At 37.6% G+C, this 142,306-nt stretch overlaps 11 protein-coding genes, 2 non-coding genes and 2 pseudogenes across 16 annotated transcripts; 12 read left to right on the top strand and 3 right to left on the bottom strand.

Annotated features, from left to right (window-relative positions):
- The window catches only part of LOC112084168, a 9,044-nt pseudogene extending 5,126 nt beyond the window's left edge, over nucleotides 1-3,918 (top strand).
- Nucleotides 3,919-5,999: 2,081 nt separating this feature from the next.
- LOC112084167 (protein PFC0760c-like) lies at nucleotides 6,000-7,471 on the top strand. The gene is made up of 5 exons (XM_024153386.1): nucleotides 6,000-6,075; nucleotides 6,160-6,249; nucleotides 6,359-6,433; nucleotides 6,708-6,809; nucleotides 6,906-7,471. The coding sequence occupies exons 1-5, from the start codon at nucleotides 6,000-6,002 to the stop codon at nucleotides 7,469-7,471; spliced, it is 909 nt and encodes a 302-aa protein (XP_024009154.1).
- Nucleotides 7,472-11,574: 4,103 nt separating this feature from the next.
- Nucleotides 11,575-15,607, top strand: LOC18991630 (somatic embryogenesis receptor kinase 2). Its single transcript, XM_006396015.2, has 11 exons — nucleotides 11,575-11,997; nucleotides 12,534-12,666; nucleotides 12,755-12,826; nucleotides 12,987-13,130; nucleotides 13,280-13,351; nucleotides 13,450-13,521; nucleotides 13,797-13,909; nucleotides 14,071-14,202; nucleotides 14,281-14,622; nucleotides 14,705-15,099; nucleotides 15,187-15,607. Exons 1-11 carry the CDS (start codon nucleotides 11,904-11,906, stop codon nucleotides 15,499-15,501), a joined length of 1,884 nt encoding a protein of 627 aa, XP_006396077.1. The 5' UTR covers nucleotides 11,575-11,903; the 3' UTR covers nucleotides 15,502-15,607.
- Nucleotides 15,608-15,660: 53 nt separating this feature from the next.
- LOC18991629 (IST1 homolog) lies at nucleotides 15,661-18,653 on the bottom strand. The gene is made up of 6 exons (XM_006396014.2): nucleotides 18,468-18,653; nucleotides 18,176-18,308; nucleotides 17,986-18,089; nucleotides 17,617-17,788; nucleotides 17,278-17,418; nucleotides 15,661-17,070 (listed from the first exon to the last, which is right to left on the bottom strand). The coding sequence occupies exons 1-6, from the start codon at nucleotides 18,515-18,517 to the stop codon at nucleotides 15,868-15,870; spliced, it is 1,803 nt and encodes a 600-aa protein (XP_006396076.1). The 5' UTR covers nucleotides 18,518-18,653; the 3' UTR covers nucleotides 15,661-15,867.
- A 22,383-nt stretch (nucleotides 18,654-41,036) lies between these two features.
- Nucleotides 41,037-42,421, top strand: LOC18991628 (protein EPIDERMAL PATTERNING FACTOR 2). Its single transcript, XM_006396013.2, has 3 exons — nucleotides 41,037-41,207; nucleotides 41,305-41,369; nucleotides 41,951-42,421. Exons 1-3 carry the CDS (start codon nucleotides 41,114-41,116, stop codon nucleotides 42,152-42,154), a joined length of 363 nt encoding a protein of 120 aa, XP_006396075.1. The 5' UTR covers nucleotides 41,037-41,113; the 3' UTR covers nucleotides 42,155-42,421.
- Nucleotides 42,422-47,779: 5,358 nt separating this feature from the next.
- LOC112084163 lies at nucleotides 47,780-48,701 on the top strand. Its single transcript, XM_024153369.1, has 2 exons — nucleotides 47,780-47,899; nucleotides 48,693-48,701. The coding sequence occupies exons 1-2, from the start codon at nucleotides 47,780-47,782 to the stop codon at nucleotides 48,699-48,701; spliced, it is 129 nt and encodes a 42-aa protein (XP_024009137.1).
- A 912-nt stretch (nucleotides 48,702-49,613) lies between these two features.
- LOC112084162 lies at nucleotides 49,614-50,206 on the bottom strand. Its single transcript, XM_024153366.1, has 2 exons — nucleotides 49,995-50,206; nucleotides 49,614-49,899 (listed from the first exon to the last, which is right to left on the bottom strand). Exons 1-2 carry the CDS (start codon nucleotides 50,204-50,206, stop codon nucleotides 49,614-49,616), a joined length of 498 nt encoding a protein of 165 aa, XP_024009134.1.
- A 21,733-nt stretch (nucleotides 50,207-71,939) lies between these two features.
- On the top strand, nucleotides 71,940-78,868 carry LOC18991627 (putative 1-phosphatidylinositol-3-phosphate 5-kinase FAB1D). Of its 3 annotated transcripts, none has more exons than XM_006396012.2 (13): nucleotides 71,940-72,163; nucleotides 72,622-72,825; nucleotides 72,920-72,953; nucleotides 73,060-73,677; nucleotides 73,840-73,984; nucleotides 74,064-74,405; nucleotides 74,633-75,388; nucleotides 75,510-75,844; nucleotides 76,149-76,275; nucleotides 76,402-76,557; nucleotides 76,672-77,964; nucleotides 78,053-78,322; nucleotides 78,427-78,868. In XM_006396012.2, exons 2-13 carry the CDS (start codon nucleotides 72,780-72,782, stop codon nucleotides 78,682-78,684), a joined length of 4,380 nt encoding a protein of 1,459 aa, XP_006396074.1. In that variant the 5' UTR covers nucleotides 71,940-72,163; nucleotides 72,622-72,779; the 3' UTR covers nucleotides 78,685-78,868. The 3 variants fall into 3 exon arrangements, with proteins under 3 accessions (XP_006396074.1, XP_024007786.1, XP_024007787.1); XM_024152018.1 differs by having other exon boundaries at nucleotides 72,618-72,825; XM_024152019.1 differs by lacking the exons at nucleotides 71,940-72,163; nucleotides 72,622-72,825; nucleotides 72,920-72,953 and having other exon boundaries at nucleotides 73,292-73,677; nucleotides 73,845-73,984.
- A 390-nt stretch (nucleotides 78,869-79,258) lies between these two features.
- On the top strand, nucleotides 79,259-83,770 carry LOC18991626 (glyoxysomal processing protease, glyoxysomal). 2 transcript variants are annotated; one of them, XM_024152928.1, is made up of 14 exons: nucleotides 79,259-79,696; nucleotides 79,814-79,860; nucleotides 79,954-80,131; nucleotides 80,215-80,262; nucleotides 80,346-80,405; nucleotides 80,587-80,715; nucleotides 80,879-80,989; nucleotides 81,116-81,219; nucleotides 81,336-81,421; nucleotides 81,514-81,608; nucleotides 81,692-82,373; nucleotides 82,576-82,768; nucleotides 83,004-83,095; nucleotides 83,200-83,770. In XM_024152928.1, the coding sequence occupies exons 1-14, from the start codon at nucleotides 79,631-79,633 to the stop codon at nucleotides 83,457-83,459; spliced, it is 2,151 nt and encodes a 716-aa protein (XP_024008696.1). In that variant the 5' UTR covers nucleotides 79,259-79,630; the 3' UTR covers nucleotides 83,460-83,770. The 2 variants fall into 2 exon arrangements, with proteins under 2 accessions (XP_024008696.1, XP_006396073.1); XM_006396011.2 differs by having other exon boundaries at nucleotides 81,695-82,373; nucleotides 83,200-83,767.
- An 8,544-nt stretch (nucleotides 83,771-92,314) lies between these two features.
- LOC112084160 lies at nucleotides 92,315-126,430 on the top strand (annotated as a pseudogene).
- Nucleotides 106,884-106,992, top strand: LOC112084230. The gene has a single exon (XR_002898189.1). It is a non-coding gene; the product is annotated as a small nucleolar RNA R71 (small nucleolar RNA).
- Nucleotides 115,363-115,471, top strand: LOC112084229. The gene has a single exon (XR_002898188.1). It is a non-coding gene; the product is annotated as a small nucleolar RNA R71 (small nucleolar RNA).
- On the bottom strand, nucleotides 126,295-128,591 carry LOC18991625 (probable arabinosyltransferase ARAD1). The gene is made up of 3 exons (XM_006396010.2): nucleotides 127,938-128,591; nucleotides 127,396-127,652; nucleotides 126,295-126,982 (listed from the first exon to the last, which is right to left on the bottom strand). Exons 1-3 carry the CDS (start codon nucleotides 128,563-128,565, stop codon nucleotides 126,431-126,433), a joined length of 1,437 nt encoding a protein of 478 aa, XP_006396072.1. The 5' UTR covers nucleotides 128,566-128,591; the 3' UTR covers nucleotides 126,295-126,430.
- A 1,964-nt stretch (nucleotides 128,592-130,555) lies between these two features.
- Nucleotides 130,556-133,254, top strand: LOC18991624 (G-type lectin S-receptor-like serine/threonine-protein kinase At1g34300). Its single transcript, XM_006396009.2, has one exon. It carries the CDS (start codon nucleotides 130,607-130,609, stop codon nucleotides 133,103-133,105), a length of 2,499 nt encoding a protein of 832 aa, XP_006396071.1. The 5' UTR covers nucleotides 130,556-130,606; the 3' UTR covers nucleotides 133,106-133,254.
- A 3,656-nt stretch (nucleotides 133,255-136,910) lies between these two features.
- On the top strand, nucleotides 136,911-141,282 carry LOC18991623. Its single transcript, XM_006396008.2, has 13 exons — nucleotides 136,911-137,189; nucleotides 137,373-137,915; nucleotides 138,068-138,393; nucleotides 138,502-138,594; nucleotides 138,680-138,770; nucleotides 138,857-138,950; nucleotides 139,090-139,193; nucleotides 139,300-139,369; nucleotides 139,483-139,586; nucleotides 139,768-139,884; nucleotides 139,994-140,070; nucleotides 140,296-140,340; nucleotides 140,440-141,282. The coding sequence occupies exons 2-13, from the start codon at nucleotides 137,604-137,606 to the stop codon at nucleotides 140,966-140,968; spliced, it is 1,962 nt and encodes a 653-aa protein (XP_006396070.1). The 5' UTR covers nucleotides 136,911-137,189; nucleotides 137,373-137,603; the 3' UTR covers nucleotides 140,969-141,282.
- The last annotated feature ends 1,024 nt before the right edge of the window (nucleotides 141,283-142,306 follow it).

Here is a 142,306-nt window from a genome sequence, read left to right as displayed (position 1 = left end):
GATGAACAAGTCTTGGTGGTTCAAGAATTGATGGTACTGTCATTAAATTTGTTTCTGGGCGTTTACTCTCCTAAAACAACCAAACTTCATGAAAAAATTAGAAAACCTGAGGTGATAGTCATGCTCGATAATGAATCATCTCACAATTTTATTTCTTCTGAGATTGTGAACAAGCTACGATTGAAAGTTTGTGCAAACAGTAGCTTGGACGTGTTGTTAGACAATAGAGTGGCAATCAAAGGCATGTGAATTTGCCAGGCTGTCAAGTTTCAATTGTCAGATACTAACTTCACGTCAGACTTTATCTCGCTAGAATTGGGTATGGTCAGTGTTCTATTGGGTGTCCAATGGTTAGAGACTTTGGGAAAATGTGAGATTGATTGGAAAAAACAAGAAATGTCTTTCATGCATGAAGACAGAAGGGTGACCTTATATGGTGATCCATCTCTCCATTACCCTACTCTATCATTGAGATCTCGATTCTCTGTTAGGGCTTTGGTAAAAAAGGAAGTTGAAGGACTTATACCAAACACAGTAGATTCATCTATAGAAAATCCAAAGATACCACCGGAGATTGCTTCAGTGTTGGATCAGTTCAAAACGTTTTTTCACTTCCAACCAGGCTACCTCCATTTCGTGGTAAAGACCATACTATTAATCTACTATCAGGCGTTTCAGCTATTTCAGTGAGACTTTATCGTTACCCACATGCTAGTAAGGTGGTGATGGAGCAAATGGTGAATGATATGTTAGCCTCAGGAGTGATCAGACCAAGTACGAGTCCATTCTCTAGTCTTTTACTGTTGGTAAGAAAGAAAGACTCTTCTTGGAGATTCTTCATAGATTATAGAGCATTAAACAAAACTACGGTTCCAGATCGATTTCCAATTCCAGTCATCAGTCAGTTACTGGACGAGCTCAATGGAGCTACTGTATTTTCGAAATTGGACATTTGCTCTGGATACTATCAAATAAGAATGAAGGAATCTGATATCGAAAAGATAGATTTTCGAACCATAGAAAGACACTATGAGTGTCTGGTTATGCCTTTTGGGCTAACAAATGCACCTGCCACGTTTCAAGCCCTTATGATCTCAATTTTCAATAACTTGTTGCGAGACTTCGTACTAGTATTTTTCGATGATGTTTTGGTCTTCAGCTAGAGTTTATCTGATCATGTTGAACATCTCAAGACTGTACTGAAAGTGTTTGAAGAACAACAACTGTTTTCTAATCAGAAAAAATGTTTATTTGGCCAAACTCAAGTTGAATACTTAGGTCATTTTATCTCAAAGGATGGAGTAGCTACAGATGCAACTAAAACAACAACAATGAAGCAGTAGCCGACACCAAAAACAGTGAAACAGTTGTGTGGATTTATCAGGTTAACAAGATATTATATGCGTTTTGTGAGGAATTATGGAAGTATAGTTAAACCATTGATGGAGTTGCTAAAAAAGGATCAATTTTCCTGGTCAGAATAAGCACAACAAGCATTTGATAACCTTAAAGAAGCTATGGTTTCAGCACCTATAGTAGCCTTACCGGATTTTGAGAAGGTGTTTATCATCGAGTCGGATGCCTCAGGGTTTGGTTTGGGAGAGATATTGATGCAAGATCGTCGACCCATATCATTTTTCAGTCATGGGTTAACAGCAAGAGAACAACTAAAACCAGCATACGAACGTGAATTAATGGCGATTGTGATGGCTGTTCAAAGTGGAGACACTATTTGTTAGGCTGAATATTTGTGGTACATACCGATCAGAGGAGTTTGAAGTTTTTACTGAAATAAAAGGAAGTAAACATGGAGTACCAGAAATGGCTGACCATACTTTTGGGATTTGAATTCGAGAATTTTTACAAACTGGGTTGTGAAAACAAGGCTGTAGATGGACTGTCGAGGATTAAAATGGGTACTAATACATCAATGTGTTCAGTGCTGCTAGCACTAACGATTCCAGCAATTATACAGTTGCAAGATTTGTATCGAGAAATTGAGGGTGACTTGAATATTCAAGAGATCATGAACAATATTTCAGCGGGTAAATCAGTGAATCCGAATTACAAGTTGGTTGATGGTAAGCTATGGTACAAACGCCGATTGGTTATTCCAAAAACATCAATCTTTGTTGGTGGTGTACTCCGCACCTCCGATTTAGCCCGATATAAACTAAGATCGGCCCAATTGATCCCGATTTACGATGGTTCATATCCGAAGAATACTCGACCCATTAACAGCCTCCAGACTTCTAAAGCCGAATATCTGATTTTCGCGGAATATTTCCTAATTTTATCTGCAAAAAAGAAATTCCTAGAATATAATTCCCCGAAAAAAAAAGGAAGTTGTTCTTATCTACTCCGGGAAATAAGGAAATCTGCAATATCAAGTTCAGAAAGAAAAAGAAAAGCGACCTGCTTTAACACCTATAAATACAAGAGCTCTACATTGAGACGAGGAGAATTCAACATCGACAACTCCACAGAAAACCTAGAACACATTCTTCTTATTATTCCCTTTGTAATATGAACTACAAATGGCTTGATCCCTACTTTAGGGTACGTAGGCAGCTCAAATTGAATTCAGCTATAAAATCAATAAAAATCTTGTGTGATACTCGGTATCAACAATCTTCATTCCACTTATTCTTCAGGAATTTCATGATGGATATGTAGGAGGACATTCGGGTGTGTTGAAGACAATTAAAAGGTTTCAATCAACATTTCATTGGGAAGGCTTATACCAAAGGGTCTAGAAGTATGTTGCAGAATGTGAAATTTTCCAAACACTCAAGTATTCCACTCTATCTCTTGCAGGGTTGCTGCAACCACTGCCAATTCCAGCAAGAGTATGGGATGAGTTGTCCATGGATTTCATTGAAGGCCTTCCTTCATCACAAGGAATGAATGTGATTATGGTGGTAGTAGATAGATTGAGTAAGTATGATCACTTTGTGGGGCTCAAACATCCATTTACGGCTTCTGATGTGGCGCATAAGTTCATGACCAAGATTGTCAAACTTTATGGCTTTCCACAATCGATTGTGTCAGACATAGATCATGTGTTCTTAAGTAGTTTCTGGAAGGAGCTGTTTCGTGCTGCAGAGACTAAATTCAAGTACAACACTGTATTTCATCCGCAAACGGATGGTCAAACAGAGGTGTTAAATCGTTTCCTCATAACCTACCTCAGATGCTTCGCTTCATGACGACCTCGAACATGGTTTGAAATTCTTTTCTGGGCAGAGTTATGGTATAATACCTCTTACCGTACCGCTCTGAAAGATTCTCCATTTAAGGTGGTTTACGGTCGAGCACCACTGTCTATTGTACGTTTTGAGACTGGCTCGACGTCTAACTTTGATTTGGAGATATTGTTGAAAGAACGAGATGAGATATTATGTTATATCAAGCTGCATTTGGAGAAGGCTCAACAAATCATGTAAACTAGTGCAAGTAAACATAGGCGTGATGTGGTGTTTACAATTAATGATTGAGTATTTTTGAAGCTAAAACCGTACAGACAACAAACAATAGTGCGTAAATTCTGTCAAAAGTTGGCTGCCCAAATATTTTGGTCCTTACAAGATAGTGGAAAAGATAGGAAATGCGGCTTGTCGCTTGAAATTACCTGTGGAATCTAAAACCCATCTGGTATTTTATGTTTCCCAACTCAAGGCTGTGGTGGGTAAGGATCACACAGTTCAGCCTCTTCCTTCTACAAGTTTTGACTTTGATGAGCAGGTGTTAGAACCGGAAGACGTGTTAGAAACTCGTTATATACCTACCGGAGATGTGGAATGGTTGATTCATTGGAAAAGAGCTCGATCACATGATGATATTTGGGTTAATTCACAAGAATTTTGCAAGCAATTTTCACACCACAAGTTTGAGGGCAAGCTTGCTCTTAATGATTGATAAGTTGCATCATGTGTATGTGAGAAGGAAGAAAGTCAATGATCAGAACAATCAAGTCAAACAAAGTGAAGGAGATGAACTGACAAGTGAGGAGCTGGATTAAATGAAGAGAAAGAGAAGTGTTCAAGATCAGGAGATATAAATAGAGGATGAGATATTTTGTATCTTCTTTATGCTTTATTCGAGGTTGTTGTAGAGCGTTATGAGCTCAGATGAATCATTATGAAATTCTTGTTCAAATTGTTATGAGATTCTTGTTCAAGTCGTTATAAATTACTTGTTTTTAATAATTTTTTTGAAAACAATTGTAGCTATATGAATTCAAAAATTAAAACTTGTATGATGCTACTTATAAGTATATCACGCAGATCATACGGACAAATATACTTCATGTGGAACAAATAAATTATGCATAACAAACTGTTGAGAATGATCAAAACAAAAATTGGATAGTGATATAACAAATGTGGTGTGGATATAACAATTAACATACTTTGACTAATGTTGGCTAATACTTTGTGTAGCCGAAGTGATACTTTTAGTATATTTTTCTAGTTTGATAACAAAAATTTAGGAACTTGGATTTTATATCAGGTGAATAGTAGAATATCAGGAAAAAAAAAGATGAAAGAGTTTAATTTGATAACTATATCCAGTACATTAAACTACATAAAAAAAGGTGAAAGAGTTTCCTAAAACATTTATTAAACATTTCAACTAGATTTAGTAGATTAACATGTTTTCATTTTTTTTGCCTAGTTATATTTTTAAAGTTCTTGTAATCTATGGCATAATCACTTTCCAAAGACGTCACAATTTTGATGAATACAATCTATTATAGTATTTAAGAAGTGAATCGGGCTGTGGTTTAACGCACAAATTTTTGTGTCGTTTTGATTAATGAATTCCTTATGTTCTGATTGGTCAGCTGATGTTATGTTCTGATTGGTTGATATAAATTAATTATTATTATTTTTTCTGTCGTTTTGGTGGAAGGTGTTAAATTACACTTATGCCATTAATGAAAATACTCAATTCTGATTGGTCAACTGATTATTCTGCAATTAAAAAGAAAATCTGATTAAAAGGAAATATTTCATAATTAATACACAACAAAACATGAAGTAGAGCCCATAGAAAATATATGGAATAATACCATTTTTTTGTCGACAATAAAAATATTTATTTAATTGCTGATTGGTTAACAAAAAAATAACACAAACTACAATGGTTAGTGATCTGAATTCTTATGTCATATGTAGCAAGTTCAAATCTTAGACTAATTTAATTGTGTTTTTTTTTTCTAAATTTCTCTCATTCTAAATCAATTTTTTTAACCAATTGTGGGTCAGATCTAGAGAAAAGTGATCACAAGCCCATGTTTATGCTAATTATAACGAAATAGTTGATCACATCAATAATGAACAAATAAATAAGGAAACACATAAACCCGGAATCGTTTTCTATATAAATAAATATTTTCTGCCTCCGCTTATATTCATTCACTATTTTTTTTTTACGTTTTATTCTAGGGTTTTGGCGATTGGTTACTCTACGTGGAAATACAGAAACATTATACATACCTTCCAATATATCATTTACACTGAATGAGATGGTAGCTGTGTTGGTTAGGTACTTTGTCCGTTCAGCAAAAGCTCACGGGTTCGAGTCATGGAGTTAGATTTTTTTTTAATTTTTAGATTTTTGTTACAATTCAATGTTTGGAAATAATTTTTATTTGCTAAATATTTTGCAAATGGAAATATGTCATAATTTCCTTTGTTATTATCTAGAATGGAATCTTTACATTTTTTATAGTTAATAACTATAAAATTCATGGGAAGATAATATCGTATATAGAACAAGAATTACCTTTTACTATTTTTCATAAAAAAAATAAACCCTAGGTTGTTTATACGTATAAATATGAGTGTTTTAAAACAATCGTCTCATAATTTACAGTTTAGTTTCTCTGTTAGAGTTCCGTGTTTATTTTGCTAGGGTTTTTATAATAGCATTAAGTTTTTGGATCTCTTTAGAAAAGATTCATCATGTTTGTCTATTTGCATGCAAACCTAACCATGTATTCGTCTAAGTACAGCTTTAATCATCCATCGAAAGTCATGATTACTTGGGAAGTTTCGTCTACTGCTTCGGGTATATATCTAGCTCTCCTTAAATTAATAATAATATATATGCTCTCTACGTTTTTAATGATTCTACAATTTTTTTCGTCCATAGGTTTTGATAACCAGGCTTATGCTCACGAGTTAAGATCTATGTTGAATTCATATCGCCAGGATATGGATCAAAAAGAGATATCTGATTATCGTTACGTAACTCCATACGTTTTCGTCAATATCACAAAAAAGGTTGTTGTGCCTTTTTAGGTTATTCATGCAAGTTATAATACTTATTAGTAATTATTTTGTATTTTTAGGTTATCCATGCAAGTTACTTATGGATCTTGCTATCGACGAGTGGACATTGCCGACATATAATCCTGTAATCGAAGGTTCGTAGTACTGTATATTAATCTTACAATTTTGTACCTTTCGTAGTGTTGTATCTTAATCTTACAATTTTGTATCTTTACTATATATTAATCTACGAACATATTCATTTTTTATATAGATCTTGATTCTGCGTATTATATATCTATTGTTGATCAGAAGTTTTTGATCAAATGAGGTATTTCTGCTCTTCCTGTAATATAATTTTGTTAATAATGTATATTAAATTTTTTATATGTGTTTATGTTTGTTTTGATGTTCGTTTTGTGTATTTAGGTTCTGATCATGTTGATTCGAGCGATCATGCTCACAAGACCTTTCTTTGGGATTTTGCGAGGAAGGCTTGGATTATAAATAAAGAATCTAATGGTTTCAATGGTTCGTTTTTTGCTTTGAGCACAATTTTTTCCTTTTTTTAAAATATTTATTTTTAAATTCTAACTACGTTGTTTTTTCATATGTTTATCTATGCAGAAGATAATGAGTCTGATGATATCGAGGTGCTATCTGGCCGTGGTACTGATGGTGATTATGGTTTTGAGGATTACATGGGGTTTGATTCCGAGTCGCACGATGATACCGATGATATGGACCAAACAGATGAATACGATTCTGAAGATGGTTTTATTGACGACGGTGAGTCTTGTGAAGGATCTGATGGTTCAAGTGATAACTCGGAAGGTGATAGTGATGATGGTGATGATGAAGATGAAGATGATGACGATGCTGATTCGACTGATGATGATGAGGATGATGATGAAGATGTTATGTTGGATGATGAGACTGAGAGTGACGATGATAGTGAATATCACCAAAACGTCGAACCGAATGATATACTCATCGAAAAGAATATTAGTATATCGGGACACCAGAATTCGGTGTGTACTTATACAGTTTCTCTTGGTTCAATGTGTTTTGGAGGGTGTGTGTCCCGTTGGAGACCTTCCAAAGATGGTTGTACTATCTTTGTTAAGGTTTTACAGATGGGTGCATATGGTAATTTTGAAACGTTCTTCCCTGGAGCTCATATTATCGGATGAACAAATATTTATTATATTATGAGAAAAAATATTATAAAACTGTGTTGATGTCTAATTGACTGTTTTATTCACAGAGTGTTAAAATTCAGGCCATTGTTAGAGATCGTGAGATCGATGTCGCAGCGTCTCGCATAGATGTTGGTAGTTGGATTATTATCAGTCGTTTTTCTGTTATTGAGTGAGAGGATAGTTGTAGACTGATTTCTCATAGATACAAAATATTGTTCCTACCATCAATTATCATTGACAAGACTTCACGTGTAGTGAAAACACTTATTTTGACTTCGTTGATTTTCAAAGGATATTGGATCGTGCCTATAATGATGACTATTTAGTTGGTGTGTTTATTTTTGGTTTAGATATTGAATTTCGTTATTATTATGTTGCTGATGTTAATATGGTTTAGTTTTTATTGTTTATGAAGATTTGATAGGTCGGGTCTTAAATGTAAGTCGATCTGGGACGTGGTGTGGTTTACTCTCTGGAGAGCATCATGTTCCTTCCTATGGCAGTCCATGTAAGGATGTATATGATTCCGAAAAATGAGGTGCATATTCAACTGTAACATTCTGTCTGAGGGATAAACGGTACTGTCTGCTGAGTGTTTTAAAACTGTATATTATCGTTTTATTTGTCCTGTCTAGCTGATTATGTGTGACGTGTTTTAATTTAGTGGTGTTAATTTGAGTTGTGAATTATCCGGTGAGATGGCTAAAAGCTTTTATGCATTTTGGAGACGCTGTGATCAGGATGGGATGATTTCATCATCAATTCGATTTAAGATAATAGATGACGAGTAAGTATATCTCAAACTATATGTTTGAAGTCTAACTAACTAATTCTTAACTACATTGTTTGTCAAAATATAGGAAATTTATGCTTGAGTGTGTTGCACACGGTGAATTGGCAACTGAAATAAGAGATAAGTGTAGAGAATACGAAGGTCCCTTTGCTATAAGTGTGTTAACCGATTGGTGTGTAGCAATTGACGGGGGTATGTTTTCTGATGATATATCAATATGTTATTTATAAAATCGTAGTATATAATGTAACAATATTCTAATATATATGTTTTAGAAAATGTGTCTATCAAGGATCATGATGATGATGGTGTGTCCCGTTTTATCACTGATTCACCGATTGCTGAAATATAAACCTTTATGCATCTTGGAGACGCTGTGAGATGATAGAACGACTTCATCATCAATTCGATTTAAGTTAATAGATGACGAGTAAGGATATTTCAAACTATATTTTTGAAGTCTAACTAACTAATTCTTAACTACATTGTTTGTCAAAATATAGGAAATTTATGCTTGAGTGTGTTGCACACGGTGAGTTGGCAACTGAAATAAGAGATAAGTGTAGAGAATACGAAGGTCCATTTGCTATATGTGTGTTAACCGATTGGTGTGTAGCAATTGACGGGGGTATGTTTGTTTTCTGATGATATATCAATATGTTATTTATAAAATCGTAGTATATAATGTAACAATATTCTAATATATATATTTTAGAGAATGTGTCTATCAAGGATCATGATGATGATGGTGTGTCCCGTTTTATCATTGATTCACCGGTTGCTGAAATTTTAACCTTGCGCAATAGGTAAGTATGTTTCTCTGTGTTATCTAAATTGATTTATGAAGAAAAAAAACAATATTTAGATCTGTCTAAATTGCGTAACAGTAATTTGCCAACCTTATGTATATCTGTTTCTGTTATTAAAATTTCAGGATTAGGGAGAGATTAGATGGACTGGATACAGATGTTGTCTAATGGATTGGACCGAGTATAAGGATTCAAAATTGATAATCCAGATGCATTATTAGTTTTGTTAGACACATTTTTTGGTATTTACAAGTCTGTTTTGCAATACTTAATAAATAATAATTTATTCTAATTTCAGTTTAAATTACTAATCCTTCTTCCCAACCATTTCTTATACTTTTTCAAAACATTATCCTCATGGCTACATATAACTTTGTTGATGAGTTACATGCATCGAGACGAGATTGGAAAATCCGTGTCAAAGTTTTGAAAAGATGGAATAAACTTGATCGACAAAGCTTACCAGGGATGAATTTCACTTTAGTCGACGAAAATGTAAGTATTATCTAATATGAGTATATAACTGTTTTGTCTATATTTATTGTTTGTTTGATCTCTTTTCAAAATTCATTGTATATAGGGTTGCAGAATTAATGCTTCATGTGGTAACCTCGCCTTTCCATATTTTTACTGTGTTGGAACTGAAGGACTGTGGTTTGAATTGTATAAATTCGGCTTGACATCATTTGAATGGAAGAATGAGGGAAGGACAACGAGACACGATTATCAGATCGTTCTCACTACTGAGACAGAAGTTTCAAGCCTACGACCATTGACAATGGATCCCTTTATGAAATTTGTCCTTTTTGGTGAGATATACAGAGTTCTTTACGCTCAGTTGTATCATGTTGGTAAGATTAACTTATAATATTCTTTTTAGTGTTTTCATCTATAAATTTGTACATATATAGAAAAAAATATATGAAGTTCATTTATGATAAAATTTTCTCTCATAATTGATTTGTAGATCTCATTGGTGTGATGGAAAATGTTAGCAACATTGAAACAGAAAATAACCCTGATGGAGAGATTGTTCAGAAAATAACTTTCAACATCAAAGATCTCGAGTAAGTTATATGTTCTCTCATGATCATTATGTCTTGGTAACAAAGTTTGTAACTTAAATTGTTTAAATCAAAGGGATGTGAAGTTGAAATGTATCGCATACGGAGAATTTACCGCTGATATCAAAGAAAGAACCAAAGGATTCACTGGTCCTTTTGCGGTTTCTGTTTTAACCGATTGGAGTGTAAATAAAAAAGAAGATATGGATAATCAAGCATATGTCATTATTATTTTCATTTTGTCCCATATATGTTTATACTGCATGTATATTTCCTATTAATCATTTTATGCGTGTAGATGAAATAACTATCCATTCACATGAAGCAATTGGTTTTTCCTGTCTTCTTTTTGATCTTAACACTGATGATGCCCTGATTTTTAAGAGAAAGTAAGTAATATGAAAATGATAATTGGAGAATTTTGTATATACAACAACCTTACAATATGTATATGTTTCTTACACTTCCAGGATTCGGGAGAGGTGGAGTACATTTTAGATAAGTCGGAACAAGGATAAAAAAGCACTCCTAAACCAGATATAGATAATAATACTTAATGGAGTAGTGTTCTCTTAATTTTTTTGTATAAGTATTTATATAACTTAAAACTTGTGTGTTGGATTTTATTATTTATTTTAATATTTCTTTTTATTATATTTTCATCTATAATTTAATTATTTTTTATTATTATTACTAATTATATTTAGTAGTCGTTTATTATAATATTACTTAATAGGTACATACGATTTTAAATAATCTAATATATAATTGATATTAATCGATTTAAAATAATAGTAATGGATATTTAGTATTTTTGTGATTTATGTTTATACAATATTTTAGTCTCAATTAATTGAAAATAAAAATATAATGATTATATTACAAGAATTTCTAAAATCAAATTATAATAAGATTTGTATGCTGATTGTGTCCGCGGCATGCAGACAATACCTAGTAACTAATAAAAATGACCGAATCACGTTTTCTTGACTGAAAACCAGAAAATTGCATCTCAGTGACCACCTACGATTTTTGTCCATAAATGTTGAGTTTTGCCAAGAAATGGTGATTCCTTTACATATTTGGTAAGCAAAAATTGTGACTGTAATTTGTCTTTTTCCCGTAGTTGTGATAATAATTTGAAATGAAACAGCTTTATTTTTTGTTTTGGTAAACCAAATTAAACAAGTTGACAAAGAAAGAAAGAAAAAAGGAAACTAAAAGTCTAAAACCAAAAAAATGTGATTTGTAAAGGGTGTTTTGTTTCTCTCTCCACTGGTTCCATAGAGAGAGAGAATTAGCCCATCACTGGTAGAGTAGGCTTTAGAGAGAGAGACGGCTGTTGAAAGAGAACCACAGACGCAAAGCGTATTATTATTATTATTTTTTTATTTTTTTAGAATGAAGTAAGTCTAAACCTTTTTTCGCTCTGAAAAGCAACGCAAAGATTTGTAAAAGGCAAGCTTTCGTTTAAATTCTTTTTATTTTCTTTTCTCTTCCCATCAAAATCTCACACCTTTTTTACCTCTTGTAGCTGTTACCACTTGTTTTCCTTGGCATTTTTCTTTGTTGTGTCATTAATGAGAGCAAATCAAGTGTAACTTCTTTCTCTCTCTTCTCTCTCTTCTCTCTCTCTGAAACTCGAATTTTGTATGGTTTGATTTGGGATTGGGGAAGCTAGGGTTTTATATCCTCTTTGAAGGGGTTTTCATGGAGGTTTTGGGTCTTGCTTGGATCTGAGTTTCTTTTTGTTGAAAATGGAGCGAAAAAAGTTTGAAGCTTTTGGTCTTGTCTGCTTGATCTCACTGCTTCTGTTAAATCCATTATGGCTTGCCTCCTCCAACATGGAAGGTTATTACTGTTTTCTTATCTTCACATTTTAAAAAATTTTGTTTTTTATGTAATTACTTTTGCCTGCTTATCACTTTCGTTGGTACATGAGGACAGAAATTACATCTGACACTGTCGCTGTACTTAAAAGAACTTTTTTTTTTACTTTCTCAGAACCTGATTCTTTTTGGAAGTTCAAATTTTGTATAGATATTTTATGAGTCTGTGATTAGACTCCTTCACATATCACAGTGCCTTTTTTTTATCTGATATAAACAGGAAATTTTGATTTCAGTCTCTAGCAACACATTAAGAAGTTGAACTGAATTTTTTTTTCATGCTTGTGTTAAGAGTGCTAAATGCTTCTGTAGATTCACCAGAAAATGGAGTTTGCTTGTAAAATTAGAGAGAAATGGTTGCTTTGCTACTCGGAAGTCTAATTCGTTAGCTTTCTGTGTTGTTAAAGTCAACTTTTGGAACAATAACTGTATGTTTATTTGATATGTTTTACCTCTTTGTGTGAAAGGCTTAGGCTTTTGGTGTTTTTGATATAACAGGTGATGCACTGCACAGTTTGAGAGCTAATCTGATTGACCCGAACAATGTATTGCAAAGCTGGGATCCTACACTTGTTAATCCGTGTACTTGGTTTCATGTTACGTGCAACAATGAAAACAGTGTTATAAGAGTGTGAGTGTCTCTCTCTGCGTGCACCAGACCGCACCATTGTTTTTGTGGTTTAGCTTATTTAATCTTGTTTATTTGTTTGCTTCTTCAGCGATCTCGGAAATGCAGACTTGTCTGGTCAATTGGTTCCTCAGCTTGGCCAGCTCAAGAACTTGCAGTACTTGTAAGTTTTTGCTTTCAACTGCTTTCTGCTCAGAGACTTGTAATTTATCAACATGTTAGCCGATTAAGCAGAATTTTGTTATGCTAGGAATTATCCAATAGTCATTTGTCATTGTAAATTGTTAATATTCTTCTGAAGGTGTGCTACTCTTTAATTGCAGGGAACTTTATAGTAATAACATAACTGGACCAGTTCCAAGCGATCTTGGGAATCTAACGAACTTAGTGAGCTTGGATCTTTACTTGAACAACTTCACTGGTCCGATTCCAGACTCTCTAGGAAAGCTCTTCAAGCTGCGCTTTCTGTAAGAACATCTTCCTAGTCTGCTCTTCTCATCATGCACCGGCTCAATGTCTTGCTTTGTTTGAAATGATTTAATCAAAAAACAGTTGTTTGATTGACTTATAGTATGGGAAGATGGTAATGTGGTATGACTTTTTGTTGCAAGGATAGTCGGCTCAACAATAACAGTCTCGCCGGACCAATTCCCATGTCATTGACTAATATCACCACTCTTCAAGTTTTGTGAGTATAACTAATTCAACTTCACTTTCTGCTCTTTTGAAACATCTCACTCTTAATAGGTCCCCTGAATTTTCCTTAATGTCTTGCAAATAATGCAGGGATCTATCAAACAACCAATTATCTGGATCTGTTCCTGATAATGGTTCATTCTCGCTCTTTACTCCAATCAGGTTTGATGGAATCCATACTATTGAACGTTATTTACTCTTGTAATGGGTTCCGGGAGGCTATAGATTTCTCTACTTCTTTGTGTTCTCTACATACTAGAACAAAAAGATCTTATAAGTTAGGATCAAGTACAAGAGGTTATGCAATATAAAGTCTGAGTTCATCTTACCTAAATTTAATCAGTAGACATACTACATTGCCCAAAGATCTATAACTTTTATTCGTGGATATGAAACTATTAGCGCTTTGAGCTCACAAGTTGTGTTCTTCTGCGCAGTTTTGCTAACAACTTGGATCTATGCGGCCCAGTTACTAGCCGTCCTTGTCCTGGATCTCCCCCATTTTCTCCTCCTCCACCTTTTATCCCTCCTCCCACAGTTCCAACTCAAGGTATGAAATGAAGCAGACAGTAAAGTTTAGAGCTTTAACATTCACTCATGCTTGGAAACATAAGTGGACGCATGTGTTGGTGTTTTGCATAGTTTTTAGTGGATTTTGATTGGAATCAGTCTATTTTGTTGTTGACTACTTTTCTGTAAATTTTCTTTAAGGTGGGTATAGTTCTACTGGAGCCATTGCGGGAGGAGTTGCTGCTGGTGCTGCTTTGCTATTTGCTGCCCCTGCTTTAGCTTTTGCTTGGTGGCGTAGGAGAAAACCTCAAGAATTCTTCTTTGATGTTCCTGGTTAGTCTATGACTCTGCAATATCTAAGCTTTGTTTCATTACAGAATTGTTTATTAATTTTGTGGTTCTATGATGCAGCGGAAGAGGACCCTGAGGTTCACTTGGGACAACTTAAGCGGTTTTCTTTACGGGAACTTCAAGTAGCAACGGATAGTTTCAGCAACAAGAACATCTTGGGCCGAGGTGGGTTTGGAAAAGTCTACAAAGGCCGTCTCGCTGATGGAACACTCGTCGCAGTCAAACGGCTTAAAGAAGAGCGTACACCAGGTGGAGAGCTCCAGTTTCAGACAGAAGTGGAGATGATAAGCATGGCTGTTCACAGAAATCTTCTCAGGCTACGCGGTTTCTGTATGACACCTACCGAGAGATTGCTTGTTTACCCTTACATGGCTAATGGAAGCGTTGCTTCTTGTTTAAGAGGTAACCTCAAAATTTTAACAGTTTATGTCATCAAGTCCAAATATTTTCTTGAAATGAGTGAACTTTCTTGAAATGATTGCAGAGCGTCCACCATCGCAGTTGCCACTAGCCTGGCCAATAAGACAGCAGATAGCGCTAGGATCAGCGAGGGGTTTGTCTTATCTTCATGATCATTGCGATCCGAAAATCATTCACCGTGATGTGAAAGCTGCTAATATATTGTTGGACGAGGAGTTTGAGGCTGTGGTAGGCGATTTCGGGTTGGCTAGGCTTATGGATTACAAAGATACACATGTGACAACGGCTGTTCGTGGGACTATTGGACACATTGCTCCCGAGTATCTTTCAACCGGAAAATCTTCAGAGAAAACCGATGTTTTTGGCTACGGGATCATGCTTTTGGAACTGATCACAGGTCAGAGAGCATTTGATCTTGCAAGACTGGCGAATGACGATGACGTTATGCTTCTAGATTGGGTATAACACAGATCTCTTGGCATATACTTGGGTACTTCTGTATCTACTCTCAAAGCTAATCTCTCTGTTCATTTGATCTTTTCTCAGGTGAAAGGGCTTTTGAAGGAGAAGAAACTGGAGATGCTTGTGGATCCTGATCTGCAGAGCAATTATACAGAAGCAGAAGTTGAACAGCTCATACAAGTGGCTCTTCTCTGCACACAAGGCTCACCTATGGAACGACCTAAAATGTCTGACGTTGTTCGAATGCTTGAAGGTGACGGTTTGGCTGAGAAATGGGACGAATGGCAGAAAGTGGAAGTTCTCAGGCAAGAAGTGGAACTGTCTTCTCATCTCACCTCTGATTGGATCCTTGATTCTACAGAAAATCTTCATGCTGTTGAGTTGTCTGGTCCGAGATAATGACATTGTAATTTGTCTAACAGAAACGATGAAAGAACAGAGAAAAAAATTCAAGAAAAGTCACTTCTCTGTATTCTTTTTAGTTCTTTGGTGAAGGAAAAAAAAAGTAGCCACAAATCTGTGTTCGCTGCAATTTTGTCCATCATCATTCCTTATTCATTTCTTGAGCAAACAAAGGCCTTTATTTGAACATTAATCAATCACACCAAGTTCTATACATTACACATATCTTCCACTGAATAAAGAGGAAGAAAAAGGCTGTTCAATAAACGATTTGAGCTCTTTGTTCCACAAGATAAGGAACAGCAGAAATGAAACACACTGAAAAACACCAAGCTTGCGTTATATAACATTTGCAGGTAAGACTCAAGAATCATGGGCAGGTTTTGTATTGTCTGAGATTGAACGAGAGCCAGGTGAGCGATCAGGATTCTGCGATGTGAACAGATTAGGGTATGAGTAATAGGGATCATCTTCCATGGAAGGCAGTCTCATTTGCTGGTGGTCATGTTCAGGGCTGAGTCTGTCAAATGATGAGGTCTCTGGTCTTTGCAGCTCTGTAAGATCGCCATAGCTGCTAACTGATGAGTTCTGATGATCAAACTGCGGTTTTTTCATTGAAGGGAGTCTCTCTGCTTGGTGATTGTTCCTCTCATGGCTGAAAAGTGATGAAGTTTCAGCCATTTGGAAGTCTGTAAGATCTCCATAGCTGCTGACCGAAGAATTCTGATGATCAAACTGTGGTTTCTCCATTGAAGGGCGTCTCTCTGCTTGGTGGTTGTTCCGCTCATGGCTAAAAAGTGATGAAGTCCCTGTCATTTGGAAGTCTGTAAGATCTCCGTAGCTGCTTGCCGAAGAATTCTGATGATCAAATTGCGGTTTTTCCACTGTCTCTGATGGGTTTGAATGGAAAGGGTTCTCATTCGGACTTTCTGGAGACTGATCAGGCGTCTTCTTGGTAAGCTCAGTGATTCTGAGTTGTGCAAGACTTGCAGCTGAACGAGCAGCTGCTGCTGCACGTTCCGCTGAGTCAGCAGCGGCTTGTGCAGCCGTTAGGACATCCTGCAAGTCCACATCGGTAATTTTCCTTGAAGCATCTCTCGAAGCACCACTCTCTTTTGTAGATAAGGGTCCTAGTACATCAACAGATGGTGGAGAATAACTGTTCCGTTTCTCGGAGTCAGATTCTGTCACATACTGTGAAGAAACAAAGGGTGAAGATTGTTGGCCCTCCACAACAGTGCTGGTTGCTTTAGCAGGATGTTCATCTCTCTTAGAGGCCGGTTTTTCATCTCTTGCATTCTCTGACTCAGAGGGCAAGTCGGGAAAGTTATGTTCATGACTGGCAGATTTTGCTGCCACCGGTGCATTTTCTGGGGTAGCACCTGCACCAGGAGTCGGCCGCAGCAAGACATTTGGAACCTCGGGAAAGTCCAATTTTTCATAGTCCGAGTCAGAATCTGATTGTTCCTTTGGACGTGAGAAAGATAACATGGTCAAACGTGACCTTTCATCTTTTTCCTCCTGTAATGGCAGCTTAGAGCCCCCACCAAATTGCTTTGGTCCATCCTGAAAAAAGAAGAAGACAATTTAGGAAAAACAAAGAAGCTGAGGCAAAAAGAAACTCAAGCCCGCAGAACAGGGGTCCGAGAAGGGAAAAAAAAAACCATGGGTTTGATGCAAACATAAACAAAGCACCTGGCATGTTCTGACCAGACCCGTTTATATGTAGACACAGAAGTAATAAAAAGGAAATACGAAGAGAGAAGTACTGACAAGGAGATCTTCATGCGATTTAAAGAGACCAGTTTCCGTAGAAGCAGGGTCCCAATCAAGCTCATGTTCTTCTGCAATTTCCTTGAGAAGTTTCAGTTTAGTCTCTGGGGAAGGTGCACGCACAGAAAGCAACTCCACTAACTGTAAAATTGATTTGGAAAAACATTAAATATATGAACCCATTTCTTGTTTCCCCAAGATAGACTAATAATACCAGTTAAACTAGTTCTACATGCGGACATGTAATTCTAAATTTAAGTATTCATATAGATCAGTGCTGAGTTTCTACATGCTAGTCTAATATAGCAGTTTTATACTTTTCTTGAAACTCCGACTTACCTTACGATTGACACCAGAATCCGGCTTGAGCTCAGATGCAGCTGCAACAAACTCCTTTCCATACTTGGAAACAAATAGTATCTGAACCTGCTGCAGCTCCGTCAAGTCAGAGCACCTCGGCGCAGCAAAACAAACACTTGATATCGCTTCTTTTAGATCAAGAGGACATTCCCTACAAAATTTCAAAAAAAAAAAAGGATCTACAATACTCAGCAACAATGATTGAACATAGAAGAGTCAGAAACAGACAAGAGACATTTTGAAGTTACATCTAAAATCCAAGACAGAGAAGACTTTGAATTTCAGAATTTCCCTCAAGAACATTGAAGAGCAGACCCAAGTTAAGAAACATTTCAAGAAAGTTATAACCTTTGAGCCTCGATAATTGGAAGACGAACAGCTATTAGCTCACAGAAGAGCTCAAGGATTTCTTGAGCAGCCATCATCTTCTCTTCCCTTATAATATGCTCAACCTAAGAGAAAACTAAAGAGTTAAAAGAAAATTCCTTAAGAAAAAAAATATCCAATTAAACTAAAGCAAAAAAAAAAAAACCATTACTCGAATTCGAGCAGTGGCTTCTTGACCAGTCTCGAGAAGCTTAGCGATTTCACGGCGCATTTGCTTAATCTGAGCTTCTCTTCGATTCCGGATTAGCTTAATCCGAGGTATCGTTAACTTGAGCAAGGTTTTGCTGTGTACATATCACAAAAGAAAACCCAATTACTACAATTCAAACTCATCCAATTAGAAACAAATCCACAGAGAATCTTCTTCATTTTTCCAGATTGATAATTAGCGAAATCCAGAAAATACAAAAAAAAAAAAACAACAGATGAAATCTAGAGAATACCATTTTGCAGCTTTAAAGCCCTTATTGAAGAACGAATCGAGCATCGACATGATCGATAGCTGGTTAACGATTGATCACTGAAGATCGATCGCAAAGCGTCGTCGGAACGGAGCAGACAAAAAACGAAGAAGATTACAAAGACCTTCTTGCTTCTCAACGAAGGATTTTTTTTGTTTCGTTCTTTGGTTAATGTTTCGTTTTTTTTTCAAGAAAAAAAAAACACAAAATCGGACGATAAAACGATGCGTTTCGATCAAGTGAAGCTGGTTAGCAACTATAAAACACGTCGGTGAAAATGGGCTCTGATTTAGGCCTATACTACTGGACTCAAAAATCAAATTAATTTTTTAAAGCATTTGTAGTCTAAAGGCTTCTCCAAAAATCATTTTCTTTTTGAAGTTTGCTAAACCTCAACTATATTTCTTTCTAATGTATACTTGGAATTCAACTTCAAAAAGAAAATTTTCTTTTATAATAACTATAAAACATACATCTATACTATTTTTAATAAGGTCAAAATCTGATGGTCATGTCATCTCCACAATTATCCTACGTGTCATTATTTAAAAAAAAATTATGTGGTATTTTAATTAGTTCTGATAAGTCGATTATTAATCATAAGTATAAATATCCGTGATATGGTTTTTTTCTTGATTATAGACCAGCGATTTTGTTTATGGGGCACCGATCTCAAAGTCGGCCTTAGCCACTGATTTTTATTATGAGCCACCGATATCAAAGTTGATACTAACCTAAATTCTAACATATCCATCGTGCTATATATAGTTCTTTCGGTCTTCGTATTTTCTTAAAAACAACATCTATCTTCTAAGGTGTAGCATCTTTTTTAAATATTCATCTATGTCTTTTTTTTAAAATTGATCTACACTATTGTTTATATATTTCCGTAGTGAAAATCTACTATTTTTATAGTTCATATTTTGCTGATTAAATATTTTATTTCTCGCCTTACAATAGAATCGTCAGGTAAATAAAAATTTATGTTTTTAATTTTTAGTTCTAGCTTTAAATGATTCTTTCTGCTTCTAGACGTTCTTCTTATGTATCCATTGCCTAATAGTTATTTCCTTCAAAATTTATGAATTTTCTGTAGCGACTAGCAATCGTCCCCTCCGTGATCCTCAGATTTTGCCATATCATCTGCCTCCATCTCAAATCGTTTTTACAGAAGATGATGTTTTTATGCCGGTGTTTACAATGATAAATTTACAGGTTGGTTGAAGTGTAATAAGCATTATTATGAAGCCATACCGTATATATATTCTGAATTTCTGACCCATTGGGATTGGGATTGTAAAAACGTCAATGACATCCTCGTCTTTGCGGCAACTCCAGACCGAGTATTATAGCCAACTGTAACCCTAACTCAGGTGAAGCCTACTACTTGAGCGTTTCATTGCATGTCGTTTGCGATCCATGTTTTTATATGGATATAAGAACAATTTGGGTTTAATTCACGAGGATACTGAGTATGTGATACGATCCTCCCAAGGATTTGCACTTGCTAGATCAGTGGAGGCTGATAGGACTCGGCCTAAATCAGTTGCTCGGAGAGATGTTAAGGCGTGAGAGGTTATCTCGAAAATTCCTTAGGCCCAACTCATGAAAACGGATGGAGATCGAGACAGTGATTACACCGAGTTTGAGATCTCGCGGGTATAGGATGAACAGGCGTGAGACAAGTCTCAAATATCCTGTTGCCCCTAAACTACTTTGAACGAAATTGGAAACAAGATGAAAGATAGAGGCTGCGTCGAATTCTATGGACTGAACTCGATAAACCGAAGAAACTTTCAAGGCTAACCACCAAAGAAAAAAAACTCAAGAAGAACAAGAGAAAATCTCGAAAATATTTGATAAAAAGGGGAATAGCAAATACATAAGAGTTTGGCCCTTTATATAGGGGCGAAAGAGAAGTGCAAAGGACATAGAAATTAAATGAAAACATTAAGACTAGTTGAATGACCACTCGGCTCCCTTGACTGACGTTTCGGCTCTTTCCCGCGAGTGATCCTTCGTCTCCCTTGTAACGGCTAACTAACTAACTAACTACGGATAATGAGTTGGTGTAACCCTTAACCTCGTTAAAACCCCACCCGGTAAACCCATTGGGACAAACCCAGGTCTGAGGAAAAAGAGTATTAAAGAGCTACACCGTCCGAGTAGGTCAGAAGCGTTACAGCTTGGTCACTTGGTGTAGCGTCCGAGTTCTTGACCCATAATTCGGAACATAACCTCCAAACGGTCATTGATAGCTTTTTGGCGCGTGACCGTGTCATCGGCCCACTTGGAACGATCAGGTCGTTGATCGGGTCTTGTCCCTTGTCTTGCGTCCTGTCCGTGTTCTTTGTCCAGTCCGGCTGCTTGGCTTCAAGGTTGTCATTTGGTTCCATGCTCGTATCATTCCCCCCTCTTGAAAAGGACTTGTCCTCAAGTCTGGTCCATCTGGGAGAAATGGAACCAAATCAGCAATGTTAAAGCTAGAACTGACCGTATACTTACCTCGAAGATCGATCTGATAAGCGTTGTCATTGATCCGGTTTAGAACTGTGAACGGTCCATCGACCCTGGGCAATAGCTTTGACTTCCGTTCCTCAGGGAATCGTTCTTTCCTTAAGTAGATCCACACTTGGTCGCCTGGCTCGAACACACGTTTGCTCCGTCCTTTGTTTGCTTTTCTTTGAAACTGCTCGGTTTTCCTATGAATGTTTTCCTTGGCCTTTTTGTGCAACTGTTTGACCAATTCAGCCTTTTTCTTGCCATCTATGTTAAGTCTTTCACTCATAGGCAAAGGGGTTAGATCAAGTGGTGTAAGTGGGTTAAAACCGTACACAATTTGAAAAGGGGAAAACATAGTAGTTGAATGAACCGAGTGATTATAAGCGAATTCAACGTGAGGCAAGCAATCTTCCCAAATTCTAAGGTTTTTTTTAATCACAGACCTTAAAAGAGCTGACAAAGTTCAATTGACTACTTCGGTTTGACCATCGGTTTGGGGGTGGCATGTTGTCGAAAAGCATAACTTAGTCCTTATCTTTGACCAAAGGGTTTTCCAAAAATAGCTAAGGAACTTAGTGTCCCGATCTGAAACAATGGTTCTAGGAACCCCATGTAAACGGAAGATCTCTTTAAAGAATAGATCAGCCACATTTGAAGCATCATCGTTTTTATGGCAAGGAATAAAGTGAGCCATTTTAGAAAACTTATTTACGACCACAAAAACCGAATCTCTACCTATCCTAGTCCGGGGTAATCCTAAGATAAAATCCATAGAAATATCGGTCCACGGTGTACTAGGTATGGGAAGCAGGGTATACATACCTGGGCCTTGGCTTATGGTTTTGGCCATCTTACAAATTGTGCATCGACCACAGATACGTTCCACATCGCGCCTCAGGTGCGGCCAAAAGAAATGATCTTGCACCACGCTAAGGGCTTGGCTACTCCAAAATGCCCCATCAGTCCACCACCATGTGCTTTCCTAACAAGTAAATTACGAAGAGAGGTGTTAGGTATACATAAGCGGTTTTCGTAAAAGAGAAATCCATCACTTTGATAATATTTGCCATTGGCAAATTTTGAACAAGCGCTGTATACTTCCTAGAATTCTGGATCAGTGAGGTATGCCTCCTTTATCATCTCGAAACCAAGCACCTTCGCGTCCAACGTGGTAATCAAAGCGTATCGTCGACACAAAGCATCAGCCACAATGTTTTTCTTGCCTTGCTTGTACTGGATGACATACGGGAAGGTCTCTATGAACTCCATCCACCGAGCATGCCTTTTGTTGAACTTGTGCTGTCCCTTTAGGTGCTTGAGCGACTGGTGATCTGTGTGAATTACAAACTCCTTTGGCCATAAGTAGTGCTGCCAAGTTTGCAAAGCACGGACCAAGGCATACAATTCCTTGTCATACGTCAGGTAGTTAAGGGTAGCTCCACCTAACTTTTCACTGAAGAATGCCACGAGTTTCTTCTCCTGCATCAGTACGGCTCCTATTCCCACACCGAGGCGTCACACTCAATTTTGAATGTCTTAAGGAAGTCAGGCAGGATTAGTAAAGGAGCGTGGGTGAGTTTATGCTTTAGGAGTTGAAAAGCATCCTCCTGAGCTTGCTCCCATTTGAATCCCACTTCTTTCTTGATGATTTTGGTCAAGGGCGCGACTATAGTACTGAAGCCTCGGACGTAGCGTCGGTAAAATCCGGCTAGACCATGGAAGCTTCAGACTTCACTAACGGTTTTAGGGCTTGGCCAATCTCGGATAGCTTTGATCTTTTCTTCATCGACCTGTATTTCCTGCGAACTCACCACAAAAGCTAAGAAAACAACATTATCCGTACAAAAGGAGCACTTCTTAAGGTTTCCAAAAAGCCGCTCTTGTCTAAGCACGTCTAGCACCTTTTTCAAATGCAACACATGTTCATCTAGGGTCTTGCTATAAATCAAAATGTCATCGAAGTAAACTACCACGAAAACACCTATGAAAGACCTAAGAACATGGTTCATCAGACGCATAAAAGTACTAGGTGCATTGGTGAGTCCAAATGGCATGACGAGCCACTCGTAAAGACCATGCTTAGTTTTAAAAGCCGTTTTCCATTCATCACCTTCTTTCATCCTAATTTGGTGATATCCACTTTTCAAATCGACGTTAGAAAATACGCATGCACCATAAAGCTCATCTAACATGCCATCTAACCTAGGAATAGGATGTCGATACTTAACCGTAATGTTATTGATGACTCTGCAATCGACACACATCCTCCATGTCCCGTCCTTCTTAGGCACTAGCAATACCGGCACGGCGCATGGACTTATGCTTTCACGGATGTATCCTTTGGCCAGAAGCTCATCAACTTGCCTTTGTAACTCCTTAGTTTCGACTGGATTGGTGCGGTAGGCGGACCGGTTGGGAAGGGATGCTCCAGGTACGAAATCGATTTGGTGCTCAATCCCTCGGATAGGTGGTAAACCGCCTGGGTCTTCTTCCGGGAAAACATCGGCGAATTCCTGCAAGACATCAGAAATTTTGCTCGGTAGAACCGGCTCAGGGTTAGTATGGCTAGCCAAAGGACTGCTTTGTAATCAAGGCATGTTTCACCTCGCTAGGTCTCACAAGAAATGACTCTTTACTCACGGGTTTACTCTCACTGGCCATTTCTAGGTTTTTCTCAGACTCTCCTTTTTGGTGTAACGTGTTTGGGGGTTCACTCATGATGTTTTTACCTTTGGAATTTTGTTCCATCTTGACCTGGTTGAGATAAACCTCTTGTGGCGACAAGGGTGCTAAGACGATCTTACAGCCTCGTTGCTCGAAAGTGTGCTTGTTAGATAAGCCGTCATGGATCGCCTTTCTGTCATATTGCCACGGTCGCCATAAAAGAAGGTGGCCGGCTTCCATAGGAAGGACGTCGCATACGACCTCGTCCTCATACCGCCCAATGACCAAAGGTACGGCACTTGCTTGGTGACCTTGAGTTGTCGTTGGTTGTTGAGCCATTGTAGATTGTATGGATGAGGGTGCTTACGGGTTTTCAGGCCAAGTTTGTCAACCATTCTGGTACTGGCCACGTTAGTGCAACTCCCTTCGTCGATTATCAGGCACCGTGTGTGGAATAGATTTTTCCGCTGGTCTTCTTCCTTGACTCGTTCCTGGGCTATAAGGGCCCGGCGGGCTACTAGGAGTTCTCCGTCCACAGCTCGCTCCTCAGTCTCCTCCACGTCATAAACCGGCTCGGTCTCCTCCTCATGATCAGATACAATCTCTCCAGTGTCGAGCATAAGCATTGCTCGCTGAGTTGGACATTTATTGGTGTAATGTCTCTTGCCCCGGCACTTGAAACATTCGATATCGCGCGTCCTTGATGTGGTGGCCTAGGTCTTTCCTGGGTTCTGATTTGGTTTGGCATCCGTCTTGGGTCGGTTGTCAGTACGCGATGGGTAGGTGGCCTTGTCTTCTCGGTAAGTCGGCCGCGAACTGGATCCATAGGTATATCGACTGGTGCCCTTTCGCTTGAGCTGCTGTTCAACCAAGATGGCCTTGTGCAGCATTTCTGCCATGTCGTGATACTCCTGCAATTCCATCCGGTCCTGTAATTCCCGATTCAAACCGCTTAAAAATCTGGCCATGGTCGCGTCTTCCGGCTTAAAGACATCAGCTTTGAGCATTAACCGCTCCATTTCCTAATGATAATCCTCCACGGACTTGGTTCCCTGTGTAAGTCTCCGGAGCTTGGTATGTAGCTCTCGGTGATAATGCGTTGGAACAAACTGCTGCCGCATTAGATTGGCCATCTCCTCCCAGGTTTCTACCGGCCGCTCACCATTCCTACGCCGACAGGTCACGATCTGATCCCACCAGTCTATGACATATCCATTAAACTTAGAAGCCGCTAGATTTATCTTATTCCTCGCCGATAGTTCTTGACAACCCAAAACGATGTCGACCTTCTTTTCCCACTTTAGAAAGGCGTCAGGGTCGTTCTTTCCATAGAACGCCGGAATCCAAAGTTTCATGCCTCGTAGGTCGTTATCGTTCCGACCTCTAGCTGGTTCGGCTTCATATCGCTCCTGGACTGGTCGCTGATATCGCCCACCTTCGTGGCGTTCGTTGGGATTTCTCGCAGGAAAATCATTTCCTCGGTCTCGGTTCCCTCCGGCGCGTCCACGGTGTGCCCCGCGGTTGCCTCGCGTTCTCACCCAGCTACTCCCTGATGAATGATTGTCGGCATAAAAGGGGTTTTCGATCTCTTGCTCATAGTTCCGGTCTCTGCGGATATGTATTGGTTCCTCGCGGTTTCGTTCGTTTCCTTCCGCTTGTCTTGGTTGTCCTTCAAGTCGTTCCATGCGTTGGCTCATACGCTCCATCATGTTGGTTATCTGGTTGAGCTTGGCCTCCATCTCCTTGGGGCTATACCAACGTACGTGATTACCGTCGCGGAACGTATAGAATTCACAATCGTTCAGAGAAAAGTCGGATGACATACAAGTACCTCGCAAAAAAATGAACAAACACGTTAGTACAAATATTCCTTACTAGTGTTTCCCTCTTTGATTCACTCACACTCTTGTTGTCCTCACAAATCACACACAAGAGATTTTCTTCCGGTTCTAAAGGAGTTAATCAATTCATGATGGCTGCCTCTAGGTTCCTTGGAATATCAAGCGTTTGAAAGGAGAAGAATAAGAAAAGATAGATAGAAAAGAATTCTTTTTTTTTTTTTGACTTTTGGATTTTTTTTTTAAATGGACTCTTCGATTTTTTTTTTTTTAAAATATAGATAACAGAAAAGATGAGAAAAGGCGAAAGTTGAAAAGTTTAAGATAGATAGATACTACCGATTAAAGCAAGTGGGCTCTGATACCACTTGATACGATCCTCCCAAGGACTTGCACTTGCTAGATCGGTGGAGGCTGATAGGACTCGGCCTAAATTAGTTGCTTGGAGAGATGCTAAGGCGTGAGAGGTTATCTCGAAAATTCCTTAGGCCCAACTCATGAAAACGGATGGAGATCGAGACAGTGATTACACCGAGTTTGAGATCTCGTGGGTATAGGATGAACAGGCGTGAGACAAGTCTCAAATATCCTGTTGCCCCTAAACTACTTTGAACGAAATCGGAAACAAGATGAAAGATAAAGGCTGCATCGAATTCTATGGACTGAACTCGATAAACCAAAGAAACTTTCAAGGCTAACCACCAAAGAAAAAAAACTCAAGAAGAACAAGAGAAAATCTCGAAAATATTTGATAAAAAGGGGAATAGCAAATACATAAGAGTCTGGCCCTTTATATAGGGGCGAAAGAGAAGTGCAAAGGACATAGAAATTAAATGAAAACATTAAGACTAGTTGAATGACCACTCGGCTCCCTTGACTGACGTTTCGGCTCTTTCCCGCGAGTGATCCTTCGTCTCCCTTGTAACGGCTAACTAACTAACTAACTACAGACAATGAGTTGGTGTAACACTTAACCTCGTTAAAACCTCACCCGATAAACCCATTGGGACAAACCCGGGTGTAAGGAAAAAGAGTATTAAGGAGATACACCGTCTGAGTAGGTCAGAAGCGTTACAGCTTGGTCACTTGGTGTAGCGTCCGAGTTCTTGACGCATAATTCGGAACATAACCTCCAAACGGTCATTGATAGCTTTTTGGCGCGTGACCGTGTTATCGGCCCACTTGGAACGATCAGGTCGTTGATCGGGTCTTGTCCCTTGTCTCGTGTCCCGTCCGTGTTCCTCGTCCAGTCCGGCTGCTCGGCTTCAAGGTTGTCATTTGGTTCCATGCTCGTATCAGTATGTCAAAGCTTGCTTAAGGCAAATCAATGGGTTTCCGCTCCTCTCTTCGAATGATGTACACTGCTTTGTTATGTGCAGGTTCTATGATGAATCCCTTTCGTGTTTGGAGATCCATTCAATGTTTTTTAGTATAAGTTTCGTCAATTCTTTGCATTATCTTTGATTTTTTTTTCTTAATTATCTTATTTTAACAATTTCTTAGATTTTTCATTGTGTTTGGATTTTAATTATTTCTCTAATGTACTTTCTAAATTTAATAGTCATCAATAAAAATAAATGATTAAACAAATTTTTAATTAGTTTTTGCTAATTAATAATTTTTCTATTGTTTTTATTTTTACCCATTCATAAGTGTTATTTACTGTTATAAAAGACGTACAAATAGTTTTCCTAATAAATCATATATAGTGCTTTTACTTTTATTCACCAATAATTCTTATAACTTAGGAGTAGAAGTATAAACAAGAATACTTAGTTGATATAAGAAATCGAAAATGATAATTTGAATAAAACCATGGAGAATAAGAAGTAGATAAGAACACAAAATAGTGAAGAAGAATAAAGATAAGAAAAAAAAAAGATGTTGGAGTTAAAGAAGAACACCAGAAGAAAAAAAGGAAGATGAAAAAAAAAAAGTAAAAGAAGAAAGAATGGGAAATTTTCATTCTCAGTGTACGAGTTGGGTCGGTGGTTCAGATGTGGTATGACTCTTCGCTGAATCCTGCGAGAGATCACTATCACCTGACACACGTAAAGAAAACGCATTAAATGTCATTTTGGTGGACTTGTAAAGGTATCGCCAATCAAATCAGACCAAAGCATGTTCCTATTGTCGAATAGAGGGATATCTGAATAGTATTCCCGCTCAAATGAATCACTCATACCCGACCCGGATCCCTCGATACTGGGCTCGGGCTGTCGCGGATGGAAGAACTTGCTCTCCGGATACCTGTGCGGGCTATTCTTCCTTATATCCCGACCCTTCTAGATCACCGAGTTTAGGTCTAGGACATAGAGAATGTGACCTCTCCTCCTCTTGACCACTCAGTTTTTTACTTCCTTATTTCTGACAATGTGGCCTGCATTGTCAGACACGAGGAGTTTGGGAACAGGTGGCTTATCGTGCCGGATCTCCCGAATCCAACTAGACTCGAGGCCCAGTGCTATAAGCTTAGGCTGTATTGGGCCAGAGACCCAATACAAGTCCAAATTTGGCCCGGAGGGGCTGTACCTGCAAAAACATCATGGATGCTACGTGATAGCACATGATTCATCCACGTAAGAAGGATTGAATGTATCCCCAACGATTTTTCCCCCACTTTGGGGTTAGCAAAGCTAGCCCATCATGTAGAACTTATCCTTGCCGGGAACAAACGCTTTTCCCCTTATTAGCAGTATCTGACTGGAAATTCGCCTGAAGCGCGTATGCTTTCTCGATGAAGGACGTGTTGCCTGAGTCACCCTTTTGACCTGAGGCACGTGACACCTTTTCGATGAAAGAAGTGATGCCTGAGTCATCCGCCGTGGGCAGTATGACCTGAGGCTGTGAGCCCGAAATGAAGGACGGGTTGTCTGAGTCAGACACCGTAGGTGAAATAACTTTGAACTGTGGGTCTTGAATGACCTGATGCCTAAGTCACCCGCCATAAGCTAAGTGACATGGAGCCGTGGGCTCGTAATATGAAGACATATGGCCTGGCCATCACTCAGTTTCCAAAGAGGGTGCCGTCTTGCCTCTCCAATATATCCCGCGGCCGATCCCTTAGAGATTTCCGGTTCTCTAAAGGAGAGCTGTTGATATATTCATAAATTGCATCATTTAATGTACATATTCTAGTCCAAATTATGTCTCATTTGCATACATTTTAGGTCTTTAGGCATTGTTTTAGGACTTAGGAGATTGCATTAGGTCCAAGAGAGTTTTGCATGGTTTAGAGTGTTAAACAGGTGCTTTTGGAGCTTATTTGGAGTGGAGGATGTGATTCAGATGAAGAAATGGAGTTGAAATGATCAAAAATGGTGAAAATGAGCAATTTTGGGTTTCTAGGCAAAATGATGTACTGATGGCCGAAGATTCTCGGCCAAAATCCTTCCCGCGGGTAGCTTTCTCGGCCAAAACACGTACCGCGGTCAAGTCTCTCGGCCAAAAATCCCGGGTGCAGATATATTTCTGAAATCGCGTCACCGGAAGCTCTTGCCGGCCGATTCAGCTTACCGGATCTTCGGTAAAGTTGGAGATAATTGACTCAAGAACCCAGGACAGGTTGAATCAGGGCATTTGGAGCACTGAGCTGAAAGATACGGTCACCGGAAGACAGACCTCTCTCGCATCCATTCCGGAGCAATCCGATACTCTTGAATGATCGCCTGTCCGGGGAACCTTCCGGTCCGATTCAGTTGTCGGAGGTATCAAGGTTGGAGTAGATTAGATCACGGTTTCAGAACAAGTAGAATCATGGAATTCGGACGCGTGAGCAGAAAGTTAAGCTCGTCGGAAGAAACTCCTGTCTCGCTGCCGTTTTGGACCAAGCCGATGAGCTCTGAAGAACGCGAAGGACGGTGCACTTCCAGACCGATTCGGTTTCCGGGGCCTTGATGAGAATCAGAGATATTTGAGTCCTTTTTCCGGAACGTCCAATATCATTAAATTCGGATCTATGATCAGGAAGATACGGTCTCCGGAATGGACACATGTCTAGACGCCTCTCTCTGATCGTGTAAATGCACTGCAAAGATGAGCCCTCCAGAAAGCCTTCCACTTCCCAAGCACCGAAGCTTCCTTCACCAAAGTTGTAGATATATGAGTCCTCTCGCCTCTGCAACCGGAATCACTCAATTCGGACAAGTATCTTATAAGTTACACTCTCCGGAATGCGAAGTGGTCCAGACAACCCTGAATGATGCGAGCTAAATGAAACATGACACGGTTTGAATGCCACGGTCTGGAACTTGACCGTGGCAAATTTTACACACCTTCGGCGATTGACACGATCTTCATGCCACGGTATACACTAGACCGTGGCAAACAAACACTTGGCTGGGAGGAACTTTACAAGCATTCGGGTTTTGACACGGTTTGAATGCTACGGTCTAGGACTTGACCATGGCAACTTTTACACACCTTCGGCTTTTGACACGACCACTTGCCACGGGGCTTGAACAAGAGCTACTAGACCGTGGCAATCCAAGAAGTTCATCATCCAAACCCAGAAAAGAAGAGACACGGCCACTAGACATGGTGTAAATCAAGCCATGGCAACCTTGATCATGAAGAATCTGTCCAAGAACTTTGACACTATCAGTTTGCCACGGTCAGTTTTCCACGGTCTGTCCAAGCATCATCTGACCGTGGCAAACCACACCACTATCCATCAAGGCCGGGTCAGGACCCAGTTTGTCCTGGGCTGACCCGGTCCGCAAGAGACACTATATATGCTTTTTAGGGTTTTTTCCAAGACTTAAGTTTTGTTTTCTCTTGTTTTCTCTTTCCTCTTTTGTTAAAAAAACGAGTTTGTTAAGAGATATCTCAAGGATTTAATCAATCTAAGTCTGTTTCTTATCATCTCATCTTCTTATCTTTGCTTCTAATCATGATTAACATCACCTCTTGCAAAAGAAATGGTGTGTTCATCATAATTAGTGAGTAGTCTTCTTTTAAGCTTCTAGGTGTGTAGATTAGGGTGCTTAGATGTTTGATTTGTGATGTTTAGGGTCTAGATTCTCATTTCATTTCCTTAGTTAGCTGCTCTTAATGCTAGATCTCTCATTATAAGCTTGATCTAGAACTTAGGCATTTCTCCACCCACAAGGTGTTTGATGAAATGCCTGAATGAGCTAACTTAAGGGTTTATGCCTTTTTCATCATGGAAATGATTTGTTAAATTCATGAATGACATATTAGAACTGTTTCTTAATGCTCATTGATTCATATTTCACAAATGATGATTTGGTTTGAAAGTGGATTAGTGTAGAGATTAATGCCTTCATGAGAGGATTAGTCTAGATTAGAGTTCTAAGTTGAAATGTTTGAGATCATGTGATTGCTTGCTATGTCTTTCTGTATAAGATTCAGTCTTTCTTAGCTCTTATTTTGATGCACAAAGAGGCTGTCTGGTCATTTTAGACTTGGAACCTTATGCTTGTTGATTGTTTATTCATCTAATGGGAATTAGTCTTGAATTGGTAATTAACAAAGGGATTTTTGTCATGAGAATGAATTAATCTGATTTGGAAGTCTAGACTAAAGAATTGCAAGTGTTGCATTGTTTGCTTAGCATCATGAATTCACATTTAAAGCACCCTGATCAATGATCACATCTAGAGGTTTAGCTTTCTCTTTATTTGAATTTGAGTGTTTGTTTAGTTTATCTTGCTTGTTTAATTCTTAATTACTGTTTTTTCTTGTTTGCTTTATCTTTTTAGATCACCTTGTTACCAACTCATCTGCTTATTAGACTTGAATTAAGATAGATCCTCATAGTCTTAGTGTCTAGAATCTCTCCATTTGGATTGATACCTCAAGTGCTACAATGACATGTGTAGTTGAGGAATTGATCAAGGATTGAAAAATTCCTACTATCAGCTGTCCACTGCAAAAGTATACTGAAGTGACAGGCTGATCCGCAAAGTGAGCCAGACCTAGGCTGCGGGATGCAATTCCGAAGAGGTTCCCAGTGGACAGTCATATTATCCGCAGAGCAGCATGTCCCCGGATGGTTCGATTAAGGGATGCCATTCCGAGGACATGGAATCAACGGGTAGGCTAACTCTCCATTGTGGTGGTCTCGTCGGGGTAAACACCCCGGATGACGTAACCAAGTTTGTTTAGGAGAATCAGAGAGACATGTTTGGTGGTGGGATGATCATGAGGGAGAAATTTTTTTTTTTTTATTTCTCTGATAGAATCTTCTTCATTGCCATGTCTTTCTGCGTATCGATGATGAGCTTCACCATTTATTTATCTCTGTTGAGTACCAGGGCCTCCGGGTTTACCTGATGGGCCTTTCATTGGATCGCATGTTCCCTACCACGTCGGGCTTTTGCTGCGGTTCTTCCCCTTAGGTGGGCTTTGCAGGCCCAGCTGTGACTTACTCCGCGTTCCAATAATTCCATATTCTTGGTTCGTTCATCGACGCTCCCTGGCCCATTCCACGCTTTCATCATTGCAGTTCACACATGCCCTACACGTGTCTCCTCGTCTTTTCTTTCCTTTGTCCGCTTCTTCCGAGATCGTTTTCTCCCCGTCGATTCCTATTTTCCCATTTTTGTCTTCCTTCTATTCTTCGTTCCTTCTCTCCGTGATTTCTCTTGATTCTGTGAGCTTGTTTCCTCTTAACTTTCATATTTTTCTTCGTGAAATGGTGTCGTCTCTCCAAGCTGTCAGCGGTTATTACAATGGTCCCTTTGCAAAATATCTCATGGAGTGGATTGACTCCGTCATCCCTGAAGAGGACAATGATCTCCCCGGCACGACACCCCCTAGTTCCCGCCTCATGGTTTTACTAATGTTCCCGCCTCGATGTTCAATCACAGATCTGCTGGATCATGGCAGAGGTATGTTGGTCCGCCTCTTTATCCCCGAGCCAATTCACCAACTGGGCTTGAAGCCTCATCCACTCTTTCCTGGTCCTCTCTGGTCTGACCGGAGAAGCTCTCTCCGGCGGGATGATCCTATGTGCCTATCGTTTAGTGAAGGTAAGTCTGGGGTTCTGCTGATACTATTTGGTCCTGATCAGGGATTCAGAGGCCCTGGTGTCTCCCCCGATGTAGCTTTCATCTTCTCCTGCGATCAATGATTTCATTTTCGTCCGGCCCCGAGGCCCTTTTTACTTCCCGTTCGACTGGTCCCCCACTAGTTAGGGTTATTTGTACTTTCGTCGCTTATTCTGTTTACGGTTGACCCCGACCTTTTTTTCATAATGTTTCCTTCTTTTTCTAGAGAGTCAGATCCCGTTCTCCGATCTTCGTATCCTCTATTTCCAGAGGCTTTCCGTCACATCCTGGAGGCCCTCTGGAATTCTTTTTTCTCCTCCACTTTACTATTATCGGTGGGACTTCACTGGGCGCAATGGCAAGAGCTCCTTTCATACCCTTTGGTGAGTCCATGTTGACTTAAATTCTTTTACTCCGTCTTGTATTAGCTTCTTTTTTATCGAAAAATCCTAATTGGTACATTTGACTTGGCAAAGGACCCCAACATGTTGACTATCTTCTGGGACGCTTTTGTTCGTTCCTTGTTGACTACTCCTTGCCTCAACCATCTTCTTCTCCTGACGCTCTCCGCCCGTTATCGGTTGACTTTTTTGGGCCTCCTCAGGTTGGTCTCCTCTGTTTCGTTTGATTCTCTGATTCCCATTTTTGGGCCTCCCTCGCTTGGTTCCCATTTTTCAGGCTCTTGAGGTTCCGTCTCGGTCTCCATCCCTCTTTTCCATGGAAGCCCTGGAGGCCTCTAGGGAGAGGTTAAAGCGTCTCCAGGCATTTATAAACGAATGGATTGTCGGATGGGAGTGCTCTATTCTTTTTCCTCATGACCGCGTTCCGAGTTGACACCCTGCTTCCTTTGATGGTCTGTGCTTCCTTGTTTCCAGGGAGAAATGGTCCGCCGAGGAGTCCGTGGGACTGTGCTACTTGCATCTTGCTGTCATTTTAATTTTTTTTTTAATTGTATTCGTTGTAACGCCTACGCTTTGCTGATTGAGCATTTTGTTTACATATATCTAGCTGCGCCGTTCAACTCTTGTCTCTAAGTATTTCTTCGGATTTCTCTTCTCTTTCTTCTTCCATTTCTCTTCTCAAATTATGACACTCCAAGGGCCTCGTCGCCAGGTCTAGTTTCACAGTTTATTTATCCGGGCTTTCGCCTCCTCAATTCATGGGCGGCCCAATCGCGCCGAGTATTGGGCTTACCATCCTATCACCCAAAATGTGATTATCCTTGTCAGTTCCCCCATTCACATCGGCAGAGTGATCCTTTTGTTGTTTCTAGGGACCATCCTCTACGCAACCCTTAGCATGGAGAACGCTTTCAACTATTTCCTAAGGTTCTCCAAAATCTCACGTGAGATGAGATTGAAGTGGGTAGCCTGATCTTGCAACACTCGGCCGATCCACATTTGGCCTATCAACAAGGTGACCATGATGCATGCCCCCCCCCTCCCCCCGGGTATGACAGCCCTTAGCCCCCTGATTGTGTTGTTGCTCGCAGAGGTTTGCGGTCGTACAAACCTTCTCGGCCATCCTTCGTCTTTTCTCCCGATGATTTTTCCTTTCCTTGTCTTGCGCCACCTTACCCTTTTCAACTTTTGTCTTGTTTTTCCAGTATTTTTTATGCCTTTCTGACAGCAAATGTCGCACAAGGGGATGACGAAATAGGGTAATTATATCCACCTTGAGTGAGGTGCAGTCTTCAGTATGGTACCCACCAGACTTATGGTACTCGCACCAATGTTGGGACCTTTGGGTTGTGGTGCAGCTACATGAAATCGTAGGGGGAAGAGGCACCCACACATGCACCATTTCTAGCTTCACGTCTTATATGCTGACTCGGCCGCTAGACATATCGAGTGTGTGTGCTCCCCTGATCCACCGCTAGAGAGTCTAGCTTAGTCAGGATCATCAATCCGTACGACCTCCAGTTCCTATCCTCTTTCTTCCTTGGAATTTTTCTTCTTGCGGACGCTTGGTCCGTCCTTCCCTGGTGAGACGGCGTTCTGTCGACATTCGCTGTCTTCCGTGGGGGTCTCTTCCGCTTGCATTCTCAGGTTGTTACCCCCGATTCTGGGTCCTTTGGTGGTTTTCTGACTTGGAAAGGAGAATTTGTGTTGCCTTGAGAGTGTTGCCCCCTCCTTCTAGCGCCAAATTGTTTAACGGATTTTTGGTCCTCGAATACGGGCAAGTCTCCTGCAAAATAGAAAAGTTGTCAAGGACCAAAAAACACGATAAGTTTGTGTTTTCCGAAGGAAGTCCGATGCTCATATAAAAAAAACAGCTCGAAAAAAACCATAATATAGTTGTTCAGAGAGCGGAAAGGCGTCGGAAAACTTTGTGAAGGAAAATGTACCGAAAGTCCTTGAGAAAGGTATGATCTACTCGGGCCTTGGAGTGAGAACGGGCTTTTACGGTGAAAAGAGAGAAAATAAAAGTTTGAGAGTGAATGAGCTTTACAGTTTAGGAACCGCCGGAGAGGAGGAACGAAGTGAGATGACCAAAAAGATGGTCAGAATTGTATGTAATGCTTGGACTTAAGAACCATAAGTAGCTAGAGAGATATCGTGAGATTTAAGATGACTAAAAGGTGAACCCCATCCCTGTAAGAAAGGGTAAAGTATTTATAGAGAATTACCTGACCGGGCTAGTATATTGGGTTGACCCATGGATGGCGGATCGGGTGGATCGGCCCATGATCCGTCGAATCTTTGATGGTGTCACGCTTCTGACGGTCTCACCAACTTTCTTTGGCATGTTCTGCCTGCAACGAGACCGTCTCTTTGCGCATCCCTTTCGTTTTCAGTGTACGAGTTTGGTCGGCGGCTTAGACGCGGTATGCCTCTTCGCTGAACCTCTGTTTTTCCTCTGGCTCCTGCGAGAGGTCACTATCACCTGACACACGTAAGGAAAACACATTAAATGCCATTCTCGTGGACTTGTAAAGGTATCAGCAATCAAATCAGACCAAGGCATATTCCTATTGTTGATTGAAGGGAAATTCGAATAGTATTTTCGGTCAAATGAATCACTTATACCCTGCCCGGATCCCTCAATATTGGGACCGGGCTGTCGCGGATGGAAGACCTTGCTCTCCGGGTACCTGTGCGGGCCACTTTTCTTTATATCCCGATCTTTCCGGATCACCGAGCTTAGGTCTAGGACATAGAGAATGTGACATTTCTTCCTTCTGACCACTCAGTTTCGGACTTTTTTGTTTCTGACAGTGTGGCCTACACTGTCAGACACGAAAAGTTCGGGAACAGATTGCCTATCGTGCCGGATCTCCCGAATTCAACTAAACTCGAGGCCCGAAATTATAAGTTTAGGCCGTATTGAACCAGATTTGGCCCGGAGGCCGTTGCAGCAAAAAAACCATAAACGCTACGTGGTAGCACATGATCTATCCATATAGAAAGGATTGAATTTATCTCCAACATTCCCAATGAATACTTTCATTTCGAATCTATAAATGAATGCCATTATTTTTTTAAATGTACATTATGATTTAATTTTCCTTAATATCAAATATTTTCATGTATGAGACAAAATTTTAGGACTAAAATAATACAATAAAATTAATAAACTTATTTATGAGATATATAGTTGTAGTGACTAAAATGCAACAAAATTAATGGCTTTGCTTCATTGAGAGGCTCACCGCAGTCACAATTTCAAAAATTAAAAATAAATTAAGAAGTATCTCTTGGAAATGTTCTAAAGAGCAAAGAATTGTCTTGATTTTTTGGTGAATACATCATGTAAATTTTATTACCAGAAAAGAATGTGAGAAGTGGAGCTAAAACGTTAAGAAAATGACCTAGCGACTATAATAAAAATTTAAACGGACTTAAATCGATACTTTGCTAAAAGAAAACCCAATACGTTAGTAGATTAGAATAGAAGGTACCATGAATTTGTCTTTAACTGTGCTATGCAATAAAAGCGCACATTTCTTTATCTCTCCATAGACTATAATTTTTTTTTTTTTTGTAGCTGATCGATGCTTCGAGATGTCAAGCTCCGGACCTGATAGTGAAGCTAGCTGAGGTCGAGTAAAAAGTAGAAAAGGTGGCATTTCTTCTGGTTAGATGTGGGACTAAAAATAGAAATGAACTATCTGATATATATATATATATATATATAGACCAAAATGGAATCTGTAGATGGAGTGGCTGGTTTTGGAGCAGTGGACCAAGATGTAGATCTAGAGATGAAGGGAGGTGAGTTAAAAATGAATATGATGGGCTTCAAAGGTTATTTTTCGTTTATAAGGAAGTAGAACATGCAAAAGTATGTTCTCATGGTGATAATCAATTAATCACTGTAACAAGGAAGATTCTGATGCCTGACTCTGAAGATGTGGATGAGAATACAAAGCAAGATGGCTTGACAAATTAAAATCTGGATGGTGTGATTTTAGCTGGTTAAGCTTCAACTGGTGAGAATCTGAAGTTATCTAACTCAGATTTGGTTTGGGATAATTAAAGAATCTATCCATATTGTGGCCTAGACTCAGTGGAGTTTCGTGATTGTATTGATTGTGCTTTTGCGAAGATTTCAAAGAGAGTAGAGTTTTGTTTTATCTTGCCCGACAAAAAATGTCCTTGCAACTGGGCAGTTACTTTCAATATAAAACGTGGTTAATCTAACTCGAAATCCCTATAAAATCCATGGAAAATTTGATACGGATGTTGTCCTAGCAAATGTGTCTCGAATTTGCAATGGATTTGCAAGGGATTTTGATCTCTTCGTATAATTCCCTCGATTATTCTCTACATGAGGAAGAGATTTATCTCATTCCTATTGTTATGATTCTGTTTTCTTTATTTATTCATCTGACTTTATGTTTGTTCTGCTAATTTAAATAGTTTCTAAATAACATTTATATATAGATTTGATGGAAATTATTTTTAAACTATTTGGAGTACAAAAAGAACAGGCCATTTAGGAGGGAAGATATCCATCTCAAATTTGTAATGGATTTGCGAGACATTTGCGACAAACCATAAAACCTAAATGTTATGCACGTTATCATAAATATTATGCCTGTTATCATAATGAGAATACTCTCTTAAATTCTAACTTGACATGTACTTTATTCTATGAAATCAGGTATTGGTGATGCGATCACTATTATTGGTATCTTTATGGTACTTTGAGGAAAAGATAAGAGGCAGAGAAAAAAATGTACCCTACGGATGCAATGGTGGAAGGAGTTCCTACTGGTGTTTGAAGTTGGGAATCTATTGTGGTTTTATAGTTCGCTATGAGTTTGGTGTGATTCATGTAGATATGAACATATATGGCCCTGTTTTAAAATCTAGGTGTGAAGTTATCAAACCATGAAGTAATATATGTGTGCATCTTTAGTCACTGGTGATTCTTTCCTGGACAAAGTTCTTATTTCAGCTGTTAGCTGTTAGCTAATATATTCCAATTTCTTTTTTTATAAGTGAAAAATGACGAGATTGTTATACAACTGTGGCTTCTTAATTAAAACGTCGATCCTCAAGAGTATACGTGCCAGTTGTGGAAGTTATGGACATAGCGGAAATTGCTTTATGGATCATTGCGAAAAAATGAATAGGAACCGTAAAATTAATGAGAAATATCAACAAGTTAACAACCAAGTATTGTCCCATAAACTGATGAGAAATATCATCAACCAAGCTGTGCATAATGGTTAAATGAAATAAAACAATACAAAAATAATATATTCTTCTCATTCTTTTGCAAATAGTAGATCAATATTTTCCTTGAAGAAGTTATTTGTTCTTTAATTTTTCCCAGTTGAATGAGTTGAATTATGTTCTACCTTTTTCAACCTAAATGGTAAAAATTTGGTAAAATAGTTATTTCCAGAAACTTATGTTCCTCTAAATGTGCAACTATTTGTTTTGTATATTGACATCAGTCTAAACTCGATTATTACAACCCATATAAAAATAACATGATTTTTTTTGTTTAACAAAGATAACATAAACTTTCTTAGGATGAGAAAATAAGAACACTTTAATGATTTAATGTAGTACGCATCATAAATTTTATGAAATAGGGTTGTGACTTACTTTATCAGGCTTGACTTTCGAAACATTTCTAGAGCAAAGCACATATTTGAAATTTTGGTATTAGCGACAGTGAGAGGACTAGCTTATTTAACTTGTTCTAATTTTTGACTCATAAAAGTATGTATCTAATTTTGTTAAATGAAAAGATGCAGAATTAAAGCTCATTTTTGGTCCCGTTTAGTTTGGGAAAAGCTCATTAAAAACAAGGGCAAGGTTCACGTTTGTGTGACAGGTTACTTTCCAAGATCTCTGAAACACTTTTGGCTGCTTCTGTGCCCTCTCTCCCATTGTGAACCTTATGACTGCAATTATTAAATATTCCATTCGTAACTCCAGTTTTGGTCCCACACCATGTATATACCTTATCTATACGTATAATTTCTCTCCCTATAGATTTGACAATACACACCTACAATTAATGCATGTTTTTCTAATTATATACATGTCCATCCATCCATGCATATTGATATATAAGTATATTAAGATTCATGGGACACGCATATAGAAAACTAAAATGTTAAACTCTAAAACTGATAATCAGTTTCTAAATTAAAATCTTCATTTAAATATTCAGATATTGTTTTTTGTAAATTCAAATTGATACAAATTACCAATGAATAAATCCGGAAAAACAATCCCTTTAAATGAATGAGAAGGTTCCAGAAAGAGATTTCAAATCTTATATAACTTAAATTTAAATCTAATTATATATAAATATCCATTCTAAAAATAATTTATTTTCTAAACTAATTTTTTACATGTTTGATAATTCTCTAATAAAGATTCCATTAAAAAAATTCAGACGTTTAAACTTGAATCGTTATATTTAGATATATATTTACTTACACATATACGATAATAAACTGTTATTTTCTGATTTTTTATATTATATAAGCTTTATAGATATTATAGTTTATATTTTTATTTATGGTATAGTTTCTACTTTTGTTTAACTTTACTTAATTTCAGTTTTCCATTTAAACACATAATTTAATTTTTCTCTTATATTGATGCACAATCTAAATTATCAATGATACATGCCACAATCTTGTAAGTCCATCATAATATAGTAAGTAAATTCAAATATTTTTAATTAACTTTTAACTTTTAATTATCCTTACATTATTTTCCACTATTATTTTCCCCAAAATACTTGGTTTTCTCAAAAGAAAAAATTTGTAAGAAAATAGAAAAAAATGAATTTGTAATACATGGTTTTCTCAAATGAAAACGTCTGTAAGAAAATAGAACAAAATGATTTTCTAATTAGAGAAATATAAAGCAAATAAAAAGAAAATAAAAAGCAAAAAATACAGAAAATAAATGAACACTTGATAAATTTTAAAGTTATTTTCCAATTTTATACTACAGGAAAATTTTGATTTACCACTATTAAGAAATATTTGATCGGGTAATCTGTATATGTTTTGCTCTTGTGGACGTTTTAAGGCAACTTTTTGGATGTTAGAAATATTATGTGGACAACTTAGATGTAAATAAGATAAACTGTAATTAGTAATAGATTAGCTTATATTTGCATGGGAATTGATTACACGCCAGACAAACACCTCCTCGTCTCTTCGTCTCATGATCTTTTTAATTTATATATATATACATATATATATATATCTACTGAAGTCCAATAATATAAACTTTATATATATCTATATATAAATATCGTTTCTCTCTTTGATGTGTTTCTTTGTTGTTAAATGTTTTCATTCCTCACTATTGGGTGCTTGGTCTAATTTTATTTGGCTAGCTATGATCTTTATATTTGCTCATAGTCGGCGGACGGTATTGCTGCCCGAAGGTGCACCCAGATCAAGCAATATAATTATCAATTCTTAATTAATATTGAGAATGAAAACTCAAATGTGTTTTAGATACATCCTAATAAGCTTACATGTCACGCTCATGATTATGAGATCCTCACAAAACACTAACTAAATATGAAAATTTCATGAGTTAATTAACAAGCCAATTTTTTCTACTTAAAAGAAAAAAATTATAGGCTTTACGGGAACACTTTGTGTATATACATGATATCTTGGTCATAATTCATAAATCGATAGTGAACTAGTTTTTTTTTGTTTTTTCAAAGCATGTAAAGTGAAACAAATGGACAACCATATATCTCTGGCCTTGTTGCTACGTTTGAACAGTTCTTAGATTCAAAAATATTCAAATGAATTGAATGTAAATGATAGTGAACATGTTCGTTGATGTATTTAAACGAATAAATGTTATTTTTTAGAAGAATAATATCAAAAATCGACGAGAATCATGTGACCTTCATCAGGTGTACATCTTCTTTTCATTTATTATTATAACACATACCACATTCTTCTCATCTTTTCACTAACTATATATACACATATAAATCACTTGCATTTAGATTATTCCACCACCTTTTGTCATATACATCACACAATACACGTAGAACTCTCTTCTCCTCTAATCTTCTAGAACTTTCTCTTTAGAGTCTCTCTCTAAATCAGAAGGTTTTTATTTTATTTTCTTCTAATTAGATAATAAAAAATAAAAACATGTCGAAGTTTCTCCGCACGTTATTGTTTGCCCTCGTCGTAGTCTTCGCCGCGTGTTCTTTGGTCGTTAACTGCATTCGCACGCCGCCACTAAGTCCGTCACATCACTACTTTTTTCATTTTTTATTATATTTTTCTGTTAAATCGTTTGTTCATATTTTAACAACTTCTTATGTGCCTTATTCTTGTAGAAATTACGGTCAATGGTGGAGGAAAGAAAAACGCCGAGATAGAACGAGCTCAAACGCATCATAAGGTAGGTCAAGTCTCGAACGGTGCACTATAATTTTTTATATATGTATAAAATATAGCACTTCTTAAAATAGTATATAAAAGCTTTTACTGTACCAAAACGACCAGATTTTAATCTTCAAAGTGTGATTTGATGATCGCAACTAAAGGGTAGGAAAATACCGTAACCTAAAAAACCATTTAAATTCATCATTATCTTAGAATCCGAAAATTGTTTTTGTGTATATTTTTTTTGATGTAAGCAAACCAAACAGAATCAACTAACATTTATTAGAATTTATATTTTTATTGTATATGTGTATAAGTAATAGATATAAATATGTAGATCATGTGTCGGCAAAAAAATGTAATCATGCTAAAACAACTGTAATATAAGAAATAATAATTTCTTTATATCTTTAAGTGGTTTTTAAACAAAACGGGACGGAAACCAAACGGTATGTCCGATTACCTACCCATAATTGAAACTGCATTTTTAAAATAAATATTTTGTCATCTTAATTAGATGTCTTTGTAAGAAAATAATAATATTGGATGTCTTTTGAATATTTGAATTGACTATTTTAATTACATTTTGTGGTGAAGAAGGAAATAAAGGGAAAAGGAGGGGTAGAAATGGAAATGTATCCGACAGGATCTAGTTTGCCGGACTGTTCATACGCATGTGGTGCATGCTCGCCGTGTAAACGCGTGATGATTAGCTTTCAGTGCTCCGTTGCCGAATCATGTAGCGTCATCTACAGATGCACGTGCAGAGGAAGATATTATCACGTGCCATCCAGAGCTTGAATCTCCACCGTTTATTTACTTTTTTGTTGACGTCTGTGATTAAATATCAGTTTTGGCGGGTGGCGGCGAAACTCTCTACTATTTTGTACAATTTATTTAAGCTATGGGCCCACTTTCAAGTTCGATATTTAATATTGGGCTTTTATAGGCCTTTTTGATGCGTCTTGAACAAGACGAACGAATCAGATGCTGGGAGTGAACTGTCAAAGGTTAGAAGTCAAATGTTTCGTTCCACCAAATTTTTTTTTTTCCTTTTAACGAATCCAACAAGACTAAGCTTTTAAAATTATGTCTCCTTATATGATTAATACTTAGTTTTAGGCTTTTAGCCAAAGCAATCACTAGACAAAAAAGTTTCCTTCGAATGTTTTATATTTCTTGTAATATCATGTTATGTGCATAATCTATAAAATTCTAATGAAATTCGAAGAAAAAAAGTCTTGGTTTTTAAAATTAAGAACCAACTAGCCGTTTCGGAAATGTTAATAATGAAATTAAAAATTAAAAATAGGAATGGATCGGGACAGAAGTCCCTCCTGAAATTGGACTAGCCTACTAAAAATTGTTGTTTGGCTCGTAAAGTTTAGGAATTGTTCCAATACTTTTTCTTTCGTCTATAAACTCTACATTTCTGGTTTGGGCAATCGAGCCTTTTGTTTATTTTAATTAAAATCGTTAGTTGAAGGAACAAAAAAAAAGTTAAGACCGGGCCATGATATTTGACAAAAAAGGTTCTTTAACTCGTATAATTTTTTTTTTAATGATTTTATATTGCCCTCTCATTTGAATAGAAAAGTCGAATATTTAAAGATCCCAAGAAGACATGGTCATTGGTCAATAGTCGAAGAAAAATGAATAAATGGGTGCAACTTGAAGCATTGTTAAATTTATAAATGACACATATTAATGGATAATGTACTTATGTAAATGACGTATAACCAACCAAATTGAATTTGGGTTTCACTATTTCCCTTGTTTTTTATTTATTTTACGTAAATACCATATGAATTTGGAACAATTCAAGATATAGAATTAAAGTCAACATGAAACATCTCATAAATGGTTTTCACTTTCAGAATCCGAGTTGAAATAGCAGTGTATCCTACGCATACGATTACAAATAAATATTTTTTTTAATAGGAATCTTGTTTTTTTCAAAATTTTTTAATATAAGTTCGAAGAGTTTATTAATTTTTCTTTTTTCTTTTTGGCATAAAATTTAAATGATTTTGAGATAGTGTTAGAAGTAACTGCCTAAATTGGAAGGCAGGAAACGAGATCAAACCTAACAATGATTTAGGCTTGGCAACTAATTCTTGAGGCGATCTTAAATTTTTTTTAAAAAAAATCTAATTCTTGAGGCCAACAAAAATATATTTAAGGCTAACAATCAAATCACTTAATCCTATTATTAATAAAAGTTGAAACTAAATGCTCCTAAAGGTGTCTACATTAAAAAGGGCAATTTTATTGATCCACATCAACATTCAAAATTAAGAAAGTTTCCAAAATTAATATTTTGAGTAATAATATATATATATGAAAGAATAAAATTATGTATTAAATTCCTATTAACAACAAAAAACTAAAATAATATTAAATTAAAAACATTTTTAAACAAAATACAAATTTACTTAGGTATAAAATAATATGCAATCAATTAAAGAAGGAAAGTAATTTTTAAAATTGTTTTTCAATTTTCTTATAAAACTGATATAAAAAGAATAAAATTGAAGATGATGAAAAATATTATTTTTTTATTAGAGAAGAAACATATACTAATTTTTTGTGTCAATACTATTTTTATTAAATAGTAATTGATTATTTTGTTATTGTTTTTATTTATCTTTTTAGTATACTAACCTACAAGCATTAGAAGAATTTAAAAATATATATACAAGTTGAAATTACAAAAAATTAAAATAATATTTACTATAACATAAAAAACAACACATATATTAATATGTGGAGATAATTGGTGGTTTAAACATAATTTAAGGGTGACAATAAATTTATGAAATCTATTTTAATATATATCAAAAAATAATTTAATAGTTTATTAAAAGGTAATTAAATACTATCAAATATAATTTGTACTCATTAAAATAGTAAAATAAAGAGAAATGTTTTGCTTTTTTTTGGTTATCAATAAAAAATCATTTAGAAGTTATCACACACAATATGTTACTCAACAAAAGGTTTGGTATTTACCAATTTAAGATAACATTGACTAAAATTTATATTGAGTTCATAGATTTTTGTGATTTGAAATTAGTTTTAAATTTTATTTTATATGTATTTACTGAAAATATATGAAAGCAAAAATTGTGTTTATTAGTTTATTTGTAATTTAGAATAAATCAAAAATTTGTATCGACTAAACTAGCTAAAAAAATAAAATAATTTTTATTTTTATCATTTTTTCATAAAAAACATACATAACAAGAATGCAACTGATAAAAAAAACTTATTTTCTTGAACAGTAAGTGATGTATAATACTTTATCTTCATGTTAATACTAACTAAGTATAGTTTGTTATATTTTGGATTGATTTTGGTATACAAAATGTTAAGCGTTCAACAAAATAATATATTTTTTAAACGACACATATATAAATACAAACAAGATCGTTGAAACCTTAAAATCTATATATAAATTTTGAGATTAAAACTGAATTACTTTTGATAAATTTTATTACAACAAATCAACATCTAAATAAATATAACAACTTGAATATGATTTTATCAATACAATAGCATTAAAAAACTACACACTTGTAATGTGAATGCAAAATCTAGTTAATAATTTATTTTTCCTTATTTTTACTACTCGTATTAATAAGCGTATACTGACAGAAAAACTATTAATAAGCGTATATATATCATCAAAAAGAAAAAGACAACGTATATATTTGAATCGTTGGTTTTAATTAATTCTACATTTATTTAACTTCATCAAAAGGATTATTCGAGGGATATTCATTTTCACCGACCAAAGTAATGTGATAAAGTTAGTCTGAGAACATTTCCATGGGTACTCAGAGTCAGAGCCATATACAAGCTCGCATGTCACCAGCTTCCATGTCACGTCTGGACCAAGTTCAATCCATTTATATACGCAGAAACCGTTTACGTGTAATTTGTTTGGACTTTGGACATTGACAAAAACATAATTTGCTTGACACTGACACAGTTGATTACCATCAATGCCATTGTTGCATTGTAAGGAGTAAGGATTATGGGGTTTTACAAATTTTATTTCCGCTTTATTTAAATCCTAAAATACAATTATTAACCAATCATATATAAAGGTATCATCTATAACTTCATATTTTTTTTAAGAATTGAAATTTGTATTTTAATATATTCTAATATAAAAATTAGTTATGAGAACCTACTCATTATATTTTACAACTCATCTTTATTTGATCTTTTTGTTAGGACATCTCGAGGCAACCTCAAATCTTTGAATACGAAGTTTTATTCATTCCAAAAACAACTTTAAGGGTATCTCTAAAGAGAACTTCAAATTTGAGGTTGGATGGTGTTTGCCTCTAAAAACAAAACCTCAAATCTAATCTCACAAAAGTTAAAATATTGCACTTTAGTTTTTACTTTTAATAATTGTTGGGGATAAATTTGATCTTTCGTACGTGGACGAATCATGTGTTTGCATGTGGCGTCCATGAATTTTTTGCAGGTACTGTCCTCCTGGGCCAAATTAAGACTCATACAGTCCAATATAACCTAAACATATAGCACTGAGCCTCGAATCCAGTCGGATTTGGAAGATCCGGCACAATGGGCCACCTATTCCCAGGATTCTCGTATTTGACAGCATAGGCCACACTGTCAGGCACCAGAAAGTCGGAAACTGAGTGGTCAGAAGGAAGAGAGGTCACCTTCTCTATATCCTAGATCTAAGTTCGGTGATCCGGAAGGGTCGGAATATAAGGAAAAGAGATCCACACAGGTACTCGGAGAGCAGAACCGTTCAAACAACCCCGGCAGTCCGGTCCCAGTATCGAATGTTCTGGACCAGGTATGAGTAAATCTATAAGCGGGAAACACTATTCAAATTTTTCTCCATTCGATAATAGGAATATGCCTTAGTCTGATTTGATCACCCATACCCTTACAAACCCACGAGATTAGCATTTAATGCATCTTGCTTACACGTATCAGGTAACAGGATCTTTCGCAGAAGCCAGAGGGAAAAACAGAGGATCAACGAGAGCTATATCGCGCTTGAACCGCCGAACTAGCCCGTACACTGAAGACGAAAGGGACGCGCCAGGGAACGGTCTCGTGGCAGGCACAACACGCCAATGAAAGTTGGTAAAATCATCAGAAGCGTGACGCAAGCATAAGATTCAAATCCAGTCAAACCGGGTCATAGACCAACCCACCCGACTTGCTATCCATGGACCAACCCGATATATTAACCCGGATCAGGTAAAATCCTATAAAAACTTTGTCCCTTCAAAAGAAGAAGGAGATCACTCTTTTAGCTATCTTAAGGTTTATTTTATCTCTCTAGATACTTGTGACCTTCAAACGCTAGCATCTCATATTCTCTGATCATTTTTTCTGCTCATCTATTCACTTCTTCTCGACGGTGGCCCTTGAACCGTGGAGCATTTCAACCCACAAACTCTTCTCTTCTTCTCTTTTCACCTCAAATAGCATATCACCGCTAAAGGCCCGAATTGACTCCACCCTTCTAAGAAACTCTCGGCCCACTTTCCTTCACTCGTTTTACGATCTCTTTCTGCTCTCTGATTAGTCTCATAGTAGTCTTTTTCGTTGGTTTCTGACTTGAGTGTCCAAGAGGCTTCGAAAAACACACCTCCATCATATTTTTTGGGCCTTCACGTGTTTCTCGATTTTGCAGGAGATTTGCCCCCACAAAAGGACTAAAAATCCCCTAAACAATCATTATTAATAAAAATCATACAACTTTATAAATAACAAAAACATACATTAAAAAATATCATTAACTAAAATTATTTTATAAATTTTATAATAAAATAAAACTTAACATTATAAGATAAAATTACATAAACATAATAATTAAAACACATAAACTAAATTATAAATTATTATATTACATGATTACACCAAATAATTCAACAAAATTATTTCCATAATGCTCCCAAATACGATCAGTCAATGCATTCTGAAGTGATAAATGAGCTTCTTTATTTTTTATCAAATTAATCTACACCATTCATTAGATTTCATTTTTCAACAACCATGAGATTAAAAATTTATCTTCTGTATCCAACATATCCAATTTGTCCACCATATAAGATAAGAAAATCTTGAGATTTTATCTATATCATTCATTGAATCTCATTCATTATCAACCATTATATTAAAATCCTATCCAACTTATCTACAAAATGAGATAGGAAAATCTTGAGAAACTAATGTACACCTTTTATTAGATCTCACTCATCATCAACTGTTGGATTAAAATCATATTCATCCTTGTAAAATATCAACAAAATTGATTTGTGGCCATTCATTTGAAATTATATCCATCCATCATTGTATATAAATAATATACTTGAACCAATGAAAAGCTCACAACTCCACCAACTCTTTCTTCTCCAAAAAAATATGGATAAAGGTAGAGGCTTATCATTCAATCAACATGAAAATAAGTTATTATGTCATGTTTATCTAGAAATATCACAAGACCCAATTTCTAGCAATAACCAGTCTTTGGAGAAATTATGGGTACAAATACAAAATAGTTATAATAAAAAAATTTAGAAATCTAGAAGTAATAGATTTCGTCAAAGTAGGATGTATAATATTATTTATGCGGTCAGAAATTTGAAGAGTTGCATCACCCAAGTGGAGAATATACATCCAAGTTGTGCATTTGAATATGACATCGTAAGTACATTTGTTTTTTCTGCTTCATTTGATATATAATATTTATTTATATATTTTAACAAAATTATGTTTCAAACACTCTACATACCGAAAAAACCAAAAAATTGTTAGTTCAAGATCCAAAACTGAAAAATGTCTTAAATTTGACCATGTGTGGGCTTTCATGAAGGATATCCCAAAGTTTACCGAAAATATTAACATCAGTATTCCAAATACTCCAAATAATGAAAGTGATAGTGCTCGCTCTCCAACATTAATATCTCCAGGTGTGTCTTCTTTTTCGATCAATTTAATTAGTAGCAATGACGGCGGGTCAAATTCATCACAACGTCTGATAGGATCAAAGAAAACAAAACTCAAACAGAAGATTGCCAAATGTAATAACTCATCTGTTGATACTTTGATTTAATCGAACGATCAACTCTTTGATTTCTTAATAGAAAATGCATCAAATATGGGCAATAGTGTTTAGATTTCTCAATTACATATACAAAATCAAGCAAAAAATAGCCCTAAAAGAAATGCAGAAGGAAAGTAAAATATGGTTAACAAATTTAGACTCTATGAATTTATTTGGTCTGAACAAGTAAGAATACAAGTGTTTTTTTTTGTATGATTCTTACTTGTTCAGACCGAATAAACTCACGGATATTACTATAAAAAATAAAGTCTAAATTTGTTAACAATATTTTATTTTCCTCCTGTATTTCTTTTAAGGCTAATTATTTTGCTTGATATTGCATCGTAATTGAGCAGTCTCAACACTTTCGCCCATACTTGATGCATTTTCTTTTAAGAAATCAAAGAGTTGATTGTTTGATGAAATCAAAGTATCAACAGATGAGTTATTACCTTCGATAATCTTCCTTTTGAGTTTTGCTTTCTTTGATTTTATCGGATGTTGTGATGCATTTGACCCACCGTCATTGCTACTTAAATTGATCGAAAAATAAGACACATCTGGAGATTGTGATGTCAGAGAGCCAACAATACCACTTTCATGATTTTGGAGTATTTGGAATACCGATGTTGACATTATCGGTAAACTTTGGGATATCTTTGATCAAAGCCCCCACATGGTCAAATTTAAAACCTTTTTTCAGTTTTGGATCTTGAACCAACAATTGTTTGGCTTTTTCCATCTGTAGAATGTTTAAAACATAATTTTGTTAAAATATATAAATAAATATCATATATAATATGGAGCAGAAAAACAAATATACTTACAATGTCATATTCAGATGTACCATTTGAATGCATATTTTCCACTTGGGTGATGCAGCTCTTCAAGTTTATGACCGCTTAAATAATAGTATTCATCATACCTTGAAAAGATCTTTCACTTTTAATTTCCCAACCCATATTTTTTTTCATTGTAACTATTTTATATTTTTACCCAAAATTTTCCCAAAGACTGATTATTGCTAGAAATTGGGTCTTGTGATATTTCTAGAAAGACACGACATAATAACTCATCTTCATATTGATTGAATGATGAGCTTTTACTTTTTTTTTCCGTCTCAACATCTAATTCATTACTCCAAATGTCAAATTACAATGTAGGATAATCCCTTAAAGCCAAATGCTTAATCCACTCTGGCATGATAGTATATAACCTAGGGGCATCAGACACAAACGAGAGAGCCATCCTAGCTATTCTATCAGCAACTTTATTACCTTCCCTTACATGAAATCTCACCTCAGCCTCAGGGATGCAAGATAGGGCTCTACGAATATCCTGGCAAAGAGGATGAATTTGGACCTTTTGTGAAGCACCTTGAACTATCTCCACCAACTCCTTTGCGTCCACTTCAAAGATGATTCGGATGAACCCCAACCTACAGATTGAAAGGATTGCCCATCTAAGAGCTTCTACCTCAGTCGCTAGGCTGGGCTCCACCTGAGATGTGACTCTCGCACCCATCCATTTCACCGTGCCTCTAGCATCTCTAAGAACCCATCCAATGCTGCTTCTTTGACCTTTTGGATGCCAAGCTCCATCCGAATTTCACTAAACCATCCTGGAGGAGGTGGAGTCCTCCTGGTGTTCTCATTAGTTGCATCGCTTCTGCGCTGTGATCGGAGGATTCTCGGAGGTGAAATATCCTCATCTTCTCTTTTGGTCCACTCCTCCGCATCCTCCATTTCTTTCAGAATGGAATCTTGAGCTGAGTATTCTATCCCTTTATGTGTCAACTCATTACGGTTTTTCCAAAGCCTCCATAGTAACCAGGGAACAAGCAATTGTGCTCGCATTGGAAAGAGTCAGGAATATTCATGACATGATGGAGATTTGTCATGAAAGATTCTGCCATTTCCCCATTTGGTGGAGCTGGAACCGGGGATAAGGCCCACACTAAACGAGCAAACAAGCATTCAAATAAGAGATGGTTCACAGTTTTCTCTCCCTGATTACATCATGGACAAGATGAATCTCTCACCATGTGTCTACGTGCCAAAATCGCTGTGACCGGGAGGCAGTTATTTAAGGATCTTCATATGAAGTGAATCACTTTTGGGCTTGCATCCAGCTGCCAGATCTGCTTGAACAGAGGGTCGAAACTCCGCTGCAAGACCTCCTGATCGATACCCTTCATTTGCAGGACATGCTTGACAATCCAATACCCAGATTTCACAGAGTATTTCCCATCACGCGTGAAATCTCAAGAAAACACATCCTTGCTAAGATTTCCACCCGGTCTGATCTTCATAATGTTTATGATTATGTCTTCTGTGAATAGAGATTCCAGGAGACCGCGATCCCACTCTCGCCCATCCTCTCTAAGGAGATCTTTAACTAGTAAGGACGAAGACATGAAGGTCCTTAGGTTCGTGGGAATTAGTCTTGTAAATGGAACCGAGATGGCTGGTTTACTGCCAATCCAAGGGTCCAGCCAAACTTAATGCATTCACCACTCCCAACCACCATCCAAATATCCTCTTTGATCAGCGATTGAGCACTATGTATGCTTTTCCATGCAAAGGATGGTCTGGAGCCTAAAGTCGCAGAAAGAGGGTCAGAGTCTTTAAAGTGTCTGCCTTTGTAAACTCGAGAGAGTAAAGATTGGGGTTCTGTTACGATTCTCCAGAGTTGCTTCCCCAATAAGGCAGTGTTGAAGGCTTCTATGTCCTTGAAGAGATTCTCCCATTCTTGCCAATGAATTCCTTTGGACTCTTGTTTGCTCCTCCACCAGAAGTTAGCCATGATGGAGGCTAAACCTTCGCAGACTGTTTTGGGGAGTCTGAAGCACTGCATCGTGTATGTTGGAAGGACCACCACCTTAATTAGGACTTCCTTCCATCCTTGAGATAGGAAGTTATTTTGCCATACTTCTACTCTTTGATTCATTCGATCCTTGAGGTAGATGAGAATGGAGACCTTTGATCCTGAAAAAGCCTCTGGGAGACCCAGATACACGCCTTCTCTCCCTTCCTGATCGATTCCCAGCATGCTCTTAATCTCCTCCCTTCTCTGCTCGGAAATCAGTATACCGAAGTAGATGCTTGATTTATCATAGTTTACCTTTTGGCCTAAGGCGAGGCTGTACTCCTCTATGATGCGAACCACCTCTGATATCTCCCCATTTTCACTCTTACAGTATAAGATACTATCATCTGTGAATAGAAGGTGCGACACCGGAGGGCAGGAACGAGCTGCCTTAAGACCTGTGATACGTCCATCTCTCTCCGCCTGAACTAACATTTGTATCCGGATTTCCGTGCAGATGACAAAGAGATATGGAGAGATGGGGTCTCCTTATCGCAGACCACGAAAAGAATATATATCACCGTATGAGGTTCCATTAATCAGGACCTGATATTTCACTGTTTTTTCACAAACCATGATCAGCTTGATCCAACGGTCTGCAAAACTCAGGACCCTCATTGCATCTTCCTTCCAGGAAAGGCTACTACACTCTGTCATACGCCTTAGAGATATCAGTTTTAATGGCGATGAACTCTTCAGCACACTTATTTGATAACTTCAGGGTGTGGAGCATCTCGTGGACAATCAGGATATTATCAGATATCAAACGCCCATTGACAAAAGCTGCCTGGGTGTCTGAAATGATATCTGGAAGTACTCGCTTCAGCCTGATCGCCAACACTTTGAAGATTACTTTGTAGGCCATATTACATAGGCTGATGGGTCTATATTCTGTTAGTCTTTTGGCAGAGGAAGTCTTTGCGATAAGACATAAGTTGTTGCTATTGAGGTTTTCCACCATAATGCCTGTGTTGAAAAAGTTATGAACCATCTCCGTAAGCTGATCTTCCATCTCTTCCCAGAAGTGTTGGAATAAATAGCCACTCATACCATCAGGACCAAGGAATTTAGAGGGGTTGATACTAAACGTGGCACACTTCACCTCTTTCTTCATTACCTCCTTGAGGAGAGAGTCGTTCTGTTCCTCCAAAATGATAGACTGGATACCATTGAGCTCTCGCAGGTGGTATCCAATATCCTCCGAAGCAAATAGAAGCTTAAAGTAGTCCTCTGAAATTCTCCCTAGGTCCTTCTCCACAAAGAACTTATTTTCATCAGTATCCAGCAGACTTTTTTATCCTATTCTGGGCTATTCTGGACTTAGTAACTGCATGGTATAACTTAGTATTCCTGTCCCCTACTTTTTGCCATTAATTTCTGCTCTTTTGTTGCCAAAAATTCTCCTCATTTTGGTACTCAATTAAGAGTACTTTATTCAGTTAAGAGAGTTTCACTTGGTTGAGGGATCTCTGTCGGGATACCTGATCAATCTGTCTAGCTAGATCTTGGATGCGTTGCTCCGAGTTTGGCTTGACCAGCCTCTTCCATTTAGAAATGATTCTGCGACATCCTTCTAGGTTCTCCACCATTGAACTCCTGGATTGGGCAGAGGACTTACAATGATTACTAACTACATCTCTGAAGCCTTCACGTTGGATCCATCTATGGTCATACCGAAAGGTCGTCCACTTTCTCCAGTTTTCTCCTAGGAGACAAGTGATTAGAGGGTTATGGTCGGAACCAACTCTCTCAAGATAAACAGCCTTAGCAGCTGGGAATATTTCGCTCCAAAGTTGGTTCGCAACTGTTCTATCCAATCTACATTCCACTAATTCCTCATTTCGCACCCCCAAACCATGAGAACTGGTTCCCTGTAAACTTGACATCCCACAGCCCACATTGGTACATCATACGCTTAAAATCCAGGAAAGAAGCTTCATCCCTATCAGCTCCTCCTCGTTTCTCTGACTTGTCAAGCAGCTCGTTAAAATCTCCAGTGAGCATCCATGGTCCCACCCTGCTGATTCCAATTCGCAGAAGCCTCTCCCATACTACACCCCGATTCTTCTTAACTGGTTCTCCATAAACACATGTTAGATATAATAGTTTATCATGTTAGATAACTTCCGCATCTATCATATTTTTATCAGCGTGGAGGATTTTCACTGAAACTACCTCCTTCCACATCAGTGCAAGACAACCACTCTTACCTACTGGCTCACTGTACATATATCAAAATAACCCAGATGAGCCAAAACACCTTCCATATACTTCCGACGATTTTTGGTCTCACAGAGCAATATTACCTCCGGGAAATACCGACCTTGTATTTCCCTCAGGTGACTAACTATCCGAGTACTCCCCACTCTCTGACAGTTCCAGCTCAGAATTCTCATTGAAAGCACAAAGGGTTGGTATTAACCATCAACCCTTCTTCTGAGTTTCCCATGCGGACCAGGCCTGTCAGAGAGACAGAATGATCTGGAACCAAGGCTGCCTTATTGGCAGAGTGAGATGCTTGTGACTTCTTTGATCCCGTGTCAGCACACTTGAGATCGGCTTTCTCTTGAGATGGTGATGAACCAGTAGATGGTTCCAAACTTCCAAGCTTTGCTTTCTTCCGCTGCCTTCCTTCACTTCCACTGAGTCATCTTTTCTTTGAAGTTCAGACGACAGACTCCCTTGATATCTTCGAGCTTCCAGCTCCGTCAGTGTTAACAGCTTTAACCTCTGTTGCCATCTTGGGTTTCCAGACTTGCTGAATTTGTTTCCTTTTGCCTCGTGGATCCGATTTGGACCATTGAATCCTCTCCTTCACATTTCTTGACTTTGGTGGTGAGACCGTACGTGAATCCAGGAAGACAACTTGATCTTTTACTGGAATGCGCTTGTTCCTTGCAATCGATGAACTCTGTCTCCTATGATGGCCACTGTCCGAGTTCTCCTGATGGGGCCTTGTGCTCCTCTCGCTGAGGTGTGATGAGGGTCTGGGACATGTAGGGGGCAGTGAGGCTGATCATGCGTGAGTAGCTTACAAAGGAAACAGACTTCCAATAATTTCTCGTACTTTAACTCGGTGAGAACTGCTTCCCAAGTGGAGAATCTGACTAGCTTCCTGAATTTTAATGGTTCATCGACATTAACCCACACTCGCGCTCACACATATTCCAGGGAGTCAGATTGTTTAGCGTATAGTTCCACATTCTCCACTTGACCCAAAGGCTCCATTATGCTCTCAACAGCCTGTTTCTTTATGAGGTGAATCGGGAATCCAGAGATTTGAATCCAGAATGCCACACGCTTCAAGAAGTCGGGTCCAGGATGCGAACTCTATTGATCAACCACTACAACCCATCTATTTTCAAACCATAGCCCCCTGTTGAGAACATGAAGGAGGTCTGATTCATTTTGAAAGATGAATTGCACATGGTCCGCACCCACCCCATGACCTCTAACTCGATATTCCATACCCCAAATGGGGGGCAGAGCCTTGACTAGACCACCCACCTTGTGGACTGTGGGATTGAGACAGCGAACAATCACACTCGTGGAGCTTTCTTCGATTAGGTCATCATTTTCCAGATCTGAAACATCGACTGGATCTCCTTTTCCCAGCAGGTCTAGCTTTCTGAGTTCCTCCATGAGATCCTTCTCCTTTCGCTTCCGCTGATGAAACATCATGAGGGTTCTTCCGGAACAGATCTGGAGGTATATTTGAAGGATGTTGCTCTATCTACAGGAACAGAAGCCACCAAGGGCTTAATGAACAGCGCGGACAAAGAGTCAGGCGCCGATTGAGATTTAGGGTTTACTACTCAGTGACGGCGAATCGCCTATCTAGAGAAAAAATGTACGGAAATCCTAGCATTGTTTTTTTTGATGAGCCTTTACTTTTATCTATATTTTTTTTAGAAGAAAGAGTTAGTGGGGTTTTGGGATTTTCATTGGTTTAAGTATATTATCTATACACAATGATGGATGAATAAAATTTCAAATAAATGGCCACAAATCAATTTGTAGATAGTTTACAAGGATGAATATAATTTTAGTCTAACGGTTGATGATGAGTGAGATTTAATAAAAGGTGTAGATTAGTTTCTCAAAAATTTCTTATCTAATTTTGTGAATAAGTTGGATAGCATTTTAATCAAATAGTTGATAATGAATAAGATTCAATGAATGATATAGTTTAGCTCTCAAGATTTAATTATCTTATATGGTGGACAAGTTGGATATAGAGGATATGATTTTAATCTCACGGTTGTTGATAAATTAAATCTAATGAATGGTGTAGATTGTCAAGATTTTATTATCCTTTAAAATAAATAAAAAATTATCTATAAAAACACACACATAAATGTTAGAAATAAATCACAATATCACAACTTAATTCACTTTAAAAAATTACTAGAAATAAATTATAGTTTTGGAGATCCATTTTCTTTCAATAATTCGTCTTCCTCTTCAAGCTCATCTGAGTTTGATGAATGGTTGGAAGAGCAAAATGCTGCAATGCAGAGACAACAACAAATAGCAATACAAATGATTGCCAACAACAACGCCTTATTCGTCATCTCACTCAAGAAAACTACCACGTAAGTCATCAAGGCTCTATTCCTGGTCATGCAGTTACCATGACAGAGAAAATGCTCACAATAATTTGTTCATTGATTATTTTTCTAATAATCTTGTGTACGGTGAAAGAGAATTCCACCATCAATTTCGAATGTCACGGAGGCTCTTTTCTTCACATTGTTGATGTTGTTAGACAACATGATAATTACTTTAGTCAAAAATGTATTGTGACTGGTAGAATGGATCACTACAAGAAAGTTGGCTATTGATAACACCATAAAAACGCTATCTAACGATACCATAGCGGTTTTAAAAGCGCTCTATCATCGGCCGCGATAATAGGTTGGCGAGATTACATAGCGGTTTTTGTGCATGCTATTATTTGTATTTATTAAATAGCACTTTTTTACCTGCTATATTTAATTTTATAATAGCATATTTTTTGTGTTATGAATTATTATCTAACAGCGTTTTTATATTGTTATTTATATCTTTGACATAGCATTTGGTTTATGCGATTTATATTGTAACCACCGCATAGTACATTTTAGTGAATTGCTAATTTACATATATTTAAATACTTAAAATGGTTCACAATATAACAAAATCCAAAGACAAATTTCATTACCTAAACAAAGTCTTACAAAGATACAGTCACAAATTTCCATAACAAAGTTCAAGTCAGACACTAAATCACAACACCAAACCACAATTTCACATAATAACTAGTTTATCATTAGGCCAAGCTACTGTAGTTCCTAAAGCATCAGAAATAAATTGAACTTCTGAACTTGGCCTCCACACTTTAGCATCTCCAATCTTTGAAACTTCAACACATACCTTGCTAGCGTTAGGGCCTAATGGGACGAAGTGGATTGTATCTTCTAGATTACTTGAAAAAACTCTGCCTTCTGCAACAATTTGTCCAGAGTTGTTGCAATCCAGCAGCCTGCATTTCTTGTTTGAAGTTGATTTAGAGTTATCGACGCTGCAACTTACACTCTGTGACACAAAATAGATCCAACACGTACATCACAAGTCCATCTACATCAATAACTATTCAACTAAATAGATTACAGGCAGAAGACTTTACCCCAGGTGATGATTCTTTTTGTGATGCTTTTCGAGAAAGTGGCAAACTCATCTGTATCTTCTGAATAGGCCAGGCAATAAACTCATGTGGTGCATCACCCATTAAATACATCTCACTACTTGGTCTCCATAAATAGGCGTCATTATTAAGCACCTTGTCAATTTTTACGATTGCTGCATTGGGTCCTAAAGGAATATTGTTGGCTAGTTCTTTCGGATCTGTTGAATACAACCGACCCTCAGCAACAATTACGTCCTCCAAATTCCAGTCACAGATCAGGATTTTATCAAGCAAATCCTATACCAATCATAGAAAATATTTTCCTACGTATTAGCATGTAACAGACATTATACAAGTTGTAATTAGTTTGAAAAAAAGCTGAACACATTACCGATGAATCAGCTGTGGGATTTTCAGTAGGAGAGCCGACATCATTGTCCACAATGATTTTTTCAGATGGCCACGCGATTTTGGTATCAACAGCATCGCCAAGTGAGACAGTTGTTGTGGTTGGTCTCCACAGATATGCATCTTCTTTGGATACATGTTTGACAAGTATAGCTGCTGCATTCGGACCAAGTGGAACTCGCCCAATTTTTTACATTGGTTCAGCAGAACAGAACTCTCCTTCTCCGACAATAACATCATCAATTGAGCACCAATCCAATATTTGACACCTAGTAACTGTTTTCGTAGCATTACTAGCCTCTGAAGTAGATATTTTGTCGGCCTGTTTAAACAAGAATACACTTCGTCAGACTGCTTTGGTAGCACCAAGCAAATAATTTGAAAACTTAGCTAACCTTCTTTCCTTTAGCTAGGTCGAAGACAACGTTTTGCAAATTTTCAAGCTTCGTGATCAATTCTGCTTCTGTTGCTTCCGAGCTTTTGGACATGTGCATCTCTAGCCTGAATGAATGCAAGTTTCGTAGCAGTAACACCTCGACCCATTCCTCTGAGTCTCCCTGGCTTGTCTTTTCCTAACACTTGACTCACAGCATCCTCTATAATATTGGTACTAGCAGTTGAACCCATTTCACTATCAATGGATTTTACTTGTTCCTGATAAAAAAATTTAAACATATATAATTACCAATCTCTAAACTTGCATTTACGTGAAATTCATATCTCATTTAACTTAAAATTGTATCCGCGAATTCTGGTCTTACAGGTCTTCCATCTGAATGAGTGTGTCCTGCTACCCATACTTTACTCCTTGTCACCTTGTTTGGGTCGGAACTCTTTTTCTTCTACAATTAACAAAACATGTTCAAAACAAGTAACTCTATATATGTACACTGTACTGTCGACTTACCATCTCATGAGCTAGGCGAATCATTCCTTTGCGGCTAGTGGTGTGGGGAATTTGTGCCCTCCTCAGATCTCTATATCTCTCACTTTGCACCTACGTAAGCAATCCGGGTATTAATATTTGTAACAATTTAAGGGTTTAGTAATGAAACTAACATGAATAGTTCGACATAAAGTACCTTAAACTCTTCATTGGTCCTGCTCTTAACCCAATTTTTCCATGCTGAAACAGACTGGATGTTACTCGGTTTTAGCTCAAGTACCTGTCGTTTATTGGAATTGCGCAATTGGGAAACGAGCCTAGACTTCGAAGACCTCCACAAACAACCCATCTGCTTGAACACAGATTCCTTTTGCCAATCTTCATTTAAATTAAACCTGCCCTGAAATATGTGGGTAACATAAACGTAAGTTAGATAAGCTAAAATATTCTTAATCAGTGAAATTCTTTTGTTTAGGATTCAGAGAATACCTGAATTTCCTCCCACAATATGTCTTTAGTCTGATCATCCAAGTGCCTTCAATCATCAAGTAGTACTGGTACGTGCTCTCTCACCAGCAGACCAAGGATGAAAGAGTTATCGATCCTTTTCCAACATGTTCACCAAGAGATGTGAATTCAACTTCTACCTTATCCTCATGGTGTTTTGCAACTCCATGCATCTTAGTTGGCCCTCTGGTTTTCCTTTTCTTGTCATTTGCTTCTTCGGTTTGACCATCTAAAGTTGACTGTCTCACAGGTTGTTGATGCACCTGCTGCATTGCATCTTCATCATGAATTGCTTCGTCACCTACAGTTTGCTCCTCTGCATCTTCATCATGGACTGCTTCTTCGTGATGTGAAGTTTCTTCTTCAACCTGATGAGAAATTTCTTCATTTACCTGATGTAAAGTGTCTTCACCGTGATTAGGTGCTTCTGGTTCAGTACGCTTATTGCGTCTGGTACTGGTAACCTGTTCGACATATGGTTCAACTCCTAATTACCGTTTACTGCGTTGTACCATGGTTGAATCGACAGTCTTCAACAGTATCTAAAACCTGAAATACAACTAGCTGTTCAGATAATTTAAACAACAAATTGAATATAATCAATCCACTACTAAGACCCCTTCACAATCATCTCTAACATAGAAACTCTCATCATCAGAAGACTGGTCCCCTATATCTTCGCTATTAGCAACAGTCAGAGGCGGAACAACAAACTCTTCTTCCGTTTCTAACTCGTGATACCCTCGTGGTGGTGCCTTTATAACTACAGACCAAGGCGATGAATCGTCTTCTCTACAGTAAAAGACCTGTTTTGCTTGAGATGCAAGAATATAGGGATCATTAATATACGCTGACTGATTGACATTGAGGTTAACCAGTGTAAATCCTTCTTCTTCTTTTACACCGTTTCCCTTATTGGCCCACTTACACTTGAATATAGGCACCTGAAACATATGGTGGTCTAGCATGATGATCTCTTGTATAGATCCATAAAACGCAACCATATCCGCCATATATGTAGTATCTCTGGCACTAGATCTACACATGCTGAAAGCTTCGTAGGTTACACGACTGTTCTGAGTCTTACGCATTACATCGGTGTGAAACCGATGCCCATTAATGATAAACCCTTTGTGTGTTTGAGCAATGTTTCGTGGTCCATATGCCAACCATCTCAGCTTGGACGAGTGATCTTTCGAGTTCGCTGGGATCTAAAGGAGTAAAAAAACAAACAAATAAACCAACCATAGAATGTTTACAAGTTCTACAAATCATGACGGTAAGAATGCATATTGGTTTAGCGTAATTTACATACCTTTTCTTTTACCCATTGCGAGAACCTCTCTGAATGTAATTTCCATAAGATAGTTTCACTCCTGCGACATCGAGCATCTTAGATTGCAATTCTTCCAAATGCATACTGGTATACAATATGATTAAGTTAGTGATGACTATTGGTCAGAAATTACATAGAATTAAAAACTATAAGTGATGAGATCATAAACTTACTCTACATATGGATTCATCACAGTCATATTCATTAAGACATATCTATGTGCTATGTCTCGCTCTTTATTACTAAGTACGACCTCTGCGGCCTTCATCAATGGGCGACCTTCAAGTATGCTTTCACAGGAATCCAAATCTTCATTACGGTTTATGTTTTCTTGCACCGGTACAGAATTCTGTAGAAACTCCAAACAGAATGCAATACATTCGCCAGCCAAGTATCCTTCTGCCATACACGCTTCTGGCCTTGCGTAGTTCTTGACATAAGACTTTAGTGTTTTCATGTACCTATATGTCAATACTTCATTCGATAAGTAGACTATAGAATACAAACTTGGACTGAAAAAACAATGCTTCAAAAAACAGGGATGATTACCTTTCAAATGGGTACATCCACCTAAAGTGGACAGGCCCACCCAAACGTGCCTCCCTTGCTAAATGTATGGGTAGATGGAACATTATATCAAAAAGAGATGGAGGAAAATACCTCTCAAATTGGCACAATGTCTCTACACATTCATTTTCCAATGATATGAGCTTCTGCGGGTCAATTACTCGCTGACACAATCTGCTGAAAAAGTTGCACAACCTATTAACTGCAATCCTCGGTCCACTAGGTAGCAGGTCTCTCAAAGCAACTGGAAGGAGGTTTTGCAGCAGCACGTGGTGGTCATGGGACTTCAATCCACCTATTATAGGAGGATCCACTGAAACGCAGTTAGATATATTTGCAGAATACCCATCAGGCCCTCTGAATAGGCTTAACCTCATGCAGAATCTCTTTTTCTCTTCCTTCGACAGCCAATACGCAACTGGAGGTAAGTAGGTTCTCTTCCCTCTAATCTGAACGTGTAAGTTATTTCGAATACCCATATCTTCCAAATTCTTTCTCGCTTTAACACCATCTTTCGACTTAGCAGTTTGCATCAATATAGACAAGATTGCATCGGAGACGTTTTTCTCCACATGCATAATGTCAATATTATGACGAACCGGCATATCCTTATACAAATTTTGAAAACAATGTTAGAAAGGTAATTACTGTGAATGTGATATTAAGTTTATAAGGTGAAGTTAAAGGCCATACCTTCCAGTATGGCAAATCAAATAGAATGGACCGTTTCTTCCACCTCCAGTTGTCTGTATCTTCTTCGTTTTCATCATCTGAAATCACCTCGTCATCTGCTTGTGCGGTTTTTCTTTTTCGTTTGGTTTTTTTGTCCAAGGGTTTTCCAAAATCATTTCTGCAATCTCGGAGTGTCTCGAAGATTTCTCTGCCGCTTTGAATTCTACTTGCTGTCCCTTCCTCAACACTGTTCTCAAACCATTTCTTTCTTCTTCTATATGGATGGCCAGGCGAAAGCCTCTTTCTGTTTCCCATATACACATGCTTACGACTGAATTTTAACCACCTAAATGGTGTATCTTTACCACAGACAACGCACGCTTGTTTCCCTTTCACTTTACACCCAGCCAAAGTCCCCAATGCTGGATAATCAGTGATACTCCACAGCAAGATTGCTTTCAGTGTAAAACTCTCCTTCATGAATGATTCGTAAACCTTAATGCCTTCATTCCACAAATCCCTCAGATCATCTATCAATGGAGCTAGATAGACATCTATATTGTTGCTCGGTGCTGTTGGTCCAGGTATCAAAAAAGTCAGAATTATATTCTCTGACTTCATACACAATGTTGGATGCATGTTGTAGTTAACTAGTAAGACCGGCCATGTGCTGTACTTGGTGTTTTGAATGGAGAAAGGATTCATACCATCAGTGGAGAGACCGAGACGGATGTTTCTTGGTTCTGCAGAAAACTCTGGCCATTTATCCTTCACAGTAGGCCAAGTTATAGAGTCTATCGGGTGCCGCATGGTACCGTCTGAACTGGCATTGTTGAAATGCCAACAAACATCTTCTGCCTTCCTCTTTGATCTGAAAAATCGCCTAAGTCTATCTTTGATTGGAAAATATCTGAGCACCTTACATGGAATTCCTTTTTTTTCCTCGCCTGTATGCTTATCCCTTTCCCATCTAGAAACACTACACCTTGGGCAGCTATCCATATCCTTGTACTGCTTCCTATAGAGGATACAGTCATTCTGGCATGCATGGATCGTGTCATACCCGAAACCAAACAGTTTCAGAAATTTCTTCATCTCATCTGTTGATCTCGGAAGAACATTTTATGAAGGAAGCATGTCATGAACTATAGTGAGAAGCTGATCGAAATAGTTCTCTGACATGCCACTCTTCACCTTAATGCGATAAAGCGCCATAATTGCAGACACCTTTGTGTAGTTCAGACAGCTGGGGTATAGTGGATTTTCAGCATCTAGTAGCTTCTTCTTGAACTCAGACTCGTCTGTATTGTCATCCTCTACTGACTGATCTTCACAGCGGCTCTTGGTCTGAGGATTGCCTACGTCTTCAAAGTAAGCTGTTCTAATCAATTCGTAAGCCTCAAACTCAGAGTTTGGACCGTCCGATGGCTTATCAGTCCTTAAATCCCCATGCTTACTCCAACAAGAATACCTCTTATATTTTTCATCCATGCCCCTGATCACTAGATGATCTAAAACTGTATGTACAGTCTGATGGCACAAGTTACGACAATCAACACCTGGACAGAACATGTGACTCGGATTCCCTAAGCTAACAGCTGATGCATTCAAAAAAGCAGATGCACCTCTCTGATACTCTAGACTAGCCCTATAAATAAAAAACGTGTGAAGTATCAATTGACTTGTGAAGCATATTGTATATGATAACAAATAAAAGAAACTATCAAACAATTGTATACCTTGGAAGCCAGACCCAAGTCTTGTCCATGTTACAATACAACAAAAGCTCCTCGACCAAGTATGTACATACATATAAGATAAATCGGACAAATATGTAAATCGGACAGACCAAGCAAAACAATACCAATAAAAACACAGAAGACAACCATTATTATCTCTGAAATCTAAATACTCACCAGCAAAACTTTGGTGAATGATAATCGGACCGTGTGTCTACTACAGAAGTCTCTGCGAATTTGGAGCCATCGATTAGACTAAAGGAACAAATTGGGGATGCATGTAAAAAACTGGGAACTGAAATCCGAAATAAGACCCAATGAATTTCACATACCTAAAGACGAAATCCAACCTTCAAACGAGCCTGCAAAACAGCAAAATAATTTAGCCTATTCGAATTCAATAATAAACTTTAAACCCTAAATATGCGTTATGTATCTCTGAACCCAAACATCTTACCTCCAATGTCAGCTTCATTCTTCAGCAAGTGACGAGAATCCCTCAGCAAAACAAACGTGAATTCTTCAGACGCAGATCGAGTATCAAAATCGAAGATTTGGGGGAGATTTTGAATGGGAAAGTCAGAAGTCCAGAAAGAGAGAATGAAAATTCGTCAATCTAAGTGAGATTTCGAGGTAGAAGACGACATGCAGCGATGCCTCTGTGAGGGAAAAAAGCTAGATCTGTTTTGCCTTAGAGAAATTTAGAGACCAAAACCATTATTTTTCCTGTTTCTTTATTTTTAATTTTTGCAAAATGCGCAGTCTTGAAATTTTATTTACCCGCTTAAGGTTCCGATAGCGGTTTACTTATCGGGTTGCTATTATATTACACGCGAGAAATGAAAAAATTAGCCGCCAACATATTAATAGCGTTTACCATTAAATAAACGCTATATAAAAAAAAACGTTAACGCAACCATAGCAGTAACATATAAAACGCTATCGTATTCTGCTATGAATACCCAATATTCTTGTAGTGGATTATTCAACCTTACAAAAAGTAACGGCTAATATTTGGATTTTGGCTTATGGTATGCCTGTTGATACGACAGATGAATACATCAAGATAGGTGAGTCAACAACAATCGAATGCTTGAAAAAATGTTTTATAGCGCAATTGTGAAACTCTTTTCGGAGTGGTATCTCAGGTCACCAAGACGTTGCCAAGCTTCTCAATATCGGCTAACGGCGTGGATTTCCTGGAATGTTGGGTAGTCTAGATTGTATGCACTGGAAGTTGAAAAATTGTCCAACTGCATGGGCAAGACATATTTTCAGGTCGTAGCGGATCACCCACAATCATTCTTGAAGCAGTTTCAGACTCTGATCTCTAGATATGGCATGCAAATTTTGGTATGCCAGGCAGCAACAACAACATTAATGTCTTGAAGTCCTCAAATTTATTTTCAAAACTCGTTCAAGGTATCGCTCCACCAGCAAATTATGTTATTTAGGGAAAAGAGTATAACATGGGATAATACTTAGCTGATGGTATATATCTGAAATGGTCAATTATTGTTCAAACTATAAGCGCTTCTCAAGTTCCAAAAAAATTGTTTGCAGCAAGACAAGAAGCATGTCGAAAAAATGTTGAGCGTGCATTTAGAGTTTTACAATCCAAGTTTGCTATCATCACTGGATCTTCACGTTATTGGAAGAAAGAAGTATTGCATGATATAATGACAGCGTGCATTATAATGCATAACATGATAATTGAAGATGAATGTAACATCAACGCACCAATTAGAGATGCAAGGCTACCGCTAAAGGAAACAATTGAAATGATAAAAAATGATAATATCCGATTTTAACAATTTTTTATCTGGTATTTATAGATAAAAAATAAAAAAGCTCATTTATGACATGTATTGATTGATCATATTTGGGACATTATGGAAATAGTTTTGTTGAATAATTGGTGTAATATAATGATTTATAATTTAGTTTATGTATTTTAATTATTATGTTTCTGTAATTTTATCATAATTGATTGATCATATTATGAAAATAATTTTGTTGAATAATTTGATAAATTATTATGTTTTAATATAATTTTAGTTAATAATATTTTTAATATATGTTTTTGTTATTTATAAAATTGTATGATTTTATTAATAATTATTGAAAATAAGAATTATAGTGAAATATTTTAAATTTGGTGAGATTAGATTTGACGTTTTGTTTTTGAAGACAAATACCATCAAACTTCAAATTTGAAGTTAGCCTCTTTGGAGATGCTCTTATACATAAAATTTTGAATCATCAAAATATTCATATAAAAATTTGGCATATGTTGTAATTTGTACTTAAAGAGAAAAGCATAAACGATTCAACCAAATAATTGGATGCTGAAACATGAAACATAAAATAACATACTATAACAATAGAAATACACTAACAAAATGTTGTTGTGGTTAGGTATCGCCAGACAAATCTTTTAATCTTTTATATCTTTTACAAGCTATATAAGGCGAATCTTTTAATTTCATATTATCCTTACTTTAATATAAATTGGGTCCTATAAGTCGACTCTAGAGTTTTGAGCATGGCATTACAATGTCCAAATAACTCAATACGTAAGGCCACATGGCACATGCCATCACATGAAAATATTGATTTTGTCACTACACGAATAGTCGATACTCGATAGGAGTCGCACATCAAAAAACTAAGACAAATTGGAGTCACAATTGGTTCTAAAAGAGTGACTACAATGAGATTTGGTAAATTCGTAAACTAGCGACGATAAATTACGACCAAAGCACAATTACAAATAATTTAAAACAATAATTTTTAAAATTTTATTATTTGGTAAATTTAGTGGTTAAGTAGCCTTATCTTTTTTGGCAACTAATTTAAAATTACACCAATAGTGAAAAACCAGAGTCGCAAATTAGCTGTAAAAATTTGCAACTATTTTAAGATGATTATTGGCGGCACAATATTATTATAAAACATAATGTATTCACAGAATTTATGATTAATACGTGACCATGTGATTTCTATATAGTCACAAGTTAGTCGTAAAATCTAGTGACAAAAAGCAACTACATGTCATTTGTATGTAATTATAATTTAGTCGCAAACTTAATTGGTAACTAATAAGATAATTTTTTCCCATCTTCTATGATTTATATGTGAGTCACAAATTAGTCCTAAATTTTAGTGACTAATAAAGTCATCACATTGTTCACTTTTAAATTTGTAAATGCAAATTTAGTAGTATTATAATTATTAAAATTTTAAATAATAACTTTTGAAGAAACTTTGAATTTTAAAAATTCATTTTAAAATTTAAAGTTTAAAATGTTATACAAATGTAAACACCAATACAAAGTTGGAAACGTAAAATCTGTCATGCAATGGAGACGGTCAGGGCCGGCCCAATGGATTTTGCTACCTAAAGCAAAAAAACAAAAATTTTAGCCCATTATTAAAAAAGATACAAAATATGCTTTTACCTATACTCGATCTTGGGTGTCACTATATTTAAATTAATGTTTTGCCACTATACTACAACAAATTTTCAGAAATTGGCGCCTTAAACTTTTATTTATTTTTTGCTGCCCTGAAGCAAGTGCTTCATCTGCTTTAGCTCAGGGCCGGCCCGGGAGACGGTGATCTAGTAGATGGAGCATTTACAACCATACACATGGATTTGCATGGATATGTGATTTGAAGGTAGTTAACGAGCATTTTGATCCCATTTTGTTACTCTGCTGAAAGTTGAGCGAATTAGACATCACGACCAGCAAGTTCAGTATCACGTTGAGCACTAGCAGTTGCTTCCTCTTTAATCTGGCTTTGAGCACTTAAGTAGCTTTTCTTGCATTTCTACAAATGCTCAAGTATTGGAGTTTGCCGATACCTGCTTATTATCTAGGCTAAGTGGGATTAGAAGTTTGTGTGATTAAACGATCAAGGCGTATATAACGTTTAACCCGCTCCCCGATCATGATCTAAGTCAAGTAAATTCTCTTATTCTCAAGAGGATTCGAGGTATCATTGAGAAGACTAGACTTTTTAATATTACTATAAATATCTAAATCAAATTTACTCACGTGAGAGTTTCAAACTTAAAACTAGTTTCTTTGTATTTACACGTGAAATGAAGAGAAAATATTAATTTAATATCTTATTTATATATATATATATATATATATATCTCAAAAAGAAAAAATGTACGAGAAAGACTATGAACAATGGATAAATAAGTATGACTATTCTGCGTGCTTTTGCTTCCCGCCTTTACATACTTCATCATAAATTTATCGGCTAACTAGTAATTAAAACAAAGTAAAGGGGTATTGGGAGTTAGATTTATGAAGATTTTAGTTGATTTTAAAAATTATGAGATTTGTCAAATTTTTAAAAGTTTTGTTGGATTTATAAAATTTAAAGAGAGTTTTATGGATTTAAACAATCTATTAAGAATTTTTTAATATGACAGATTTTGAGAATCTAAAAGATATAGGTAGTATTTTGAGAATCATAATTTATGAATTAAATTATAAAAAATCATTATGCCAATAACACTAGATTATAACAGAATCATAGAATCATTAAAATGCAGACTTTTTGAATAACAATGGATTTTGATTAGATTATAAAAATCATCATATCAATAACAACTGATTTTTATAATCTCTAAATGAATATCAGAGTAATCTATTAAGAATGTAAAATCTACAAACCAATAACTATAGAATCTTAAATTCTAAAAATCTTTATAAATCAACTCTCCAATAACACCCCGTAACACCCCCTAAGTAAGTGAATTAACACTCACATGCTTTATAGTGATCTGACTCAATCGATATTCGTTCTATCTTATATACTACCAGATATCTTTAATAAACACAAGCCTTCTCTCTTTTTTTTTTGGTTAAATAATACAATACAAATACAAGCCTTCTCTTTGCAAGACAACGGATAACTTCAAAAAAGAAAAAATTTGTGACTTTCATTCAAATGGAAGAATTTTACAGCAAGTATCATAAATATATCGTTGTTTTTGTTGTTTTTTCATGAGTTATTTATTATTTTTTTTTCTGTATTAATCTTCATTTTTGTTATTTGATATTGAATTCTGAATCTAGGGTTTATATTCTATATTTTTTTAATAGAATTTAATCAGTATTCTTGATTTGTGTATGTGCTTTTTAATTATTTAGTCATTATGAAATAATGATTTTGAATTCTTTAACATCGTAATGATATTCAGTTGTTATGAGAAAAAAAAAAGAAGAAGAAGATGTTCATGCATCAGCCTACCACGTGTTAAATTGATAGGGTGTCGTGTTCTTCTTCTCCCGCTTAAAATCCCAGAAACCATCCGAGATAAGCTACGTGGCGAGATTTCAGAGGACCAGCTAAGAACATTCCTTCCGCAGAGGATCATGGTCGTTTTCCTTCAAACCGGTATTTGCACAAATGACAAATCACTTGATGAATGATTGATTTTATTGTTGACACAGAACTAAAGAGTGATTGGCGTTATTTTATTGGATTGCTATGAATGAATGATTGCTCAATAGAATAAAATTTGAAGATACAAAATTTATGTTGTGTTTAATCGTAAAATATATAAGATAAAAAACTATAGTTCAATATCAAAAACTATATAATAATATTACCTTTCCCAAGATAAAAACATGTAAAGTTTTAGAATTTAAAAAATTAAATTGACTAGCTAGACGAATTATCAGTGATGGCTTTTTGGATATAGGATTCTCGTTTTGATTTACAATCGATATTATTTTTATTTTAGAAGATATCGTACAACGCATATCATTGCCCATGAAAAATACGTTGTATCTGATTTTAAGGAAAGGAAAGCTAATAAAATCAGAATGTTTACAGCGATTTGAGATCAAGACATTGTTATTTGCATAGAAAGATTATATAAAGGATATGATTGGAGATCAATATAATCACAATATGTTATCGATGGGTGATTCCAATGCAAGATGAACTATGACTAAAGTGGAGCCAATGAAGATCCTGAATTAGCCAACTTCAGGCTTATCATGGGTTTTTCTTTATTTATAAAAAGGGTTGCTTACAAAAATGTGCAAAGAGTTTGATCCTTCTACATTTGATCCTCAAAATCTAGAAAATAGAGTATCCAAAGATGTGATTCGATGTAAAGAAAATTCCCATTTTTTATAAGAAATTTGAGACTAAAATCATCACAAAATTTCCCCATTAATATTTTATTTTCCATTTATAAAACATACAGAAAAATTCTGTGACGACTTTAAGAATTGAATCATTTAACAAAATCTTGAAAATTTTAAACTTTGCAATAATTCCTTGCAGAGTTGTTGCAAAATTTAAATTGGAAGACTATGGTATATGAGTTGCAAAATTGTCGCAATATGATATACTATGAAAGTTTAAGGAATTTTGTTTTTATTCTATTTGATGAAACTATTGTATACACTGTATAGTTAATCTTTCTGATTATTTTTAGTTAGGAACTCTTTTTTTTCAGTTGTATAGTTTAGGGTTTGTAAGCTAACGCTTAACCTATATGTTAGTAAGAAACATTTGTATGACAAAGTTCATGTTACATATAATTGTTTTTATATTTATGGATGAAACCTGATAAACATTAAATTATGGCCATCTTGATGTCCAAATACGCTTTTATGATCATCAATCAAGACTCCATTCATATTCATATCAACTGAAATATATGGGACATTTGGTGTGAATTTTGCAAGAAATTAGAGTATAGAATCGTCGCAAAGGCTTACAAAATCATCACAAAACCTAACTATGCAAGTTATGAATACTTATGAAAGTATTTAACATAATACTTATGAAAGTTTTAAATACTAGTTATGTTTTAATGTAACACGTTGTTTCTGTATATCATGTTACAGCTTAAAAGAATGAGCTATTACAAGAACCATATTAAATATAGAGATAATTATGAAAATGATGACTTTTGTAAAGTGTAATTTGAAAGATGAGTTTTGGATTTACTGTTACATGTTTTTCTTCTTTTTTGGTTAACTAGGAAGCTAGGTTTCAGGCGTAGGCTTCAATCGTCTTCCATGGCACACAATAAGCCTTTAATTTACTAATATTAGAGCATGTACATTAGAGAGATTTATTTTGGGATTTTAAGATTATTATAATAATTTTTGTTGATCTAAAAAAACTAAGAAACTCTTAGTCCACACGAGTGAGAAAGATTATTTTAGAGATAGTATCGGCTGAATTTTTGACTTCACACAAGTGAGAAAGATTTTTTTGCTCCATCCAATAATTTTTTGACACGTCGCCTAAGATCCTTCTGTGGATCGACCCTAAAATCCCTTGTAGAAGGGTCGACCATAAACAATTTGAGCTTCCTTTTTTTTTTAACCCAATAAATAATTAAACAATCCATATCCAAAAGCTTTAGGGTCTTCAATAGACATGGTCTTAAATAACATGGCGTAAAATATCACTTTTACTAGAAATCGAACTAAAAACACAATAGACCAATATATCATAGTATTCTATTGTAAAAAATAAAAAATGAAATATTCATTTATAAAAATCACACTAAAAAAGCATGTCATTCGAAAAGATAACGTATCACACACCAGCATATGCATTGTACATACTAACTTTTCATGTTAATCCGACTAAATCATCTTTTTTGCGTGAGCTTCTGACCAGATTTTGACTAGTATTTTGTTTTCAGAAAACGTTTTTCATCATTTTTAAAAATTATTTTGTCGTTTAGTCTTTATTTTTTCTACGCAAACTAATTATTACTTTCCTAAATTTTATGTATTACATAAAAAGAAAAACAATACTATCTTCTGTACATTCTTTTTCTGTTTTGCAGTTTTTTTCGTGAAAAATATAAAAAGACAATATACTGTTAATTACTAAATATTAATGGCCAAATAAAAAATTATGAAACCAATAATAAAATATTTGTAATAAATAAAATTAAATAGCCATGTATATTTTAATTTTCTTATATATATAATATGTGATAATTATTTTTGTAATTTCAAATACTCGTATATACTTACATTTCTTAGAAATTCATTATAAAATATTTTAAAACTCAATTATATTTTCTAAATCATATCCTATATCTTAAAATAGATATTTTCACACAATAAGTTTTTTAAGAAAATTGATAAGTCTCTAAGAGTACAGATTTATGGAACCAATAAAAAAATAAGTGATTTAAGTTTTAATGATTTTAAATAAAATTAGAGAATTTGTTATAATTTTTAATTAAAGCAGTTTCACTTAAAATTATAAGGTTTGAATTTTTGTATTTTTAACTTAGAAACACCTCTAAAACATATATTAAAGTTAAAATATTTCAAATACAAAGTAGATTTTTTTTTTTTTAAAAATCATTCTTTCAATTAACAGTAAATATTATAAGACTTTTAGAGCATTAGTTCAGTTAAAATGAATTATTTTTTTTAATATGTGTGAAAATTCTGAAAAGTCTATTAATAAAAAACATAAAGTATTACATAGTTAAGATTATATTAATTTAAATAATAATATCGTCCTCACTTGGAGCAGATAAATCACCTAGTATAATTGTCATGTCTTTTCACATATGGAAGCAAGATTTTAACTGTCGAGACCAGAATAAAAAAAAATAGAGAACAAAATCAAACAAAATAAAATGTCAAAATGAAAATGAAATTTATTCTTTAAAAAGAAAATACAAACAATCGACTATTTTTTAAGAGACGGTAGATAAAGAAGTGGAGCCCACTGGTTTAAATAAATTGAAATATTCTCCTTCCCTTTCTTCAAACTTCGTCTCCATTCTTTCTCTCCACCGTCGACAAAACTCTTCGTGGACTCGTTTCATTTTTTGGTGTGAAGAACAAATCAATCTCCTTCTCTCTCTCTCTCTCTCTCTCTCTCTCTCTCTCTCTCTCTTCTCTCTCTCTTCTCTCTCGCTTCGTTTTACACTCAAAGGCAACAAACGAATCTGCAATTTCTTTGGGGTTTATTCAAGCTCATAACAGACCCAAACCTCTCTGGAAAATCACTTTTGCTTTCGCGGTGAGTTATTCTTTTCTGGATTTTCTGCTTTTTCTTCGCCTTCTTTGTTTCTCTTGAGATTTGACTCGAAAATCTTACTTTAACGGATGATCTCCGTTGTTTTCCGGTGATTGTGAAGATTAAACTGCAATTTTTGAAATCATTTTCACTGTTGATTCCTTGTTCCACTTCAAAATTTTCCCTCCGATTCGGGTCGTGGATCGCGGAAATTGATTTTCTCTCATCTTCTCCATTACTTCCCTGTACAGCTGTTGACAAAAATCCAAAATCTGGATGGATTTTTTTTCTTTTAATCCTAAATCCCTAGATCTTCGCAAATTTTCTCCGTCCTTTAATTTTGACATGCTCGAAAATCATATCTCCATCGGTCGATATCTTTGTTTTTCCATTTCTGGATTTTTCATTAAATATTTATATGGCGTAGATGTTAATTTACGCTTCTTCTTTGACTCAGGTAGGTGGTGACTACTTTCTCGTGCTGTTGGTAAAAACGGAGAATGATAGAAAAGACATCAAATATACTCTGAGATTGGAGTGTGTGGGTGTGAGCGTGTGACTTCATCTTTGTAAGATTTCACATCGAGGAAGCAAAGACTTGGTTTTAGAGACTCCATTGATGACGACTACTAATTCCTTGTCTGGAAGTGAGCGCTCTCTCTCAGGTATTTGTTGGCTATATTTGATTTCTTGCTCTGTAATAATATCATGCGATTTAATGGTTATCTAAATCATATCTTTATATAATCTTTTTGGCAGGGGAGTGTTCAGTTGATGGAAACTCTTATGAAAGGTATAAAGCTGATATGACCTTGAGTTTTGGATTTGATAATGGTTATGAAAACAGTATATTAAATCAAAATTCTTGATATGCGTTTCGCTCTCTGTCTCTCTGCCAGGGGTAATGAAGATGAATGTTCAAGTCATGGTAGTCAAGATGAGGTGGACTCCACGCAAAAGGAGAAGAAGGTAGATTGGCAATATAACTTAGAGCGCAAGTCCAAGAGCATGCCGAGTGACATTCAAAGGGATATAGAAATCTTGGGCGAGAAATCGAAAGAAAACGGTGTTGAGGACGTACAATTCTTATCTGATCGTGAAGATGACAGTGCTGAAATGGATGCTCCAATGTGGGAACCCCCTGAACCGGAAAACTCTGAAGATGAAGTAGAAGGAAGTGTTGCCGATGTGGAAGATGATGATGACGATGAATGCTGTGATGGCTCTAAGTGGAACAAATCGAGTTCTTTAGGGGAAAGTAGTGAAAAGAGAAAGTCATATGAAGAGATTCGAAGAGCTATGCTTGATGATGCAGATTTGAAGTTTAAGTTCATTGTGAGTCAACTAATTAAGCCTGCTGGGTTTTCTATGGAAGAAGGTGAAAATTGGATCGAGATAATAACTAGGTTATGCTGGGAGGCTGCTTCACTACTGAAGCCAGCTATGACTGGCAAACAAGTTGACCCGACTGAGTACATCAAAGTGAAATGCATAGCAACTGGTTCTTGTAATGAAAGGTATTACAAACTACTTAGACTTTGCATTGTTTGAGGTTCTCGGATCCGTAAGAAGAGTTAGAAAAATCCGCATATTACTGTTTTATTTCATAAAAAACTACACATGATCTTTTATTCAGTTTCCATCTACTGTATTCTCTTAATGATTGTTCATTTCTGCAGTGAAGTTTTCAAAGGCCTGGTTTTCAAAAAACATGCTGCTCTTAAACACATGGCAACCAAGTATGAGCGTCCTAGAATAATGTTAGTCGAAGGAGTACTGGGCCAACCATTAAGTGGTTTTTCTTCGTTAAAATCAATGGGCAAGGTGGGGGAGTAACATAATTTGGCAATCACCATTTTGAAAGCTTTCATATGGTAATTTTCTGATTTTTAATTGCCAACAGGACGAGGAGTATGTGGCCCCTGTTGTTGCTATCATAGAAGCTTCCAAGCCTGACGTTATGCTGGTGGAAAAGTCCGTTTCACGTGATATCCAATTGTCTATTCTTGACAAAGGGGTCACTCTGGTGTTTGACATGAAGCTCCACCGGCTACAGAGAATTTCTCGCTGCATTGGTTCACCAATTTTCTCATTTGACTCTCTGCCTAGTCAGAAGTTAAAGCATTGTGATTCTTTTCGCATTGAGAAAATTGTCGAGGAGCATAATGCAGTGAGTGAAGCCGAGAAGAAGCCAACTAAAACACTGATGTTCTTAGAGGGTTGTCCTACCCGCCTTGGCTGCACGGTGAGTTCTTTATTGATTGTGGAGTATGATCAGTAATGAATACTACTTTAGTAAAAATAAAATCATTAAATCACATGATCGTGGATAATTTCCACGGTATGAAATTCTTATCCCCAGTCAACTGATGAAATCTTTCAAAATTTAAATTCGTGACATTGAATATAGACTTTCCTGCAGTTTACCGCTGATTATCTGATTTTAGCATTGTGAATTGTGATATGTGGCAGATTTTACTTAAAGGAAGCCACAGCGAGAGGTTGAAAAAAGTCAAAGAAGTAGTGCAATATTCTTTTATCCTGGCTTATCGTCTAATCCTGGAGGCTTCTTTCCTCGCTGATCGGCAAACAATGTACTCAACCATCTTTACAAAGGAAGCGACATCATGTGTTGCTGAAACAGAAAAATTTCCACTATCTCCTTCTCCTCGCGGATCTGCTTTTGAAGCAGTTGATATTCCTTTATCTAGTGAATTCGATGAACAATCTATTCAGATAGACGGGGAAACAGATGGTGAGAAAGCAGAAACCTTGGAATCAGATGGAGATCATGTCTTCTCTCACGAGCCATATAATCCAGTTATCTTTACTGGGTTCTCATCTTTATCTGCCAAAATAAGTAAATATTTAGGATTTGTTCCTATTCCGGAATCAGTTCCAATTTCTGTGGATACAGATATATCGAACATCAGCTATCTTGATTCGATAAGGGAATCTGGGGAAGATGCTGCAGAAAAGGATGAAAATAAACAACCTTTGTTTATTGACCCAGGGCTTCCGGTGACCACGAATTCAGATGATGGAGACAGGTCACAAACGGAGACTGATATTGAGACCACCTTGGAGTCTCAGAGTATATTGGTTTTAGTGTCGAAGAGGAATGCCCGAAGGGGAATAATGTGTGACCAAAGTCACTTTTCGCACATAAAGTTTTACAAGCACTTCGATGTTCCCTTGGAAAGATTCCTGCGAGATATGTTTAATCAGGTTTGACACTAGTTCCCTTGTCATTTTCTTTTTATAAAATGCTGGTTAATGTGTGTTTGTTATGTTAATAAGCTGAAAGTTGAATGGCGCTACAACATTATTTTCGTGATTCATGATGCAGAGAAGCCGATGCCAAACGTGCGAGGAATTTCCGGAAGCACATCTTTACTATTACGCCCATCACAACAAGCAACTAACAATACAAATCAAGCGAATTCCTGTAGCAAAATGTTTGTCTGGTGAGGCAAAAGGAAAAATCTGGATGTGGAGTCGTTGCGGAAAGTGTAAAACAAAGAATGGGACCCGGAAATCCACAAAACGAGTGCTGATATCGACTGCTGCTCGTAGCTTGTCATTTGGAAAGTTTTTGGAGCTCAGCTTTACTCAGCAAACTTTTCTGAATAGATTGTGTAGCTGTGGGCACTCTTTCGACAGGGACTTCCTGCACTTCTTTGGGTATGTTTTTGCTCTATCTTGCTCTGCCTGTAGTTTCACATATTCTAAGCAAGTAGTTCAGTACGACTTAAGTTACTCTATAATCTGGACTTTCGAAATAGTGACATCCAGTTATCACAGGAGAATAGCCTGGGACTAAGGTTAGTTTATACCAAACGTTATTAGTTTAAGGCTTAATTCTCTGGAAATGGAAGGCTCTTTCTTGGTTATAGTGGTGCAACGTAAAAGTAATGAATGATAGTGGAACTATGTAACACAGATTATGCATCTAATAATATATTTTGAAACTTGTAAATAACTGCAGATTAGGCTCCATGGTTGCTATGCTTAGTTACTCCCAAGTCAAGCCTTACACAATAGCTCTGCCACCCATGAAGCTGGAGGCTAGCATTTTGATAAAAGTGGGTTGGCTGGAGAAAGAATTCCAAAAAGTAAGTTTCTTTTCTGAGTAAAACTGTATTTCAACATGTTATGTATTGCTTGGTAAGAGAGCTGGCCTAAAATTGTGAAAAGAAGACTCAAGATGATTTGTGCTGATTGATTCTATTCTTGTTCAGGTATTCACTAAAGGGATCTCCTTGTTCGAGGACGCTGCTAGTTTTCTGAAGAGACTAAAATCACAGTTCAAAAATTCAGATCTCAGCTATCAGTGTGCACTCAAATTGCTTTCTAACATCGAGGAGTTGCTGAAGCACGAGCGTTGCGGATTTGAGGTTAGCTTTGCAACAACTGCTTCTGGTTTACAAATATTCTTGTGAAAAGTTCATGAGCCAAGCATATTAATATGTAATAATATCCTTTTTGGACATGCTATTGCCTAAAAATAGGAAAGCATCAAGATATCTTTTGACAAGTCTAAAACCATAGATGATGTTTCGCACAAACTGCTCCGCTTAAACCGCATGAGGTGGGAACTTTTGCTTCAAGCTCTCATCTGGAACTACCGGTTGCAGTCGCTGGTTTTGTCTGATCGTTTGCTACCTTCAAGTGGTGACAAGAAGGGAAATGAAGAAGGTGTGAAAATCATCTCCGAGGCTGGAATGACCAGATATGAAAATAATGACAAAGTTTCTGATTCTGTTAGCAATGGAGGCATGGACGGTCCATATGTTAAAAGCAAAGAAATACCAATCTTTGATGTGCTTGTTGGGGACAATGATCAGACGGAAGAATCTGATGTGCCTGAAGACAATGAATCGCAAACTCTGTCCAGCTCGAGACCCGACACAACCTCTCCCATCAACGATCATTTTGACACTCATTTGGCTGTTAATATCCATTCAACCAATGAACAAGAAGCGGACAAATCAATTCCCGTTACTGGAGATTCACTGGATGGTGAGGTTGCTGCCTCTAATGGATCACACATCTTAGGTTGGGATGAATGGTTTTGGCTACCATATGAAGAGGTACGCTCGAAGCCCATTGTCGACATTGAGAAGGAATACTTGTTGAAATACGAGTATGTTAATAATTTTACCCAAGAAAACCTTCAGACGGTGAACCAGATAATCACTGAGGAAGGCTCTCGTCTACGCATCTCTTTGAGAGATGATGAATTTATCGTGTCAGACTATGAAGACGAGCTCTCGAGCCTAATTGCTTGCGCACTTGCCCATCTGAACAATGCTGAGAACAGATCGCCTCTTTCAAGGTGCATACATGGATCTCTTGAAGGTTTCTTGGATAAAGATCAAGAACATAAGCAAACTTTTGACCGTGAGGTATCCCGTTTCTCGAGTGAGACTACAAATCGGTTGGAAACACTTCCTCCTCCAGAGGTCCTCGTTACTTTTGGGTCACTCAAATCAGTTGGGAAACCCAAATACTCGATTGTGTGCCTATATGCAGATGATTTCCGTGACCTAAGAAAGCGTTGCTGCTCCTCAGAGCTTGATTACATAGCTTCACTTAGCCGCTGTAAGCCGTGGGATGCTAAAGGTGGGAAGAGCAAATCCGTGTTCGCTAAGACTCTGGATGATAGGTTCATCGTAAAAGAGATCAAGAAAACAGAATACGAATCATTTGTGAAGTTTGCTCCAGAGTATTTCAAATACATGAGGGACTCATACGATCTAGGCAACCAGACTTGTCTTGCCAAAGTTCTTGGGATCCATCAGGTAATAATGTCTTTAGAATCATCTTTTTGACCATTCAACCATTAGCAATTTTGCCTTAGTTTGAAGAATCTTTGATCGCTGTTTTCAGGTAACTGTAAGGCAACCAAAGAGCGGGAAAGAGATACGGCATGACTTGATGGTCATGGAGAATCTCAGCTTTGGCAGTAAAATTACTCGCCAGTATGATCTCAAAGGTGCTCTACACGCTCGGTTCACCGCCACTTCTGCTAATGGCGCAGAAGATGTTCTCTTGGATCAGAACTTCGTCAACGACATGAACAAATCCCCGCTTTACGTTAGCAAAACATCAAAACAAAATCTCCAAAGAGCGGTTTATAACGACACCAGTTTTCTCACCGTGAGTTTTCTCATTTTCTCTCTCTCTCTCGTTCTCTGTGTATCTCATGCCACATATATGTTCAGTTTATATTGTCTTACACAATCCACTTATTGTAAACGCAGAGTATAAACGTGATGGACTATTCGTTGCTGGTTGGAGTAGACGATGAAAGTCATGAGCTAGTGTGTGGGATCATTGACTACTTGAGGCAATACACATGGGACAAGCAGTTAGAGACTTGGGTGAAATCGTCTTTGGTGGTTCCAAAGAATGTGCAGCCGACAGTGATTAGCCCGATTGATTACAAGACGAGGTTCAGGAAGTTCATGAAGACACATTTCTTGTGTGTCCCTGACCAATGGTGCAACCAAGGAGACTGATTCTTGAGGACAAAAAAGCAAAAGCTTTTTAGCTTGAATTACAGAAGCTATATTTGATTATACCATATCCAGTTTAATTCTCTCATATGATTCTTTCATTTGATTATATATAATTCACATGTAATGTATATAGAGACAGCTCAAAGCTTTTATTCACCCTGTCATTGTGCAGTTTTTTAGCAAAGTTTCTGGGGTGGATTTAGTGTTGGGGTTGTATCTCTGTCTTTTGTTTTCTTATATACGTTTCATTGAATGGCAGATTCAAGCAAGTTTTAAGTCTGTACTAAAAAAAGAAGTGTCTGTTGCTACATGTATAAGTATCGTTTTTGTATAAGAAAGGAAAAAAAAATGATTGTTGTTACATTTTTTGGTCAAAGCATTGGCTTTTCGAACTATAGCCACTCAAAGTTTCGACCGCTTGATACTACACCAAAAGTAAATTTTGACATTTTTTTTGAAAGTAGGTCTTTTGAGTTGTCCCACATCGACAAGCTTGGATAATTGAGAAGGGGAAGCTGCACTATAAATAGGAGTCTTCATCCTCTACACATGTTCAAATTTTCCACCCATTTTGTGGGTCAGTAGCAAGTTCTGTGCACCGTCGACTCAAGTTGGGCCTGATATTGGGCCCGAGTAATATTAATAAAGCCTCCATTTTTAAATAAGTCACCGATTTTTGGGAGAAAATTGGTTGTACGCCTAAGCTGACCACCGTCTAGCCTCAAAATTGCGGCAGTTTGCCTCCAATACGTGCCTGTTGGCCGATTAATTGAAATTGGTGTTTGATGGTCCAAACTGTAGCCAAAATCCAAACTCAAAACCAATTTCGGTGGTCCAAACTGTAGCCAAAATCCAAACTCAAAACCAATTTTGGTGAGTTCGCTGTACATTGCCACGGAATCTGATCTTTACCTTCTTCCGATTGAAAAACCATTCTCTTTCGATCATGGATTTATCCGAAGTTGTCAGTTTTTCTAGGAAATTTACCGTCTTGGTCAAAGTCCAAGGCCCTGTAAGCACTTATCCCTCTCACCCAATTTGTATATTCAAATGATGTCTCATGTTAAATCTAAGTACACAAATCTAAAACCATACATGTGTTGATGATTGATTATGTGTTTTAATTTAGGATCCAAAAGGATTGAAGATGAGGAAACATGCTTTTCATCAATACGAGTGAGCATAAGGATTGAAGATATTCTAACTTTGAATTTTTGTTTCTATTTTTGAAAAATCAATGTGGCTAAAAGATTTTGTATGTTCTTGAAGTTCTGGCAATACAACACTTTCAGCTTCTGGGATGTTGTTTCCAAAAAATATGTTAAATGGCGAGGTTGCAGCTAGTAAGCTTATGTCTGAAGCTGGTCAGGACATGTCGCTGGTTTTGACTGTTGCATCTCTTGTAGAACCATTCTTAACGTTGGGGCATAGAGCTAGTATCTCTCAGGTTGACTTGAATTCGCTATCAATGATACATAGTTTTGCTTGATGTGTTTGAACTTCAATTTTGGTGTCTTTTCTTTTGTAAAGGATCCGGTGAAATTGATCACTGGTGCTCGAATTGAGATTCTGGTGGAGGTATGTGGATAGTATTGAAGAATAGTTTTATGTTGAATGGTAAGTTGTGTGGAGTTTTTAAGGTATGATTTTATTCTTTTCAGGATCAGTTAAACTCGGCCAAAGAAGATCCTTTTTGGGTTCCTGCACAACTTCTTTCGCTGGTATGGGTGAAATTTCTCTTCTTTCTTGTTATAAGAAGTGACTCTCGAAACCTCCTTGTGAATAATGATTAATGAAGCCATGCAATAGCTTTTGAGATTATCTGGGAATGCTGTATCCCCTTTTGTACGGCATGAACACTTCTTTTTTTGTGCTGATTTGATTTAAGTATTATGTTACAAGGTTGATGTCCCTGTATCTTCTGCTATACTCCAATCTCTTATTGAAACTTCTTTGGGTTCAAAAGATTCTGGATGGGATGTTGGTTGGTCGTTGGTCTCTGCTGGTAATGGTTCTCAACCTTCAAGCAATGTAAGTTAAAATGCAAACCAATCAATGTGCATTGTGATCATTCGAATTTCTGGCTGTAATTGCTCGAGTAAACAAAATAGATGATGCATGTTTTTATTTCCTTCTTCGACATGGAAATTTTCTGTCTACTTCTGAGATTCAATTTTCTATATATTTTTTCCAGATTGAACATCACAGCAAGCCCTTGATGCAACTTGATGAGTCACATGATGCTAAGTTTATGGCCAAGTCTGCCACTCGAATGGCTCTTCTAGGAGTCTCTTTAAGTTTATTGGTAACTATTTCTCTATTTTCCTCCCCATGTCTTTCTTTTTGACTTATAATTCATCTTATTGTTACCGTATCTTTCCCTTCATGTCTGACCATTATATACTATGCTTTGTGATGCAATATGAATCAGGGCCAGCCAAACATAAATCTCGCTACCTCAATTAGCAAGGGTGATACACTTATAACACTTGGCTCTCCTTTTGGAATCCTTTCACCCGTACACTTTTTTAATAGGTGAATAATGGCTAGACTAGCGTTGCTGCATTTTAATCGATTATAGATCATCATGATTTCCATTCTCTCAATAGTGTCAGCATTTAACTCTGGGAATCTAAACTGGTTTAAAATAGTGTATCAACTGGCTCCATTGCGAACTGCTATCCTTCTAGATCACTAAAGAAGTCACTGATGATAGCTGATGTTCGATGTCTCCCTGGTGTGTACAAATTCTCAGTGGTTCTTATATATTTTTTATTTGTTTCATCTGAAGTAGCTCAAAATTGTCCCTTTTTGTTCATTTTCTTTCAGGAATGGAAGGGGCTCCGGTGTTTGATAAGAATGGGCACTTAATTGGTGTTTTGATTAGACCAATTAGGCAAAAGAATAGTGGCGTTGAAATTCAGGTTTGTCTAACGCATGCTTCATTTCATTTATGGCCATTGAAGTTTTATCGTAATGTTTCATGCAAAATTGTGTCCTTCATTAGCAGCTGGTGGTTCCATGGGGAGCAATCACAAATGCTTGCAACCACTTGCTGCTTGAGGAACCATCTGATGAAAGGAAAGCAAGTCATTGGGGGAGTGAAGTCTTAAGTATTAAACCAAATGCTAGTATGCCTGCACAAGTGGCTGTTGAGAAAGCGGCGAAATCAATTTGCCTTATTACTGTCAACGATGGTGTCTGGGCATCCGGTGTTATTCTTAACGAACATGGTCTCATACTAACAAATGCGCACCTGCTTGAGCCGTGGAGGTTTGGAAAAGGTGGTGTATATGGTGAAGACAACGACAAAGATCAAAAACCCTATGTCTTAGTGTCCAAGGAGTTTTCTTCCACAAGAAGTAGATTTTGGGAACATGAGAGTCAAACATTGCCACGGAAAACTCCAGCAAAACTTTATCCGTTTATCGGAAAAAACGTCAAGAAATACAAACACAAATTCGTTCAGTTTGGGAATAGGGACATACGTGTACGACTGTATCACCAAGATTCGTGGACTTGGTGTCCTGCTAAAGTGGTCTATATTTGCAAGGAACAATTGGATGTTGCCTTACTGCAGCTAGAACATGTCCCTGGAAAGCTCCAACCTATTCGTGCCAACTTTTCTTCTCCTGCGTTGGGTACATCAGCACATGTTGTTGGACATGGACTCTTCGGACCAAGATGTGGTAAAATGTCATCAATCCAAAATTAGTTTGTTGAATCTAATTTGTGATCAATTTTTTGTGCTTGCACAACCTTGCATTAATTTCATTGCGCACCCTGAATCTACATTCTCTTGTGCGTTACATGTGTCAAGTGTCCGGAAATGGAAGATAGAAAAGCCGTGTTAGTTAGTTTTATTTTCTAACATGTTTGTTTTGTTATTAGGGCTTTCTCCTTCTATTTGTTCTGGAGTTGTAGCAAAAGTAGTTCACGCAAAGATAAAATTATACACGCAATCTACTTCGCAAAAAGCCATAGAGCTCCCCGCTATGATCGAAACAACAGCTGCCGTGCATCCTGGTGGTAGTGGTGGTGCTGTTGTCAATTCAAGTGGCCATATGATTGGACTTGTTACTAGGTAATAGGAAATCTTTATCAAATATAATTTGTACGTCTCTCACATCCAAGTATGAGATGGGTCAGTAGAAACAAACAGAGCTAATACATCACTGAAGTTTTTCTTTTATCAGGAATTGTAGTTGATTGTTCATTGCTTGCTTGCAGCATGATTGTTATGATAGATGCTATGTGTTTGTCTCTAAATTAATGTCATCTTTTTTCAAAGATAAATGTCATTTATTTTGTCTCTGCAGCAACGCAAGACACGGAGCAGGGACGGTAATACCGCATCTCAACTTCAATATCCCATGTGCAGTTTTGGCACCAATCTTTAAGTTTGCAGAAGGTTTGTCCAATCTTGTTGGATTGTTTTAATTATATGAGAGCAGAATCAAAGAGTAGATGAGTCAAAAAAGTTTTTGCTTTACATTGTTTCCGTCTTAAAAACAGATATGCAAAACATTGAAATCCTTCAAACACTTGATCAACCAAATGAAGAACTCTCATCGATATGGGCATTGATGTCATCACTGTCACCAAAACCTAACCCTAAGACTGATCAGTCTCTACCCAATCTACCTAAGTTACTCAAAGATGTTAACAACAAACAAAAGAAAGGATCTCAGTTTGCCAAGTTCATAGCAGAGACTGAGGACATGTTTATAAAGCCGACCAAACTTTCCTGTGACGTGATCCCTAGCAAGTTATGATAAAATGGCTTTCTCTGCAGAGTTTTTGTCTTCATTATCTCCATTTGCTTGAGTACCAACTTTAACTTGTGTAGAGAAATTATAATGTGTTGTTTTTGTTTATGGATTCCTCTGCTTGTACCATATTTAAACACTTACCATACGCAACTGTTTATCAATCTTCATACTGCAATTATGTTGGCCTTTCCTAGCTTTATTGGCTCTCAGTCTCCTTAGCTTGTAAACTGCTCGATGATTCTTGGATTGCATTAGAAAATTTTGTCGAAGAACTGAAGTGCAAACCCATACACATGAGTTGATTTTTCTCCTATGGTTCGGTTGTTACACAACATGTATTTCAGAGTCAGGTTCAAAATAAAGTATCTGAGCCTGATATGATATTTTTAGTTTAATAATCAAAAAAATTATATAATTTAGAAACTAACCCATGTTTTTAAATTTTTGAAAATTAATCAAAAGTTAACTATTCGTTTGATTGTTGGAGTGCACAAACTATTCTTTCAAAATTTTTTGAATCATATTCAAGCCACAAAAATTAAAAACAGAAAAAAAATTAAGCATTTATGGAAAACATATTATTCTATCTATTGTTAATTGGTTTGAGTTAGAAATTCATAAAACTTGATATGGTATTAGAATTCACGATTATTGCCTCTATAGAATGACCTAAATAGAGCATATTGTGATGTAGGACATGTTACCCGAGTGAGATTCAGTTAGAGATAAACCAGAATAATTTTTTATCTCGATCAAAATTGAGCATGTTAGGAATTTCACTTCAAAATTTTGATGTAAATTATAATAGAATATAAATAGTATGGATCAATTAAAAATGTATTAAACATAATATGTAGCCAAACTATATAAGATTATATTTAAAAAATAGAGGAAATATATATATATATATATATAAGAAATTATGAATATCTAAGAAATTGAATAATAGTCATACCATGAATATCTAAGATATATAGAGGTAAATATATAGAAGACTATTAACCAAAAATCAGGGTGTTTTCAGTTATAATTTAATCTAACCCTTGCCAAGACTTCCCAACTTTGAAAAAATATCTAAAATTATTAACACATGAATTCCAAATGAATACGTAAACTCTAATTATTTAGTTAATTATAAAATTTGATGGTTACCCATTCCAATTTTTTTAACAGGTACAAATATCATACTTGTTTGAAAAAGTTCTTGTCCTCATTTTTTTAGATTATGTATTGATGATAATTTTCGTTGTTCTGTATAGTACGAATATATAATTAAAATATCAAATACTATGTAATATTAAATTATAATACTATACACACCATTGTTTTTCTTATTGTATAATTTTACTATTTTTCGTTCTAATATTACACATATTCACACCACTAATTCTCCATTCAGAATCAATACTTTTATAAGGTTTTTAATATGATGATATTAATCAATACTATAAAATGATGTTTAATATATATTTTTTCAAAATATTAATACTAAGACAAGATATTTATAATAAATATAAAAGATAATGTGCAAAATATATCCGTTACAATTCCTAATTTTCGGATATGACCAAACCATTATTCGAGTACTGTACCATTTTTTAATACCATCTTACCCACACTCTCCAATTCGGCTAGCCAAAAGATTATGCCGATTATTGAGAAGATTGTGTGTCAGTAAAATATAAATTTATTGTTGGTAAAAACAATGACCACATGGCTTTATTTATAAAAATTTAAAATTAAAATATATTCTACCGTTACATACGCCGATATGCTGTTACATGGTTGAATAAATGTTTTGAAATTCTGTAATTTATGGTAAGTTAGACATATATAAAAAAATCCAAAATTACTAAATTTAGGGGAGGTTCCTCTTTTCCTCATTTCAAATTTCGAATCGCACCTACTCAAATCTTCATATTTGGAATTTTTTCTGATATTCTTTGTTTTGCTACAGTTTATTTCTGCAACTTTGTTTCCTCCGCTCCAGATTTTGCTTTGAATCTTCCTAATTTTATTGATAAGGTTTCACAAAATTTCTAATTTTCGTCTCTCTCAAAGAATTTTCACAGCGGGTTCAGAGCCTGTAGGGGAGAGGGTTAATTCATACCAGAATTCTAAAACGCTTCAGTTCATCCTTAATGCACTTGATGACGATGAAGTGAGGAGACTGCGAGATCACAACTGGGGAAGCTTTTAGCGACAATGGAGATGCCATCTCTCTCCGGCAGTTTTGGTTTCTACATGCTTGCAAGACTTCTGCGTGTTAAGAAAAAGCACGAGTTGTGGTTCCTGTTCGCTGGCCGTCTTATTAGATTTTCTCTCCGCAAGTTTGTTATTGTAACTGGTCTCGAATGTGGCAAGCTTGCCCCCCCTCCCTCCCAAAAAAAAACCTTGTTTCTCAAAAACCATATTGGCCGAAATTATTTGGTTTGCTGAAATCCTGCACAGTGGCATCCGTCGTACACATGCTCTCAAAGAAAAAAATCCCGACAAAGAGAAAAGGTTCAAACGTGCCTGCCTTGCGGTGACATCTGCCGTGTTAGTTCCGACATCTCATATTACAAGATTATTCCTGAGCATGTGGAATTGATTAGGGATATCGACGAGTTCTTTACACACGTTTGGGCCGAGTCGGTTTCGATTTGCTGGTGTCGAGCATAAAATCAAAGGATGAGTTGGAGTTATCGTAGAAGACAATTGCGGTCAAAGGGTTTTTCTATGCTGTTCAGTTGGTTATGATGGCGGCTGTACCATCTCTTACCAAAGTTGTCCAACCTCGTGACGTAGAGTCTGATAGCGACCTTGATGATGAAGATGTTAGCGAGACTGAGGTGAGCACCGGCATCGACGATACAGCCTCATCCTATTCCTTATCAGATTCTGCACCAGAACTATGAGAACAATCTACTCAACATCCTGATTAATCGATTGGAAGCCAAGGTGAATCAGTTCCTTGCCTCCCAAGCCCTCATCGATGCTGCCCTGCGAACAAGGATAGACGACATAACCATCAACCTTAACAAAAGGTTTAATGACCTCTCTGAGCATGTGAAGACAATGGAGGATCAGAGAACCAAAGCTAATAACGTGTTGGATCAGAGAATAGAGTCTGTCAGGGAAAAACAAGACCAAAACAAGTTCAACATTCGACAAAATGAAAGGGAGCTGCAAACCCTGACTTTTAAGATCGATGACTTGGATAAAGAACTGAATGAGAGCAAAAACCAGACCTACGACTACACATTGGAGCTGTGACAAGGCGTAGCAAAGGTTGAAAACAAGACAGAAGAGCTTGATGCTACTTTAGACAAAGTTGTCTATGCTTTAGATGAAGTAGAAGAGAAAGTTAAAAAACTTTCTAAAGATCATAAGGAGTATGATCTGAACTCTAGAATCAATGATTTGGATACCCAAGACGTATCTGACAACCACTGGAAGCAAGAGAACAACAATGGAGAAGAAGAGATTAAAGAAGCAAGCATGGAGAGTCGGAGGAAGCTAACCACGGCTGCGAGCACTTCACCCGCAGCCAGAGCCACTTCCACCGCGGCTCCAAGCTCCTCACCCGCGGTGGAGCATGATTTCTCAAATTGGGAGAACTTCCAACCTCTTTCTGAAGCCTGTTCATAAAAAATCCGACCTCTTGTGACCAGATCTAGGTTGTTTGATCAAGCTGTCTTCTCAATCACTGCACAAGCATCGAAGGAAAATGAGGAATCCAACACTTATGCATCTTGCAACATGGTTTACACTTGTGACAATGAGCTTCAAGAGCAATTCTCAGAAGATGAAGAGTATGGTTTATTTGTAAAGATCCAAACCCTAGGGACGATTCATCTGATGACAACATAGAACCAATAACCAAGAGCATATCTAGAGAGAGACCAATCGAATTCAACAAGTTTGTGAAGTCCATTCCTCTCTACCATGGGTTCGATGACATCTGGAAGCAAGGCTGCCTTCAAGTTTTCTTCAGATACAGCAAGGAGACTAAGGAGAACATCTACAGTTATTTCAGAAGAGCCATGTTTCTATCTTTTCCTATATCATCACCTGATGCAGCTGTTTACAGGATCCATCTCAGAGATCCTCAAAAAGCCAGTGACTACACAAATAAGATCAGCAAAGAAGCACTTGAAGAGTTCAATCAAGTAGTTCAGACTCTGCCCAAAGGAATTTCATATGTCAAAGCATGTAGAGACTACATGATCGGCCACTTCTTCCGTGACAGCAAAGAATCTATCCAAGAGATGAAAGACTTGTTCACACACGCCCAAGAAGGTAAACCAGTTCGAACTCTACACAAAGTTCAAGACAAATGTCAATTTCTTATCTCTTGTGACATTAGAGGTAAAAGATTCTTCAATATTCTTTGTGATTCTGGAGCTTGCATTAACATGATGTCCAAAGCAACTGCTTTGAGACTTGGCATTAAGCACATTTCAAGTACCAGGACAAAGATTAGCTTAGCAGATGATTCAAGTGCAACACTAAGAGGGATAGCCCGAGACATTCCTCTAAGGATTGGAGATTATATAGCACATGTCGATCTATACATAGTGAAAACCAAAGATGACTCTTATCCAGTTATCCTTGGATGGCCTTTCTTAGCAACTGCTGGAGCCATCATGGATTGGCCCAACAGGAGAGTTTCTTTTGCCAATATCGACGAGGACATCTTCTATGAAGCTACACCACTTAAGAGCAAAAGAGGAGAGCGTAAAGCCCATACATTTGAACCAGAAGAAATCTGGAGTGATGAAGAACCTGCAAGACAGAACAGGAGGATTTCAAAAAGGACTTGTCTTAGGACAAGATCCTATTTGAACTATGTCTTTTTCTTTGAAAGTCTAGCTAAGGACTATAAATCAAAGCGCTTGATGGGAGACAACCCATTTAGATACTTATTTGCTTCTGTTTAGCTTTCTTTTTCTATTAAAGTTTTGTTTCTTTTATTTTAGACAGGTTTTAGTATGCCAAAAACAAAAAAAAGGGAAGAAAAAGAGCTGACCGCGGCCAAAGGAGGTTCAGCCGCGGCCAGCAAGCATTTTGCCGCGGCCAGCTAGCATTGAACCGCGGCCAGCACACGTCCTACCGCGGCCGGGACATCTTGATCCGCGGCCAGCACCATTCGGCCACCTTTGGCCATTTCCACCTCTACCTTGATTCAAATCCATCCAAGTTGGATCAAGCACCACTCCACATCATCCACCATCCACCATTCAACATCCTACCACCTCCACAATCACCTCAAAATCCATCACCAACACCATGTAAGTTTTCTTTTCCCTTCATCTTTTAAAATTTTCACATACTCTATTTCTCATCCTTGCCTGATTTATTTCACACTGGGGACAATGTGATTTAAGTCTGGAGGAGAATTTCATCCCTTTCTAACCACCTTTTCTTGCATGAGCCTTTGCATTTTGCATTTTCTTTAAAAATTTTTGATTTTTTTCGATTTTTTTTTAAAACTTTTCAAAAGTCTTTTGAGTTTCAAAAAGTGTTTTCAAAGGTCAAATACATTTTGAGGGAATAATGAAAAAATCAATGATGATAACCAACCTGTTTGCTTCTACACCAATCATTCATAAAAAGCTCTTTCAAGGTTCAGTACTAGACTAGGCAGTAGCTAGAGTACTTACACTACGAAATCCCACCAGAGGACTTCTATTCATGGATATGTTTTCTGACAGGATATACTAGCTCATTTTACTTGAACTTAATCTTGACATCTAATTTTTTCATCAATGGTTTTAAGAAGGCATCATGATATACATCTAGGACATCTTTACCTTATTGTTACCACTATTTGTTGTCCTAGATGGCTAGTTCATCCTTAACTGGTACCTCACCCTTAACCCAAACCATCATTTCAAACCTCAAGCATTCTCTCTTAAGTTTATATCGACAGATATGTGCAAAAACGCCAGAGAGGGAGGAACAACATATTTTTCAGTCACTCAAGAGAAAGACTGAAAGAGACCAGAAGGGAGTATGCCAGAAATCTTATGATGCCTCAGAAAAGCTCATTCTTATAGGTAAATTTCGTGCTCTTTTAGACTCCAAGTCAAAAGGCGGCTTCCCCTTTCCAAAAAAAAAACGAAAAAAAGAGAAAAAGAAGGAAAGGAAAGGAAACCAAGAGCCTAAAGAGTCTTAGAAGCCTAAATCATTTGAACCAAGGCAATAGGTATTCACTTAAGGAGTTATGGATTCACAACCTTGACATGAAGAAAGGAGATCAGAAATCTTAAAGCAATGAGAATGTGACTGAAAACTGTGGGGGCATTTACAGTTCCATCCTCTCTTGCTGTTTTGCATAATGTCCTCGTCTATTTATAATAATTCTCTAAACCGCCTAACCGAAAATGATTTTCGGAATATTTCCTTATCCTTTTGTGCGGCCACCGTCATAAGGCTTTTGCCTAGGGTTTCAATGGGCTCGCGTCCTTAACGTCTTTGGCTCGGCCCATCTTCACTTGTCCACAACTCGGCCCATGTTCTTTCGTGCACGGCTCGGCCCATCTGAGCATCCTTCACGCGGCTCGGCCCGTTTATTACCTCCTCGCGGCTCGGCCGATTTATGACGTTGGGCACGGCTCAGCCTACTTCTCTTATGTGGGGGTTCGGCCCATATCTGATGAATTACTGACTCCTCTTTAATCATCGGCTCTCCCCAATTTTTAACTATTCTCGAGATGGTTTAAACCGGTTGGGGTGAAACCGACCCCAACAACCCTAAACACATCAAGCTTTACCATTAAAAAGCCTTTTGATACCTAACCTTGAATTCCTTGTTTAATATATTTTTAATGAGAATCATTGAAACCTTTAATGAATGTTAAGAGCTAGTTGACTGAAGTTAGTTCTAAGTGCGTGGATTTTCGCATGGCGGATTAACGGACTAGTTATGTTTGTATTTTGGTGAGAATTTTCTAGACTTGATCTGATTGATGCATTGTCCTTAATTAAGGTCTAGAAGTATGGTTGCAGATATTTTTGAGTTCCCTCTCATTTATGTTGAATGATATTTTCCCAGATTTGATCTTGTTTTGTTTGAGGACAAACAAAGTTTTAAGTCTTAGGGAGTTGATAACACCTGATTTTGACCACTTTTCACCATTGATTTCAAATACTTTTTCAAAGGTTTTAATCAGTTTTAGGAAATTTTATTATGATTTCCATGTATTTGTAGTTTCAAGGCTTTTTTCAGAAAACTTAGGGAAAATGATGGCAAAATGGAAGAAATCCACTTTTTCAGCTCAGAGTCAGACCGTCAGAAGTTCAGCCTCATATGAATTCTTTATCACCGTCTGATCCAGCTCAACTTTTGAGACAATCAAGAGGAGACAACCAGCTTTTTATAGCACTTTACATCACAAAGATCCAACAGTGCAATCAAACGATACATGGAGAACAAGTTGACCCATTTCACCAGTTCCGGAAGACTCTCACCTGCGGGAAACATATGTTTTACCTGCCCTAGAAGACTCTCACCCCCGGTGGACCTTAGGACGAGCCACAAGGCCCAACATCAAAGCCCATTTCGCCATTCCTCTTCAGAGAAGCCCTAAATGAGACCTGGAAGACCTTATGACCTATAAATACATTGTTTAGCAGTCCTAAACGGGTGTGTGCTCGTGTACTGAGATTTTGAGCCACCAAACTTTGTTTTTCTAGGGTTAGGCGATGGAGATGAGGATTCTTCCCCAGATCCATTGTTCTTTCTCCTTTCTATTCTACTAACTTTTCTATTTCGTTCTTTTGCATTCTTCTATGTCTTTTATCGTTCATTGCATCATGTAGATTTGTCCCAGAGATTCAAGTTGTTTTAAGAGTCATCGATGAGCATATATATCGATTAGGATTTCTATAGTTCTAAACCATATTCTGGATCTCATCTCTTCTAAGTTGTTCATATTGCATGAGAGTAGATTCATGACCTATTCTCTGAGCCTAGGATCGATCAGAACCACGAGAGTATTGTATCAGATCAGCCATACCTAGCTTCAGAAGAACATAGTCGTTATAGGAGTCGAAAGCTACCTATAGAGAAGATGTGAGCAGACGAATTCAATGTCTAATTCATGATCTTATTATTGACATGAGAGCGAGAGTTAATTGTCAGATCTGATTGATTAGTTGATTAAGATGACGAGAGTTTGTTGATCATACATATGTCTATTCTAGTTCCATGCAGATTCCCAGAAACAGATGAAGATAAATCGCCCGGAAGCTAATTGTAAATGCCACCATACATCGATTATAGTAAACCGGAGAAGTCTAAATTGCCACCTATGAGTTTAAGAGTCCTTTGTTTGAGTTGATATGCTTGAGATATTCTTTTAACAATTCATCCTGCATTGCATTTATTTCTTGTGAATATTAGATTAGGTTTAGTTTAGGAATCTTAACCAAAAACCCCAAAAAATTTTACTGGTTTATGACTTTGCTTACTTCCCAGTTTGTTATTTCTCGCAGATTAGACATCCTCCCTATGGATCGACACCCTAAGTTCTACAATGTACATCTGTGCACTTTCAGATTTTAGGATTTAATAAATTTAAAACTTTCTTTATGGACCAATGGGCTTGTATGAAAAACAACCTTAGGCCCGTAGCCCATTATACACTTATGAAAAATACAGTCTTTATATGCTTGACACTGTAACTTCTCATGATGAAAGTTTAAGTGTTGAATCAAGGGGTACTAAACGAAAGTTTGAAAATGCAAGTTCAGAAACTCTGTGGCACAAACGCTTAGGACACATTTTTAGAAATAGAATTGAGCGACTTGTGTCAGATGGTATATTGAGTTCTATTGACTTCACAAATTGTGATATCTGTGTGTATTGCATGAAAGGAAAACAGACTAAACATAAGAAATTAGGTGCATATAGAGCTACAGAAGTCCTTGAGTTGATACATACAGATATTTGTGGACCATTCCCTACGGCTGCTTGGAACTGTCAACAATACTTCATATCATTTATTGACGATTATTCTCGATATGCACACTTATTTCTTATTCATGAAAAGTCAGAGTCTATAGACGTGTTCAAGAAGTTTAAGGCTGAAGTTGAGAACCAACTTGAGCGAAGGATAAAGTCTGTGAGATCTGATCGTGGTGGTGAATATTACGGTCGATATGATGGTTCAGGTGAAGAACGTCCAGGACCATTTGCCAAATACCTAGAGGAGTGTGGAATTGTTCCTCAGTACACTATGCCTGGGTCTCCCAGTATGAATGGTGTATCTGAAAGACGCAATCGCACTCTTAAGGACATGGTAAGGAGTATGATTTCTCATCCCACCTTGCCTGAATCACTCTGGGGAGAGGCACTAAAGACTGCAGTTTACATTCTTAACGGAGTACCAACTAAAGCAACTTCTAAAACACCTTATGAGCTTTGGACTGGTAGAAAACCTAGTCTGAAGCATTTACACATTTTGGGATGTCCAACTGAGGCTAGGCCTTACAGGCCATTTGAAAAGAAATTGGACTCCAGAACTGTGAGCAATTACTTTGTTGGTTATTCAGAGCGATCTAGGGGCTATAAGTTTTATGATCCCACACAGAAGATTATTTTTGTGACGGGAACATCCACGTTCTTTGAGGATATTGAATTTGGGGGGGGGGGGGGAGAAATAAAGTTAAGGACATCATCTTTGAGGAAGAATCGGTTTCAGTTTCTAATCTGATTCATATAGTTGCTTTTGACAATGCAATGTTGGAACTTCAAGTTGATACAGAAATCCTTCCTCCAAATGAAGATGACAATGTTATCGACCATGAAGGTCAAATTCAAGATCCTCAAGAAGTAGTGAAATAAGAACAAATGCTTTTGCGGCGATCCACTAGAGAAAGAAGAAGCGTTATTATGGATGATTACATAGTGTTTCTTATGGAACAAGAGAAAAATCAAACCCAGTTGGAAGATGATCCTATCAACTTCTGTGAGGCAATGAGTAGTTCCAAATCAGATAAATGGGTTAAAGCTTCTGAAGAAGAGTATCAGTCTATGCTAGCCAATAAAGTTTGGGGCCTCATCGAGTTACCAGAAGGAAAGAAACTAACTGGTTGCAAATAGATATTTAAAACCAAATTGGACTCAAGTGGTACTGTCGAGAGGTATAAAGTTTGTCTAGTGGCTAAAGGATATACTCAGAAAGAAGGGACTGACTACAAAGAAACCTTTTCTCCAGTTTCATCAAAGGATTCTTTTAGGACAATCATGGCTCTTGTTGTATATTATGATTTAGAGCTTCATCAGATGGATGTCAAGACATCGTTTCTCAATGGAAACATTGATGAAACAATTTATATGGAGCAACCAGAAAACTTTGTAGTTGGTGACAAAAAAAAATGGTCTGCAAGTTAAAGAAATTCATCTATGGGCTAAAACAGGCTTCTCGTCAATGGTACCACAAGTTTCATGAGGTAATCACCTCATTTGATTTTGAGGTGAATTTGGTCAAAGATTGTGTGTATTAAAAGTTCAGTGGGAGTAAGTGCATTTTTCTGGTGTTGTATGTTGATGACATACTTCTGGCCACCAACGATATAGGCATGTTGCATGAGACCAAGAGATTTCTTAAGCAAAATTTTGTGATGAAAGATATTGGTGAATCATCTTTTGTATTAGGGATCCAGATTCATCGAGATAGAACTCGAGGTATTCTAGGATGATCACAAAAGAGCTATATCGATAAAGTACTCAAGAGATTTGGCATGTAGGATTGCGAACCGAGTGATACCCAAGTCGCTAAAGGAGATAAATTCTCTCTCAGTCAGTGCCCTAAAGGAAATTTGGAAATTCAGGAAATGCAAAAGATTCCTTATGCATCTGCAGTAGGAACTCTGATATATGCTCAGGTTTGTACGCGTCCGGATTTAGCGTACATTGTTGGAGTTTTGGGCAGATACTTAAGTAATCCAGGTTTGGACCATTGGAAAGTAGCCAAAAGGGTCATGAGGTACCTGCAAAGAACAAAGGACTTTATGCTCAAATATCATAGATCAGATAATTTGGAGATCATTGGGTATTGTGATTCTGGTTTTGCTGGATGTCAAGATAGTAAAAAGTCCACTTCAGGCTATGTGTTTCTGTTGGCTGGTGGAGCTATTGCATGGCGTAGTGCAAAACAATCACTCGTAGCTTCCTCCACAATGGCAGTAGAATTTGTAGCAGTTTTTGAGGCATCCAATCAGGGACTTTGGCTGAAGAATTTTGTCACAAGGCTGCGAATTCTTGAAGGAATTGAAAGACCATTAAAGATAATCAGCTGTTTTGTACTCCAACAAAAATAGGAGTGTGACAAAGTCCAAGTTTATTGAAATTAAGTTCCTGGTTGTTCAGGAGAGAGTACAAAGTGGAGAGATTTCCATAGAACACTTAGGGACAAACTCCATGATAGATGATCCTCTTACAAAAGGTATTCCACCCAAGGTCTTTCATGAGCATACTGCTCGGATGGGTGTTTCAGTGTTTGATAATCATTTGGTTTAGTGGGAGTTTGTCATTTGTTTGGGATGTTTTGGCTGTGTTTAAGCATATTTTATTCTGATCAGAAATAAAGTTTTACAGTTTACATTTTGTGCAATAAAGTTAAAGGATCTCAATAAAGTAGGACCGGTTGAAAATCGACATGTATTGATCACTTTTCATGTGATTTTCATGCCACACTTTTCATAATTGATCTCTGTCATTCAATTATACTGATTTCAGTGACCATAGAAGGTTTAGTTATGATTGCTATAACGAAGACTGCTATGATCCTATGTTGTTATAGTTAATGGACGTGATTGTTTATGCCCTGATATATAATGACAATTTTTGAGCTCATAAAGTCTATCACATTTTCAGATACACATGTGACCCAGTGGGAGATTGTAAAAATTATTTGGGGTCACACATGTATAATCAATGTGTTAGGGTCATTATTTAAAATAGTTAAAATTTATGTGGTCAATTTGGTATTAAAGAAAAGATTAATGGGACATAAATGTTATGAAAAATTAATGTGAGGATACATTCAGTAATTTCTAATTTGATGACGTGCCGAAATAGAAATTATTTCTCTATATCAATAGAGAGGTTATGGTTTCTGCAGCAACCTTAATGAGAAATACAGAAACTCCTTGCATCCCATCAACAGAGACCTATAACCATTCAGGGTTTGTTGTGGAAGAACCATAGCCAAATTCAGAGCATAAATCATGGATCCAAAAGATAAGCTTCCACTTCATGCTATAGTGGTTTATAAAGATTTAAAACCTTTCATTAGTCACTAGTTTTTTGGGTATTTTTATTAATTTTCTCAAATTGACTTATACCATAGTATACCAAAATTAACAAAATAATTAAATTTTGAACCAAATCACTGAACCGAACCAAGTATAAACCAAAATCAGCTGATTTAAATCGAATTTCAATACAAAACAAATTCGTTTGGTTTAGGTAAAATTTATAATACCAGAACTAACCGATAATCGAACAGATCAAAGCCTAATTTGTTTAGTTAATTTCAGTAAAGGTTTTAAGAACCGAACTAACTAAAAACCAAAGAATAGACCAGTTCGGGTTGCTTAATGGAATCTATATATTGGATAAACTCCAACCGCTGGGTTGTACAATTATCCTTGTCAATACATATTTTGAATTTCTCAGATGGATTCAAGCATTAAAAAGAAAAAAAATGAGGTTTGTATTATTTAAAATGCATCATAGTACAAACAAAAACTATATCGAGATTAGAATAACCTAAATCATTTGAGGTCTGATCGATAAGAAACCAATATGATACATAGATCCTATTAGGCTTGAAAAGCCCATGTCCAATTTTTTTAATTAGTATGATATTGTTCATTTTGGGCTGAACTGGCAAAACCCGTACGGATTTGATTTTGGACTCTAAACCCAAAAGACTTCATACTAATTGGAGTTGAACATTACTTATATACTATACCATATTGGTATAAACTTCCGATGTGGGACTGGATTGATTCCCAATAATCTCTCCCTAAAACCAAAGACCAAATTAACTCTTGGTCTCCAACTTACAGTGATACCTTGTACCATCTTGTACATCTTAATCGCAAAGTCACCTTGAGAATTTCTCTTCCCACAATGAACATTTAGCCCAACCCACTTTTCCATGTCTACCTTTTCTTAACATGGGCTCTGCTACCATTTATTGGGTTTCAAGCTCATGTCCAGCTTTTTCAGTTTGTATGATATTGTCTGCTTTGGGCTCAATTGGCAAAACCCGCACGGATTTGATTTTGGGCTCTTTCCCAAAAAACCTCATACTAATTGGAATTGAACATTACTTATATACTAGACCATATTGGTCTAAATTTCTAATATGGGACTTTGGATTGATTCGTAACAGATCCAATTTGGCATCAGAAAAGTCACCTTTTTTTTTAAAGATGTCTGACGAGGAATCATAAGGCTTACTTACTTTTATGATGAGATGATGACGCTGATCAACTACCATGATGGACATATTAGAATGGTGTGCGACCTAATAAGGTCGTTGACGTGCTGATACTGAATACATCTTCCAGAAAATGGAGCAGAAACACTACTGAGATTCCAGATCACCATCAAAGAGCAACAGTATGGGACAAGACTGTTGACCTTTTCATGAGGAAGCCATTGTTGGGCTGTACAATTACTTTTATTACTGGAGATTTTGACTTCTTTAGATGGATTTGAGCATTAATTGAAAAAATAAAATAATGTTAGTATTCTTTAAATCGCATCATATTACAAACAAAAACCAAATCGAGATTTAAACACCTTAAAAATTATTTATGGTCTGATCGATTAAAAACCAAGATGATGCATAAATTTGTAGATATAAGGTCTGTAACTGCAAGTATGGATTTACCTAGTTTAGGTTCAGCGCCTCCGAGTAATTGAGTAAGAAAGAGGGTTCATCTATTCGTATCAATGAGGGAGTACAACAAATAAATAAATAAAAGGCCGTTGAAATAATGAGAGGAAAAATGTTTGATATTCGAATCTGCAACAGGTTTCCTTTTCTATTCTTTTCTTTTTAACTTCGGTAGATTTTTGTTAAAGAAGACAAACGTTCAAAATAGTCCTGAGAATTTAACCAGATCGAGCAAACCATACTGACCCGAACCAAACTCTTTGGTTTTCGGTTTTCTCTCGATTTTGGAGGTCTGAACACGATCGGCAATTTTCAAAATTAGAATCGGTTAGTAGTTTTTTTTTAATTATTTTTCGCAAACCAACTTATACCATATTATACCAAAACTGTCGAAATAATTGAATTTTGAACCAGATAACCAAATATAACCAAAACCAGCCGATTTGAATGAATTTCAATATGAAACAAAAAAATTCGATTAGAATACCAGAACAAACCGATAATTGAACAGAACCGGTTCTAGTTAATTTCGGTAAAACTTTTAAAAACAACTAACTAAAAACCAAAAAACGGACCGGTTCGGTTTGGTTAATGGAATTCTCAAGCCTCGTTCAAAACAGTATCAAAGGTAATACACCATTACGTGGCCCAAACCATAAAACAAAATATAAAAAGCTCAGGTAGAAAAGCAAGACGTTTTAAAGCGGTGACAAACATATCTCCATATTCACAATCACTGCCTCTCAATCGCTAATCTGTAAAGAAATCCAAATTTACGAAGAAGTATAAAATGAATGTGATAGTTTAACCAAAAAGAACCTCACCTTTATTACCTCTTCAAAAATGAACCTGGCCAACTCACCATCATGCTCGAGTTCCGGCTTTCTTTTGGTGTCAAATCAAACCATTTCTAAAATTTAAAAAAACTGAAATTTAGTAAAAGTTTAACAAAAAAAATTAAAAATCAATAAATAAAATATCTAATAGAATGATGGTATTTGTAATGTTTAGATTAGTGTATTCGACTTCAAATGTTCTAGTATAAATATGTACATAATTTCTGTCTAATTCTCTCACATCCTTTTAAATTGTTTAACTCTTCCTTCTTCTTCAAATGAGTTCGTACTATACTTAAAAAAGCTACGTTTTAAATACATAGAACAGTGATCATAAGATTTTAAACTATATATATTTATTTGTGTAGTGATTTGCTTACATGTCGCGCTCACAGCGATTTTTACAGTGTTTCGGTTACGTGTCAGCTTCAAAATGAGTTTCGGCTGCATAAAGACATTTTTACTCCATTTATCGATTATGTGTCATTTTTTTATTGGTTCTTATCTGATGATGTGTTAAAAATAACTTAAAACAAACTGTTCTAAATTATTGTGGTTTAATGCTTAATTTCGCTGTCAAATCAAACCATTTCTAAAATTTAAAAAAACCGAAATTTCGTAAAAATTTAACAAAAAAAATATTATAAATCAATAAATAGAATATCTAATGGAATGATGGTATTTGTGATGTTTAGATTAGTGTATTCGACTTCAAATGTTTTAGTATAAATATGTACATGATTTCTCTCTAATTCTCTCACACCCTTTCTAAATTGTTTAACTCTTCCTTCTTCTTCAAATGAGTTCATACAGTACTTCAAAAAACTACGTTTTAAATACATAGAACCGTGATCAAAAGATTTTAAACTATTTAAACTAAATTATTTGAATACAAATATGTTTTTATCTACATTCTTCTATATTGTTTTCACGATAATGTCTTCAAACATTAAAATACAGTAAAACCTCTATAAATTAATAATGTTGGGACCATGATATTTTATTGATTTATCGTGGATAAATTAATAATTTTTAATTTATAGAGAAAATTTGTTTTCCACATATTATTTTCTAAAACTTTCTTTGGAATAATGTTATATTTTAATATTTTAATAAATTTTATAATATAAATTATAATTAACCATCATAATTATCGCAGTAAAATAGTTTTTAACAACATATTGGATTATCCATGTAAAAATATACATGTTTATAATTTCCATTTGAATGAATTCATTTATTTTTATTCTTGAGTATATTTGTTTGTTAGATTTCCTTGCATTTTAATGTTGGAAGACATGATCATGAAAACAATATAGAATAGAAGAGAGTAAATAAAAACATAATAGTATCCAAATAATTTAGTGTAAATAATTTAGTGTAATCCAAGAGGAGAAATAAATCCGAAGAGGGGCATTCGTCAGGGTGATCCTCTCTCACCCTATCTATTTATACTATGTACGGAGGTCCTAATTGCAAACATAAAGAAAGCGGAAAGAGATAAATCACTAACAGGTCTCAAGATTGCAAGAGCGAGTCCGTCGGTGTCTCATCTGCTATTTGCAGATGATAGTCTATTTTTTTGTAAAGCTACTAAAGAGGAATGTCAAATGATACTTCACATACTCAGTCAATACGAAAAAGTATCTGGCCAAAAGATAAAATATGATAAGTCATCAGTGTAATTTGGTCATAAGGTCCTTGATAGGGTACAAAGTGAGTTAAAACAGATCTTAGGAATAGCAAATGTTGGAGGTATGGGGTACTATTTAGGACTCCCGGAGAGTCTTGGAGGGGCAAAGAGTAAAATCTTTAACTATGTAGTAGAAAGACAACAAGATAAGGTAAATGGCTGGACCTCAAAATTGTTATCAAAAGGGGGTAAGGAGGTTTTAATTAAATCATTTGCATCGGCTAAGCCCACCTTTGTTATGTCATGTTTCCGCCTATCCAAAGCGGTAACATCAAAGCTATCTAGTGCGGTGTCAAGATACTGGTGGTCATCAAATGGGAACCAAAAAGGAATGCACTGGCTGGCATGGCAAAAATTGTGTAGGAGTAAATCAGAGGGAGGAATGGGTTTCCCAAATTTGATTCATGTTAATACGGCTTTGTTGGAAAAACAGATGTGGCAATTAATAGAAAAACCACAGTCCTTGTTTGCAAGAGTTTTTAAAGGAAGGTATTACCGAAATTCAGATCCTCTTGATCCTATCAAATCATATTCACCATCATGTGGATGGCGTAGCATTATCTCGGCAAGATCTCTGGTTATCAAAGGGCTAATCAAAAGAGTCGGTTCTGGGGCTTCTATCTCTGTATGGAATGACCCATAGATACTTTCTTCTCGCCCAAGGTCTGCCATATGTAAGGGTTATAATTATTACCCGAATTTAAAGGTCAATCACTTGATTGACCGAGTGACATATACGTGGAATCTTGGATTGATTAACGCAATTTTTGACCCAGCAGATGTGGAAATAATCCGGGGTATCCCTATAAGTAGCACGTACAGACCAGATACTCTTAGCTGGTTCTACTCAAAGACTGGACGTTATACGGTAAAATCTGGTTATCAAGTGCAAAATCAGTATGCACAAACTGAGCTTGAGATGTTCTATGGACCGGACATTAAAAAATTACAAGCACAAGTCTGGCACTTGAAATGCCCACCTAAACTAAGACATTTCATTTGGCAAGCTATATCAGGATGCTTGCCAATGGCTATGAATCTCAAAAATCGGAGTGTGATGCCCAATGCTTTCGGTGTGGAGCAGAAGAGGAAACAATAAATCATGCCCTCTTTGAATGTCCACCACCCTGCAAGTATGGGCTCTATCTCGGATACCCTCTCCTACAGGAGGCTTCCCAATGTCTTCGGTCTTTACAAATGTTGATTATCTTTTTTGAAGACTTCCAAAAGACAATAAAAACACACAATTCCCATGGATAGTATGGTATATCTGGAAAGCAAGGACTGAAAAGTTTTATTCAAATATAGATAAGGATCAATCACTAACACTAAAGATTGCGGAAACAGAAGTGGCACTTTGGGAAGAATCACAGCAGAGTGACTCGGCATCCATTCCTCAAATTGCAACAAATCCTACTACCACCCTTCATTATACGGGATGGTGGTGCTATATAAATGGGTCTTGGAAGGAATCAGACAAAGCAACTGGTCTAGGATGGTATTACTTTAAGGATGGATCGGAAGATCATATTCTGGGAGCAAGAAATACACGTAAAAGCTTATCACCACTACATGCTGAATTCAAAGCACTTATATGGGCTATGCTCTGTATGAGTGCAAACCAGAAGACGGAGGTAGGCTTTGCAATGGATTGTTCAGAATTGGTGAGGATGGTGTCGTCACCAGAAGAATAACCAGCTTTTGACCTACATTTGGAGGAGTTTGTGAAGAGTAAGGAGGCATTCACCTTTTTTTCATTATCACATATTCCACGCGCAAAAAATATGAAAGTAGACAACCTAGCACGAAGTGCACGGATCTACTCTCAAGATGTTGTATATGTAAACTCGGTACCACCGGTTTGGATTTCTGAACCGTTCTACGTATCTAGGCTGTCGACAAAAAAAAAAAAAAATTAGTGTAAATACTTTTGAAATCTTTTGATCGATATTTTATGTATTTTAGACGTAATTTTTTAAAATGCCGTATGAACTTATACGATTTTGATCACTGTTTTATGTGTTTTAAACATCACAAATACCGTCATTCCATTAGTATATATATATTTTGAACTTTTTTGTTAGAGTTTTTTTTTTTAATTTCAGTTTTTTTTTTCTTGAAATGACATTCCATTACTTTTTAAATAGTTTCCATTTTTTGTTTCTTTTAACATTTTTGTTAGATTTTTTCTAAATTTCGAAAACATAAGAACTGGTAAACACTAAGAGATATAGATTCTATTTTTGTTAATTTTGTTAATTTTTTTAAAAAAAATTCGGTTATATATAATTTTAAAAACAGTTTGATTGACTATGAAATTAAACAGTAAACCATATTTACACTGGTTTGTTTTAAGTTTTTTTTACATATCATCAGATAAGAACCAATCAAAAATGACACATAATTGCAAATAGGGCTAAACGGTCTGTTTATAGCCGAAATTCATTCTGAAGCTCACACATAAGCGAAAAGCTGTGAAACTCGCTGTAAAACGTTTTTTTAAATTTTTTTTCTAAATTTTGGTTTTATATAATTTCAAAAACGATATTCTATAGCTTTTTAGATAGATTTCATTTTTGTTTCTTTTAACATTTTTTGTTAGATTTTTTCTAAATTTTGGAAACATAAGAAATGGTAAACACTAAGAGCTATAATTTTTTTTTTAAGAGAAACGTTTTTTAAATTTTTTTTCTAAATTTTGGTTTTGTATAATTTCAAAAACGGTTTGGTTAACTACAAAATTAAGCATTAAATCATATTAATTTAAATCGGTTTGTTTTAAGTTTTTTTTTACTCATCATCAGTTAGGAACCAATTAAAAATAATTCTAAATAGGGCTAAAGTCTTTTTGCAACGAAAACTCATTCTGGAACTGACACGTAAGCGAAAAGCTGTGAAACTTGCTGTGAGCACGACACGTAAGCAAATCACTACACAAATAAGTATATAGAGTTATAAAAAAATTCATGGCTACTATCAGTATTATTTATGATAAAATTGAAAATAACACTACAATACATCTTAAAACATTTACAGGTAAGAAAATCAATTATCACATCAAAAAATCATCATAAATTTTGAATGTATATAGTAAAACAGCAATAAAAGCTACTGATATAATAATTTGAGAAATGAGAACGAATGAGATTTCAAGTTTAAGTAAAAACAAATGAATTAGTCATATTTTGGAATATTATATTTACATATTTTTATATAAATTTATATAATTATTAATTTATGTTTTTGTTGGGACCATATATTTACATAAGAGTTTCAAAAAAAATATTATCTTATTATCTTATCAAATTTGATGGGTTTTTACATTGGCCCGACTTGGAACCAGCAAAATTTATTAATTTATAGTGATTATTAATTTATAGAGTATTAATTTATAAATGTTCTACTGTATAAGAAAATCTAATAAAAAAATATTCTGAGGTCTCAATTTCTCCTCTGTCTTCTTCTACACCCAAAAACCCGAATTTGAAAACAGAGCTCGATGAAGAAGACCACATTTTCTAAAAGCCAATGAATAACTAATACGACATTGTTTCTGTTTTTTTTTAATAAACGCTCATAAAATGTATATATACTATGAGAGTTCGTTGGATTACCAATAAATAATAATGGTCTAGTGGTTTCTATGCTTTGTTTGAAGGGTGCTGTGCAGGGTTTATTTCCCCGTCTACACAATTCTTTTTTTCAGTATTTTGAAAAACAACATCGCATAAATGTTCTCGTTCCAACGTGGTAAATGAGTCAGACTCTGTTAAAAATATGACGGAATTGAATAACGGATAAAAAGTCAATGCAAGATTTGGTCAAATTTTCTTATTTTGAAAAGTTAAAAAGTTAATGCATGAGTCAGACTCTGTCAGCTGCGGCCTGTGCTCACTTTCAGCCATCTGTTTCGACCGGCCACACTTCATCATCAACATTGTCACACACACACATTCTGATCTGGAGTGCAGAGTTGAGAGACAAGGACGACGCTTTGAGCGCGTTGTCACTTTCCTACAGGAGCAGCACCAGTTCGAAGCAGACACATCGGAGGATGAGTGATTGATCAGCACTTCACTGTCATTACGGTTCTATCATCATTTTCCTTTCTTTTATCTTATTTTACTTTTCGCTTTTATTCACCATCTTCTCACCAACTTTTTCACACTGGGGACAATGTGATTTAAGTCTGGGGGAGGATGTCTATCCGTACTAATCATTTTCTTGTTATTGCTTTTAAAATTTCAAGTACTTTTTAAATTTTAATATGTAACCTATTCGACCTTAAGTATTTTTTAGGAATGTTTGACACAAAACTATGATGATTTAGACCTGCACGCTTCTACACTATGCATGACAGCTCATTTGTGGTTAGCACTAGACTAGGCGGTAGCTAGAGTACTTGCACTACGAACTCCCACCAGAGGACTTCTATTCATGGAGACTCTTTCTGACAGGATATACTAGCTCATTTTATTTGACCTTAATATTGATATCTAATTTTCTCATCATTAATCTTAGGCAGGCATCAAAATATACATCTAGGACGTCTTTTACCCTCATTTTTACCACTTTTTGTCTTCCTAGTTGGCCAGTTCATCTTTATCTGGTACCATACCCTAAACCCAAAACCCTTGTTTTCAATCCTCATGCATTCTCTCTTTAGTTTATATCAGCGATATGTGCAAAATCGTCGGAGAGAAGAGGAGCGACGCAGTTTTCAGTCACTCACAAGGAAGACTGAATGGAATTGGGAAGGAAGAATATCAGAAACCTCATGAAGCTTTACAAGACTGATCTTAATTGGTAATTTCGTGCTCTGTATGACTCTATATCTAAATGTTTCCCTCTCTTTCAAAAAAAAAAAAATGAATGAAAAGAGAGAAGAAAACAAAAAGCCTAATGAGTCTTAGATTGTCGAAATTTTTGGAGCAAGAAGCAACCACTATCCGTTTAAGGAGCTATGGTTTTGAAAGATTTACAAAAATCTAAGTCTGGGGGAGTTAGAAGAGAACTTGAGGAAGAAGACCAGGAATCTATGGCAAGAAGAAAGTGACTGAAAACTGTTGATACCAACAGCTTCACTCTCTCTTGCGGTTTTGCATAATATCTTGGATCCTCTAGATCTTCAGATAACCCGTAAACACTTTAAGCCCTCTTCCTAGAATAACCCTTTTTACACCTAGCTTAGATTGCCTTGCCTAGACTTTCTTTGATGAGAACCACCAAGATTTTTAATGAATGTTAAGAGCTAGTTGACTGGAAGTTAGATCTTAGTGCATAGATTTCCACATGACGGATTAATGATGCGTGTCAACTGCGTGATTTGAATGGCACTCCACTTGATGTGCCTTTATCACTTCCGGTGCATGGAGGTTTTACACTTTCTCCTTGAGGAGCCGTTTTCTTTCCTTTACTCTTCTTTCGGACCTTAACATTGTTTAAAACCCTTTTTGTGTTTTCGATCAGCTCCTGGATCTGGTCCTCACTAGTTTCTGTTGCATCCGGTGGAATGATGATCTTGATCTTTGCAAAAGCTTTCGGCTTCTCCTTTTCTTTCTCTTTTGGCCGGCTTCCTTTGCTTGGAAAATCAGCTAGGATAGTCGGATAAAACCTTCAGCGATCTACATTGAGGAATACAACATGCCGGTTTGCGTGATCGATTACTGCTCCTACGGTAGCCAGAAATGGTCTTCCGAAAATGAGTGGCCTCTCCTTGTCTTTATCCATTTCCAGGACTTGGAAATCTTCTGGAACAATCTTGTCTCCTACTAGAACTTGTAGATCATGAATCTCCCCTTCAATATCTTTTTGAGATGAATCTCCAAAGATAACCTTGACTGTCGATGTCCTTAAGGTTTTAATGCCCAATTTTTTGGCAAACGTCTTTGACATGATGTTGACATTGGCTCCGGAATCGCACAGACAGTCTGTGAACTTGATTCCTGAAATGAAACATTGGAAAACAAAACGTCCCGAATCGTCGGCTTTTGTAAGCCTTTGAAACGGTGATTGTTGAGGTACCTTGAATGGTGGCTGCTTGGCATCGACATCCTTGTAAAGTGGTACAAAGATTGGGGTTTCTTCATTCTTTCCATCGGTTCTGGTTTCTTCTTCGGGCAGTGTGGTTATGGTATTGCAAAACCTCTTAGGGTTATCCTCAACTCTTCCTGGAAGAACTCCACTTTGCCTCTTCATAGAGTCGGCTGTTTGGGCAACTTGTACGTCTAGCTTTTTGACGTGCGAAGATAAAGCTCCAAACTTCCCATTCAGGTCATTGTACATGCAGTCAACCTTCACGTTCATGTCTTTAGATGCTTTCTAGTTCGTCATAACAAGCTGTTGGATGGACTGTTCAAGTCTGCCGATTTGTGAAGCTAGCTGGTTCGTCGTGACTCCTTGCTGTTGTACAAATTGATTGTTAAAACCCGTACCTTGATAGTTATATGGCTGTCGCGGTTGATAAGCTCCTGTCCCTCCGAAGTTTCCAACTTGGAACTTGTTTTGGAAGGATTTTTGCTGTGGTGGGTAGTACGATTCTTGAGGATTCTCCACATTTGGAATGCGGTAAGAGAGATTGTAGTAATTTGCATTCCGAAAGTTGTTGTTGAAGATTTGGATATGGTGCTTGTGCTCCTACATAGTTCACCTCTTCTTCTTGAAAGGCTTGATGTGATCGATATCACTAGGTCCTTCATCTTCTGCGCCATTGTTGGTCTCACAAGCATGGATTGGGCGATTGTTGCTCTTCAAAAGCTGGCTCATCATGTTCTTCAACACGATTATCTCCTTGTTGTCTGTTCCGTTTTGCTTCGTCGAGCGATCGAATTCAGGACAATCAGTGTTATTGGCTTGAGCCAAATTCTCGATGAGGGCTCTTCCTTGTGCTATCGTCTTTTGTCCAAAATCTCCATTGCTAGCTGTATCAAGCGAAAGTTTGTATTTTGGTTGTAAACTTTGGTAAAAGGTGCTCAACAGGCTTGATCCGGGAAATCCATGGTGAGGGCAATCACATTCATACTCCTTAAAACGTTCCCAGGCTTCATAGAAAGGTTCAGTCGGTCCTTGCTGAAAACTTGAGACCTTTGTTCTCAACAAATTCGACCTTGACTTTGTATAGAAGTGGTTCAGGAAAGCAGTTTTACCCTCTTCCCAATTAATAATTGATCCTGCAGGAAAAGATTTCAACCAACGGTGAGCTTTGTCTGCTAATGATAAAGGGAACAACTTACACTTTAAATAGTCTGCTGGAACTTGGTTTGTTCTCATCATGCTGCAGATTTCTTCAAAAAGCTCGATATGGTCCATTGGGTGTTCAGAAGGAACTCCATGGAATTGGTTTTGTTTCACCAATGAGATGATTTGAGGCTTGACTTCAAACTCATTCCGGTTCGGAAATGGAACTTGAATTGCAGAACGGTTCTGAAAATTTTGAGTATGTGATCAAAATCAGCTATGCGATGGTTCCTGGCTTGTCTTCGATGTTGATTTGCTGGTTGAACAGGGCGGTTAACGCGTCCATTCTGCTGCATCCCTTGGTGGTCACCATCGGCTGCATTGATAGGTGCATCAAGGTCTTCACGTTCTTCTCTCTCACGGTTTTGGTGGTTTCTTGGAGGAACCTTATCCTCTTCTCCATCTTGTCGAGCATGATCACCTCCTCTGTGATCGTTTTCTTCATTTTCTCCATGTTCGGACCCGTCTTGGTCCATATTTAAAGCTCGGTTAATAGGATCTCCAGGCTGATCGTCGTTGGCCATTCCTTGCGTTCGTCTAAATCTTCGAAGTTCTCTTTCGTGTCTGTCTAGCTCGTCTAGAATTGGAATGTTTTCTACAGGTCTGCGCCTGGTATTCATGCAATTCAGAGAAAAACAAAAGAAGTGAAAGATAATTCAGCAAAACTTTAAGAAAGAACTAGAGATCAGGTGTCTAGAACAGAAGTTAGAACAAGAAAAATAACAAAAAGGCAGTGAAACAAATCCCCGGCAACGGCGCCAAAAACTTGATACGTGTCAACTGCGTGAGGGAACAAGTTTTACCCTTAACAAAAACAAATGAAAGCCGCAAGTGCACAGCTAATCAGTTGTAGTATTTTGGGATCGAATCCACATAGATTTATGTGTCTGGTATTCTTCTACGGTTTCTAACTTTATGTCTAGACTAGATTGGTTTTAGAGGTTGGTTGTTTGTCACAGACTAAACTAAAACAAAAGAAATCGAATAAATCTATCCTAGAAAACAAGTAGAAAAATCGAATGGAAAGCAAATAAAGCAAGCAAAATATCGAACTAAGGCAATTGAAATGCAGATCTAAATAAGCAAGTAAAAATCGATTGGTTTGTAAACTATGGCTAAAAACGCTGAGCTTTTAGGAACTCAACAGGGATCATAATCGGTTTTAACACTAGGGTTGATAGATTGGAATTGACGGATATCGATATATAGGGTTCTAGAGCTAGAGTACGGCGGTATGACTACGTCACTGTCGTGATCGTAACCAACTGTTTCTCGCAACCCTGGCCAGTAGGTTTCCACTCTGGCCCTGGAAGGGAGAAAACGCAAGAGCTGCACAAGACTCGTCAATACTCACGATCTCGCCGCAGGTAGGTTTCCACTCCTACGGAAAAATCGCCTGTTTCAATCTAGGTCTGATACTTAATGAAAACTTTTGCAACACTAACTATCTAGATCAGATACTAGGTGATCAATCAAGCATACATGCAATAAAAACGAGAATAAACAGAGAACAAAGTTAAAATCCCAGATCTATAAACCTAGATGTCTTAATCGATTATGAGAGCCCCTTTCGGGAACCCTAAGCCCAACTCGGGATCTACTCAGACATGGCTGAGGTCGACATCATCATTGGTTTTAATAAAAGTAATCAAAAACAGTAAAGAAAAGAGATGAAAGAAAACTTCTCTATTGAAGAACTCAGACTTGAACAATCTTCTACAAAAATCGCATAAAAACGGCTAAAGGAAAAGGGTTTCTGTAATGTATGAAGGGTAGTGTCTAAAAACGATCTAAATGACAAGTATTTATTGTCTTCAATACTCCATGGTCTCTAGGGTTCCGGAATTGAGGCTGAGACATGACTTTGGGCTTCAGAAATATGGGCTTTAATTCGGAGTTGGCCGGCCACGGTCGGAAATAACGTGACCGCGGGGAATAAGTGGTTGGCCGCGGTCGAGGAGCTTGTGACCACGAGGAATAGGCTGGTGGCCGCGGTCGCGTGACTTGCTGGCCGTCTTTGAGTGGTTCCGGGGCTGATGGAATATCTTGAGATCCAACCGTTAGAATGTCTCCAAACCAAGTGCATTTGAAAGCTAGTTGATTCTTCTATAAGTTGTACAATTTTGAGGGTGATCGGACGGTGAGAAGGTCTTCTTATCTCCATGAGAGTTCTGATGGTCTACATTTATCCAAAATAGTCTTTTTGTTCTAATTTGTGCCTCTTTATCCCAAATTACCTGAAAAGTCTTTTAAAATCCGAAAACATAGAAATCCTTTGAAAACCTTTGAAAATAGAGTAAAAACACCTGTAAAAGACATTAAAGTGATCCATAAAAATGGTCAAAATCTGGTGTTATCAACTCCCCCAGACTTAGTCTTTTGTTTGTCCTCAAACAAAATAAAGGCTAAATCTCGGCGAGAGGTTTGAAAACGCAGGAACTAAACAAAATCTCAGAGACCAAACTTCTAGACCAATATCAATCATTATGCATCAATCGGAAATAGCCTAGAGAATTCTCACTAGCAATACGGGCATAACTAGTCCGTTAATCCGTCATGCAGAAAATCTATTGCCCCAAGATTGAACTTCCAGTCAACTAGCTCTTAACATTCATAAAACATCTCGGTGGTTCTCATCAAAGAAAATATAAGCAAGGCGAGCTAGGTGTAAAAAGGGTTATTCTAGGGGTAAGGCTTAAAGTGTTTACGGGTTACCTGAAGATCTAGAGGATCCAAGATATTATGCAAAACCGCAAGAGAGAGTGAAGCTGTTGGTATCCACAGTTTTCAGTCACTTTCTTCTTGCCATAGATTCCTGGTCTTCTTCCTCAAGTTCTCTCCTAACTCCCCCAGACTTAGATTTTTGTAAATCTTTCAAAACCATAGCTCCTTAAACGGATAGTGGTTGCTTCTTGCTCCAAAAATTTCGACAATCTAAGACTCATTAGGCTTTTTGTTTTCTTCTCTCTTTTCATTCATTTTTTTTTTTGAAAGAGAGGGAACGCATTTAGATATAGAGTCATACAGAGCACAAAATTACCAATTAAGATCAGTCTTGTAAAGCTTCATGAGGTTTCTGATATTCTTCCTTCCCAATTCCATTCAGTCTTCCTTGTGAGTGACTGAAAACTGCGTCGCTCCTCTTCTCTCCGACGATTTTGCACATATCGCTGATATAAACTAAAGAGAGAATGCATGAGGATTGAAAACAAGGGTTTTGGGTTTAGGGTATGGTACCAGATAAAGATGAACTGGCCAACTAGGAAGACAAAAAGTGGTAAAAATGAGAGTAAAAGACGTCCTAGATGTATATCTTGATGCCTGCCTAAGATTAATGATGAGAAAATTAGACATCAATATTAAGGTCAAATAAAATGAGCTAGTATATCCTGTCAGAAAGAGTCTCCATGAATAGAAGTCCTCTGGTGGGAGTTCGTAGTGCAAGTACTCTAGCTACCGCCTAGTCTAGTGCTAACCACAAATGAGCTATCATGCATAGTGTAGAAGCGTGCAGGTCTAAATTATCATAGTTTTGTGTCGAACATTCCTGAAAAATACTTAAGGTCGAATAGGTTACATATTAAAATTTAAAAAGTACTTGAAATTTTAAAAGCAAAAATAAGAAAATGATTAGTACGGATAGACATCCTCCCCGAGACTTAAATCACAATGTTCCCAGTGTGAAAAAGTTGGTGAGAAGATGGTGAATAAAAGCAAAAAGTAAAATAAGATAAAAGAAAAGAAAATGATGATAGAACCGTAATGGCAGTGAAGTGCTGATCAATCACTCATCCTCCGATGTGTCTGCTTCGAACTGGTGCTGCTCTTGTAGGAAAGTGACAACGCGCTCAAAGCATCGTCCTTGTCTCTCAACTCTGCGCTCCAGATCAGAATGTGTGTGTGATGATGTCGATGATGAAGTGTGGCCAGTCGAAACAGATGGCTGAAAGTGAGCACGGGCCGCAGCTGCATCGCGTTTTGCCTTGGCCACTATGTATTGGCCGATGGTGAATGGTAGACGAGGCAAAGATGGCAGAAACTCATTGGGTTCTGGAGTCCATCACGGACGTCCTCCGTTACACAATCTCGGGACTGATGCTGAAGGTAAACAGACTCGGTGCTCCTCCGTGCCAGTGCAATACTTGTAACCAAACCTGTCTTGATTGAAAGCGGCACGAGAGATAGTGTGATCACGAGAGAGATAAAGTAGGTCATACCAGACGTCGGGAAGTGGATCATCAGATGAGAAGTCGAATCCTACAGCCTGTAGTATCGCTGTAATACGCTCCCGTAAGCTGGAGTAGCGTCCTCGCAACCATGTAAATCATGCTTCACCTTCACCATGTTCTGTGCTATGATCCAGGCAAAGCAGGCAAGTCGTGGATCGTCCATAAATGGCATCTGAAGTGTAATAAGCTCGGTCTTCAAAACACATCCCATGTTTGCTCTAGAGAACATCGTGTGTGCTAAGAGCTTGTGCACAACTCTCACTGCATGATGAGTAAAAAGGGCTGACTTGGATCTCCCGCTATCATAGACGCCATGACCCATCTCTCTCTATAAATTAAAATCGGGTTCCACTTTAAGGTGAATGCTGTCAGTGTATGGAAGCTTAAGAGCTGCACAAAGTGCAGAAATGGTGAGCGAGTAAGTCTGTCCGCGGATAGAGAATGACAAGATACCATTAGATGCTCTGGGATTCCTCCTCTTTGTGTGGTGGAGTGTAATAGTTGCTAAAAACTTGCGGACTAGCTCAGGATAAGTTGGAAGGTTCAGCTCCATGTAGGGTCTCAGCTTAAGTGCATCGATGTACCAGATTACATCTTCTCTGATTCCAAGCATCTCAAGTGTATGATAATCAATGCAAGGCGTATGTTTGATGTTCAGCTTCTTGAAACGTCTTGCATAGTCCACTCTCGGGTTTATCTCTTTGCCAATGTATCGGATCTGTGGTGGCTCGGGAGTTGCTCGTATTTCTCTTGAGTGCTGGAGCATTCTCATCACGTAGTTTCTTCTTCTCGGTCTGGCTTGGTTCAGCATGTACTCTCCTAGAGTAACATCATCGGGAATGTCCTCAGAGCTGTCACCAGTGCGACGGCTTCTTCGGGATCTGGTTTGTTCCATTTTCCTACAAAACGAGAGGATTCTTGGAAAAAGAGTGAATATGGATGCTGATTTTAACGCATTAACGATCAGTTATACCAATCCTAGTATACAGAGATTAGTTAAAACCACAAGCAAGCAGAATTGACATTGAATCGAAGAAATCGAGTAGTTCATGACCAGATTCGGATTTTTGATGTTCTCAACATAGAAATCTTCTAAAAATCGGTTTTAATGAGCAATTTCCATGTCAATTTTATAGGTTGCCTAATACTAATCACTAATCACACAAGACTTAATCAAATTCATCAATTTTGCTATTCCAAATTCGATTTTTATAAAGTATGTGGAATCCAAATTTCAAAAATCTGAATTCCTTTTAAGCTAGGTGTTAAAATCGATTTTTAGATAACCTAGAAGGATAATCTATTGTTCTAAAGCTATTTCCACCATCAATAAACCAAGATTTAGGCTTTTTAATAAACCCTAGATTCAAAAATCAATTAAAAATGGCGAGTTTGAGCTTCATACCTTGCTGGAAAGAGAGATTTGATGACATAATTGAAATCAGCTTTGAAAAAGAGTGAGGTTTGGACCAAGAATCTCTTAAAAAGCCTAAGAATTAAAAAAGATGTTATATCTCCTAAATCTCAAAGTCTTTTGGAAGAGAAGAGAAAAAGGAGTTTTTGATCCAAAAAGTGCATTTCCTTTCTTTAAAAAGCGTTTTTGTAGTGAAAACGGGAAATTTACGGGAATTCAAAAGTTTATGGGAACTTACCTGTTTTGTCTTGTACGCAACGGGAAATTTAAAACTTACGGAAAATCTTAAAGGACTTTACCAGGAATGCTCCAGGAATTTTGGGAAATCACCAGGAATCACCAGGTAACACCGGGAATCACCGGTATTCACCAGGCAACACCGGAATCACCAGGTAACACCGGGACTCACCGGGTAACACCGGGAATCACCGGGAATTCACCAGGCAACACCGGGAATCACCAGGACTCATTGGGTAACACCGGGAATCACCGGGAATCACCGGGAATTTCTTGAAAAGCGGCGGAAATCCGAATTCCTATCTCAACGACCAACGGCCGCGGTCAGGAGAGGCGCGACCGCGGTGGCTATAGGCTCGGCCGCGGTCATATTCACGGTGCCGCGGTCGATGATGCCTTGGCAGCAGGTCGGTTAGTCGCGACCGCGGCCCTTTTTCCTGCGGCCTTCGTCCAACTTTCAGGTCTTTGCCAGGCCGAGTAGCTAAAAACCTATCATTTTTTCTTGGCTTTTCTAATTTTCTGATTTTTTTTTGTTTTATAAAGTACCTGAAACTAAAAAGAAAAGGAAAACATAAATTGTAAAAAGGAAAAGAAAACTAAAAGAAAGAGTACCTAAATGGGTTGCCTTCCATTAAGCGCTTTTGTTTTAAGTCGTTTAGCTCGACGTAGGTATGAAGAATCAAGCTGATTTGAATGGCACTCCACTTGATGTGCCTTTATCACTTCAGGTGCATGGAGGTTTTACTTCTTCTCCTTGAGGAGCCGTTTTCTTTTCTTTACTCTTCTTTCGGACCTTAACATTGTTTAAAACCCTGTTTGTGTTTTCGATCAGCTCCTGGATCTGGTCCTCACTAGTTTCTGTTGCATCCGGTGGAATGATGATCTTGATCTTTGCAAAAGCTTTCGGCTTCTCCTTTTCTTTCTCTTTTGGCCGGCTTTCTTTGCTTGGAAAATCATCTAGGATAATCAGATAAAACCTTCTGCGATCTACATTGAGGAATACAGCATGCCGGTTTGCGTGATCGATTACTGCTCCTACGGTAGCCAGAACAGGTCTTCCGAAAATGAGTGGCCTCTCCTTGTCTTTATCCATTTCCAGGACTTGGAAATCTGCTGGAACAATCTTGTCTCCTACTAGAACTTGTAGATCATGAATCGCCCCTTCAGTATCTTTTTGAGATGAATCTCCAAAGATAACCTTGACTGTCGATGTCCTTAAGGTTTTAATGCCCAATTTTTTGGCAAACGTCTTTGACATGATGTTGACATTGGCTCCAGAATCGCACAGACAGTCCATGAACTTGATTCCTGAAATGAAACATTGGAAAACAAAATGTCCCGGATCGTCGGCTTTTGTAAGCCTTTGAAACGGTGATCGTTGAGGTACCTTGAATGGTGGCTGCTTGGCATCGACATCCTTGTAAAGTGGTACAAAGATTGGGGTTTCTTCATTCTTTCCATCGGTTCTGGTTTCTTCTTCGGGCAGTGTGGTTATGGTATTGCAAAACCTCTTAGGATTATCCTCAACTCTTCCTGGAAGAACTCCACTTTGCCTCTTCATAGAGTCGGCTGTTTGGGCAACTTGTACGTCTAGCTTTTTGACGTGCGAAGATAAAGCTCCAAACTTCCCATTCAGGTCATTGTACATGCAGTCAACCTTCACGTTCATGTCTTTAGATGCTTTCTAGTTCGTCATAACAAGCTGTTGGATGGACTGTTCAAGTCTGCCGATTTGTGAAGCTAGCTGGTTCGTCGTGACTCCTTGCTGTTGTACAAATTGATTGTTAAAACCCGTACCTTGATAGTTATATGGCTGTCGCGGTTGATAAGCTCCTGTCCCTCCGAAGTTTCCAACTTGGAACTTGTTTTGGAAGGATTTTTGCTGTGGTGGGTAGTACGATTCTTGAGGATTCTCCACATTTGGATTGCGGTAAGAGAGATTGTTGTAATTTGCATTCCGAAAGTTGTTGTTGAAGATTTGGATATGGTGCTTGTGCTCCTACATAGTTTACCTCTTCTTCTTGAAAGGCTTGATGTGATCGATATCACTAGGTCCTTCATCTTCTGCGCCATTGTTGGTCTCACAAGCATGGATTGGGCGATTGTTGCTCTTCAAAAGCTGGCTCATCATGTTCTTCAACACGATTATCTCCTTGTTGTCTGTTCCGTTTTGCTTCGTCGAGCGATCGAATTCAGGACAATCAGTGCTATTGGCTTGAGCCAAATTCTCGATGAGGGCTCTTCCTTGTGATATCGTCTTTTGTCCAAAATCTCCATTGCTAGCTGTATCAAGCGAAAGTTTGTATTTTGGTTGTAAACTTTGGTAAAAGGTGCTCAACAGGCTTGATCCGGGAAATCCATGGTGAGGGCAATCACATTCATACTCCTTAAAACGTTCCCAGGCTTCATAGAAAGGTTCAGTCGGTCCTTGCTGAAAACTTGAGACCTTTGTTCTCAACAAATTCGACCTTGACTTTGTATAGAAGTGGTTCAGGAAAGCAGTTTTACACTCTTCCCAATTAGTAATTGATCCTGCAGAAAAAGATTTCAACCAACGGTGAGCTTTGTCTGCTAATGATAAAGGGAACAACTTACACTTTAAATAGTCTGCTGGAACTTGGTTTGTTCTCATCATGCTGCAGATTTCTTCAAAAAGCTCGATATGGTCCATTGGGTGTTCAGAAGGAACTCCATGGAATTGGTTTTGTTTCACCAATGAGATGATTTGAGGCTTGACTTCAAACTCATTCCGGTTCGGAAATGGAACTTGAATTGCAGAACGGTTCTGAAAATTTTGAGTAGGTGCATCAAAATCAGCTATGCGATGGTTCCTGGCTTGTCTTCGATGTTGATTTGCTGGCTGAACAGGGCGGTTAACGCGTCCATTCTGCTGCATCCCTTGGTGGTCACCATCCGCTGCATTGATAGGTGTATCAAGGTCTTCACGTTCTTCTCTCTCGCGGTTTTGGTGGTTTCTTGGAGGAACCTTATCCTCTTCTCCATCTTGTCGAGCATGATCACCTCCTCTGTGATCGTTTTTATGGATCACTTTAATGTCTTTTACAGGTGTTTTTACTCCATTTTCAAAGGTTTTGAAAGGATTTTTATGTTTTCGAATTTTAAAAAACTTTTCAGGTAATTTGGGATAAAGAGGAACAAATTGGAACAAAAAGACTCTTTTGGATAAATGCAGACCGTCAGAACTCTCATGGAGAGACGAAGACCTTCTCACCGTCTGACCACCCTCAAAATTGGACAACTTATAGAAGAATCAACCAGCTTTCAAATGCACTTAGTTTGGAGACATTCCAACGGTTAGATCTCAAGATATTCCATTAGCCCCGGAGCCACTCAAAGACGGCCAGCAAGTCACGCGACCGCGGCCACCAGCCCATTCCCCGCGGTCACAAGCTTCCCGACCGCGGCCAACCACCTATATCCCGCGGTCACGTCACTCCCGACCGCGGCCGGCCAACACCGAATTAAAGCCCATATTTCTGAAGCCCAAAGTCATTTCTCAGCCTTAATTCTGGAACCCTAGAGACCATGGAGTATTGAAGACTATAAATACTTGTCATTTAGGTCGTTTTTAGACACAACCTTCATACTTTACAGAAACCCTTTTCCTTTAGCCGTTTTTATGCGATTTTAGTAGAAGATTGTTCACGTCTGAGTTCTTCAATAGAGAAGCTTTCTTTCATCTCTTTTCTTTACAGTTTGTGATTACTTTTATTAAAACCAATGATGATGTCGACCTCAGCTGAGTTGGGCTTAAGGTTCCCGAAAGGGGCTCTCATAATCGATTAAGACATCTAGGTTTATAGATCTGGAATTTTAACTTTGTCTCTCTGTTTATTCTCGTTCTTATTGCATGTATGCTTGATTGATCACCTAGTATCTGATCTAGATAATTAGTGTTGCGAAAGTTTTCATTAAGTATCAGACCTAGAATGAAACAGACGATTTTTCCGTAGGAGTGGAAACCTACCTGCGGCGAGATCGTGAGTATTGACGAGTCTTGTGCAGCTCTTGCGTTCTCTCCCTTCCAGGGCCAGAGTGGAAACCTACTGGTCAGGGTTGCGAGAAACAGTTGATTATGGTCACGACAGTGACGTAGTCATACCGTCGTACTCTAGCTCTAGAACCCCATATATCGATATTCGTCAATCCCAATCTATCAACCCTAGTGTTAAAACCGATTATGATCCCTGTAGAGTTCCCGAAAGCTCAGCGTTTTTAGCCATAGTTTACAAACCAATCGATTTTTACTTGCTTATTTAGATCTGCATTTCAATTGTTTAGGTTCGATATTTTGCTTGCTTTACTTGCTTTTCATTCGATTTTTCTACTTGTTTTCTAGGATAGATTTATTTGCTTTCTTTCGTTTTAGTTTAATCCGTGACAAACAACCAACCTCTAAAACCAATTTGGTCTAGACATAAAGTTAGAAATCGTAGAAGAATACCAGGCACACAAATCTCTGTGGATTCGATCCCTAAATACTACAACTGATTAGCTGTGCACTTGCGGCTTTCACTTATTTTTGTTAAGGGTAAAACTTGTTCTTTCACGCAGTTGACACGCATCAGGTACCCGCTTTGGCTGCACGGTGAGTCATATCTTTAATAACAATAACAACACATGATCGTGTGTAGTTTCCACTGTATGCAAATCTTGCGGTTTTAATTCTTTAACACTGACCTTAGAGGCTTAGGCATTCATATCTGAATTTGACATTGTGATTTATGGCAGATTTTACTTAAAGGACGCCACAGCGATAGGTTGAAAAAGGTCAAAGAAGTAGTACAATATTCAGTTATCCTGGCTTATTGTCTAATCCTGGAGGCTTCTTTCCTCGCTGATCGTCAAACAATGTTCTCCACCATGTTTACAAAAGAAGGTAAATATTTAGGCTTTGTTGAAAATCCGGAATCAGTTCCAGTTTCTGAGGATACAGATATATCGAACATCAGCTATCTTGATTCGATACAGGAATCTGCAGAAGATACTGCAGAAAAGGATGAGAATAAACAGCCTTTGTTACTTGACCTCGGGCTCTCGGTGAACACGAATTCAGATGATGGAGACCAGTCACAAACAAATGATCTTGAGACCACCTTGGATTCCTTGGAGTCTCAGAGTATAGTGGTTTTAGTCTTGAAAAGGAACGCCCTCAGGGGGATAATATGTGACCGAAGTGGTTTAGTCTGCTTTAAATTTTACGGGAGCTTTGGTGTTCCCTTGGAAAGATTCCTGCGAGTATTGTTTGATAAGGTTTAACTCTGCTTCTCTTGTCAATTTTTAATGAAATGCTATTTTTTATTTTACTTTTTCTTTTTCTTTTGCCAAGGTTAATCTGTGCTCGTTATGTTAAGAAAACTTAAAGTTAACTGGCACTACAACATTTTTGTGGTTCAAATTTTTTATGATGCAGAGTGACCGATGTCAAACGTGCGAGGAAACTCCAGAAACACATCTTGACTATTATACTTGCCACAACAAGACACTAACAATCCAAATGAAGCGAATTTCTGAAACATGTCTGTATGGTGAGGCACAAGGAAAAATCTGGATATGGAGTCGTTGTGGAAAGTGTAAAACACAGAATGAGATATCCACAAAACGAGTGATGATGTCGACTGCTGCTCGTATGATGCAGCACCGCATTAACAGCTTCAACGACTTTTCCTTAATTAAGCATTACCTATTTTATTTAGGATTTTAACTAGAGTCGGTTTATTCTTTTCCTTTTTGTTTCAGCATTCCTTTTGTGTTTTTAGAAACCTAAAGCCTATATAAGGCTTCTCTTAGTCTTTGTTTTACGCAGCTTTTGATAATTATTAATAACAAGAGAGTTTCTCTTCATCCTTGCTTCGATTTGATTTAATTCATCAAACAAGAAGTTGGTCCTAAGAGATTTCGTCAAAATCTCTTGGTTGAGCGAGGTAGGTCTCAAGTGATTTCCTATAATATCTTGATCGAGCTACAAATCCGTTTCTTCTGCTACGTCAGGTTGGTATCAGAGCAAAACCCTTTATTCATAATGGCAAGACCTCTTCGTGATCCCCCACCAACAGAAGCCGAGCTTACTCATCAAACTCTTGAGCGACTTCAAGAACAGATGCAACAGCTCACGGTTGCGATTCAAGCGATGGCTGAACAGCGTGTACCCCCTCAGCAACACGCCGTTGATCAAGCAAATCAGGACGATGATGATGCTGAACACGATGATGATGCTGAACACGATGATGAGATAAATCCGTTTGCAGGGTAGCATCGACAACCTCCATTATTTCCCGCCATCGATGATCGTTGGGAGCAAGGATTCAAATCTGAACTTCCCGAATTCCATGGTGGATCCACCGCAGAAGAGCTTTTGGATTGGATCGTCACTGTCAAAGAGGTCCTCGAACTCAAACATGTCCCGTTAGATGGTTGTGTTCCCGTGATTGCAATGCGATTTCGAAACAGGGCAGCAGCTTGGTGGACTCAATTGAAAACCACGCGAGCTCGTGAAAGAAAAGCAAAACTTTTATCTTGGGAAAAACTGAAGAAACATCTGCGCAAAATGTTTCTTCCGTACAACTATGATCACCTTATGTTTCAGCGTATACAGAATTTGAGGGAGGGTTCTCGTTCGGTTGAAGAGTATTCTACTGAATACTCTTACTCGTATTGATATTAGAGATTCAGAACAACAGTTGGTGGCTCGTTTTGTTGGAGGGTTACGTCAACAAATTCAGCACACTTTGAATTTGTTTCATCCATTAACGGTGTCTGAAGCTCATCAACAAGCGTTGACTGTGGAGGCTCAGAGTAAAAGTAATTATACTCCTTGGGGATCTTCTCGAACGACATGTCCTTTGCTTCCTCCAAACTCATCGCACCAGTCACCAGGGATTGCGCTGCCAAAACCCGAACATGCTATTCCATCAACAGACTCGAACCATGCCTCACGACCGGGTACTCTGAGGTGCTTTAATTGTGGCGAACCGTGTCATCGACAATCGGCTTGCCCGACACGTAACCGTTTTGGTCTACTTCTTGATGACACTAGACGAGACGTGGAAGTGATTTATGATGAAGAACCTGTGGAGGAGACAAAGGAGTTACATGCTGTTACAGGTTCTCTTCTTGTGGTTAGACGGGTTTGTTTGGCACCACGCGTTCTCGACGAGTCATCTCAGAGGAACCAGCTCTTTCACTCTCGATGTACGATGATCAATGGCAGAGTCTGCAACCTTATCATTGATTCGGGTAGCTGTGAGAACCTTATCATTAAAAGTGCAACCACATCCATGTCCTTATAAGTTAGCCTGGGTTCAACAAGGGAACGAAGTCGCTGTGTCTACGCGTGCACTTGTAGACTTTTCAATCGGAAATTCTTATAAGGATCAAGTCTTTTGTGATATCGCTCCAATGGACGCTTATCATCAGTTGCTTGGACGACCGTGGGAATTCGATCGGCGTGTTACACATGATGGCTATCTTAATACCTACACCATTCGATTCAACAATAAGAAATTTACCTTAAAGCCATCACTTCCCGTGCCACCTACTCCTCCATCTAATCCAATCATGTTGCTACAACGTGCACCCTTTGAAACTGAGATGTGTGAAGCTGGTATGGTTTTGCTTGTGCTTACTGCCTCAGTAGCTTCATCATCAATACCTAGCCCTCCTCAATGTGTCGAATCACTTTTAAGTGAATTCGCCGATGTCTTTCCAAACGATCTTCCTCCGGGCTTGCTTCCGTTACGAGACATCCAGCATTGTATTGGTTTAATGCCCAATGCAGCTCTTCCCAATCGTCCTCATTACCGTATGAGCCCTAGTGAGCATGAGGAGTTGCGACAGCAAGTTGAAGATCTCGTTGCTAAGGGTTTTCTTCGTGAAAGCTTAAGCCCTTGCGCAGTACCTGCTTTATTGATACCAAAGAAAGATGGTTCTTGGCGCATGTGTGTGGATAGTCGTGCGATCAATAAGATCACAGTTCGATATCGTTTTCCTATTCCTCGACTTGACTTATTGGATCAAATAGGTGCTGCCACCGTGTTCTCGAAGCTTGATTTAAAAAGCGGTTATCATCAAATTCGCATATGCGGCCTGGAGATTAGTGGAAAACTGCATTCAAGACACGCGAAGGATTATTTGAGTGGATGGTAATGCCCTTCGGACTCTCTAATGCACCAAGCACGTTTATGCGTGTAATGAACCAAGCTCTTCGACCCTTTCTCGGTAAATTTGTTGTCGTTTATTTAGATAACATTTTAATTTTTAGCCTGGCTTTGGATGATCATCTTCAACATTTGCTTGAGGTTCTGTTAGTTCTGCGACAGCATAAACTGTATGCCACAATGAAAAAGTGTGAGTTTGGTTCTGCGGAAGTACATATATGGGATACATCGTTTCAGATAAAGGCCTAGCAGTTGATCTTAGCAAAGTTTCAGCAATCAGTTCTTGGCCGATCCCAAAACACTGACTGAAGCTCGCATCTTCCATGGCTTGGCGTCTTTTTATAGACGTTTTGTTCCACAGTTTAGCAGTCTAATGGCACATATTACCGATTGCATGAAGGATAGCGCGTTTGTTTGGACTTCAGCGGCAACCTCTGCATTTGAGCTCGTGAAACAGAAGCTGGTTTCAGCGCCGATTTTATCTTTGCCAGACTTTTCCTTGGTTTTTGAGCTACACTGTGATGGATCTAAAAACGGTATTGGTGCGGTTTTGAGTCAACGTCAACGCCCTGTTGCCTTCTTTAGTGAGAAACTGGCTGGAGCTCGCTTTCGTTATAGTATTTATGACATTGAGTTCTATGCGATCATCCAGGCAGTTAAACATTGGTGGCATTATTTTTTTCACAGAGAATAATTTGTGCTCTACACTGATCATGATGCTCTCAAACACCTAACCAATCAAGAGAAGCTTTCATCGCGACATGCCTCCTAGGTATCTTATTTACAGCAATTTACGTTTGTGATCAAGCATAATTCTGGTATTTCAAATCGAGTAGCTGACGCCCTGAGTCGTCGCCACTCTGTGTTAGCAGTTCTTCGTGTTTCAGTTCCGGGATTCAGTTCGTTCGTGGAGTTGTACCCTACTGATCCATTCTTTGGGTGCATCTTTGATGACGCCATTGCTGGTCTAAATTCTGATTACACCATTCATGATGGGTTCTTATTTCGTGATTCACGTTTATATATACCAGATTGCAGTCTTCGCCTTCAACTCATTTCGGAACTCCACAATGAAGGTCATGTTGGACGAGACCGAACTCTTCAACTTGTTTCTTCGTCCTATTTTTTGCCTTCCCTTCGACTCGATGTTGAACGGTTTGTTGAGCGCTGTGTAACTTGTCAAAGAGCCAAAGGACATGCTTCTAATGCTGGTTTGTACTTACCTTTGCCTATACCAACACAGCCTTGGACAGAAATCAGCATGGATTTTGTGATGGGTCTCCCGCGAACTCAGAAGGGTTTTGATTCAATTTTTGTTGTTGTGGATCGTTTTTCGAAGATGGTTCACTTCATTCCTTGCAAGCGCACTACAGATTCCGTACAGGTGGCCACTCTCTTCTTTCGAGAAGTTTATCGCTTACATGGTCTTCCATCTTCCATTATGTCTGATCGTGATTCGCGTTTTCTTGGACATTTTTGGTTTTCATTGTGGAAAATGCTGAATACAAGTCTTGATATGAGTTCCGCCTACCATCCTCAAACAGATGGTCAGACAGATGTCACAAATCACTCTTTGGGAAATCTTCTTCGTTGTCTTGTGGGCGTGAAAATTAAATCTTCGGATTCTCATCTACCTCAGGCTGAATTCGCCCACAACCACGCAGTTAATCGCAGTTTGGGTTTTAGTCCTTCTCAGGTCATCTATGGCTTTTCACCTCGGGCTCCTGTTGATCTTTCCTCTCTTCACCTCGGGCTCCTGTTGATCTTTCCTCTCTTCCCGATCGTACACGCTTACATGGCACGGCTGCTGACTTTGTTGAAGATGTACAGCGCATACATGAACTACCTCATGAAAATTTGGAGACTTCGACTCAGAAATATAAAGCCGCAGTTGATGCGAAACGTCGCCGTCTTGTTTTCGAAGTAGGTGATCTTGTTTGGGCGGTATTCACTAAGGATCGTATGCCATCTAAGGAGTACAACAAACTGAAGTCCAGTCCAAGAAGTTAGGTCCCCTTGAGATTGTTGAAAGAATCAATGATAACGCTTATAGGCTTCGCCTCCCACCTAATATCAACACTTCAGACGTGTTCAATGTGAAGTACCTCTCTCGTTTCATTGTTGATGACTCTTTGCCAGATTTGAGGACGAATCTTTCCAACCCGGAGGGACCTGATGCAGCACCGCCTTAACAGCTTCAACGACTTTTCCTTAATTAAGCATTACCTATTTTATTTAGGAATTTAACTAGAGTCGGTTTATTCTTTTCCTTTTTGTTTCAGCATTCCTTTTGTGTTTTTAGAAACCTAAAGCCTATATAAGGCTAAACTCTTAGTCTTAGTTTTACGCAGTTTTTGATAATTATTAATAAATCTTCATTCTTGCTTTGATTTGATTTAATTCATCAAACAAGAAGTCGGTCCTAAGAGATTTCGTCAAAATCTCTTGGTTGAGCGAGGTAGGTCTCAAGTGATTTCCTATAATCTCTTGATCGAGCTACAAATCCGTTTCTTCCGCTACATCATCGTAGCTTGTCATTTGGAAAGTTCTTGGAGCTCAGCTTTACTCAGCAAACTTTTCTGAATAGATTGTCTAGCTGTGGGCACTCTTTCGACATGGACTTCCTTCTCTTCTTTGGGTATGGTTGTTGCTCTGATTCGCACTGCCTATAATTTTAGATATTCTAACGATTGATGTTACTCTATAACATGGGCTTTTAAAATAGTGACATCCACATATTCTAGGATTGTACCAGACTTTACCAGTTCAAGGCTTAGTTCTCTTGAAGGTCCATTCTTGGTTCTAGTGGTGCAACATAAAATTTATGAATAGTTTTTTTGGGAACTTTGTAAGATTTATGATGGATTGAGAGCCGTCATTATCTCTACTAATATATCTTGAAACTTGTATACAACTGCAGATTAGGCTCCATGGTTGCTAGGCTCAGCTACTTCAAAGTCACATCTTACACAGTGTCTCTGCCACGCATGAAGGCTAGCATTTTAATAAAGCGGGTTGGCTTGAGAAAGACTTTCAAAGAGTAAGTTTCTTAACTGAGTAAAACAGTTTTGCAGCTACTCATTCATGGTGTTAGAAACAAACATTGCAGTTTTTTTATTTCTTGAAACGAGGGCTGGCTTAAAAAAATGCTAAATGAAGACGCAAGATGATCATTTTTGTGCTAATTGTTTCTGTTTTCTTGTTCAGATATTCACTAAGGGGATCTCTTTGTTTGAGGATTCTGGTAGTTATCTGAAGATACAAAGATCACACACAGTTCACAAATTCAAACATCAGCCATCAGTGTGCACTCAAATTGCTTTCTAACATCGAGGAGTTGCTGAAGCACGAGCGTTGCGGATTTGAGGTTAGCTTTGCAACAATTGCATTTGGTATATAAACATCCATAGACAGGCGTACTGATATCTATTTATCCTTTTTTTGGACACATTGTTATTGCTAAAAAATAGGAAAACATCAAGATTTCTTTTGACAAGGCTAAAACCATAGATCTTGTTTCGCACAAACTTCTCCGCTTAAACCGCATGAGGTGGGAACTTCTGCTTCAAGCTCTCATCTGGAACTACCGGTTGCAGTCGCTGATATAGTAAATATGAAATAAGGAATAAAGACACGTGGACGTTGTAAATGGCAAGATAGAATCGACGGAGGAGATTAGTTTACAGTCCAGAGCCAGGAAACGACGAGTTAAAGCAAAGCAGAGAGGGAAAATTAGTTCATTCATGGAAAATTGTTGAAAGTCTGTTATTTTCTTCATCCCAAACTCTCTGTAATTCACGTTTTGTTCATCCTCTAGGAAGAATCTTTTCTTATCTCTGGATTCTTGTAAGATGAGCTTGAGATTTCTTTGTTTCATGAACATTGGATTCTCTTATCAATTCTATTGAGGTTTTATCGTTAACAGTCGCTGGTTGTTTCCGATCGTTTGCTACTTTCAAGTGGTGAGAGGAAGAGAAACGAACATGGTGTGATAACCGTTTCCGAGCCTGGAATGACCAGATATGGAAATAATGACAAAGTCTCTGATTTTGACACTCATTTGGCTGTTAATAACCATTCAACCAATGAACAAGAAGCGGGCAAATCAAGTCCAGTTACTGGAGATTCACTGGATGGTGAGGTTGCTGCCTCTAATGGATCACACATCTTAGGTTGGGATGAATGGTTTTGGCTGTCATTTGAAGAGCTACGCTTGAAGCCCATTGTCGATGTTGAGAAGGAATACTTGTTGAAATACGAGTATGTTAACAGTTTTACCCAAGCAAACCTCCAGACGGTGAACCAGATAATCAGTGATGAAGGACCTCGTCTGCACATCCCTTTGAGGGATGATGAATCTCTCTTGTCAGACTATGAAGATGAGCCCTCGAGCCTAATTGCATGCGCGCTTGCCCATTTGAGCAGTGATGAGAACAGAATGCCTCTTTCAAAGCCCGTCCATGGATCTCTTGAAGAGTTCTTACTCTTGACCATCAGTTTTCTGGTTTCTCGAGTGAGAGTACAACACGGTTGGAAAAACCACCTCCGCAAGAGGTCCTTGTTACTTTTGGGTCACTCAAATCAGTTGGAAAACCCAAATACTCTGTCATGTGCTTATATCCAGATGATTTCCGCGATCTCAGAAACAGCTGTTGCTCCTGAGAGATTGATTATATAGCTTCACTAAGCCGCAGTGAGCCGTGGAATGCTAAGAGTGGGAAGTATAAATCCGTGTTTGCTAAGAGTTTAGATGATAGGTTCATCATAAAAGAGATCAAGAAGGCAGAGTACGAATCATTTGTGAAGTTTGCTCCGGAGTATTTCAAATACTTGAGGAACTCGTATGATCTAGGCCACCAGACTTGTCTTGCCAAAGTTCTTGGGATCCATGAGGTAATGTCTCTAGAATCATCCTTTGACCATTTTGCTTAATCGTTATAAAACCGATATGGCTTTTGATGAATCTTTGATCAATATTTTCAGGTAACTGTAAGGCAACCAAAGAGTGGGAATGAGATACGGCACGACCTGATGATGTACACGGCAAGTTTGAAAAGTATTGTTTTGTATAAGGAAAACAAAAGTGAGTTTTGTTACATTTGTTTGTCAAAGTATTTTAGTGTTGGTAAGCTAAACCAAAGGGAACGAGTATCTTCTAATGCAAAGGCCATAACAATATTCGTAAACAAAAACAAAAGTGAACAAAAAAAAACACTTCTTTTTCTTTTGAGTTTTGTTCCATAATTCAGATACATTGACACCGAAGAGGAACAGAAGCACCTGCTGGTTTCCTCCTCTCTCTAATCACTGCTTCCTTCACCATTGGCACTTTCTCCCAAACCTTCTTCCATATGTGATTCACCGCACCATCAGGTTGTACCGGTCCAATCCCATCGGCTTGACCATTATCATAAACAAAAACTCTCTGAACCTTTGCCATTCTGCTTCTGAACGTTTCCTTGTCTCTTTCAGAGAACCTTCTGAGATGATTAGCCAACCATTTAGGTGTTAATGCATCACTTACAGAGACAAAGACCGAGAATTCAGAGTAGTCGATAATTCCCTCAAACGGGAGCTCTATGGTGTCGCTGACAATCACAGGGATGCATAGGCTTTGTATGGCGTCAAAGAGACGGCATGAAGTTGGAGTGTCACCAGCTGGATGCAAGCAGAACTCTGAGTTTCTCATTCCTCTTATCGATTGTTCTCTTCCCGTTGCATTAGGGAAACCTTCTTCCATGACAACACCGTCTTCATCGACAAGCAAGTCCCATAGTTTCTCTCTAATTAACCCTCCCTGTCAAATTCAAATCATACAAATTACTTAAGAGATCCATACACCAAAAACAACCTTTAATAGAAAACGGACCATTTGCTCTGAAGACATAAGACTAATCATACAAATGCCAGTTTCTTCACTTGCATTTACATGTAAACACAAGTAACATACGGATTTCATTTCACATGCTAAATATTATGGATTCATTAGGAAAGATTACATATTAGTACACTATACATATAAGCAAACGCAAATGAAAACAAACAATCGAGGCCTAAGTTTCTCGAAAAATTGGACAACACTGGAATTTCCAAAACGACAGTACATTTCCTCTGTAACGGATCCATCACGGAGTCATGAATTACTAACAAGAGTCTCTGCATAAAGCATTGTAATGATTCAAAGAAGTGAGTTTTGCAAGAGTAGTTTACCCGATGTCTATGCTTAGCGCCTTTGAAATAAAGAAGGCTGTGACGTCTCTGGTTCCGGGACAAATCTAGTCGAGGAAGTAGATGCGTGTATGGAACTATCACATCCTTAATAACTGAGACTTGCGTATGTTCTATCTTCTCGGGCAAGCTAGTACCGCTGGAGGACTTGGAATCTTGCCTGAACCATCCTCCAAAATCCACCACTAGGAGAATCGATAAAGCAATCTCCTCACGAACATGCCACATTGCAACTGGGTCTGCCAAAGAACGCTTCAACATTTAACTAACCTGAACAAATCCATCCACAGATATTAACTTATATAAGCTTCTACACCAAATCCAATAAAGACACTGTTCCATTCAATTCTATCTTAACAACACCAAAATCTAGAGATACCCAAATGGAAGATTCTCAAAATGACTCAAAATATATGTATAAGATCAAGATTTTTCAAATTGAGTGTTAGCTCACATCCAAACAAGTTACAAAGAAATGAAATTTCAAAGAGAAATGGTACCAATAGAGAGAAAAAATTTGGTACCGGTTAGAACAAAAACGTGATCACGGCCATTGGATCGCTTCCAAGCTTGAGTGTTCTTCACGAAATCAAGCACTTGTCTCTGCCTCTGGTAATCTTCGTTACCAGATTTCTTCCTAAAGGAGCCTTTGCCATTTCCCAGCTCCATCTCCGCGCTTAGCGTCGCGAAGAACGGCACGAAAACCACATCGGCGTCGGATTCACTGAAGACCCTTTTGGCGAAAGATCCAGCTCGATTCTCCGGCGGAGTCTCGAGGTCTCCCATGATCCAATACTCGGCACTGTACTGCTTAATCAGCGGATTCTCCGGGTACGGTGGGTATTTATCCGGTTTGGGCAAATTGGTTTTCCGGGTCGGGCGATCCGGGTCGTTGGGTATTCGAGAATCTGGAGAAGAGGACCAATACTTCTCGAGAAGACCATAATTTAGGGATCTCGGAAGCTCAGCTACGAAGACATTGATGCCGTTTTGGAACGTATTGTGTGAAATCCTCGGATTTGGGTCGGATATTAAGAAATTTGAGAAGAAGAAGAGAAGTGGGATGATGAAGACGAGAGAGAAGGAGAGGAATAAGCAAGATACTGAGCAGAGAGGTCTAGTGACCGCCATAGATGTGATCTTGGGAACCATCAAAGCCTAAGATCTTTCACTCTTTTCTTCACGACTCACAGTGTGAAATGAAGAGAAAACACAAAGCGTGGCGTTTTTAAATGTAGTGTTTTAAGAACTCCTTGCCGGTTCTACCACTGTGTATAAAACTCCTCGTTGTCTCATATGATCTCCTTTTTTAGCCTGGGAAAATTGGTTCATTTGAAATGTCAACTTTGGAGCATTACAATTTCTTGTGACTGTGACTAATTTACTTTAGCTTATGCGATAATAAGTTTAATCTTCCATCAATCACTTGAGGCCCATAGCTATTTTTTTTAAAAAAAAATAATACTCCATTGTGAAAACACAATAGATAATATTTATGTAATTTTTCAACTTTCAACGCAAATATATATATATATATATATTTTTGTATTTTAGAGATTGTTTTTGGTTAATTGTGTTCTATAAAATAAACCAATTTATAAAAAAAATAATAATTCATTAGTCTGCGTAAAAAATTGGTTTTTTTACAAATTTTAATTGTGTGCTATAAGATAAAGGGAGAATTAGTTTTATAATGTTAATTGATTTAAAAATTGTTCCTTTAATGTTTTTATTTTTTGTCACTTTTTGACATAATTACTCTTTTAAATTAGTTATGATAATTATAATTAAAATAAAATTTTAATTTTTTTTAAAACAATATCAAATATTCCAAAATAAGAAGGAAAAATATTTTTGGATATCATTTAAGAAAAGAAAATATTTTTAAATTTCGTTCTATGCATGGTAGAACACATCTTCTACGTTCTACGTCTACGTAGAATCTCATTTCTATAGTTCTTTGTAATTTTTACCAGTTTGTAGAAATCGTTTTCTACATTCTTTTTTATATTCTACGTTATGGTAGATTACAAGTTCTACCGGATAGACTATATTCTACGTATTGGTAGAATAAAACTTCTACCAAATAGACAAAGTTCTACGTTATTGTAGAACATTAATTCTACATATTTAACCAAGTTCTACGTTAAAATAGAACAATACTTCTACTTATTAGACCAAGTTCTACATGCTAGTAGAACAATTCTTCTACTTATTAGACCATGTTCTACATGTTGGTAGAATACAACTTCTACCAAAATCTAAAAAAATAAGAAAATTAGCTAACTTCTAGATTTTATTTTTTTCGAAATTTTTTTATTTTTTTATGTTTTTCTTTTTGTTTTTGACGAAATTGCTTCTTTTCGTTTGAGTTCATCGTTTTCTTCTTCTTCTCATTGATTCAGAAGAATTTCTCTAAGTTAGAATCAAACAAATAACAGAAAACTGTAAATCAAAAAATCACTTCAAATTAATTGGGTATTTATAAACCCTAAATTCGAAACTGAATGATAACGAAAAAGACAAGCGAAGGAGAAAGACTGTGTAGATTGTGTATTTATCGGAAATTGATTTTCCAGCAAAAACTGTGTAAGTGAAAAAAATTGTATTGATGATGTCGATGAAAGAGAAAAAGAGCGTGTGGATGGGATGTCGAATCTCTTTTCTACTAATATTTTTAATTATAAATTATTATTAATATAAAACTTAATTAATTAAATAATTCGAAATTAATGGGTATAATGAAAAAAAAAATCAATAAAATTGACAAAATTTTTTCAAAAAATATTAAAAGGATAATTCCTAAATCAATTGGCATTATAAAACTAATTCTCCCTAAGATAAATCAATTTGTGAAAACAAATTTTAATATGTTTAATTGTGTTCTATATAATAAACCAATTATAAAAAAAATATTAATTCATTTATCTTCGTTAAAAAACCTTAAACATCTTTTACAATTTCAATACGTTAAATTTAAAATACATTTAAACTTTTGTTAGGTTTATGTTAATTTCAGTGGTAAAGCAAGCTCTGATAGTCTCCTCATAAATCATAACAACGGTCAATTGAAATGTCAACTTTGCAAAATCTAATAAATTATTGATTAAAAGGGAAAAACAATGGTCATTTCAGTCTTCAATCAATCTTCATTGATAATGGAAATTTTTTGAAAAGCTTCACAATCACAACAATGGCGGAGACGCCATATCCGAAACTTCTTCCTCTTCTTCTTCTCCTTCTCCTCCACTTTCCTTTTTCAGCTTCTACCATACCTCTCGGCTCCGTTCTTTTCGCCTCCGGTTCAAACCAGTCTTGGTCGTCTCCCAATTTCACTTTCTCCGTCTCCTTTGTTCCATCGTCTTCCCCTAATTCCTTCCTCGCCGCCGTTTCCTTCGCCGGAAACGTTCCAATATGGTCCGCAGGAAGCGTTGACTCCGGCGGATCCCTCCGACTTCTCCCCTCCGGCTCCCTTCGCCTCAGCAATGGCTCCAACACCACCGTCTGGGACTCCGGAACCGATCGTCTCGGCGTCGTTTCTGCTTCGATCGAAGATTCCGGTAACCTTCTACTCCTCGATAACCGGAGCAACCCGGTCTGGTCCTCCTTCGATCACCCGACGGACACGATCGTTGAGTCGCAGAATTTCACCGCCGGTAAGGCTCTCCGATCTGGTAATTACTCGTTTCAGCTTGAGAGAAATGGGAATCTCACACTTAGGTGGAACAATAGCTTGATTTACTGGAACCAAGGGCTTAATTCGTCCTTTAGCTCGAACCTATCGTCTCCTAGCTTAGCTTTACAGACCAACGGTGTCGTATTGATTTTCGATTCGACTCTCCGTGGCGGAGCTGAAGCTGTTTACAGTAGCGATTACGGAGAAGGTAGCAACACGTTTAGGTTCTTGAAGCTAGACGATGATGGGAACCTGAGAATCTACAGCTCCGCGAGTAGAAACAGTGGTCCTGTGTCGTCTCATTGGTCTGCTGTTGCTAATCAGTGTCTTGTTTATGGATACTGTGGAAACTTTGGGATTTGTAGTTACAATGGTACAAATCCGATTTGCTTGTGTCCGTCTCGTAACTTTGATCTTGTTGATGTGAACGATAGAAGAAAAGGGTGCAAGAGAGTAGTGGAGCTGAGTGATTGTTCTGGTAACGCAACCATGCTTGATTTGGATCACACCAGGTTGATTACGAACCAAGACGATCCAAACTCGGAGGTTTTCTTTGCTGGTAGCTCGCCTTGCAGGTCGAATTGTCTTGTTAGCAGTTCTTGTCTCGCTTCTGTGTCAATGTCTGATGGATCGGGAAACTGCTGGCAGAAACAACCTGGTTCGTTCTTCACCGGGTACCAAAGCTCATCGGTTCCGAGTACTTCTTACGTTAAAGTTTGCGGTCCGGTGTTGCCTAACCGGCCTTTGGTTTCGACGAAAGGCGATGGTAACAGCTCGAAAGTGCGCTTGTGGATCGTTGCGGTTGCTGTAGTAGGTGGGCTTATTGGTTTGGTTGCGTTAGAGGTTGGTCTATGGTGGTGCTGCTGCAGAAACAATCCTCGGTTTGGGACTTTATCGTCTCACTACGCTTTGCTTGAGTACGCTTCTGGTGCGCCGGTGCAGTTTTCCTACAAGGAGCTGCAACGTTGCACCAAGAGTTTCAAGGAGAAGCTTGGAGCTGGAGGGTTTGGGACTGTGTACAGAGGCGTGCTCACGAACAGAACCGTGGTTGCGGTGAAGCAACTTGAAGGGATAGAGCAAGGAGAGAAGCAGTTTAGGATGGAGGTTGCAACCATTAGCAGCACACACCATCTGAATCTAGTGAGACTGATCGGGTTTTGCTCGGAGGGAAGACACAGACTTCTTGTTTATGAGTTCATGAGAAACGGGTCTCTCGATAACTTCTTGTTTAGTACTGATTCAGGGAAGCTATTGACTTGGGAGTATCGGTTTAACATTGCGCTTGGGACGGCTAAGGGAATCACTTACCTACACGAGGAGTGTCGCGACTGTATCGTTCATTGTGACATTAAACCAGAGAACATTCTCGTGGATGATAATTACACTGCCAAAGTGTCGGACTTTGGACTTGCTAAACTCTTGAATCCAAAAGACAATAGAAACAAGAACTTGAGCAGCATTAGAGGAACTAGAGGCTATTTAGCACCTGAATGGCTCGCGAATCTTCCCATAACCTCGAAATCGGATGTCTACAGCTACGGGATGGTTCTACTTGAGATAGTCAGCGGACAAAGGAACTTCGATGTCTCTGAGAAAACGAACCACAAGAAATTCTCGATATGGGCTTACGAGGAGTTTGAAAAGGGCAACACCGAGGCGATTCTAGACGATCGTTTGGTCGCAGATCAAACTGTTGATATGGAACAAGTGAAGAGAATGGTTCAGACAAGCTTCTGGTGTATACAAGAGCAGCCATTGCAGAGACCGACAATGGGGAAAGTGGTTCAGATGCTAGAAGGAATCACGGCTATAAACAAGCCGCCACGTCCAAAGACCTTAAGCGATGTGTCGTTTTCAGGGAACAGTGGGAGGACAAGCCACGGGTCTATGTTGGTTGCTTCGGGTCCGGCTCGTTCATCTTCTTCATCTGCTACACGGTCGTTTCAGACAATGGGGATCACATCGTCTGGACCGGCTTCCACTAGGATCAGTGAAGGTTCGTTGCTTGGACCTTAAAGTATTGTGTAATGTGATTAGTTAAGTGTAGGATTTTTTCACTTATTGCATACGTTATAAGTTGTATAGAACACAACAAAACCTATATCTATTGTTTCTGAGTTAATTACAATCAAATGAAATGCATATTCAAAGTTGTTGAATTCTAAGAGGATTCAAATTTTCCAAGTTTACTATGACATTTCTCACATTAGAATCTTGGTATATAATAAGACCACCAAGTCAAAGTTGTATATGAGGAATGTTATATTATATTATATAGTGAATAAAACTCGGATTCGAAACTTGAAAAAAAATCTAAGATCTCAATTTCTTCCAACATTGTTGCGTGTACGTCGTCTCGTCCGAGCATAACATAAGCAAAAGCTTCACATTTTTTTATTAACTCAATCGAAAATTAATATACATGTAGATAGAAAATCTATGTAGGAAAGTGTATAAAAATCTAATTGACGACAAAAAAAATCTAATTAAAATATGAAGCCGTTAGTCATAATTTTTTATTTTAGAGTTAATTTATAAAGTTAATACATTCTAAACCCAAAATTAAGCAATTCGTGTAACATTTTTTCATATCAACGAAGATGTTATCCCCTTAATTAGATTCTGGAGAGATCACAATCGAGAAAAGGTCAAAAAATGAGCCGTAACGAAGATTGGTTTAGAATAACAAAGACAGTTTCGTATTCAACGAAGTAAATCTAATTTCCATCATTAGCCGTAAATAAACTTTGATCCTCACGACCATATTTTTGGTCAAAGTTGGTTGATCACATTTGTTTGATCATCAAACTCTAACATCCATATATTATACTAATTTTTTTTTAAAACATCATATTAAATTAATAAATATATCTATCTATAGTTCATAATTTATTAGTCACCCACATAATTTTCAACAACATTCATCTATCTCATCAAATATAAATTTGAAACGCGTTTTTGGATAAAAACTATCAGGTGGCTTTTTTCTATTGTATAAAAACTGTGGGGGCGGAAGAATTTTTACAAAAAATATAGAATTGAATGTGTGACATCCCGATCCCGCCTTCCCTTTGGGAACTAGACGCGTACCAGCGATATCAATCTTAACTTCTTCCAACCGCCTTTTCCAGTGAGCCTAATGTTCTCTTTAGACACATGGACCCAACATCCTCTCTCTAGGCTCGTTCGCCCAACGCCCTTAGGTCCGTTAACCCACCACTGTCCAACAGTCGGGAGTCGTTAGTTTGGAAAGCTCGTAAGATTTGTTTATTGTCCCTGCAATCACCACATGTTCTTTCCCCATGCTTTGTCCTCACTCGCACGGTACCGCAGAGTACTTCCCGGTAGGTCACCCATCATGAGATATTCCAGAGTTAACCTAACTTCCTCCAACCGCTCTTCTCAGTGAGCCCAACGCCCTCTTTAGGCACGTTGGCCCAACGTCCTCTTTCTAGGCTCGTTCGCCCAACGCCCTTAGGTCCGTTAACCCACCACTGTCCAACAGTCGGGAGTCGTTAGTCTGGAAAGCTCGTAAGACTTGTCTATTGTCCCTGCAATCACCATATGTTCTTTCCCTGTGCTTTGTCCTCACTCGCACGGTACCGCAGAGTAATTCCCGGTAGGTCATCCATCATGAGATTACTCCAGCATCAGCACGCTTAACTATGGAGTTCTCTCAGCACACTTGACCGGAAAAGATAAGTGCACTTTGTTGACATAGGTAGCCAAATCAATTCTTATAAGCCTTTCCATATATACCAGAAATCGGGATGTTACAATTCTCCCCGACTTCCAAGGAATTCGTCCCCAAATTCTCTCTTTATTCACAGAGTGCTCGTGCACCAGGATCGTTCACCCTTTTACGGTGTGAGGTCACATGACGACTCCACACACGTGGTTGAGTGTCGGCTCTGATACCACTTGTGACATCCCGATCCCGCCTTCCCTTTGGGAACCAGACACGGACCGGCGATATCAATCCTAACTCCCCCCAACCGCCCCTCCCAGTGAGTCCAACGCCCTTTTTAGGCACGTGGGTCCAACATCCTCTCTCTAGGCCCGTTGGCCCAACGCCCTCTCTAGGCCCGTTAGCCCACCACTGTCCGACGGTCGGGAGTCGTTAGTCCGGAAGGCTCGTAAGACTTGTCTACTGTCCCTGCAATCACCACATGATCTTTCCCCGTGCTTTATCCTTACTCGTACAGTACCGCAGAGTACTTCCCGGTAGGTCACCCATTCTGAGATCAGCACGCTTAACTCTGGAGTTCTCTCAGCACACTTGACCGGAAAAGATAAGTGCACTTTGTTGACATAGGTAGCCAAATCAATTCTTATAAGCCTTTCCATATATACCAAAAATCGGGATGTTACAATTCTCCCCGACTTCCAAGGAATTCGTCCCCAAATTCTCTCTTTATTCACAGAGTGCTCGTGCACCAGGATCGTTCACCTTTTTACGGTGTGAGGTCACATGACGACTCCACACACGTGGTTGAGTGTCGGCTCTGATACCACTTGTGACATCCCGATCCCGTCCTCCGGGAACCAGACGCGGACCGGCGATATCAATCCTAACTCCCCTCCAATCGCCCCTCCCAGTGAGCCCAACGCGCTCTCTAGGCCCGTGGACCCAACATCCTCTCTCTAGGCCCGTTGGTCCAACGTCCTCTCTAGGCCCGTTGGCCCATCACTGTCCGACGGTCGGGAATCGTTAGTCCGAAAGACTCGTAAGACTTGTCTACTGTCCCTGCAATCACCACATGATTTTTCTTCGTGCTTTGTCCTCACTCGCACGGTACCGCAAAGTACTTCCCGGTAGGTCATCCATCCTGAGATTACTCCAGCATCAACACGCTTAACTCTGGAGTTCTCTATTAGTATACTTGACCGGAAAAAATAAGTGCACTTTATTGACATAAATAGTCAAATCAATTCTTATAAACCTTTCCATATACCGAAAATCGAGATGTTACAGAATGTGCAAACATATATTATTTTTATGAAATGCGATGGAGACAGTAGAATATTAAAATTTGACCAAATGTGAACTTGTTGAATTGGTCCAGAAGAGAGGCATTCCTTCCGACCAACCTATATATATAGCCTTAACAGCAACACTTCATCTTACGTATTTGACTACTTGCAATCTACTTCATCTTTCAAGTCTTGTTGTTAATAAATAAGTAGCCTAAACATAGCAAAAACCCGCTTCGTTTTACATTAAACGTGGCGCAAATATTAACAACAAGACTTGAAAGAAATTGTTTAAAGAATTTTTCAAATATATATAACTCCTCTTTTATGTAAAAAGGAGACTAGACATGCATACACACATGTTGACTTGTTTTTCTTATTTCAGGTACCTACAGTGATATTTAGAATATAGACTTTCTTGCTTTAAGCAATTAAAAATAAATTGGTAAAAAAAATGCATCAAACGGTAAAATTTTTTAGAATATATACACTAATGATTTCACCATTTGGAAAACATAGTAAAAGACTTATCTTGTAGTTGCATTTATATAAACACAGAACTATATTTTAAATAAAAATGGGACAATCTAAAATAGTATTTTATGATGATCTGTCAATTGTGGGATCAAAATCCGAATCCTTTCAAGGTAATTGCATTCACGATTAATCATTAGAGAAGTTTTATATAGCAAGAAAATTTAAAATTTTACTAGTTTTGGTAATTAGTTTAGATTTCGGTTAAATAAAAATATTAATTTTAGAGTAATATTTGATCCTGCAAATTATTGCAACTTGTCAGTAAAAAAAAACATTTAAAGAAAAAAAATGGGAAAAAATGTCTATGGAAGACTTTGAATGAAGCGAGAAGAAGCCCTTTCTGGTTGATTTTGGCAACTTCACCATCTCACACTCTCCAACTCTCAACAAAACCTGCGACAAAAAATTTCACAACTCTCTCTCTCTTTCTCTCTATCTCTTTCTCGAGTCGCGTTTCTTCTTCTCGTTTCTTCAGCTTGGACTTGTTCACTTTCTCGAAGCTTTGCTCATGGTTGGAGCAATAACAAAGCCGAAGTGGCGAATAATCTGTTCAATCTGACTCCCCAGATCCGTGTTTCTGGCCTCTTAGGTCTCTTCCTCTTGCTTCTACCGTTTTGTATTCGTGACTCTTCATATAAAGCTACAAAGCTTACTGATTTGAATAGTTTCTTTTTGGGATTCTTAGCTGAGTTGCTAGGGTTTTCGATTTTTCCGCTTGTTTAAGGATTGACTTTAATCAGAAAACTGGGTTTTTCTTCCTGATTCATGGCAGGTTTGAGCAATTGCTCCATTAATGGACTGCTGCTTTCATACGGATCAGGATTTGCGATTGCAGTGTTTTGCTGGTTACATTGTTCATCCATTTGAAGTTTCGTAGTTTTTTTTTTCAATTTGGAGATCGAGTTCGTCGTTCTCAAGTGTCTTCTGTATGGAGAGCTTTCGAGAGAGCTTGAGCTGATTTTGGTAGTAATATAAATTTTGGTAAACAGCAATTCTTGCTGTGATGGGTGGGCTTTGCTCGAGGAGCTCCTCTGTAAATAACGCTCCTGGTGGTAGCTTTCAACATGTTAATGGTCACCTGAATAATGTGTCTTCTCCGGTGAATTCCGAGACCGGTGAAGTAGGACACAAAGATGCGACTGATCCTTCTCCGGTGAGGGAAAATGTGGATAAGCCCTCATCGGAATCGTTTTCGTTTCCGAATCTGAACATTGGATCTCATCCTCAGAATATCGAGGACGGGATTCCTCGGTTATCGAGAGTTTTATCTCAGAAATCAAGATCAACCAAGTCTAGGCAAGCTGCTGTGGCAAAGGTAAAGAACAATGTTTAGCATAGCTTCTTTAATCTCTTTGATGTTTATTATTGTGAGTTAGTTTCTTGACTGAGTTGTTTCATGTGTTAGGTAAAGAGAAATGTTAAGCGTTGTGAGTTAGTTTCTTGACTGAGTTGTTTTCTTGTTTATAGGTTTCGGAAGTAAGCTCTCTTTTGGGCAGGGCTGGTACTATGGGATTTGGTAAAGCTGTGGATGTATTGGACACACTTGGGAGTAGCATGACGAATCTGAACCTTAACGGGGGATTTTCTTCTGCGACGGCTACAAAAGGGAACAAGATCTCGATTCTGTCTTTTGAAGTCGCTAACACCATCGTTAAAGGCGCTAATCTTCTGCATTCTCTTTCGAGAGATAACGTCACGCATTTGAAAGAGGCGGTTTTGCCCTCAGAAGGTGTACAAAACCTGATATCGAAAGACATGGATGAGCTTTTGAGAATAGCTGCTGCAGATAAAAGGTAACAGTATTTGACAATTTTCTGTGTTGTTTCCGTGTACTGTCTTACACTGTTTTCTATTTTTGGTTTGGAGGTAAGCTTACAGTTGAAATTATGTATCGTTTACAGGGAAGAGTTGAGGATATTTTCTGGAGAGGTGGTGCGTTTTGGGAATCGTTGCAAGGATCCTCAATACCACAACCTTGATCGCTTCTTTGACAGGTTCCAACATGTTTCTGTCACTTTTGGTGGGTCTATTATTTTCGGAAAGTATCTGATCTTTCATTAGTTCTGTGTTGTGATTTAGGTTGGGCTCTGAATATACACCCCAGAAACATTTGAAACAGGAAGCAGAAACCATAATGCACCAGCTGATGACATTTGTTCATTTCACAGCTGTATGTATTTTCATGCAAATTTGTGATATTCGATCTTGCTCGACTTCTCGATGGTGATTAATTATGATTATCTGCTATGCTTTCAGGACTTGTATCATGAACTCCATGCGCTGGATAGGTTTGAGCAAGATTACCAACGTAAGATCCAGGAAGAAGAGAACCCAAGCACAACACAACGAGGTTGGTACCAAATAATATCTTGACTAAATCCACAACATGTATCTTTGGAAATGGATGCTTTTGTATTACGCTCTCTATTTTCTTCTGTTTTGTTTTACCGTTCTCAATTTATGTTCCATCTGTTCTATTTCTATGTAAGGTGTGGGAGATACCCTTGCTATCTTGAGAACTGAATTAAAGAGTCAGAAAAAGCATGTACGAAACTTAAAGAAAAAGTCTCTTTGGTCTAGGATCTTGGAAGAGGTAAGTACTGCAAACTGATAAACCAATAATATTTCTTTTTCTCCTACAAGTTCCTTGGCTCATCTCGTTTCCATTGTTAATTCTTGAAAATGTTAATAATGCCTAGGTGATGGAGAAACTCGTAGACGTTGTCCACTTCTTACATTTGGAGATTCACGAAGCCTTTGGTTGTGCGGGTGAGGCTTGATAATTGGATAAAGCTTTTTAGTCTTATTTCAGCTTTTGTGAAAATTGATGATTAGTTTTTAGTTTTTGCTTACAAATCATTATGATTCTACCTGATATGCAGATCTTGATAAGCCTGCAAATGACCCGCCAGTCAATCCTAAAAAGTTGGGCTCTGCTGGTCTTGCCTTACATTACGCAAACATCATTACTCAAATTGATACTCTTGTAAGCTATTATTCCTTTTATCACTTACGTTTTACTTTCCGTGTTTTGACTGTGAATCGTCTGTTACTCATATAATCATATCCAACGGTTACCTGATCCCAAATAATATGATTGGACCCATATCGGATGTTGGTTCATGGAATCTATATCCATTAATTTATTTTCTCATTTTTATGAGTAGGTGTCCCGGTCTAGCACTGTGCCTGCAAGCACAAGAGACGCTTTGTACCAAGGTTTACCCCCAAGCATAAAATCTGCTTTACGCTCCAGAATACAGTCCTTCCAGGTCAAGGAAGAGGTATTAGGATTATTCCACACTGCACTTATTGCTTTACTACCGACAAAATGAATGCACTGTTACTTGAAATGTTATTTACATCACTCTGCCTCTGATTTGTTTTAACCAGCTCACTGTTCCTCAAATAAAAGCCGAAATGGAAAAAACGTTACAATGGCTCGTTCCTGTTGCTACAAACACAACCAAGTAAGCCTATGCGATGTTTTCTTTCTCGTTATATTGGTTCTGTGTCATCATTAGAACTCTGTGCTCACTTAAACCATGTAATTTTTCGGCGGGTCGATGGGACATGTTATTTGTCTTAACTTTCTCTCAACTAAAGCGTGTTACACATTACATAACCTAACACCCTTAGTTTTGATTAGTAAAGTAACTCAGACTTATTCTACTGTCTTTTCTTTTCTCAACAAGGGCGCATCACGGGTTTGGATGGGTTGGAGAATGGGCAAGTTCCGGGTAAGCCCTAAGGACACGCTTGATTCTTAGGCTATTCTCTCTTTGTGCTGTGTATATATGCATACAATTGTGTTCCTTGCTGATGTTATCTAATTTCAGATCGGAGTCGAACCAGAGACCAGCAGGTCAGACCATACTAAGGATAGATACGCTTCACCATGCAGATAAAGAAAAAACCGAGGCTTACATATTAGACCTTGTGGTGTGGCTTCATCATCTCGTTACCCAAGTGAGGGCCACTACCGGTTGTGGCCTAAGATCTCCGGTTAAGTCTCCAATGAGATCACCTAACCAGAAAACCATCCAACTCACCAGCGGTTCACACAACCCAAGCCTGGGTTCTCCGTTGTTGACTATGGAGGATCAAGAGATGCTTAGAGACGTGAGCAAGAGAAGAAAAACGCCAGGAATAAGCAAGAGCCAAGAGTTTCAAACGACACGGCTTTGTAAGCATCACAGGCTGAGTAAAAGCAGTAGCCACTCGCCGATGATGGGAGAGATGATGAAGGGTAGTAAGAAGGATGCTTTCTCGATCAGAAGACCTTCTTCTTTTCCCATCATCGATTTTGATATAGATCGCATGAAAGCTCTTGACGTGATTGATCGTGTGGACACGATTCGGAGCTAGTAGTTAAACTACTTTCACACCATCTGAGAGTTCAGAGTTGGGATTTGAATGGATGGTAACAACAATCATTCCCCAAAAATTGATGATATGAAGAATGTAGATGCGGTTGAAACAAGCAGAGGTTTTTGTAACTTTGTACTATTGTTTTTTGGTTTTGTGGATGTAATTTGGTTTGATTTTGTAGTCATTTCTTTTCTATTGTGTTTTTCCTTTTTCTTTTTCTTTTCTTGTTGTAGTTGTATTGTGTACATACAAGTGACGTTACTGCATATGATCATTTGAAGAATAAATAATATATAAAAAAAAATTTTTTCCTCCAAGGTATGGATGGTGGGGTGCATCCACACTTCTCTGAAAGTTAATGTGTGTTTTTGTTTAGACCTAGGGATTCGTATTTACCCACTATATGCCCACGATGCCTGAGTATAATGTTTGGATCTGAGGATCCTAATCCGGTACAACCTTAAAATACTGATCCGAAAAGTCTTAGTCCTTCTTAAAAACCCGAATGGATCTTATCTTTAAAAATTTTAGGTTCTCCATCCATCAGCTATAATCCAAAATCTAAATGAGTATTGGAAAATACCTTAGATCCATTAATGTAAATTCAAAACTATAACTCTAATTTGAATCTCTAACTTGTTTGGAATCTTTGAATGGTTGTAGGAGATTTTACTTTCGTTTTAATTTGGCTTTATGTAGTACACACTAATGGAATTTGATTAATTTTGAATGATATGTTTTTTTTTAATATATTTTTCAGTTTTTCTAGATATTTTGGTTATTTTTGGATATGTTTGTGTAAATTCTATAAATTGATATTCGATAAATTAATAAACATTATAAATTAAAATTTTGAGTTAGGCCTGTTTAAAATATAACATTATGCTATAAGATAATAACTTTAACAAAAAATTTATGTATATATATGTTCTTATTAATATTATAAATTAATAATTACCATTAACAAAATCTAAAATAAACATATAAATGAGATAATCTGCTAAAATATGAATTTAATGATATTTATTTATTTATTTTAAATTAAGTCTTCTTGAAATTCATCTTAAATTTTAGAAAGAAACTTTTACAGATTATAATCTTTAAATTTTTTTTTCAAAACTAATAACTAAAAATATTTTTTATTTAGAATCTATAAATTAATAAAATATTAAAATCACCACCTTATTAATTTATAGAATTTTTACTATTTTAATACATAATTTTTTTGTTCTTCAATCAAATACCTGAACTGATTTAAACTTGGAAGATACCAAACCGAATTCAAAACCGAATTTTTAAAATATGTTACCTAAACCCTGTAAAACTGTAATATCT

Source organism: Eutrema salsugineum, unplaced genomic scaffold, assembly GCF_000478725.1.
Source record: "Eutrema salsugineum unplaced genomic scaffold, Eutsalg1_0 scaffold_5, whole genome shotgun sequence".
NCBI classification, from domain to species: Eukaryota; Viridiplantae; Streptophyta; class Magnoliopsida; order Brassicales; family Brassicaceae; genus Eutrema; species Eutrema salsugineum.
Note: the sequence above shows the minus strand (reverse complement) of the source record. Positions and strands in the feature narration are given on the sequence as shown.

Excerpts from the sequence above, each read along its gene's own strand:
- LOC112084167 (XM_024153386.1), top strand. The coding sequence starts at position 6,000 with ATGTATTCGTCTAAGTACAGCTTTAATCATCCATCGAAAGTCATGATT. Across the intron at positions 6,076-6,159 it reads AGTTTCGTCTACTGCTTCGG|GTTTTGATAACCAGGCTTAT; the intron begins GTATATATCTAG and ends TTTCGTCCATAG. Across the intron at positions 6,434-6,707 it reads ATATAATCCTGTAATCGAAG|GTTCTGATCATGTTGATTCG; the intron begins GTTCGTAGTACT and ends TTGTGTATTTAG.
- LOC18991630 (XM_006396015.2), top strand. The coding sequence starts at position 11,904 with ATGGAGCGAAAAAAGTTTGAAGCTTTTGGTCTTGTCTGCTTGATCTCA. Across the intron at positions 12,827-12,986 it reads CTCAAGAACTTGCAGTACTT|GGAACTTTATAGTAATAACA; the intron begins GTAAGTTTTTGC and ends CTTTAATTGCAG. Across the intron at positions 13,131-13,279 it reads CTCTTCAAGCTGCGCTTTCT|TCGGCTCAACAATAACAGTC; the intron begins GTAAGAACATCT and ends TTGCAAGGATAG.
- LOC18991629 (XM_006396014.2), bottom strand. The coding sequence starts at position 18,517 with ATGTCGATGCTCGATTCGTTCTTCAATAAGGGCTTTAAAGCTGCAAAA. Across the intron at positions 18,309-18,467 it reads GGCTTTAAAGCTGCAAAATG|CAAAACCTTGCTCAAGTTAA; the intron begins GTATTCTCTAGA and ends ATATGTACACAG. Across the intron at positions 17,789-17,985 it reads CCAATTATCGAGGCTCAAAG|GGAATGTCCTCTTGATCTAA; the intron begins GTTATAACTTTC and ends GAAATTTTGTAG.
- LOC18991628 (XM_006396013.2), top strand. The coding sequence starts at position 41,114 with ATGTCGAAGTTTCTCCGCACGTTATTGTTTGCCCTCGTCGTAGTCTTC. Across the intron at positions 41,208-41,304 it reads CATTCGCACGCCGCCACTAA|AAATTACGGTCAATGGTGGA; the intron begins GTCCGTCACATC and ends TTATTCTTGTAG. Across the intron at positions 41,370-41,950 it reads GAGCTCAAACGCATCATAAG|AAGGAAATAAAGGGAAAAGG; the intron begins GTAGGTCAAGTC and ends TTTGTGGTGAAG.
- LOC112084163 (XM_024153369.1), top strand. The coding sequence starts at position 47,780 with ATGGATAAAGGTAGAGGCTTATCATTCAATCAACATGAAAATAAGTTA.
- LOC112084162 (XM_024153366.1), bottom strand. The coding sequence starts at position 50,206 with ATGGAGGATGCGGAGGAGTGGACCAAAAGAGAAGATGAGGATATTTCA. Across the intron at positions 49,900-49,994 it reads TTAGAGATGCTAGAGGCACG|GTTGGGGTTCATCCGAATCA; the intron begins GTGAAATGGATG and ends TTCAATCTGTAG.
- LOC18991627 (XM_006396012.2), top strand. The coding sequence starts at position 72,780 with ATGACGACTACTAATTCCTTGTCTGGAAGTGAGCGCTCTCTCTCAG. Across the intron at positions 72,954-73,059 it reads GATGGAAACTCTTATGAAAG|GGGTAATGAAGATGAATGTT; the intron begins GTATAAAGCTGA and ends TCTCTCTGCCAG. Across the intron at positions 76,558-76,671 it reads ACGAGCGTTGCGGATTTGAG|GAAAGCATCAAGATATCTTT; the intron begins GTTAGCTTTGCA and ends GCCTAAAAATAG.
- LOC18991626 (XM_024152928.1), top strand. The coding sequence starts at position 79,631 with ATGGATTTATCCGAAGTTGTCAGTTTTTCTAGGAAATTTACCGTCTTG. Across the intron at positions 79,861-79,953 it reads CATGCTTTTCATCAATACGA|TTCTGGCAATACAACACTTT; the intron begins GTGAGCATAAGG and ends ATGTTCTTGAAG. Across the intron at positions 80,716-80,878 it reads GTTCTCAACCTTCAAGCAAT|ATTGAACATCACAGCAAGCC; the intron begins GTAAGTTAAAAT and ends TATTTTTTCCAG.
- LOC18991625 (XM_006396010.2), bottom strand. The coding sequence starts at position 128,565 with ATGGTTCCCAAGATCACATCTATGGCGGTCACTAGACCTCTCTGCTCA. Across the intron at positions 127,653-127,937 it reads TCACGTTTTTGTTCTAACCG|ACCCAGTTGCAATGTGGCAT; the intron begins GTACCAAATTTT and ends GTTCTTTGGCAG. Across the intron at positions 126,983-127,395 it reads GCGCTAAGCATAGACATCGG|GGAGGGTTAATTAGAGAGAA; the intron begins GTAAACTACTCT and ends TGAATTTGACAG.
- LOC18991624 (XM_006396009.2), top strand. The coding sequence starts at position 130,607 with ATGGCGGAGACGCCATATCCGAAACTTCTTCCTCTTCTTCTTCTCCTT.
- LOC18991623 (XM_006396008.2), top strand. The coding sequence starts at position 137,604 with ATGGGTGGGCTTTGCTCGAGGAGCTCCTCTGTAAATAACGCTCCTGGT. Across the intron at positions 138,394-138,501 it reads ATAGCTGCTGCAGATAAAAG|GGAAGAGTTGAGGATATTTT; the intron begins GTAACAGTATTT and ends TATCGTTTACAG. Across the intron at positions 139,587-139,767 it reads TTACTCAAATTGATACTCTT|GTGTCCCGGTCTAGCACTGT; the intron begins GTAAGCTATTAT and ends TTTTATGAGTAG.